The 144,179-nt window shown below is 41.3% G+C and overlaps 2 protein-coding genes across 8 annotated transcripts; both read left to right on the forward strand.

Annotated features, from left to right (window-relative positions):
* Nucleotides 1-10,677: 10,677 nt before the first annotated feature.
* Nucleotides 10,678-61,876, forward strand: LOC147618625 (vacuolar acid trehalase). Of its 6 annotated transcripts, none has more exons than XM_086773655.1 (9): nt 10,678-10,974; nt 42,149-42,226; nt 43,138-43,179; nt 44,026-44,114; nt 44,817-44,844; nt 58,297-58,380; nt 59,734-59,821; nt 61,490-61,587; nt 61,710-61,876. In XM_086773655.1, the coding sequence occupies exons 1-8, from the start codon at nt 10,746-10,748 to the stop codon at nt 61,572-61,574; spliced, it is 723 nt and encodes a 240-aa protein (XP_086629781.1). In that variant the 5' UTR covers nt 10,678-10,745; the 3' UTR covers nt 61,575-61,587; nt 61,710-61,876. The 6 variants fall into 6 exon arrangements, with proteins under 6 accessions (XP_086629781.1, XP_086629783.1, XP_086629784.1 ...); XM_086773654.1 differs by having other exon boundaries at nt 10,682-10,974; nt 44,817-44,858; XM_086773657.1 differs by lacking the exon at nt 44,026-44,114 and having other exon boundaries at nt 10,679-10,974; nt 43,118-43,179.
* A 61,634-nt stretch (nt 61,877-123,510) lies between these two features.
* On the forward strand, nt 123,511-127,156 carry LOC147618626 (uncharacterized). 2 transcript variants are annotated; one of them, XM_086773661.1, is made up of 3 exons: nt 123,511-123,784; nt 124,588-124,964; nt 126,161-127,156. In XM_086773661.1, the coding sequence occupies exons 1-3, from the start codon at nt 123,721-123,723 to the stop codon at nt 126,677-126,679; spliced, it is 960 nt and encodes a 319-aa protein (XP_086629787.1). In that variant the 5' UTR covers nt 123,511-123,720; the 3' UTR covers nt 126,680-127,156. The 2 variants fall into 2 exon arrangements, with proteins under 2 accessions (XP_086629787.1, XP_086629786.1); XM_086773660.1 differs by having other exon boundaries at nt 123,593-124,181.
* Nucleotides 127,157-144,179: the final 17,023 nt, after the last annotated feature.

Consider the following 144,179-nt stretch of genomic DNA (forward strand, 5'->3'; position numbering starts at 1 on the left):
CAATGATAATTTCCTAGTACTTAACATCTATTTCTTGGTAGCATGCATGAAGTACTTATGCTCACTCAATAAGGTTCAAAGTAATATACTTTAATCTAAGGAGAGGGGTCATGTAAATGCTAGAGAAAAAACATAAGTATAAGGAAGGGGGTGACATAGTCATTTTTAAAGGTATCCTTATAAGCTTAAATAGGGGGTGTTATCATCTTATGAGCATCATATATAGGGGGTTTTCTTGAGGTTCGTGCATGCAGGTGATGTCTTGCCTTTATTGTGAGTAAATCCCCCTAGGAAAGAATGCCTGGTGAATGCTCTAGCTGAGAGGTTGATTGAATTGGAAAATCTCGATGAGACTAGAGTTGTTGCTCTCCATGGGATAATAGTAGCGTAAACAATGGTGTAAATGATGTTGAAGTGAAGGAAAAGCTAATCCAAACATGGCTCGAGAGTTTGGCAAAAGTAGTGAAGTGTAAGGTGAACACAAAACTACGTCGAGTTTTTGGCTTCTTAAACCAACAAGACTCAAAGAGAAGCGCAGTCACCTACACGAATGGGTCAAAGAAAGCAATCCTGATCACAAAGAAGCTCATCAGAGAAGTGCTACACCCACCAATGGAACGAAGCCAACACCATCCTCCAAAAAGTTAGATTTCTTTGAGATCTGCCTAGCCCCCGGCCGCCACCAAGACAAAGTGAATAACGGTGTAGAATTCTCTTCTCTCAGGGATCCCAAGCTAGAGAAAGCTTGCAAGGTGGCATCTATGATTATGTAGGTAAAGCTAGCTGACAGATATAACAAGGTGAACATGTATAAGGTAGGCTGCACAAAGGAGAGAAAGATGATTGGGCCACCATGCTACATAGAGATTGCATGCACTACCTTAGAAACCATGGCAACAAGTTGGTAAACCCATACATCCTCACTCAGGTGCTTAGCCAATGCAGCCGAAAATGCTTTGTCAATAACAACTCCCAAGAGTTGGAAGAGTTGCCCATGGACACAACGGCTTTGCAAGAAGGGTTAGAGGAGCATTCGGCAATCTTAACCAAAACAAAACATTCGATGGCCAAGCTCCCAACAACTAATCGATCAGGCAAAGAAGAAAAGAGTCAAGGCCACCCCTGGTTGCTGCGACCCATCTTTGTTTCTTCAACAATCGCAGTACGCCAACACATACTGAATAGCAAGAAGGTGTACCAGATGAGGTACCGAGCAACCCATCATTGCATTATGCATCTCCACAAGAACCCACCATAACTGATGTACCTGAAGATGCAGTCGCTTTACCAAGAATGCCAATGGTGAAACCCGATGTTTTAAGCAAGGTCCAGAGTCCAATCAAAGAAATCCTGCTACTACCCCAAGACAAAGGCCAAGAAGCACCTTACAGTCTTTTAGATGACCCTTTCAAACTGGAAGGGTTGATTGCTAGAGTCCCAACCACCATAGAAGTCGGACCTTCTACCTTCAGGAAGCACAGACATGAAGAGAGCATTTAAGTGAGCTCTAGAGCCTTACAGTCTTTTAGATGACCCTTTCAAACTGGAAGGGTTGATTACTAGAGTCCCAACCACCATAGAAGCCGGACCTTCTACCTTCAGGAAGCAGAGACATGACGAGAGCATTTAAGTGAGCTCTAGAGGCGAGGCAGAGTTAGTAGTAAAGCAAAAAAGGCAAGAAGAAGAGAAAAGAGAAGAAGAATCGTACAAGCCACTCCTGCTCCAACTACAAGAGATGGACAAATAAAAACCGAGACAATTGTCATTATGCATGAGCTGGAAAAAGGGATTAACTGCCTCCAATTCTACAACAGAGGAGAAGAATATCTACAACAAGGTAAAAAGAAAGACTATGAAATGGAAGCTTATATATATGAAATAAGCATTCTATCAACCCAGATGATGGAAAGAAGCTTTCATATGTAGGCTTCTATTAATAAGATTCTCAAGAGGTATTCTCATAGACTAGAGAAAGAGAACGAGAAAGCCAAATCATAGGTGGATAAAGCTGTTAATACTAATTAGAGAGTGTGATTAGTGCGCTAAGCTAAGATAAGGTGGATGATAACAAAGTGTAATCATAATGATGAATAAACTAAACTAATTAAGCTTTAGACTCAAGCACAATTAGGTTACAAGATTGAGACTTGTGCTCATAAAGAGGCTTAAGATCTTGTTTCATTTGTTTTCTTGAAAGTGACCCCTTTTATATGAGGTGGGTACATCTTGGCTTTGATAGCTTACGTGGGATAATTCCAACTTTGCTCATGTGGCTTCTTGCTAGGTTTGGTACACGTTTGGACTTACTCATACCCACTCCCTACCTTTCTTGTGCTTAGTGGCACCACATTTCTTAACACCCCCCCTTGGTGCCATATTCTTAGGCTATTGTAAGGTGGTTGGATGTGAGGTTTATAAATACTTCACCCCTCTAGGTGGATTGACATTTGGACTTGGACATGGGACATCTCCCCCCTTGGGTGCTTGACTAGCTACTCTCACAGCAGGTAGTTAGGAGTATTTACATTTGCATCACTTCCCCTAGGTGCTCTTTGGCTAATCTTAGGTGATAAAGTGTGATTGAAATAAATAGACTTGCCTACTCATTTGGTGTCTTACAACATATGAATGGTTGGTAGCTCCTTTATTGCTTAGTGTTGTTGTTGCTTGCTTGAGATCTTCTTGCTTTTGCTTAATGAATATCCCTTGTTGCTTATTTGGCTCTCTGTCTTTTTCTCTTCGCTTTGATTTCGAGTTTTAACTGCTTCTTTGGTGATTTTGAGTTTTAACTGCTTCTTTGGTGTTGCAATGAAGCTCTTTGCATGATGTCTTGTGCTTAATTTCCTTTAAAGACTTTGATGCTTTACGTGTGGATGCTATGTGATATGGTCATCTCATGCACTTATGTTAGGGTAATGTTTTGTGCACTCATGCTTTCCAAAATATGTGATGATTTTCCAATGAACACGGTGAGGGTAATGTTTTGTGCACTCATGCTTTCCAAAATGTGTGGTGATCTTCTAATGAACATGTAGGCATGGTTAAGGTAATGTTTTGTGCACTCATGCTTTCCAAAATGTGTGATGATTTTCCAATGAACATGGTTAGGGGGTAATGTTTTATGCACTCATGCTTTCCAAAATGTGTGATGATCTTCTAAGGCACTCATGCTTTCCAAAATGTGTGATGATTTTACAAATTCTTTGCTCCATGCCGGCTGCTTCTCCTTGTTTGGTTGAAGGGAAACTATAACTACATCTAGATATGGTTAAGCTACTATGCCCAAGGACCCAAAGAAGTTGTTAATGCTAGATCTATTGCTTTGCATAGCACCGTTGCTTTGCATTGTTTACTCCTCTTTGCAAATGTGTTTTTGCTACCACGCATAAACTTAACAAAGCTCTTTGGAGATATTACTGTGTGGCTTCTGATTTTGTTAGCTCTCTCTCTCTCTCTCTCTCTCTCTCTCTTTGCATTGTTTACTCCTCTTTGCAAATGTGTTTTTGCTACCACGCATAAACTTAACAAAGCTCTTTGGAGATATTACTGTGTGGCTTCTGATTTTGTTAGCTCTCTCTCTCTCTCTCTCTCACACACACACACACACACACACACAAAGGAGGGGAATGAAGAGAGAGATTAACCTTTCCTTAACACTTATCTAGCTATCATACCATGTTAAAAACTTAAGGATCCAAGCTCCCATGGTGATGGGCAAGGGTGAATTATTCCTATACTAATTATAGTGTGATTATTAATTACTAATTCCTATACTAATTATAGTGTGATTATTAATTACTAATTCCTATACTAATTACAATGTGATTATTCTTAATTATAGTGTGATTATTGCTATACTAATTACAGTGTGATTATTCCTAATTACAGTGTGATTATTGCTAAGGTAAGCTAAGGTGGATGATATCTAAGTGCAATCATAATGATGAATAAACTAAACTAATTAAGCTTTAGACTCAAGCACAATTAGATTACAAGATTTAGACATGTACTCATGAAGAGACTTGAGAGCTTGCTTTATTTGATTGAACGAAAGTGACCCCTTTTATATGAGGTGGATACATCTTGGCTTTGATAGCTCATGAGGGATAATTCTAGCTTGCTCATGTGGCTTCTTCCTATGTTTGATACATGTTTGGGCTTACTTGTACTCACTCCCTACCTTTCTCGTGCTCAATGGCACCTCAACACACAAGCTGCCAAGGATGTTGCTAGTAAAAAAAGGAGGAGCACACCAACCAGGTCCATAACATAAAAGTTCAATTACTCCTTCATTCATAAAAGGAAACAACATAGACAGCTACATATCCAGGTCGAAGGCATCAAGGAATAGCATGAGGTTGATGTGGTAGATCTGAAAACCGAGGCACACACAACCCTACTTAAGGTTAAGGACAAGTTCAATAATGAGGAGGATAGCCGTAGGGCACTATAAAAGAGGCTAGAAGAAAGGAGGATAGCCGTAGGGCACTATAAAAGAGGCTAGAAGAAAGGAGAAAGAGTTTTAGGCCACAAAAACAAGATTGAAAGCACAAATGGCAGCTTTGGAAAGTCCAGGTGGCTCAAGCAAAAAAAAATTATGAGATCAGCTACAAAAACTATGACATCCAAGTGAATGATCTCAAGGGATCCTTGCACACCTTGCAAGCCAAAAAGGTCACTATGCTACAAAGCCGCTAGTAGGTGATTTTTCACCTCAATGAATAGATCTTTGGATACACATATTGTCACCACCATGGGTCTCTAGGTAGAGGTTTCCATCCTCACAAAAGAGAGAGATGAATTAGCTACTCAAACACAAGCAGCTCACTAAAGCCCACCAACAATGAGAACAAGCCATGGCTAAGGCATTGGAAGCCCAAGAAGAAAAGGTGGCCCCTCTCCACAATAGTAGCTCAACCATCAATGTAAGCCTATTGAGGTAGAAGATGACACATATGGTAAGCTAGTATGGAAAGGGCAACCCCTCTGGCTACTAGTTCCTTCTAGTGGTTCCTAGGCCCCTTCACAAACCTCCACTCTGTTTTTGGCTTCATTAACCCTCTCCCTCTCTCAATAAAACATAAATATTAGTGAGGAACTAGCATAAGGGGACCGAGCATTAACTTAAAAAATACCACTAGGTATGCAAATCCCACAATCATAATGGATGTCTTTAATGGGGTCCTACAACAACTGAGGGAGGGACAATCCATATATATATATCCCCTACATCCCATTGTCCTTAATTTTTGACCCTGGTGTAGGATACTAATAGATTTCACTAACTTTAATAAAAGTGAGGAGCTCCTCGAGCTTATGAAACCTACTAACCTAAATTATTTTATTGCTCTTCCAAAATATAAAAAAGCCTAGAATGGATACTCACACATGGGTGGATTGAAGCATGGGGCACATGAGTGAGTTGACGCATGGGACATACATCAACATCTTCTTCTCCATAATAGTAAAACTTACCACCCTTATGGTATCTTAATATTATTAAACTTTTTGACATCATATGTGCACACTCAAGTATTTTATAAACCACACTAGTGTATAATTTTAAACAAATGCACATAGAATACCTTTAATTCCCTGAGGAAGAGGATCTCCTTGTCCTTCATGACTTCTTCATCACTAATTTATCTAGTATGTTTGATAATAAAAATAAGGGGGAAACTAACGCACCACTAACCGCCGCCGAGAATGACTTCCCTTCTTCCTCTTTTGATTTCAACACTAACCCTCTCGACCTTGAGGAACCTCTAGATGGTTAGCTAAAGGCAAACCCATCTACTTAGCACCAGCCAATTATCACAAAGACCCAATATCCTGGATCTCCCAATAGTAGATTATGAGCACCTTATTCTCACTATAAATCCATTGCCTAAACCTCATCTGATGTGATAACAAATCACGCCTTTTGATCCCACAATAGCTATTTAGGCAGAGGCATATGCAACAGCCTCCCAAGCAACAAATCTACCATATCCCTTGGTAGGGAAAGGCCAGAGGCAATTGAACTTGGAAAAGTGGAGCAACATGAATCATTGTGGGCTACCGTAGCAAAAGGCTTAAGACTAGCAAACCCGTGGCTTGCTGATCTGTTGGAGATATGCCTTCTCATGTTCATGATAGCACATGCTTACAAAAGATGGAATCGAGAGCATACAATACAACAAAATCATGGGGAGGATATGAAGAAAACCCGTGGCTTGCTGATCTGTTGGAGATACGCCTTGTCACGTTCATGATAGCACATGCTTACAAAAGATGAAATTGAGAGCATACAATACAACAAAGTCGTGGGGAGGATACGAAGAAATCCAAGTTGATGCTGATGACCAGGTTCCAACCGACCACTTTGATATCCAACCAGCTTGGAGGCTATCATTCTTCCTTGCTATAAAGCAATATGCAAACATTTATAGGGCATCCTTAAGGCATATTAGAATCGATCCATTGTACATGCCGATTAAAAGAAGATTTATTGAGAGGAAGTTCAGTGAAAGATAGGCCAGGCCACGAATTCACATTTCATTTACAACTTTCCTCACTTTGAGCACATCCAATTTGAGACTTTAAATAAGTAGCATTAATTTATTCTCACAATAGTGTAAGCATGGAGAGCCACTCCAGATCCAAGAGTTGTTCGACAGAGTCCAATTCTTCAAGCTCATTATACTTCTCATGGATCTTTAAGACAATTATCTACATAGTTACAACCGTGAGGGCATAAGATTTGATCTCAGACAATGGAATAATGTACTATGACCATAGTCTCCATTGTCTTCCATCCTGCATGCATACTACCTTTGAAGACATGATAGATACTGACTTATAGAATACTTTCTCCAAAGAACTCTTCATGTGCTTTAGACTAGGAAAAGCTGCTACACTACAAGGAATATCTAGGCCAGCATGCCTTGCAGATTCCCAAGATATAATCTATAGGTCGGGAGGGATGTCAACTCCATTTCCCATTTGGAGGTTAACCTAGGGAGGGATGTCAATTCCCAAGATATAATCTACAGGTAGGGAGGGATGTCAACTCCATTTCCCATTTGGAGGAAAACTTAGAATCTCTCTATTACATATGAGAGATCACATAATAAGTGTCATGAAACGGCACTATAAAGATTGTAATTATGAGAATGGGTGGCCATACCCAAGCCTATGTAACTCTTGTAGACATTTGGTTCATCTCTTTTTAAGTTTTGGGCAGCCAAGTGTGAATAAGGGCCAGTTGTATAAATATCAAATTCTCATAATACAAAGATACAATCCCCTTTGTTCCAATTGAGTCTAGTTCTTAACTCCTTGCTCTCTTGTATTTATAGTGTGTGTGAGCGAGAGAGTTGAGAGGAGAGAGTACTTCATTCTTAGTGCATGTTCCTCTTATTCTTGTGTTCATGAGTGTGAGATTTGAGAGCAGTGAGAGTCCTTGTATGGAGAGAGGCAACCTCTTGGTGATAGCTTAAGGAAGGAGGCAAAGGAGTGAAGGTAGCCACCACTAGTACAGCTCGGAGTCAGCATGAGGAAGGAGGAAAAGGAGTGAAGGTAGCCACCACTAGTACAACTCGCAGTCAACTTGAGGAAGGAGGCAAAGGAGTGGAGCTAGCTACCACTAGTGTAGCTCGGAGTCAACTTGAGGAAGGAGGCAAAGGAGTGGAGCTAGCTACCACTAGTGCAGCTCGGAGTCTTCTAGAGATACAAGCTTGGACCTGGAAAGTTCCATGACATGTTAAGCTAAGCATAGGGTGGTTGTGTGGGGAACTTCCTTGCTCCAAGATCGTATCTCTAGAAGACTCTGAGGTACACTAGTGGTAGCTAGCTAGTGGTGGTCGGAGTCTTCTAGAGATACAAGCTTGAAGCTTGCAAGTTCCCCACAACATGTTAAGGTAAGCATTATCCATTGAATTTGGAAAGGGATAGTGTAGTCTTGGGAACTTGTTGTGTCCTGCAAGAGAAACACATCCATAGGTACACTTGTAATGGTAGGGGAGAGCTAATCCTTAACAAGGCGCTTTCTATTGTGAGTGGGAATTTTGTGGGAAGCCTCCGTAGACCTTGCACATTCCATGAAAGAATACTCATGATGGTAAAGAAGTGGTTTTGACTTTGGACCTAAGTAACCGCTTATTGAACCCGCCTCCCGTAATGCGAGAGGAGGGGGTAATCCGCTTTCTACTGTGACTGGGAAGCCTCCCTAGACCTAGAGGGCACCTTCTCTCCCTGCATTTAATGCATAGATATTCAAGATACCCAATTTTTGTCCCTCTTGCAAAACCATAATCCATTGTACTCTAGCAAGTATGATAACACCATGACCAATAATATGAGGCAAAAGTGAAGGTGACATTGAGATGCATACCCCACTTTTGGTCCCATGTGCATATGACCAAAAAGTGTGTCCAAAAAGGATCTTATTTACCACACTAAAGCATATCCAATTCGTGTCCTGTAAAAAAAACACATCCATAGGTCCACTTGTAATGGTATGGTGGAGCTAATCCTTAACAAGGCGCTTTCTATTGTGAGTGGGAATTGTGTGGGAAGCCTCCTTAGACCCTATAGATACCATGAAAGAATCCTCATGGTAAAGAAGTAGTTTTGACTTTGGACCTAAGTAGTTAACCGCTTTTGCTGAACCTGCCTCCCAGAATGCAGGAGGAGAGGGTAATCCGCTTTCTTTTGTGATTGGGAAGCTGCCCTAGACCCTGCACATTCCTTGAGATAATCCTCATGGTGAAGAAGTGGTTTTTACTTTGGACCTGAGTAGCCCCTTACTCGAAGTCTGCACTCACCTCCCATAATGTGAGAGGAGGGGGTAATCCTTGGAGAAAAATCCAATGTGAGCATGTTCACTTTGTCTTGGACTCTGCGTAGTCTTTGCATACGTGTGCAATGCATGGGTGTCTTGCAAGGCATCGTTGCATATATCCTGTTGTGCATCCTGCAAGGCCTCATAAGATGGCAACGTGTCTTCAGCATCCTGCATATTGTCCATCCCAAGCAAGGAAGACTCAACATAGTCATTCTGCCCTGATGCAACATCCGTTTGCGAGGATGACTCTGTAAACTCATCACTGACCCAATACATCATCACTCAACGAGGATGAATCTACAAACTCACCACTCTGACCCAATACATCATCACTATGTACATTGTCTTTTTAGGAGAGGCATCATCCTGTGCTCCAGTGTTCCCACCTAGAGGGTGGCCATGAGAGATGACTTGTTACTCCCAGTGAAAGACTAGCCAAGGCGAAGTATTAGGCTGTATCACTTGAAGAGCACATTTGCACTGCCTCCTATGGATGGTGGGCACTTGCTGCCTACTGCTGCAGGACTAGATGGCAGCCAACAATGGCCAATAAGTATGAGGGAGACGTGGGAATCTAAGTGTAATAGGGTAACAGTTCCGGTCTTCTTTGATAGGGTTAGCTGGTGTAAGATAGGAAGAAAATCTTCCTTAGGCCCAAAGGAAAAGGGCTTCCCTTGGGCACTACTGAGGCTACCGGTGTGTCAAGATCTTCATGGAAGAACCCTCCCCCAAGTAGCCTTACATCAATAAAATGAAGTGTGAAATTGGAGGGCAACACCGCTAGTACCCAATCATGGGCATGGATACGGGAGGGGTGGGAACCAAAGATTTTTTGAATGAGTGTGGTCTTCGAGTCTTTCTTAATTTCAGAGAAGAGGGTTGTCCACTCGTCTTGTGAGAACCGGATGGATCACCCAGCCGCCGAAGGGGATTGATTAGCCATGATGCTAATTGAAAAAAAGAGGTCGACTTGAACCTTATTTGAGAGTAATTTAGATGTTCTTGAGGCTAAAAAGAACAAGGGGCACCCGAGGCAAAGCAGAGGAGGGGCAAGGGGCGGAGGAAGGGAGGGAACACAAGGGATGGTGGGTAGCACAAAGGGGGGCAAGGGGCGAAGGAGGGGAGGCAACGAGGAAGATGAAGGAGGCAAAGGGGGAAGTAGGGAGGTGGAGGAAAAGCAGAAAGGGCAACAATGAAGAGGAGGGAGGGAGGGGTGCACAAACAGTAGGCAGGGGCAAAAGGGCTAGCGAAGAGGACATAGGCAGGCGAAGGGAGGGCAACGAAGGAAGGTTAGGGGAGCATACGAGAAACACTTAGAATGGGGAGCTTGTATTGAGCACACTCCCTACCATTGTTGTTTTAAAGCTATACCCCCGCCTCGATGTGAATACAAGTGCCCAACATACACTCTTTGTCTGCTCACTTTATCGTTGCTCAAGTGTGACCCGACCCTTGGATATAAGACGAGAAACACTTAGAATGGGGAGCTTGTATTGAGCACACTCCCTACCATTGTTGTTTTAAAGCTATACCCCCGCCTCGATGTGAATACAAGTGCCCAACATACACTCTTTGTCTGCTCACTTTATCGTTGCTCAAGTGTGACCCGACCCTTGGATATAAGACACGTGGAAACTTTTACCACCTCTGTTGCATAGACACATGTAAGAGTAGGATAGCAATGAGGGAGATAACTGTCTTGGCAGTAGCAGTGCTCGAATTTTTTTTAAAAAAACCCATAAAATTAAAGGCAATGCTTAGGCTTTTAACCGAGATTTAGACTTGAAAATCACCAAAAAAAATCATACACATTTTATCCCTTAAAATTAAAGACAATCTCGAATTAGAACCAGGATTTCTCAATTTCAGCCGGGAAATTTAGACTAAAACCGAGCACTCGGGAGTAGCATCAATAACAATGAGGGAGATATCTGCCTTGGCAGTAGGAGCAATAACAATGGCGAGCTTACTCCTACCGAGCACCTCTGCGTCTCCTCACACGGCCTCCGCCCTATTCCATATCAAGACACTTTTCCACGCTCACCATGGAATGCGGCTCAAGGCTCGCCTTGCAACCAAAAACTGGCCAAAGGACTCTCGCATGGACCGCACTTGTCGCTCGCCGGTGCTTCGCGCCTCAGCAGAAGGTGCATCACTTATAGTTTCGTACTCTCTCTTTGATATTCAATTTAAAATTGTTAAGTTATGACAAAATTCTCATACCCAATATGGCGCTTGCTCTGACCGTTAGAGCTCTGGCCTGTCTAAACACAGACCTGGGTTCAAGTCCCCACAGTGTGCATGAGGGCGCTAGATGTTTGTTTCCTTTTAGAGAAAGCACAATTGCCCACATGTGCAGTAGGGATGATAGGTAGAGCTCTGGCCTGTCAACCTGGGTTCAAATCGCCACATTGTTCATGAGGGCGGGTAGATGTTTGTTTCCTTTTAAGGAAAGCACAATTTCCCACATGTGCAGTGGTACCTACCTCTTTGCACATGCCCCAATACACATGGGGATGTGTTACACCCTGAACGTGTACATGGGGATGTGTTACCCCCAACGTATAACAAGGGATGTGTCACACCCTCTACATCCAATTGGGAATGATGGGTAACTTCTCGCTCATGCCCCAATACATATGGGGGAGTGTCACACCCCCCAACATGTACATGGAGTAACGTGTCACACCTGGAACATGTACGTGTGGGATGTGTCAAACCCCCAACGTATAACAAGGGATGTGTCACACCCTCTACATCCAATTGGGAATGATGGGTACCTTCTCGCTCATGCCCCAATACATATGGGGGAGTGTTACACCCCCAACATGTACATGGAGGATGCATGGAGTGTGAAAGTTTTCCCTTTAAGAAAAGCTCAATTGCCCACACATGCGATCTTTTTGCACATGCTTCAATAAACATGTGCGTGTGTGACACCCCCAACATCTACATGGAGTAACGTGTCACACCTGGAACATGTACGTATAACAAGGGATGTGTCACACCCTCTACATCCAATTGGGAATGATGGGTACCTTCTCGCTCATGCCCCAATACATATGGGGGAGTGTCACACCCCCCAACATGTACATGGAGTAATGTGTCACACCTGGAACATGTACGTGTGGGATGTGTCACACCCCCAATGTATAACAAGGGATGTGTCACACCCTCTACATCCAGGTAGGAATGATGGGTACCTTCTCACTCATGCCCCCACACATGCAATCTTTTTGCACATGCCTCAATAAACATGTGCGTGTGTGACACCCCCAACATGTACATGGAGTAACGTGTCACACCTGGAACATGTACGTGTGGGATGTGTCACATCCCCAACGTATAACAAGGGATGTGAAGGAGCACTTTTCTACATCAAAGGATTTTTTAAATTGCGCTTGAAGAACAGACTTAGTATGTCCCCTTCATCAGGGAGGAACTCATTTTTTTTGGCAATGGTCTAAGGTTTTAAAAAGGGAATTGGCTATGAACATGCGGCACTTAATTGATTATGGACATGGTCCGAGGGGAGGAAGAAGTGAGATTGTAGGGATGACAGGTTAATGGCAGAGCAAAGGATGCTTGCCGTTGGGTGTGAAACTGCCCCTTGATCTCCCGAACATCCCTCTGCACACTTTGTTTCTGAATCGGGTATCTCAAACCCGGGTGGCTGTGCCACATAAACCTCCTCCTTGAGATGGCAATTTAGAAATGTTGACTTCACATCCATTTGCAAAATTGTCCACTTCTTGTGAGTGGCCAAGGCATGTACTGTACGAATAGTGGTCAATCTAGCTGTGGGAGCGAATGTCTCCTCTGAAAGTTGAACCCTTCGACTTGTGCAAAACCCAGTACTTATCCAATGTACCATTAGACGTGTATTTGGCCTTCCAAACCCACTTGGTGCACCAACGACCTTTCGTTTTGCAAGACGATCCACAAGATCCCAAGTGTGGTTTCTCAAAATTGAGTCAAACTCTAACTCCATGGCCCCCCTCCAGAGTTTGGATGTGCAAATGCTTCCTCTAAGCTGGCTGGCTCTTGTACTTTCATTATTTCAGCCATCAAGGCCATATTAACAGTGTGAGCGGAGGTCCTCTTCTGCTCCTCTATTCTCTTGGATCTGCGAACAACTGCGGCTCTTCTGTGATTGCCGGCGGAGCTCTCCCATCCAAGAGTTGCTTCACCCATTTAGGATATGTCCCCTTACGAGGTGTTGCATGCTTCTCTTCTTCATCATCTAAAGAATCCACCTCTTGTGGAGTTGGTACTATCACAAGTGGTTGTGTCTGTTGGGCTAGTTCTTCGTTGAAGGATAGTGTGGACGGAGCCCTCTTCTCCACCTGATGAGGCTGTTCCTCGATCACCACATCATGGTTGTCTATTATCTTCTTTGCCTCAAGGTTGTATAGTCGATAACCCTCTGACTCCATACAATACCCTGAGAAGATACACTTTTTACTCTTGGAATCCCAATTGGTTCTAGATGAGTCTGGAACATGCACAAAACAATCACACCCAAATGTCCTGAAATATGCAAGTGAGGGTTTCCTACCTAAATAAGCTTCTTGAGGTGTCATGCCCTTCATTGCCTTTATGTAACTCTTGTTAAGGATATGCATTGGAGTATTAACTACCTCGGCCCAAAAAGAATCTGTAATCCTTTGTCTTTGAGCATACTCCGCGCCATCTCCACCATTGTTGCAACACCATTTTATTGTAGAGTTTGAGCAACTGTCAAATCTCTCTTGATCCCGTGCTCCTTGCAGTAGGCATTGAATGATGTGAATTCTTCTCCTCGATCTGTTTGAAACTTTTTCAATCTCTAGCAAGTTATGCCATGTATTGAACTTTCCAAAAGCTTTAGCCTAATCCCAAAGAAAATACGCCCACATCTTCCTACTGAAGTCATCGATCAGTAACAAGAAGTAGGAAGAACCACGCAATGTAGTGGTTGGTATTTTACCATAGAGATCTACATGTACAAGCTCTAGAGGAGCCTTTGCATGAAAAATGCATGCCGATGCTGCTTGCCCATCATACAAGCTTCACACACATCTTACATCTTTGAAAATGATGGTAGGTGTATCAAATAATCCCAGACCTTTGCATCTCTTTCAAGGCTACAAAGCTCAGGTGCCCAAATCTCTCATGCCATAGCTTGCTTGTTCCCACATCGGCTTGGGTGTAAAAGCCGACAACTCATACAAGTTGTTGTGCCAGATTCCTTTCCCAACGACATTGTCATTGGCATCTATGATGATTGCACCAGCCTTATCGAAGAGAACCTTCAAGTCACGGTCAGCTATGGGTGCAACAGACAACAGATTCCTCTTGATGTCTGACATATAAAGGACATCGGACAACTTCTTAGTATTACCATTGCTAGAAACAAAAGAAGTGGTACTTGAACCCATGGCTGGGCATTTGGTGTCGTTTTATGACCGCTATCAGGATGGACTCCCCCACAGGCTCGAGAGAGGTATACCACTTCTTTGGATTGGTCATATGTCGGGATGCTCCACTGTTGATGATCCATGAACCATCGAATGTTGAGAAACATTCTGTTTTTGCATAGATTTCTTCTATTGCCACAAACAGCTCCAATTTCGCTTTAGCACTTTTTCCGGACTCGTTCTTCCAAGGCTTCAAAGTGCCATTCTTCTCATCTGCTTTCTTCAGTCTACATGCTGTGACCATGCTACTAGGCTTATTGTAGTAGAAACGCTTTGCCTTAGATTTTTTCTTCTTTTCAAAAGCATTGGGATTACCAGAGCCCTTTCCCTTGCCTTTTTTGCATATCTAGAGAATGCCGTGTCGCATCTCCTCCATGAAAATTGCGCGAAACACCTCAAAAGTAAGAGGGTTTACGCACCTGCGTGTTCAATGAGGTCACCAAACTATCATACTTCGAGGGCAACACTCTGATGCACGTGCGTGCCAGCTTCTCATTGGTCTTAGTGATCCCAATCACCATCATTTGATCTTGCAAATTCTTTATCCATTGATATCAACTGCTTTGCTGCTTCTCCATCGGAATGCCTTTTTGTTGCAAGGTGATTCTCAAGGTTTTGAATCCTTTTTTGATTCCTCGTCTCATATTGGTTCTTTAGAACTTGCCATGTGTGATATGCAGCGGAAGTCTTTGTATTGGAAGATCCTGTCACACAAATGCTCACACCGTCTTCTGTATCCTGAGTTTCGTGAGTTTAGCAATCCACTTTAATACTTCAAACTTTAAAGAGATGAGGGAGAAATATATGAGAAGTGTACACCAGATTGGGTCCCGAATTACCCACTGAAGGCCCCCCTATCCCGATAACGAGATAGTATTTGCTTTATTTCTTTAGAGAGAATGACTGTGGAGTGTAGATAAGCCAAACGCAAGATCTCGGAGGATCAGAAGCTTGGCTGAACTGTACACGGCTGTAGAAACACCTCGATGAATTGATCTCGAGCCTGTGCACTCTTCCCAAGGGCTGCATACCTGAGGCTAAGAAAAGAAGGTGGTGGACTGTTCTAAGCTATGTTAGAATGCTATAAATGCTTATGAATGCTGTGTTACCTTCACCAGAGGGCTGGTACCAGAGGGCTGGTGTATGCCTGGATGATGTACGGAAGGCTGAATACTGATGTAAACTGCTGTGGGACTGAAAACGCATGGAAGGACTGCTGGAAATCTGCAAACGCAGGGCTGTAGAGCTGTTTTCTGGCGTAAGACTGATGCTGGACTGAAATGCAAGCTACAGGGCTGCTGCTGGACGGAAACACAAGTTTGAAGGGCTGAAGATCTGTAAACGCAGCATGTAGGGGACTGAACTGCAGGCGGCTGATTCACATGCTGAAAACGCAAGAGTATATGCTGATTTGGGGCTGAACTGAAGCGCTTATGGCTGGCTGTAGGGACTGCTGATTTGCATGCGTTGGAGAACCAAGGTTGGCTGAAGTAAACTCAAGCACTCCAAGGGCTGGGTGAGACTAGTCTAGTGTTGAAGGCAATGGAACTCCTAGGGCTGAGGAGGAAAGCTCTTAGCACACTGAAGACTGAATGGGAAACTAAGCCCTATGCAAGCCTATTCATACTAACTAGAGGCTGGTCATTTATTTAATAAAGTTTATATTTATAAATGACAATAAATGCCAAATAAATACCATAAAATATGGGAAAAATACCAGATAAATCCTAGTAAATTCCCTAAGGCTTCTGGGATGTTCTAAATGATGCACAGGCATATGAATGCATATTATGCAAGATGCAGAGTGCTTTCTGATGCAAACCCTAAGGCTTCTACTGACTCTACATGCATGAATGATTCTCTCCAAGTGGGTTAAGGGACTTGACTGACTGACTGACCCGCTAAGGTTGAGGAATGACCTACGTAGCTCGTGCCTGACTTATCCTGGACTGAGGATGTACAATGGGGTCACGGCGTACGACAATTATCATCCTACTGGGTTCTAATAATGTACAACTGTTGCACTGCTGATGATGAGCCATCTTGTCACCATGCACTGAGTGCAGAGTGCAGAGTGCATGTGACATTTCCTCGTGCTTAGCTTGGCGGGCAGGTTCATGGCTTCCAAGTAGTCCGCCAACAACTGGGGGTACTCCTGGAAGAACTCCTCGTCTAGCCATACGGCTTCGTGGGTGCCTCGATCTTGGAATTTCGTATAGAACTGACGTATCCGTCGACCGGAACCATGCTTCCATCGATGAAGAAGGATCTGCTCAGGCTCAATAACTTCTGCTTCGTCTACCACGTCTGGCTGCTGTTCATCTGAAACATCAAACACTTCTGGACCAACATATGGTTTTAGCCAAGAAACATGGAAAACATCATGCATTGTCCAACTGGTAGGCAACTTTAACTTCATGGAGACATCACTTAACTTCTTAACTATTGGAAAAGGGCCAAAACTACGGAATGAAAGCTTGGGACAACGTTTGCCCACTTGTTTCAATCTTTGTTTCATGATACGCAAATAGACCGAATCCCCTTCCTTGAAGTGGACATCTCGTCTAGACTTATTTGCCTGTCTGCTATATGCTTCCTGAGCTTTGGTCAAGTGGTGCTTGACTGACTCAATGATCTCGGAAAATGCTTCCGTGGTTTTATTAGCCTCTAAAGATGGAGACACCATTCTCGTCAAAAGAGAAGAAAAACGGCGACCAAAGGCTGCTTCATATGGAGTCCGTCCGACACTGGATGAATGAGTGTCGTTCAAGATAGCTTGGACCAATGGAAGATAATGTTCCCGTTTGGACTGCTGGTCATGACAGTATGACTTGAGAACATCAAAGGCCAATTGGTTATAAATTTCTGTTTGGCCATCTGTCTGCCGGCGGATGGAATGCACTAGACAACTGCAACTTAGTTTCGAAGCTTTCAAATAATGCCCTCCAGAAATGCGAGGTAAACTTGGAATCTCTATCTGATGTTATGGTGCTGTGGATACCAATGCTTGAGAAACAGACGGGCTACGTCCTCGGCTTTGGCCGTATGCTTGCATGGGATGAGCATGCAGAATTTACTAAAGCGATCCACAATGGTAAAACACTGAGTGGTACGGGATCTAGTGGATGCTGGTAGAGGCCCTACAAAGTCCATAGATATGTCGATGAAAGGTCCATTGGGGATAGGCAAAGGTTGAAGTAAACCTGCCTTCTTTGTATGGGGAACCTTGACTTTTTGACAAATCTTGCAGGCTTATACATGTGCGTAGACATCACGCCTCATCTTTTGCCAATAAAAGGACCGTTCTAATTTCTCGAGGGTACTGTTGATACGCCTATGTCCTCCAACTAAGGAGTCATGGGCATCGTGGAGAAGAGCGGAACGCTTTTCCCGAGTAATACAGAGACGATTCTTGTAGAACAACCAACCGTTCTGTACTGAATAGTGGTCAGGCTCAGAATCGAGGGCCAAACTGTATTGAGTACCAAACTCAGGGGAGTCGACATATTGGTCTTTCATACTATCTAAGTCCTTCCCCGTGATTTCGAGAATGGTAGATTCGTGGACTGCCTGGATGCTGGACTTTCGACTAAGAGCATTTGCTAGTGGGTTATGCCTACCAGGGATGTATTCAATCATATCTCGAAACTGTTGGAAGATTTGACTCCACCTGGCCTGTCGATCACTCCACTGGGCACTTGGCATAGTCTGAAGCCACTTAAGTGCTTGGTGGTCTGTTTTCACTGTGAAAGCCTGTCCATAAAGAAAAGGCTTCCAATGTTTGAGCGCTGTGATCACACCCAAAAGCTCTCTGTCATATACTGAACAATTCTTTTCGGCGACATCCAACTTTCTATTGTAATATGCCACGGGTCAATTGTCCTGCTGGAGGACTGCACCTATGGCTACATTGCTAGCATCGGTGATGATCTCAAAAGGTTCATCCCATGATGCTAACTTTAATACAGGTGCTTCTGAGGCAGCTTTCTGGAGTGCACGGAATGCATTAAGCGCCTTGCCTATAAGTGAGACTTTCTGCTTGCGAGTCTTCACCCCCTTGAGCAAGTCGGTAAGAGGTGCTGCAAGGTTGGGAAACTGATGGACATGGGTACTATAGGCCTGACAAAGACCTACGAATGAACGGATTTCTTGGGCGGTCTTAGGAATGTCTCAATCTAAGATCTCCTGAACCTTTGATGGATCCAGTCTAATCCCATCGGAACCGATGATGTAGCCCAAATACTGAACTTCCTTAACACCAAAGATAGACTTTTTGGCGTTTATGTAGAGCTGATTATCTCGCAAAAGTTGCAAGACTTTCTCCACATCTTTCTCATGGTGCTCCGCAGTGGCTGAGAAGACTAGTATGTCATCAAGGAATATGAAAACACACTTCCCAATGTGGACTGCGAAAATCCTAGACATCATCTTATTGAACGTTGCGGGTGTATTTGTAAGCCCAAAAGGCATGACTACGAACTTGTAGTGACCACGCTCTATCCGAAAAGCTGTTTTTGGAATGTCAGCTTAAAAAATGCGGACCTAATGGTAACCACTCTTGAGGTCGATCTTAGTGAAAAACTTAGCACCGTCTAAACGCTCCAAAATGTACTCTATCTATCCTTGGCATAGGAAACTTATTCTTGATAGTGAGTTTGTTTAATGCCCTGTAGTCTACACAAAGGCGTGAAGACTTGTCCTTCTTTTGGACAAATAGGATAGGTGCAGCAAATGGGGAGGAAGAAGGCCGAATGAATCCGGCTCGGAGAAGCTCAGATAACTGCTTTTCTAACTCGCCCTCTAAAGTCTTGGAAAGACGATAGGGAAACCTGCTAGGAGAATCTGATTCAGGGACCAAATCAATGTGATGGTCCTCAGGGCGAGAGGGTGGGAGACTGGGCGGGAGATCGTCTCTAAGCATAATGTCCTGGTGTCTGGATAGGAGGTCTACTAACTGAGGGACTGAAGATGTAGCGGATGCTACTAATGAGGGAGGGGCTGTTTGAGCACGAACATAAAGGAGTGCGCCTTCTGCTCCCTTGCGGATAGCTCGTCTGGCCTGGAGATGCGAAATCTGGAGATGCGAAATCAATGGGATGCCAAGAATGCTTCTATCCCCACGAATCATGACAGGCTCAGGAAAATCTTTACAAATAGTAAAAGTGTCCTGTCCCCAATCGGGAATAGGCTCATACTGACGGAACCACTGAATTCCTAAGATCATGTCACACCCCAATAGAGGTGAGACGATGAAATCTCGTTGAAATGAGGCCTCTTGAACTTCAAAGGCAAATTGCTGTGCCTTCTGGGAAATGTGGGTGCGAAGACCAGGTGTAAACCCGTCCACATCCAGATGATATGGGACTAATGTGCAGTTCAATTTATTAGCCAACTGGGGAGAGATGGCGTCTTCAGAACTACCCATATCGAAAAGGACTACAAACTGTCGTCCCTGAGCAGAGCCATAAGCTCGGATGAGGCTCTTCTGAGCAGTATCGCTCTCACCCTCGTGCTTAGCATCAAATACCACAGATGGCATAGGATGCATGGAAGGAAAAAGTTGAACTGCATTTGAGGTAGTAGGCGGGGCTGGAGGAGCTGGGGAGGCTGTGGCAGAAGGAGCTTTGGCGGCTTGTGCCGCTTGCCATTTGTGGCAATCCTTCTTACCATGCCCTATAATATGACAGAAAAAACATCTATTTTTCTGACTGGTACTTCCTTTGTCTCTGGAGGAAGATAACCTCCAGTTTTCTTAGGTTCTTTATCTTTCTTACCCCCTAAACTGGAGCTATTACTGCCGTCCTTCTTAGCATCTTTAGAAGAAGCGTTACCTTTCCCTGTCTGTGCAGCTGATTGTTGTTGCTGGGGTTTGGTACTGGACTGAGATGACTACTTGGGCTTGCCCCCGTCAAGCTTCATTTCTTCATTCTGGGTGAGAGTTAGAGCCCAGTCATATGTACTTGGTTCAAAGTTACAAACTGTGAACCGAATGTTAGAGTCCAATCCACGAATGAATTGCTCCATCTTAGCTTGCTCAGATAACCCTAACTGCTGTACTAAAGTAATAACCCTACCGAAAAACTGAAGCACTGGGGATCCGTTCTGTCTGAGTCCATAGAACCCGTCTTTCAGACCGGTCATGTACTGGGGCGGGAGAAATCTGGTCTTCAGGTCATGGACAAAGATGTCCCAGTTAAAGGCTGCGACACTTGTGGCCTGGTCTGTATAAATACTAGACCAATGGCGCCACCAAGTGACTGCCTCACCAGAGAGATGGGGAGCCGCTAAGTGGACTTTGTTTTGAGGGTCTGTGATACTAGCTAATGGAAAATGAGCATTAAACTGATGAATAAATTGATTAACTGATGAATGATCACACTTACCATCATACTTATTGAAGTTTGGTTGACTGCGAATGACGGTGGTTGATGCTGCCGCGGACTGCTTGGCTGGTGATGTCACAAACCCCTATATTCTAGGGACATGCGGATGCGTGTCAGGCCTAGAAACATGCGGATGCATGTTTGTATTATACCTGGGCATGTGTATGGATCATATGAGTGGATGCATATGAGTCCAAGGACTGGCAGGACATTTGTGGACTTCGGGCGGTGCCCGTGTGGATTCCGGCCATGCACACATGGTGTGTTATGATGGCAGGCGGAATATTTTCAAGTACAAGAATGATGATAGGTGGTTCTCCAAGTTTACATGTGCACAATGCATAAATGATGCATGCCATAACTTTATTTTACTTTGTGTGACATTGTCTTGCTGCCTGGACAATGCTTGTTATTTTGGCTTGTGAAGTCCGAGGGACCGGGGACGCCCGGGCACCTTGTGGACGCGTGTGTGCACTCCTGTTTGGGCCTAAAACTGTGGGCTTATGGGTTTTGCAGGTGGTAAGTGCGTCCACACTCAATTTATAGCTTATTTCATTTACTACTAAAGTTTATTGGTTTGCAGGTCCACACTCATTAATAAGTGGCCGGACAACTTATAATGCGTTCGCATTTGGTTGGACCAAAATTAATGAAGTCCGGACAGCTTATGGCCATTTCCCATTTGGTTGGACCTAAACTTATACAAACAGGACAAATGGAGCACTATGGGCTGGACACCTACCTGGACACCTTATGGGGACACTTGTCAGCGTGTATGTGTACCCACCAAGCCCCTTAGGTGGCACTGGAGAAAGGCGCCTCCTTCAAGAGGCCTTTTGGGCTGTTTTATTCATAACTCAACACATTGGAGAGCTGGTTGAAGCTATGGGAGTTGCTACAGGGCTGGTTGCTTGCTTCCCGGACTCACACAAGCTTGGATAATGATCCCCACACTCTTCTAAAGGGCTGGTTGGTAAATTTCAGACCTGCAATTTCTGGTTATTGCAAGTTTTGGGCTGGTTACAGGTGTCCAAAGTCAACTTGGATAGTACAGGACAGCTCTAGGGACCTCCACAGGGCTGTAGGATCCTTTACAGGTGGAATTCTCGCGATAGAAAGTTGCTGTTTTGGACTGGTTATTGCACAAAACAGGCTGGACAGCAATGGAATATGTGAGCATGGATGTGTCTCAAGGATTCCTGGTATAACAGGTGCTTAGGGCAAGCATTGGGGACACTTGCTCGCAGAGAAAACAGGTTTCTGGATCAGTTTCTCGCGTGGAAACAGGGCCTAAAGATCCATTTACATCTTGTGCAGGGCGGAGTACCTGTGAGGATTGTGATACTCTTGTGCAGGGCGGATGTACCTGTGAAGAGGCTTGTGCAGGGTGGATGTACCTGTGTGTAGGGCGGATGTACCTACAGATTCTCTTGTTTGAAATGTATTCATTCATGATGTATTTGGAAGAATCAGGTGCAGGCTGGTGGTGAATCCCCAGGCACCCGTAATCTTGTACTTTGCAGACTCTTTTGGTAATATAACCTAAAGGGGGGGGGTCAGCCTATCATCGGCCCCTTTATGTGGTGTACTGTCATTTTCAGCTTTGTGGTTGTAATGCTCAAGTGTTAAGTGCTCAGAATCTTGTTCACATTTATACGATTCCAATACACGCGTCCGCCTCCCGTTACAGGTGACACCTATGATTGGGGAGAGTGAGGAGAGCTGCTGATACCTCAAGTGTATGGCCTCCTTTTCCCGTTGGTGCTCGAGTAACATACGTTCTTGATCAAGCTCACGGTGGTGTTCCCGAGCGGCGAGTTCAGCCTGACGCCGATCTTCGTCGATCCTGCGTTGGGCTTCCTCATAGTCCCGTCTTTCTGCTTTTTCTCTTTTCCTTCGGGCCTCATCCTCTCTCCTTTGTTGTTCCATCTGAAAGAAGAGGGAGATGTAGTCGGGTGCTGCTGGAGGCGTAGAAGGACGTGCTGCTGCTGCCTGCAAGAGTTGGAGACGCTCCTTGAGCTGCTGGTTCTGAGCTCTAAGAAGAGCTATGGTGTCTGCTGTAGGCAGAAGAACATGGTCTCCTTCGTCTTCCGGCTGATGAGTACTCTCTTCTGTAGACATGATGCTGAAGTCGGTGGTTGTGCCGGAACGCAATCTAACCATCCAAGGATGCCCCCACGCTAGGATACGGTGTGTGTGGACAATCTGAATCTATACCAATGTGATATGCAGCGGAAGTCTTTGTATTGGAAGATCCTGTTACGCAAATGCTCACACCGTCTTCTGTATCTTGAGTTTCGTGAGTTTAGCAATCCACTTTAATACTTCAAACTTTAAAGAGATGAGAGAGAGATATATGAGAACTGTACACCAGATTGGGTCCCGAATTACCCACTAAAGGCCCCCCTATCCCGATAACGAGATAGTATTTGCTTTATTTCTTTAGAGAGAATGACTGTGGACTACTGTAGATAAGCCAAACGCAAGATCTCGGAGGATCGGAAGCTTGGCTGAATTGTATACGGCTGTAGAAACACCTCGATGAACTGATCTTGAGCCTATGCACTCTTCTCTTCCCAAGGGCATTCTGCCTGTGTAGAAGACAAGGCAAAAGTTGGCTGTCTCTTGTTGCTCCATGAAATAGCTCCTGAGTCGAGGGTAATTCCGTAGCCTGATGTAGATTTCCTCATGTCTGGATCTCCTCCCCAATCTGAGTCACTCCAACCTTGGAGTTTGACTCCATCCGTCGTTTTCTCTCTAGTGTCATAAAAGAGTCCAAGATCCTTCGCACCCTGCAGATACCGCAAGATCTGCAACCCTGCTTCCCAATGATTCTTCAAAGGTGTTTGCATGAATGAGCTCAACAGTCCCACTAGAAAGCTCAAGTCCAATTTGGTGTTCAGCAACCAAATCAATTAACCAACAAGCTTACGAAACAAAGAGGCATCAATCTGCTCACAAGGATCATTAACTGTAACTTTGGTATGCCAAGTCCTGGGAACTTGCTGAAGACCATACAAGGCCTTCCTTAACTTGTAAACCAATCCCTTTGATCCCGAAAACACAAAACCTGGAGGCTGCTCATCATACACCTCCTCCTGTAAGTCACCATCTGCCACTTGCATAGCTCTCCTCCAACTGTCTTGGGCAAGAGCTTTCTCAACTGCAGTAGGCTCTTTGTCCTGAATGATATGAGACATCAAAGCATAGTTCACCTGTAAAGGCTCCTCTGACTAACGAACGTAAGAACTGGAATGTCCTTGCCTGCTATAAACATCTAGCAAGCCATCCACCATCTAGTCCCGAAAAGCTTCCCGCCACAGCGTATCCACATTCAAGTGGTCATGACGAAACTGCCACAAATCACCTAACTGAGAACCTGTAAGAGGGAGTGCCAAGAGTTTGTAAATCCCATTCTCCACTCCGCCTTCCCATACAACTTGGCCTATTGCTTTGTCTCGGAGAGCAACAAAATGCTCATTAAACTCCACCCGTACACTAGTCTGGCAAACCTCATGCACTGACAACAGATGAAAACCAAGAGATGGGACATAAAGAACCTGGGAGGAATGCTTCCCCCTCTCTGCCATCGAGAACAATCTCTAACTTGTCCTCACTGTGAATAGGGATAGTGGACTTGTTACCAATCAGGATGTGACTTGCGTGCCTTTGAAGATCCTCTAATAACTCTCGAGAAGGAGTCATGTGCTTGGAAGCACCACTATCGAGAATACACTCCCAAGTATCCCTGGCGGTGAGACCAACTGCCTCCCTGCTCGAAGAAGATGAAGCATCTGTGTCCATAATCTCCAAGTGCACAAAAGCCAGAGTCTTTGTAGTTGCAGCCGAAGAATCAACACTTTTCTCAGTACTCTGCTGGGGACATTTTCTCCAATAGTGACTCTTCTGGCCACAATGGTTACATGTCCTCTTGGCCTTCAAAGCATCACGCTATGAGTCGGGCTCCTTCTCAGAAGACTTCTCCGATGAAGACTTTCCTTTTCCCTTATTGTTGTTGTTGTTGCGGCCTTTCGACCACTGGTCAGTCAAGGCCTTAGAACCTCCGCCCTGTGGAGGGTTCGTAAAATGCTCTTCCTAGTCTAAAACCATAGGCACAAGCTCCGCCCATGTGATGGTGTTGAGCCTCCCACTAGTAATCAAAGAGGAGTAGAAAGTTGAATACTAGGAGGTCAGATGAGACAGCAAAGTGATGGCCATGTCCTCTGACCAGCCTGAAGAACCTCCTGTTGAAGAGCCTGGAGCTTGTTGATGTGCTCCCGCATCGTCGAAGACTTTGGAGGATTCATCACTCGCATCTACACTTTCAAGGAAATCCGCTTCATGGGTGATACCCTGTTATATAGAGAAGCCAAGTGCTGCCAAATCCCTCTGGCCAGCGTCATGTGTTTGATATGGTTAATCACCTGGGGTGTGCAATTAAGGAAGATGAAAGAAGGCACATGGACATTGACACGATCCCATAATTGTGCCTGAGCCTCCCGTTCTTTCCTAGTAGAGGGTAAAAGCTCCCCGTCCTCCAACTTTGGCCGTGGAACACCAACCACAATGAAATCAGCCAAGTCATAAGACTTCAATACAGACTCCATCATTACCTTCCAGATGCCATAGTTGGTCTCGTTCAACTGTCGATTCACTGGGAATGTGGGGAGAGTGGGGATCTTCACATGCTTCTCAGCCATCTCAAGTAAATCAGCCATCTCAAGGGTTCACAAGGTCTTGTGAAGGGAGGGTGGGTGGGAAAAAAAATGAAGAAGAGACTGCAAACACTATGCAAGGTGGCTGTCCAACGGTGATGGCCGCCTTCTACCTAATCTCCTAAGTCCTGAACAGCCCAAGAAATCTCCAATCAGCACCAAAAAATAGCAAACCCTTAAGCTCCCAGTGTCTCCAAGCTTCAAGCCACCTGGGGCTCTGATACCATGTCAGAATGCACATGAGAAAAATGAGACAAGTGCTGTGAGAAACAAAACGCAGAAGCCTAGAGAGAGAGAAGCTGTATAAACTTTGCTATATACACGAAGATCCGATACAATGAGAGTGGGGGAGACAAGGGTGGTATTTATGCCATCCTACAACGTTGGTCGACTAGGACAAAATCACTAGTTGGCCAAGCACAAAAGGAGTCAGCCAGCACAAGACAGCTCCCACAACCAAAAACAGGGAGAAAAAACATGAAAAAATGGAAAAAAATGGAGAGAACTCTTGGGCAGGCACACCCATAAAAGAGGCCCTCACTGAGTACTATAGTACAGACAGGATATGACTGCTAACAAAGTCTACAGTAGAATATGGTCTCTTTTATGAGGCTGGTACAAAGTTGCAAATGTTTGGATACACCAATGCAGATTGGGCTGGTAGTGTCGTAGATAGGAGATCTACGATACTACCAGTGGATTTATGTTTTCCTTTGGGAGTGGTGCTGTGACATGGAGCAGCAAGAAGCAGCCAATAGTTGCCTTGTCGAGTACGGAGGCTGACTATAGGGGTGCTGCAATGGCACCATGTGAGGTAGCTTGGTTGCGCAAGCTACTTGGTGATTTGGGGCTCCACGTTGACAGATAGGTTGTCATCTATTGTGATAACCTTAGCAGTATACAGTTGGTGAGGAGCCCGATTTTTCATGCGCGGACCAAACACATAGAGGTCCACTATCACTTCATTAGAGAGAGGGTCTTAGTAGGAGACATTGATCTCATGTATGTTAGCACAGAGGAGCAGGTAGCTGACATTTTCACGAAAGCCTTGGGAGCAGAGAAGCTTCGAAGATTCCGGACTATGCTTGGAGTCCTAGAGATAGAGTTGAGCTTGAGGGGGAGTGTTAAGATGTCAAGATCAACATGAGCTGACACTTATGATATGCCTGGGCGACCGTTTTCACCACTTACATCACTGGCGTGTTTGGTAGGATGTTGACATGATAGAGATCTTCGCCAGGGATTCTACAGCTGGAGTACACCAGCTACTAGTCCACCATTGAGTTATGGCATACTTATCTTGCCGGCTCGCTCACTTAGCGTGTTCACATTATGGACCGCATGTACATAGTACTTTAGTATTTATGTTGTATTTTCCTTATCTGTTAAATAGAACCCTTTTGTTGAGAAGAAGAAGAACAATTTTCAGCCTCTCATCTTGTGTGTTCTTTTCTAGGGTTTGTGAGAGTGTGTGTGTGCTTACAAGAGCTCAAGCTCTTTTCCTCCCCGCAAAATGGCCACAACAGCCCGTCCAGTTTAGCTATGGGCATTCTGGTTTGGGTTGTTCTGCGCATCTAGAACTGCCCCCAAACAAGTGACCAGTCCTCTGGATCCACCCATGACCTGCAATTGAAGCATTTAATATTGTTTTTAGGACCCTCTGAAACGGGAGGCGGACGCGTGTATTGGAATCGTATAGATGTGAACAAGATTCTGAGCACTTAACACTTGAGCATTACAACCACAAAGCTGAAAATGACAGTACACCACATAAAGGGGCCGATGATAGGCTGACCCCCCCCCCTTTAGGTTATATTACCAAAATAGTCTGCAAAGTACAAGATTACGGGTGCCTGGGGATTCACCACCAGCCTGCACCTGATTCTTCCAAATACATCATGAATGAATACATTTCAAACAAGAGAATCTGTAGGTACATCCGCCCTTCACACAGGTACATCCGCCCTGCACAAGGCTCTTCACAGGTACATCCGCCCTGCACAAGAGTATCACAATCCTCACAGGTACTCCGCCCTGCACAAGATGTAAATGGATCTTTAGGCCTTGTTTCCACGCGAGAAACTGATCCAGAAACCTGTGTTCTCCGCGAGCAAGTGTCCCCAATGCTTGCCCTAAGCACCTGTTATACCAGGAATCCTTGAGACACATCCATGCTCACATATTCCATTGCTGTCCGGCCTGTTTTGTGCAATAACCAGTCCAAAACAGCAACTTTCTATCGCGAGAAATCCACCTGTAAAGGGTCCTACAGCCCTGTGGAGATCCCTAGAGCTGTCCTGTACTGTCCAAGTTGACTTTGGACACCTGTAACCAGCCCAAAACTCGCAATAACCAGAAATTGCAGGTCTGAAATTTACCAACCAGCCCTTTAGAAGGGTGTGGGGATCGTTGTCCAAGCTTGTGTGAGTCCGGGAAGCAAGCAACCAGCCCTGTAGCAACTCCCATAGCTTCAACCAGCTCTCCAATGTGTTGAATGATGAATAAAACAGCCCAAAAGGCCTCTTGAGGGAGGCGCCTTTTTCCAGTGCCACCTAAGGGGCCTGGTGGGTACACATACTGGCTGACATGTGTCCCCATAAGGTGTCGAGGTAGGTGTCCAGCCCATAGTGCTCCATTTGTCCTGTTTGTATAAGTTTAGGTCCAACCAAATGGGAAATGGCCATAAGCTGTCCGGACTTCATTAATTTTGGTCCAACCAAATGCGAACGCATTATAAGTTGTCCGGCCACTTATTAATGAGTGTGGACCTGCAAACCAATAAACTTTAGTAGTAAATGAAATAAGCTATAAATTGAGTGTGGACGCACTTACCACCTGCAAAGACCATAAGCCCACAGTTTTAGGCCCAAACAGGAGTGCACACTGTTGGGGTAAAGGCGTTATGCCCACCCTTATAGTGTGTACAAGCCCATAAGTTATAGTACATAGTACACTTAGTACTTTTAATGTACTAAGTGCACTATGTGTACTAGTGCAATATACATGTGTGATAGGGGAGTCACACACTCATGCCTCATGAGTTGACTTATCCCCACAACTCTCTCTCTCTCTCTCCCTTGCTTCTCTGTGTATGTCTCCCATGAATGAACTCTAACCCTAATTCTGTTTCTCCCATCAACTGGTATCAGAGCCCTTAGTGATCCCTCCCTTCCTCTTCTCCTTGATGGCTCCTGCTGATTTCTGTCCAAAGTCTGTTCTGGTCGTATTCAGCCCTGTCATGCTGGTCGCCTGCTTGCATCAACTGGTTACGTGGAGCACTTAAACGTGGTGAGGCGTGCAAATTTCAAAAGCGCTGGCCCTTCAGCGTAAGAAGCGAAGGCTACTAGGCGAGCGTGTAGCGCTGGGGGTCGGTAGGCGCTAGGCGAATACGTCAACAAGCGCTACACGGCGAAGGCTGGCGCTAGGCGGAAACAAAGGCGACGTGTTGCTTACCAGGCGGAAACACAGGCGTTGAATCATTAGCGAAGAGGCGGCGTCAACACTGACACGTGGCTGTGAGTGCGCGAAGGTGACGACGGCTGCAGGGTCGGCTGGCTACCGGTCGGAGGCTGTGACGTCATCACGTGTGCTAGCGAGGAGGCAAGCGAAGGCGCCAACAATAAGCAAGAGTAGCAGCAGTCCATGGCGTCGGCAGCAGCACCACTTCCTCGTGTGGAAACGAAGAAAGCACTTCCTCGGTATTTTGTTACAGAGCATGTAGTCGGCCAGCCCAAGCCCCCAACTACTAATCAGCAGCAGCATCATCATCCCACACAACTGTGTGGGAGAAGCCTTAACCTGCAACCTGCAAAACCTACACAGAACAGCAGGAGCATCAGCACCAAATTCATCAACCCGCCTGCAAATCAAAGAAAAATCAGAAAATTACAAGGTATTTTCCTCAATTTTTTTTTGGGATTTGCAATTGAGCAAGTACAATCAACAATTGAGCAGGTACAGGTGTCGAATTGCTCAATTTTGAGCAAAATTGGCAAAATTGGGGTGACATTGGTCACAATCAGGATAAATTTGCAGGAAATTGGTCACAATCAGGATCAATTTGCAGGAAATTGGATGTCGAAATTTGGGGCTTTTGATGTAATTGTGCAATTAAGCACTCATACATGCTGTATGATGTGAAAAATCGCACATTTGGGCAAAATTGCAGCAAATTGCAGCAAATTGCAGTGCAAATCAAGGGGCTTTTGTGCCGATTTGGTTGATTTGCATGCAGGCAATCGCATTTGATGCTGTGGATAATGTGTTGATGCCTTACAAGCACTCAATGTGCCTGTAAATCAAGGGGCTTTCATGTATTTGATGTATATGTGGCCAGGGGGAAGCATCGTGAACACTCTGGATGCCTTCATGTGCGCCAATGTACCATGTATGATCAGAAATTGATCTCAAATCAAGGGGCTTTTCAAGTTTGTATGCTTGTTGAGCTTGGCAAAGCAGCAGGCAAGACATTTATGCCTTGAATCCTCAGAAATCAGCTTGCAGTCAAGGGGCTTTTGCCCAATTTCTGTTCGGGACTGTTGTATGCAGTGTACAGGACTGTAAAAGTCTGATTTTCACTCATTTGGACAGCCAGGAGAGCATTTATTGCTACTGTACCTGCTGGTACAGATTTGGCACAGCTTTGTGCATGTTTTGGCATGGCTGTACACTGTTTTGAGTGACCAAAAGGTTCAATTTCAGCTGCTGTACTTGCCGGTATAGGTTTGGTACATCACAGGTGAGCACTTGGTACTGCTGTACAGTACTTTGGAAGGGCAAAAGCGCACATTTAAGGTGCTGTCCAAAATCTGCAGCAACCAGATTTTGGTGTTTTCATTACATAAAGTGGGAGAAAAGTTGCATTTGTGCTTCCGCAGTGGGAGATAAAGCTTGGGAGAACAACTGTGAGCACTTTGTGTGCTTTTGGTGCAGTGTTTGCACATTTGCAGGGAGTCAGGCATTGACAGGTTGCATATTGCTATGGCAACCACAGGTGAGAGCTCTTCATTGCTTCACATCAAGAAGCTTGAAGGCTCGCATAATTATGATATTTGGCAAACCCAGTGCTACAATGTGTTGCTCCAGAAAAAGCAGCACAAGCCTATCAAAGAAAGGGGTGTAATGCCCGCTTCTCTTACTGCTGAAGAGTGGGAAGATATGGATGAGCTGGCAAGATCTACTATCATGTTGTCTGTGTCAGATTCATTACTTTTCAGCATTCGTGAAGAGAAGACAGCTTGGGGAATGTGGCAGAGATTGCAGGACTTGTATGCCCAACAAAGTGCCTCAAGCAAAGTTGGTTGAAGAAACTCATAGGCCTTCAGATGAAGGAAGGGGCGTCTATGACAGCCCATCTAAATGAGTTTAATGGTATTGTTAGCCAGGTCATTAATCAAAAGCTGGCAATGGACGATGAGTTCAAAGCCACTTTTTTGTTATGCACTTTACCAGAGAGTTGGGATACATTCAGGACAGCCACTAGCAATTCGCATGCTATGCTGTCATATGCAGATGTTGAGGGTGCTCTTCTTCAAGAAGAGATGAACAGGAAAAACAACTCTGTTGGAAAGTCCAATGCAATGAATGCACGTGGGAGATCCCAGCAAAGGGGAAAAAGCCAAGAACGGGGAAGGAGCAAGTCTCGCTCCAAAAAGGATTTGGAATGCCATTATTGTGGCAAAAAGGGACACATTAAAAAGCAATGCTACAAATGGAAAAATGATCAAAAAGAAAAGGGAAAAGGCAAAGACAAAGAGAAGGATGAAGCCAAAGATGTAAAGCCAAAGGGCAAAAGTGGAGTCAAGATTGAAGAAATCAATGTGTCACATGCAGGTGGCAGTGAGGATGAGGTCCTATTTACTTCTTCACTTGATGCCCATTCACTTCTTACAGGTGGTCATGGTATGCACTCATGGATCATTGATTCAGGTGCCTCCTTTCATGTCACAGGTTGCAGAGACTTGTTTGTCAGGTATACTGCTGGCAATGAAGGAGTGGTTTATTTGGGTGATAACCATGCATGCAAGATTCTTGGCAGAGGTGATGTGAGGCTTGTGTTTTCAGATGGCTCACAGCTTATGCTCCATGATGTCAGGCATGTGCCTGAGATCAAGAAGAATCTGCTTTCTACTGGACAGCTTGATGATGCTGATTATGTTACCACATTTGGTAGTGGAAAGTGGAAAATTAGTAAGGGCTCACTGGTTGTTGCCAGAGGCTCTAAGGTGGACACTCTTTATTTCATGCATGCAGGTGTTTGTCACCATGCTAATGTAAATGCAACCGAGCTGCCGGAAATTTCTATGTGGCATAGCCGGTTGGGACACATGAGTGTCAAGAGAATGGAGCAATTGTCTCGTTTGGGTTACTTGCCTTCTCTAAAGTTTTCAAGTTTTCAGTTTTGTGAGCATTGTATATATGGTAGGCAATTACAGTGCCCCCACAAGAAAGCTCTTGGACAGAAAGATGCTCAGTTAGAGCTTGTGCATACAGATGTATGTGAGATGCCTCAGCTTTCTTTGGGAGGGGCAAAATACTTTGTGTCTTTTATAGATGATGCCACACGCAAGGTGTGGGTCTATCCTCTTCGTTTGAAGAGTGATACATTCTCAGTGTTTGAGAAGTTTGTTGCTCTTGTTGAGAATCAAACTGGCAAAACACTGAAGGCTTTGCGTTCCGACAATGGTGGAGAGTATATGTCCAAACAATTTCAGGACTTTTGTGATGCTAAAGGCATCAAGAGGGAGCTCTCTACTCCTTATGATCCTCCACAAAACGGGACAGCAGAGAGGATGAACAGGACCATTCAGGAGAAGGTCCGTTCTATGTTGTCACATGCTGCATTACCTCATGGTTTTTGGGCTGAAGCTGTTATGACAGCCGTTCACCTTATAAATAGGTCACCTAACACGAGGCTTGGTGGGAAAGTGCCAGAAGAAGTATGGACAGGGAAGCCTCCGTCATACAAGCACTTGAGAGTGTTTGGTTGCGTTGCGTACGTGCACATACGCAGGGAAATGCGCACCAAACTTGATCCTAAGTCTCACAAATGCATATTCCTAGGATATGGTGACAGAGGTGAAATGGGGTATAGACTTTGGGATCCCATAAATAGAAAGATCATACGTAGCAATGATGTCATTTTTGATGAAACATGCATGTATAAGGAGCCTGCAAGGCAACAGGAGCCTGGCAGAGTCATCTTTGATGATGATGGACATCATGGATAACAACCAAGGGTTGTAAATCAGCCATTACAGCAACAAAACCAGCCCTTAAATGGTGCTGAAAATGGTCCAAATGGACAGCCAGAGATGGCAGAAGATATCCCTATGGATATACCACAGTTAGAGGATATACCGGGCATGATTTTTCAGCCTTATGGCATGGAACAGGAGCCACCAATGGGTGATATGCAGGCTGGACAGCAACCTGCAAATGATGATCATTGGGTACGGAGGTCCACTAGACCCTCCAGAGCCCCTGACAGGTTTGTTCCAGGGGTTGACTACTTGATGCTCACTGACTGTGGGGAGCCCTCATGTTATAAAGAGGCTTTACAGAGGGCAGACAAGGCTCTATGGGAGCGTGCCATGAAGTCAGAGATGGATTATCTGCATAAAATTGGAACATGGAAGTTGGTGCCTTTGCCTGCAGGCAAGAAGGTTTTGCCATGCAAGTGGGTTTACAGGCTCAAAGTTGCACCAGATGCAAAGCCAAGATACAAAGCCAGGTTAGTGGCTAAGGGCTTCAAGCAGGAATATGGTGTGGACTTTGATGAGATCTTCTCTCCAGTGGTCAAAATGACCACACTTAGAGCTGTGTTGGCTTTGGTTGCGCATGATGATCTGGACTTGATTCAGATGGATGTGAAGACTGCTTTTCTTCACGGTGATCTCCATGAGGAGATATATATGCAGCAGCCAGAGGGTTATGCAGTAAGTGGAAAGGAGAAGCTTGTATGCAAGCTGAAAAAGAGTCTTTATGGGCTCAAACAGGCACCAAGAGAATGGTATCATAAATTTGATACATTCATGAAATCTCAGAAATTCAGGAGAAGTGACATAGATCACTGCTTGTACACCAAGAAAGCTTTGGATGGCAGTCTATTGATCCTCATCTTGTATGTTGATGATATGTTGATTGCCGGGAAATCTCGTAAGGAGATGGATGCATTGAAGCAGAGGCTGCATCAAACCTTTGATATGAAGGATTTGGGTGATGCAAATCACATCTTGGGTATGCGGATACTTCGGGACAGAAATCAGCATGTGTTGTATTTGTCTCAGAAGGAATACATTGGCAAAGTCTTGCAGAGGTTCAATATGGACGGGGGGAAGAAGACTAGTACTCCTTTGCCTCCATATGTGAAACTCAATGCTATGGACAGCCCACAGTCAGATAGAGACAGGGCTGATATGGCCAAGATTCCGTATGCTTCAGCATGTGGCAGTCTCATGTATGCCATGGTTGCTACTAGGCCGGACATTGCATTTGCAGTGGGAGTGGTTTCTAGATACATGGCCAATCCTGGCAAGAAGCATTGGGAAGCAGTGAAAGGTGTCATGAGATACCTGAAGGGCACACAGGATTTGTGCATTTGCTTTGGCAAACAGGATGCATTAGTGCATGGTTACACGGATTCGGATTATGCCGGTCATCCAGATAACCGGAAGTCTACTACCGGTTATGTATTTACATTCACAGGAGGTGCTGTGTCATGGATATCCAGGATGCAGAAGTGCACTGCCTTATCTACTACAGAGGCCGAGTATATTGCAGCCACAGAGGCTTGCAAGGAGGCATTATGGCTATCTCGGTTAGTGGTTGATTTGGGCTATACAGGGGATATTCCATTGTTGCATTGTGACAGTCAGAGTGCCATCCAGTTGGCAAAGAACCCTGTCTTTCATGCAAAGACAAAGCATGTGGATGTGAAGTATCACTTCATCAGAGAGGTGATAGAGAACAAGCAAATTCAGCTTGTTAAGATTCATACGGATGACAACCCGGCTGATCTGTTGACGAAGAGTTTGCCTCCGGAGCGGTTTGCTCATTGTAGACACTTGATGGGCATTGGATGAGGCCATTTTCAGCCTTGATATGGCCTTGTATATTATCATGTACATGCTGATTTTTTCTTTTCCTTTACTTAAGGGCACTTTGCCTTTAAGTGGGAGGTTGTTGGGGTAAAGGCGTTATGCCCACCCTTATAGTGTGTACAAGCCCATAAGTTATAGTACATAGTACACTTAGTACTTTTAATGTACTAAGTGCACTATGTGTACTAGTGCAATATACATGTGTGATAGGGGAGTCACACACTCATGCCTCATGAGTTGACTTATCCCCACAACTCTCTCTCTCTCTCTCTCCCTTGCTTCTCTGTGTATGTCTCCCATGAATGAACTCTAACCCTAATTCTGTTTCTCCCATCACACACACGTGTCCACAAGGTGCCCAAGCGTCCCCGGTCCCTCGGACTTCACAAGCCATGCATCATTCATGCATTGTGCACATGTAAACTTGGAGAACCACCTATCATCATTCTTGTACTTGAAAATATTCCGCCTGCCATCATAACACACCATGTGTGCATGGCCGGAATCCACACGGGCACCGCCCGAAAGTCCACAAATGTCCTGCCATGTCCTTGGACTCATATGCATCCACTCATATGATCCATACACATGCCCAGGTATAATACATACATGCATCCGCATGTTTCTAGGCCTGACACGCATCCGCATGTCCCTAGAATATAGGGGTTTGTGACATCCCCCCGGCTTCTAATCAGTTGACCGCAACTGAAAAGCCTCCAGATAGGCCTTCAAAAGATCTGGGTAATCCTCGAAGTAGGCCTCATCCATCCATTTCGCATCCAAAGCTGAATAATTCTTGAACTTCACAAGGTACCTACGAACAAGTTTGCCTCCCGCAAGCTTTCGTTCCTTGTGAAAAACAATCTGTTCAGGTTGAAGAATCTCTTCCAGCTCATCCACCTCGGGTGGGTCTTCCAAAACCGGCTCAAACGGTGTCGGTCCCACATAAGGCCTCAATAGGCTCATATGAAAAGCATTATGCATGTTCCAATGATCTGGGAGTACAAGCCGAAATGCAACATCATTGATCTTCTCCAAGATCTGAAAAGGTCCATAGTACCTGTTGGAAAGTTTAGGGTACTTACCCTCTTTTCCTGGCCTCTTCCGAAGGCGTGTCTTTTCAAATTTCAGCAAGACCCAATCACCTTGTTTGAATTGTACATCCCTTCTATGCTTATCAGCTGCCTTTTTATTCTTGGTTTGAGACCTCTCTATGGCTGTCCGTACCTGTGCAAATGCAGTATCCAAGTCTCGGACATACTCATCTGCTGCAAAAATCTCATCCTTTGTACGAAGGATGGGTGGTAGTACCACCTTGCCATAGATAATCTCAAAGGGCGCCTTGCCCGTAGAAGTATGTACCGTATTGTTGTAGGCAAACTCCACAAGAGGTAAATACTTCTCCCAATCCGATTTGCGGTCGGATACATAAGATTTCAGCAAGTCGAGGACGGCTGAATTTGCTATTTCACTTTGCCCATCTGTCTGTGGATGGTAAGCTGATGAGAAGTTCAGCTTTGTATCCATATTGTCAAATAATGCTCGCCAAAATAAGCTTGTGGTTCTAGGATCTCTATCGCCCACAATAGATTTAGGCATGCCATGGTGTTTGAATATCTGTGCCAAAAACATCCTAGCCATATGATCTGGCTTTTTTGTCTTGCGCACGGGAATGAAATGTGCCTGCTTGGTAAACCTGTCAATGATGGTCCAAATAGCATCATTTCCCTGTGGCGTCCTTGGCAAATCCATAATGAAATCCATAGCAATGCTTTCCCATGGTTCATTTGGTGTAGGCAAAGGCTGAAGCAATCCAGGTGCTTTATGTCGGTTAAACTTGACCTTTTGACATACCATACATTCACGTACATATGCTTCAAATTTCAATATCCTTGCGAATATGTGGCCAAAAGAAATACCTCTCCAAAGCTTGTGCTGTGGCCAAAATGCCTCTATGACCTGCATATGGAGGAGCATGGCACTCATCCATAACCTTATGGCGAAGGTTCTTTACCACACACATACGATTTTGCATCATGAGATATCCATCTCTTATGACATAAGATGGGACAGCAATACCCTCTTGCAAATCAGCCCATACATGTGCAAAATCCTCATCTAGATGATAAGTATTACGCATATCCGATAAGTCCTCATGGTATGCAACTGTAATAGCATGAACCTGTGGTCGTCTAGATAAGGCATCTGCCACCACATTCTTTTTTCCCGGAGTGTGTAAAATCTGAAAATGAAACATTGAGAGGAAATTTGCCCATCTCATATGCTTCTCTGAGAGTTTACTTTGAGTCAAAAAGTATCTCAAACTTTGATGACCAGTTTTGACCATAAAATCAGCCCCTAAAAGATAGTGTTTCCAAATAGTAAGGGCATGAATTACAGCCAACAACTCCTTCTCATAAACCTGTAAGTGAAGCTCTGCATGTTGCAAGTGTCTGCTCTCATAGGCAATGGCATGTCCTTCTTGGTTCAAAACAGCCCCTATGCAGTCCCCACATGCATCACATTCCACCACAAAAGGTTTGTGCAAATCCGGAATAATGAGTACCGGTCCCGAGATGATTGCACTCTTCAACTTTTGAAAGGCATCTCTCTCTTCTTGTGTCCATTTAAAGATTGCTTTCTTCTTCGTTAAGTCATGTAACGGAGCGGCAATGAAAGCAAAATGCTTGACGAACCTCCTGTAGTAAGCACATAAACCAAGGAAGCTCCTCACTTCATGGACTGATTTCAGCTCTGGCCATTCTTGCATGGCTTGTATCTTTGCGGGATCCATGCGCACACCATCCTTTGATACAATGTGACCAAGATAGTGAATCTCTGAGAGGAAGAATTCACTCTTTTTTGAATTTATGTAGAGCTGATTTTCCTTAAGTTCTTTAAACACAATAGCCAGGTGCTCACGATGTTGGGCTTCATTCTTTGAGAATGCAATAATGTCATCAAAGAATATACCTGTGAACTTTCTATGCTTTCTGAACACCCTGTCCATCATCCTGTTGAAGGTAGCGGGTGCATTTGTAAGGCCAAAAGGCACCACCAAAAACTCATAAAGACCAAAGGCTGTCCTAAATGCAGTCTTGTGTACATCTTGAGGTGCCACTCTCACTTGATGATACCCACTCTTGAGGTCTATTCGGCTGAAACATGCCGAACCTTCAAGCTTGTCCAAGATGTCATCAATGCGCGGAATGGGAAACCGATTCTTGATGGTTATCTTATTGAGGGCACGGTAATCAACACACATCTTGTAAGTACCATCCTTCTTTTGAACAAGAAGTACCGGCGAGCAATATGGCGAGGAACTAGGCCGAATCAAACCCTTCTTCAAAAGTTCATTCACCTGTGCCATAATCTCTTCTTGTTGACTAGCACTCACCCTGTATGGTGGCCTATTAGGTGGAGAGCTACCGGGAATTAGATCTATGCAATGATCTTCCGGCCTCTCTGGTGGCAACCTTGCTGGCAAAGCATTCGCAAAACAATCTTTGAACTCATTCAAAAAGTTAAGCTTGTCTTGATCTAATGTACTAACATCAACACTAGAATGTTCAATGGTATCACGTACAAAAACCAAGTAAGAATAAGCTGATTTCTTTATTGCCTTATTAATTTGTACATGGCTTACAAGAGGTATGGTACTTCCAGTAGTACCAGCATCTATAGAGTGCTCACGGCCTCTATGTACAAAGCTGATTTTCTTCTCTTTGTAAGCCTTAATAGGCTCTAGACGGTGATGCCAGGGCATCCCCAACAAAACATCACAACCTGTAAGAGGAGCCACTAAAAAGCTCTCATGGTCGAGGTAGTCCTGTATATGTACACGGAGCTTACCAATGACCGGAGTTACGTCAACCTGTTTGCCCTCAAAGGCGGCATCTGCATTCATTTGCATTCCCATGTCTTCCACATTGAGACCTATGGCGGCAGCCATCTGTACGGATATAAAGTTATCTGTGGAAGCATCATCAAAAAGAAACAAAGCGGACTGATCCTTCAATTTGCCCCAAGCCTTGCATATGACTCTACTCTTGGGTTCATGCCCTGTATTACCATGCACATCGGGTACAACATTCACAAGAGGCTTTTCCACATTAGGCTCAGCATTCTTAGGATTCTGTGGGCATTCAGGATATATATGATCTTTACTGCCACACTTAAAGCATTTTCCAGCCTTCCTGTACTCTTCCAATTGCTGTTTTGAGAGCCCAAAATTGTGGCGTTTACCCCCCGGCTTCTTTTCGGAGTCATCCTTTGCATCTCGGCCATCTTTGGGAGCATTCTTAGGTGGCTGTCCACCCTTTTTCTGGTCATAACCAGCCCTGAATTTGCTCTTGTTTTGACCTGCAAATGGCTTATTTGTGGGTGCTTTTATGTGCAAGTTCTCCGCAATCATGGCTGAGTGTATAAGCTCTTGTATGGTCTTTCTCTTCTCGTCCTCTCCAATCTTCATGAAGGGAGTAACCTTGAGAAGGACTTTCCAAAACTTTGCTATGTATGAAGCAACGGACTCTCCCTCATCTTGGGACAGCCAATCCCACTCCTTGCGTACGTCCTTTGCAAAGTTTGGTGGTAAGAATTGATCATAAAACTGAATTTTGAAAGAAGACCAAGTTGGGGCAGTACTTCCATCAAGTATTTTTGCAAGCCACCAATCACTTGCCGTATCCTTGAGATGCATTCCCACATGCCTGAGCATAGACTTTTCCGAAAAGTCTTCATTGCAAAAAGCTATCTCAAACTGTCTAATGAAATCAAGTGCTTTGGTAGAGTCCATCCGTCCCTGAAAGTTTTCAAACTTTACATCCTTGTCACCGGACTTGAACTCTCGAGGCTTCTTCCTTCTATATGCATCCCTATGTATATCCTGTTCATCTGCATGATGATGATGCCGCGATGAAGATTCACGATCCCTCTTCGTTCTCTCTTGAGCCACACTCTCCAAATGAGTGGAAAGCTCAACACGAGAACGGATATGTCTTCTTGGAGCAAAGCGGGAATGAGTAGAGGATCCCTCATCCTTACTCTTCTCTTGACCTGCATCAAGCCTAGCACCAGGGACTCTTGTCCTTTCAGCATTTGGCACGTGCTGTGCTCTTTCTGCTTGTTGTGCATCATGTGCATCACCACGGGCAGCCATGAGGGGTGGCTTCTTGAAAGCCAAACTACCATCTGCTTCAGTGTATACATCACCCTTAACCATTAGGTATGCAAGTGCAAGCTCTCGGGGTTTCTCAATATCCATTTCCTTTGCAATTGCTTCAAAAGTGACTTCATGGACCGAAGCCTTTGCCTTCGCAGCCAACACCCTTTGTACATCCGGGTCATTTTTCAATGACCTAAGCTCTTCGGTTTCAGCCCTATAGCGTCGCACTTGACGCCTCAAAGATTCCAAATCAGAATGCATAGTGTCATGAGTACCTGCATCTCCATAGACATCATTGCCTGTAGCATCTCTTGCATCCCTTGTACCATGAAATTCACGGTCCTGTGTGTTCTCCACACTGTCAGAAATGTGGCTGTCCATGACACTCAAATCAGGTCACCACTTATGATTCCAAGCCTCATGAGGGGAAAAATTGAGCTCTGATACCAATGTAACGGGAGGCGGACGCGTGTATTGGAATCGTATAAATGTGAACAAGATTCTGAGCACTTAACACTTGAGCATTACAACCACAAAGCTGAAAATGACAGTACACCACATAAAGGGGCCGATGATAGGCTGACCCCCCCCCTTTAGGTTATATTACCAAGAGAGTCTGCAAAGTACAAGATTACGGGTGCCTGGGGATTCACCACCAGCCTGCACCTGATTCTTCTAAATACATCATGAATGAATACATTTCAAACAAGAGAATCTGTAGGTACATCCGCCCTACACACAGGTACATTCGCCTTGCACAAGCCTCTTCACAGGTACATCCGCCCTGCACAAGAGTATCACAATCCTCACAGGTACTCCGCCCTGCACAAGATGTAAATGGATCTTTAGGCCCTGTTTCCACGCGAGAAACTGATCCAGAAACCTGTGTTCTCCGCGAGCAAGTGTCCCCAATGCTTGCCCTAAGCACCTGTTATACCAGGAATCCTTGAGACACATCCATGCTCACATATTCCATTGCTGTCCGGCCTGTTTTGTGCAATAACCAGTCCAAAACAGCAACTTTCTATCGCGAGAAATCCACCTGTAAAGGGTCCTACAGCCCTGTGGAGATCTCTAGAGCTGTCTTGTACTGTCCAAGTTGACTTTGGACACCTGTAACCAGCCCAAAACTCGCAATAACCAGAAATTGCAGGTCTGAAATTTACCAACCAGCCCTTTAGAAGGGTGTGGGGATCGTTGTCCAAGCTTGTGTGAGTCCGGGAAGCAAGCAACCAGCCCTGTAGTAGCAACTCCCAAAGCTCCAACCAGCTCTCCAATGTGTTGAATGATGAATAAAACAGCCCAAAAGGCCTCTTGAGGGAGGCGCCTTTTTCCAGTGCCACCTAAGGGGCCTGGTGGGTACACATACTGGCTGACATGTGTCCCCATAAGGTGTCCAGGTAGGTGTCCAGCCCATAGTGCTCCATTTGTCTTGTTTGTACAAGTTTAGGTCCAACCAAATGGGAAATGGCCATAAGCTGTCCGGACTTCATTAATTTTGGTCCAACCAAATGCGAACGCATTATAAGTTGTCCGGCCACTTATTAATGAGTGTGGACCTGCAAACCAATAAACTTTAGTAGTAAATGAAATAAGCTGTAAATTGAGTGTGGACGCACTTACCACCTGCAAAACCCATAAGCCCACAGTTTTAGGCCCAAACAGGAGTGCACACACGTGTCCAGAAGGTGCCCGGGCGTCCCCGGTCCCTCGGACTTCACAAGCCAAAATAACAAGCATTGTCCAGGCAGCAAGACAATGTCACACAAAGTAAAATAAAGTTATGGCATGCATCATTTATGCATTGTGCACATGTAAACTTGGAGAACCACCTATCATCATTCTTGTACTTGAAAATATTCCGCCTGCCATCATAACACACCATGTGTGCATGGCCGGAATCCACACGGGCACCGCCCGAAAGTCCACAAATGTCCTGCCATGTCCTTGGACTCATATGCATCCACTCATATGATCCATACACATGCCCAGGTATAATACATACATGCATCCGCATGTTTCTAGGCCTGACACGCATCCGCATGTCCCTAGAATATAGGGGTTTGTGACACCCTCTTGAGTGGCCACAGCAGCCCGTCCAGTTAAGTTGTGGGCACTCTGATTTTGGGCTCTTCTGCCCATCCAGAACTAACCCAAAACTGGTGGCCAGTCTATGGATTTAAGGCTGAGTGGTGGGTGCCATCTCCGGGCAAAATATGTTACTTTCCTCATTTTCCATGGCTAAGACCTGAGGCCTGCTTCTATTTCTCCCCTTGTTTCCTGCCTGGCACACTCATGGGCCAAATGCCATAGGGTGTTTGCGTATCCTCACAGATGGGTACTTAGTCTTAGACTCTTAAGTCCCCCACCTAACCTTAAAGACTTACAAATAATCCACTTATTTTCATCTTAATGTCATACATGCATTCAAAGTCATCTCACTGTTATACCCATTTTAAGTAAAATGATTCAGTTTTTGTAATGCATCTTTTGTATCAGGGTTACCTGCAGAACTCCTGGAGGATGCCAAATTTGTTCCGATCAATGATGATGATCCTCAGTTTGGACCACCAGTAAGTAAGTCCTCTATGTGCATTATTGCATTCTTGTGCATTTAATCTCTTAAAGAAATGGGAGCATGTTATGAGTAATGTATATATCGAGTGACGATTGATTCTTCTCTAGATACCAGGGCTCGTTGCTTGATGCATCATTGAGTGCAAGGACTAAACACAACATGCATGAGATATGACTGCATATAGACACTCATGCGAAAGAATAGGAGTACCTTTAACATGATTTTTTCATGAGCTTGTTCAGCTTAAAATCCAAGATGCAGACAAGGAGGAGAATAGACAAGACTTGATCACAAAAGACCTTTTTGAGGCATCCAGTAGGCTGGCATTTTCAAAACAAAGACAAGGCTAATGGGTAACGTAATAGTTAAAAGGTGGGCAGCCTATGCTCTGCCATAGCAAGGAACTAATTAACCTCTTGCCTCATCGTAACTTTTCATTTATAGCTAGATTGATTTGGATATAGATGGCAAAATGAAAAATTTTATAGCTTGGATTTGAGCTTAGCACTTTTGTCTCTTGTGGGTGGGCATTGCACGATCTTCTTGTTATGTTTTGGAACTTCAAATTGAGTTTTTTTTGTTTTTTATTTGATGTACATGGTTTGTAGAAAGCTCATTTTCTCCTGTAGCACTCTGTGGATGATCATGCATATGCATAATCATTAGGAGATGAAAAAACCATCTAACATGATGGCTGTGTGCGTGTGTGGGGGGCTTGCAGTAGCACTTTGCAAGCGGTTATGTATAAGCCAGATTGTTGGGAGATGAAAGACCATGTTACACAATCTGTTTGTGTTTGTCTATGCATGCCTATGCGTGTGCCGTGTGTATGAATATTCTTTGAGATCCGAGGAGAGTGAAAATTTTATTGATTGTAAATGTAACAACAGTCGATTCGTTTACAATGCAGGCCATGATGTTGGTCGGATTGTCTTGTTCAGAAGTTTCAAAGGTACTTCCAAGGGTTTTTATATGTGGTCATTCGGTGCACTTTATTATACTACTTATATGAGGTTGGAAGGTTTAGTTGTGGGCATTGAGTAGTTTATGTGGCTCTATATTTGAAATTGCATAAAATGTGTGCACTCTTGACATAGTTTCTAAGTATTGAGGCTGGATCTTTGCAAGGAATAGCTATTCTCTATTTCTCCTCCTGATGCTGCATATCAATGCATGTAACTATTGTCTCTATTGCTCCTCCTCACTGTGTATCAATGCATGAACTAAAAAACTATATCTTGAGTGTGCATGTATACATTTTAAAAGTTTGCCTAAGGCAAGCCCACAAGGGATCGTGCAGACTAGTGGGCCAGCTGGGAGTGTGGGATCCCCTTGGCTACAACCACCCAATCCGTGCATTCACTTCTATAAAAGTGGATGCTCATGGAACACATATGGGATTAATGCCACATTGTGCTCAAGTGACTTCTACAATACACTCCTGGCACCAAACATTAAGGAGGGGAAGTTGAATTCAGCACTGACAACATGTGGAAGTGCCTAAGAAGAGATCTTAGCAGCCACACAGAGAAACCCACTCAGTCCATATTGCTTACTGTGCTTGTGGTGTGTAAATGTGTGTCACATACATGAGTCCCACTCTCTTTGATGCGAGTGTCATTGCTAATGGGCAGCCCGAGTATTAAGGTTTAGCAAAGGAATCAGACCAGTTTGAGCTTTTTTATAGACAGGCCATTGTTAGCCTTGTTCATAAACATGCAAAAGGCCGAAGAGATGTAAGAAGGAAACAATTGATATGTGTATGTGCATGCCAATGATGGTGGAATGACTGTACCAGGAGCGAATGGCCAAGAGAAGAGATGGGGTGGGAACAGGCATAGCAAACAAAGACCAACCAAGCAACAGAGCATAGTTGATGCAAAACGGGTACCTAACCTTCACTATACATTCTGTATAGTTTGGTGTACCTGATGTACCTAAACCTGATCAATACCTCCCGTACTTGTACTACAATCGATTCTTGAAACGCCATAGCCATTCTACCAGTGCCATATCTCAACTATGGGTCCACATTGAGCACTAGTGAGCTTTGGTAAAGTATTCTTGTGTATTACTTGTCAACGGGATTACAGAGGTGATTTGTGGGTCTACATGACAAGCTACTTGCCACGATCACCTTTGCATGAAAAATTGGGGCTCCTCATTGTGTGGGATTGTATGAGTTTGCAAGATGTTTCAAAACTAGTCTCCTAAAGAAGGGCCGCGGTGTGAGCTTTGCTTGGCTGTTGATGTAGGTCATCATCATATGTGTCTCGCTAGTCCTTTTAAAGAGGATGAGGAATACATAGAAACTGACAAACTGCTTTCCTCGGCAACCATATGTTAAGACATTGTGACACAATAGAAGTAGGCATAATTTGAAGTTGGATCAATAGCTCATGGGGAAGCTCCAAAGTGATGCAAATTATTGCATTAGGGAAGAGTCTCCATGGTGTACACAATGGATGTGTGTGGGGTAATTGAGGTGCATTTGCACCATGTAAAGGAAAGTCTTTTTATTTTAACTTCGAAAAATTTATGGGGATCTTATGGTTTGACTGTGGCAATCTGTTTGTAATGACACTACAGATTCAAGAGCTTTTACAAAACATGCAAGGTGATTTTCTAAAGGTTGGTTTTGCAACTCTTTAACATTTTAGCATAAGGCATGGAACTCGTTGTCAATTTCAGCTCTAGAGGCTTTGTGGACTAAATAAACAAGGGATTCTTGAAGAGTATTATTCTGCTCTTTCACAATGGTGAGGCATGATTTGGTATGCAGAAGGGATTCTTTATGTTTTTGCTAGATGATTTGGTACTATGTTGAGAAGTCTGCTAAGATGAGGTAAATGGCTGCCTTCTTTTTGTAGTGATTGCAATAGTTGTACTTCATTTTACCCTTAGCTTTGATGATGGCCCCTTGTAGGAATGTTCGAAGCTCCCACATTCTTTTTTCCCACCCTCAACTCCACCTGTAGGTACAAGCTTATCCACTCCACACATGTTGGCATCTGCAGGAATTACCTCCTCAACATTTTCTTCCCATGGCTAGCTACATGTTACCCATACATTCCTTTCCAAAAAGGTATTTCCTCTCGATCCTCACCCCCTCAACATTTCCTGATCCTTAACAATAGGCTGTCCTTGCCTCTCAAACTCAGACTACCTTTGGTTTATCTCTACAGAGAGTCCAGGTGTAACCTGCAGAGGCTACTCATGTGCTACCTATTGTAGCTACCTCGCTTAAGCACTTTGGACATTCACCACCAACTGCACACAGAATTAGCATATGGATGCCATTCACAAACCAATTTCAGTTTAATCATGAGATAAGGAGCGGTCAACGATATCTCTTCTTTGTTCAGTCCGATTCATATGACCCATGTCTTGGGCTCCATCCATAGTTTTTCTTTCTTTTATTTCATAATCTTAAGCCACCCCCACCCTCTAGAAAAGCTCCTTCTATTAGTTGAAAAAAGGTGTTTGCTCAATGCAGACTACAACCCGACTACAACCCTCCAAAGACTATAAGGATACCCTCATGCAAGATCAAATCGAAGGATGAAAGAGGGGGGGGGGGGGGGGGGGGGGGGGGGGGGAGTGGGCGTGGGGGGCACACTGGGGGGCCTATACTCCCAAACATGTACGGAGTCCCCATGAGTAAAAGAAGGGGCCTGGGGCTCCAAGTGCACAAGAAAACAGCTCCTTGTTACTGCATCCGATCTGTGTTGCAGACTGTGCGCTCCCAATGATCCTGGAGGGTGTAAATAAGTTTTGTCCAACTGTAGCAGATGAGCGGATGGTCTCAGAAGGTGGAGCGATAGAACTGTCAAGGGTCTCGCTGTGTCTGGCCTGCCAAATGTGCTACGCGGCGATGCTGCAGATAAGCTCATATCTGTGGTCCACACAGTCCTTTGGGGTCCAATGAGGCACTGGGAGGTAGGAATGCCCAAAACCTAGAAATGAGTGCGCTGAAGTGCAAGGCGTGAGCTATCCTCCTCTTACAGTAAAACTGCTACTTCACTTTTACATGCTGGATATAAGCTACTTTGTATATGTACTTTCTTTTGCATTTGTGTCAACAAAATATACCTTTTCTTCTTGTTTCAGTGGGGAGGTACAATTGAAGCCTCATGGCAAGCTAGTAAGGTGTCTGCAAGTCATCTTCAAAGGTGTGATGGTAAGGCTCACTTCAGCTATAGCCTGGCAAGTGGGCTTTATCAAGCCTTGCTATCCAAGCTACAAGCACCTAGATGACATTGGCATTAAAAAGTCACATGGTAAAATATATAACCAAAGTACTAAAAAATCTGGCATGCATAAGTGAAGCAATACACCTTTCTCATGTGGAATTGCATAAATAAACTTTGTACAGAATGAGCTTGAGTTTCCCAGCATAGCCCATCCTCACCTCTCGCTTTCCCTGCGGCATGCACGTCATTCCCTCCCCACCCCTTCTGAGCATGATTTTGTGTGGGCAGCCTTCCCTCCGGCCCTCCTTCCCCCTTTTCCGCTTGCACCCCCTTTGTCATGGGACCCTTTAATCTTCTTGAAGAGAATAATCAAAAACTCATAAATTATATCAAATATTAAAACAACTACTTGAATTAAATTGAAAATTAAAGCATATAACAAAACATAAGGCAAGAGAAAGAAAAACATCACCATCAACACAAGACTGGGTGCAATCTTCTCCCCCTTGTGCGTGGCCTTCCCCACACAAGAGTATTTTTATTAGCTTCCATCAAAAATAGGCCATAGCCCCCAAAAATATACAAAGTGTGCTTTTAGAGAGCACGACACTCTTCCACAACAAAAATAGAGTGTCCCAAAAATTGGGGCTGGGGTAAAGCCTTTAGGCTTTAATAAATTCAACATTATAAATGTATTTTTTCCAATGTATCAAAATGGAAAAATCAACTACTAAGGTTAAAAAATATGATGCGCATAAGAAACATTCTCCTCGACATTATTTATCAATCCTCGTAATCTTCTTCACCTGAAAATATAAGTCCAATTAATAATTAAATTAATCTCACAAATATTAAACAGGCACAAACCATAACCAACTCATGACTACCAGGCGTAAGTATCCCAGGGATCACCCTGCCATACAAACCTAACTGAAATAATCATAGAAGGTCCCAAGCATATGTCATATACCGCACGTATTAATATTTATAGTGGTGTCTGTAACTCGCGGCGGCGGGTGCCCGGGGGACTAGGGCCTTTGACACACTTGTTGATACCATCAATGCATATTAAAACATTTAAACATGGCCACAGCCTTAACACATATCCATCATGACTTTGCATAAAACATAAAGCTGGACAAAACATCCACAAATGCTGAAAATGGATCTTGCACATGTGACACCACATAGAGGCCGGAATGGGCCGACCCCCCCCCTTGGAGTATTTTATTACCCAAGGAGAATAATATCATGTACAAGCTTTGAGGGCCTTACTCTCCCCACGGGAGATGCCGGATTATCCATATACAAATGCTATAACACAGCCCAACACAAGGCAACTGAGCCGGAACATAGGCTGTAGAAATGCCGAGCCAACAATATAATCCATATACCTCCGTGTGGGTATTGATTCTTCCCCAAAAACCACGGGCCTTCATGCAATAGAAAGGGTACAGCAAGTACAACTCTCCATTCAGCCGGTACAATAGGTACAATGGCTGGTACAGCAAGTACAATGGCTGGTACAGCTGGCACGGTGGTTGGTACAGCAGGTACAGTCGGTACAGCAAGTACAAATGCTGGTACAGCAGGTACAATGGCTGGTACAGCAGGTACGGTGGCTGGTATAGCCGGTACGATGGTTGGTATAGCAGGTACAGCAAGTACAAATGCTGGTGCAACAAGTACAATGGCTAGAAATCATAATAAATGGTTAAATACCCTTGCCTTCAGTATTTCTTCGCGATGGAAGCCTCCAAGACAGTCCCCAACAGCCGGTATTCTTCATGGGCAGCCTTCAAGTGAGAGAGAAAGAGAGTAGCCATCATTAGGGCAACCTGTAACGGTGGTAGAGGCTAGTGTGGAGCAAGAGAGCCTCCATTAATGAAGAGAGAGGGCTCCAATTTATAGATTTGGGCCTCCCATGAGCTAAAATGGCAAGAGAAGGTTACGATGACAAGTGGAGAGCCACACAATAGCTGAAGTGACAAGTGTGAGGCTACTTGTCTCACTTTGATCCTTTTTCTAACAAGTGTCAGGCCACTTGTCTCACTTTGGTCCACTTTCTTGCCACATGTCCCAATCTAAGAGATGGGTCCTTCCATAATCTTTACCTCTAAAAATATCCCAACTGGTAGACATTCTGTCATAGGCACTTTGCCAACTCTTGGTATCTGCTCAATTCCAGATGTAATGACGCGAACAGAATTTCCATCGGAGTCGGGCCAAAAATAGCAACTCTCCTAAATTTTAGGAGTGTATTCTAGGATAATCCCCCATTCCCAAATCTTGTACTTTCCAAATATTTAAACATCCTGGAGTCCACCAGACCTCTTTCAGCCTGGGAAATGTCCAGGCTGGTGACATCCTCCCCAACTTCTTAAAAGTTGTCCGCAACTTTAAGCTTCAAGCCATATATTCAAGATATAATCATGTCCCATCGATTGGGCGAGACGAGACAGTCTCAAAAATCCAATATAACTGAAGAATCCATGTCCCAAAGAAATGGGTGAGACTAAATAAGTCTCCATAATACCAATAATGGGCGAGACAAATCAGTCCCATAAGTCCAGATATCATAATCCATGTCCCAAGTAAATGGGCGAGACAAAACAGTCCCATAAGTCCAGATATCATAATCCATGTCCCAAGTAAATGGGCGAGACAAAACAGTCCCATAAGTCCAGATATCATAATCCATGTAGATCATCAAGGAGCTGCCTTGACGCCCGGCCCGACTTCAGTGCCCATATTCTCTACCATTGGCTCTATGTTCTACCAAGCAAGGTAGCAACATCTTGAAGAGCACTTAGGACAAGAGAAATACTACACAGGGCGGCTAAACAAGGAGTCCTGAAAACAATCACTCGCAGGCATAGATAACCTGGTGTTCCATACGCATTTCTGCTACACATAGTTTATAGGCATTTCGGCCACCAATAGTTTGTAGGCATTTCGGCTACCAACTCACACTACCCTCTCAAGTGCCCATGTTCCCTTCCATCTGCTCTCTATTGTTCCACCCACACATGGTAGAAACAATCTTCAAGAGAGTACGTAGGACAAGAGAACACTACACAGGGTATGTTGTGCTCCACACTACCCTTTGAAGTGCCCATGTTCCCTTCCATCTGCTCTCTATTGTTCCACCCTCACATGGTAGAAACAATCTTCAAGAGAGCACGTTGACAAGAGAACACTACACAGGGTATGTGAATCATGAGTTTCATAAGTCCAATGCATCCCAAATAAAGGGAGCCAAAAAGAATAATCCATCCCAGTAAAAGGGAGCCATAAACATAATCCATAAACCTGAGGATGGATCCAAATCCCTAGAAAAGAAGTCCAGGAATCCATAGACCTGTATACCATAATCCTTGTATACCATAAGTCTCACCACATACTCCATGCTAACCACACACCTTGGAGTAGAGGTGGACTTTATTCATAAAAGCATCATATCCATGAGATATCCAAAGATTTCTTCTCTATAAACTCGGACAGATTCGTCCATAGAAATTGCTTGTGAAGCCCAATATCCATATAAATCTCGTCCAAGAAAGAAATCTCCATAGATATAATCCATCCCAATAAAAGGAGCCATGAAAAGAATTCATCCCATTAAAGGGAGCCATAAACAGTGTTTCCCTGAAACCATCTCAAGGCAAACAACAACACCTTTCTCCTTGCATAGCTATACAAGGGTTAGTGAACATCAAAAACACTTCATAGCAAAAGCACTAACTTTGCAAACTCAAAGTATACTTAGCTGTTCTTTGCCAGGGTGGTCATGAAGCCAAAAGAAATATCTCCTCACCATATTCTTAAGATATCCCGAGATATATCTCCATATAGCTTGCCTGGAAGCTTGATAATATAATCCACAATATCCATATGGAAAGAGTGCTAAACGTGTGCACATAAAGCCAACTCCATACTTCCAAGATAAATTTTGTGAATTCATAAATCCTTAGATCAACAAGCTGTCTACTGCTCATGCTCTTGCTTCATAAGCTATGAAGCGGCTAGCCATGCTTAACAGCAATGATGGTAAGTGTGGTTCCCACTTGAGATCTTTTCTCTTCCTTATTGATAGAAGGAAGTCTCCGCTTCCAAGAAAGCCTATGCTCTGATACCAATGTAACTCGCGGCGGCGGGTGCCCGGGGGACTAGGGCCTTTGACACACTTGTTGATACCATCAATGCATATTAAAACATTTAAACATGGCCACAGCCTTAACACATATCCATCATCACTTTGCATAAAACATAAAGCTGGACAAAACATCCACAAATGCTGAAAATGGATCTTGCACATGTGACACCACATAGAGGCCGGAATGGGCCGACCCCCCCCTTGGAGTATTTTATTACCCAAGGAGAATAATATCATGTACAAGCTTTGAGGGCCTTACTCTCCCCACGGGAGATGCCGGATTATCCATATACAAATGCTATAACACAGCCCAACACAAGGCAACTGAGCCGGAACATAGGCTGTAGAAATGCCGAGCCAACAATATAATCCATATACCTCCGTGTGGGTACTGATTCTTCCCCAAAAACCACGGGTCTTCATGCAATAGAAAGGGTACAGCAAGTACAACTCTCCATTCAGTCGGTACAATAGGTACAATGGTTGGTACAGCAAGTACAATGGCTGGTACAGCTGGTACGGTGGCTGGTACAGTAGGTACAGAGGCTGGTGCAGCCGGTACAGCAAGTACAAATGCTGGTACAGCAGGTATAATGGCTGGTACAGCAGGTACGGTGGCTGGTACAGCCGGTACGATGGCTGGTACAGCAGGTACAACAAGTACAAATGCTGGTGCAACAAGTACAATGGCTAGAAATCATAATAAATGGTTAAATACCCTTGCCTTCAGTATTTCTTCACGATGGAAGCCTCCAAGACAGTCCCCAACAGCCGGTATTCTTCATGGGCAGCCTTCAAGTGAGAGAGAAAGAGAGTAGCCATCATTAGGGCAACCTGTAACGGTGGTAGAGGCTAGTGTGGAGCAAGAGAGCCTCCATTAATGAAGAGAGAGGGCTCCAATTTATAGATTTGGGCCTCCCATGAGCTAAAATGGCAAGAGAAGGTTACAATGACAAGTGGAGAGCCACACAATAGCTGAAGTGACAAGTGTGAGGCCACTTGTCTCACTTTGATCCTTTTTCTAACAAGTGTCAGGCCACTTGTCTCACTTTGGTCCACTTTCTTGCCACATGTCCCAATCTAAGAGATGGGTCCTTCCATAATCTTTACCTCTAAAAAATATCCCAACTGGTAGACATTCTGTCATAGGCACTTTGCCAACTCTTGGTATCTGCTCAATTCCAGATGTAATGACGCGAACAGAATTTCCATCGGAGTCGGGCCAAAAATAGCAACTCTCCTAAATTTTAGGAGTGTGGTCCTTTGTATTCTAGGATAATCCCCCATTCCCAAAGCTTGTACTTTCCAAATATTTAAAGATCCTGGAGTCCACCAGACCTCTTTCAGCCTGGGAAATGTCCAGGCTGGTGACAGTGTCACCCACGATATTAACCTAGCCGGCATGACGCAAGAGTAACCTAGGCGTCCCCAAATTACTCAAGAGGGGAAAATAATATTCTTAAAGAGGACTTAAAATATATTCTCATGACATCCCTCTTGCTTGAGTTTGCAATTGTCCTCAATTGCAGGTTTGCTGGGTTTAAAAAGAACGAAGGATCTCAGGATAAGCTCGGAAACATTTCTCGGGCATCCATTTTGCATCTTCTTGAGGATGGTTTTTGAATGTTAAAAGATATTTGATTAACATGGATCATAACAGTCCCCCCTGTTGGGAAGCAACTGTCCTCAGTTGCGCAATCAATGAGTGGATGGCTACATGGCGCAAGTGGAGGAAAAGATTATCACATCAAACAATTTCTTAAAATAAAACCAAACAAGTGAACGCATGTGAAAAGGATCTAAGTATCCCATTCCATAGAGGTACCTTCCACATACAAACACTCGCTGGTGAAAGATAGAAGACATAGATACGTCTGGTGTAGCCATGTGAAACCAATCTAATGTCCCATACCATAGATTAATTCCACACGACACTACCTTAAGAACAGAAGTTTGAGACGGAGTAGCTAATTCCCTCTGAAACTTTCATTCTAACATAACTTTTCTCTATCCTCAAATTGAGACTACAAGTCTTATTCCGAAAATGAATTAGGTCGAAATAGAAATTCTTATCAACTTAAGATTGAAAAATAATCACTTACATTGCTGTCAATAACTTGATGAATTCAGGGGATTTGTTCTTGATCTTAATCTTGTAATTGTCTAACTAAATTAAAAAATTATAATCTTCGAATAGGTTTATAATTCTTGAATTTGTGAATCTTACTTGTAAACAATGAAATCTAAAGGGGATCTTGATCTTAAGCTTAATCTTAAACTTGAAATCAGAACTTGAAGAAAGATAGACATCTTGCGTCCTAGTTGATAGCAAGAACTTGATATACTAGTAATGAATCTTGGCTTAGATTAAAAATACTTGAATGGACGAAAATTGAGAGATTAGTCTTTAATTAATCATAATTGCAATTCTTGAATAAGTCTTGTTCTTAAGGGGTTTAAATCTTGTGGTTGAATATATCTTTGACTTAGAGCAATTCTTGGTCTAGAAAAAATCTTGTACTTGGATAGATCTTAAACTAGAACACTTGAAAATTTAGACAAAACTTTACTTGAATTGGTATAAACTTCGTAATTGTGATTGGTATACAACTTAAGCTTGGTTTCTAGTCACTTGAGAGCTATTTCTTTACTTTTCTCATCATCACTAAATTCGATGGTGAAGCAATTGATAACTTGAATCAAAGACTGGAGAAACTTGCTTGGTTCTTGAATCTTCAAATTGGTCTTAATCTTCTATGAAATGTCTAGCAATCATTTTTACTTGAATTTGGGCAATTAGATCTTGAAGATAACTTTTGCTAATCTTGTCTCAATCTTTCTAGTACGGTATCTAAAATTCTTTTCGGGAGTTAAAGTTTTCTAAAATTTTATAACTAGCTCTAGAAGGAAAGAATATTCAGAAGACAGATACAAAAGCAAACAAGAAATTGTATACAATAAATAATTTTTTAACACATACCTCCACCTTTGGTTAATGTGTGGAGTGCGTTAACCTCTTTGGTGTCAAGCATGTCCTTTGGTGCAATTTGGTTCTTCTTTTTAGTTGGGCAAGATTTAGCATAATGTCCCATCTTCTTACACCTGAAACACTTGACAATAGACAGCTTGGATACGATGTCATTGGTCGGGCTATGCATGTCAGATGCTTCCACAGTTTTAACTTTCTTCTTAATATATTTGTTCATTCTAGACAGATGTCGTTCAATCTTTCTTTGAAAGTTGTTCCGATGCTCTCGTTCTTGATTCAAAAGAATATGGAGAGAATCAAGCTGTTCCTGAATAGTACGACGGTGTTGCGGATATTCACCCATTTCCTCTGTTTTTGGCTCTTTCACCTCTTTTGACCGCCTTCAAGAAAATTAAATTACACCAAAGCTCTGATACCACTGTCACGGGACCCTTTAATCTTCTTGAAGAGAATAATCAAAAACTCATAAATTATATCAAATATTAAAATAACTACTTGAATTAAATTGAAAATTAAAGCATATAACAAAACATAAGGCAAGAGAAAGAAAAACATCACCATCAACACAAGACTGGGTGCAATCTCCCCCTCCCTTGTGCGTGGCCTTCCCCACATAGCCCCCAAAAATATACAAAGTGTGCTTTTAGAGAGCACGACACTCTTCCACAACAAAAATAGAGTGTCCCAAAAATTGGGGCTAGGGTAAAGCCTTTAGGCTTTAATAAATTCAACATTATAAATGTATTTTTTCCGATGTATCAAAATGGAAAAATCAACTACTAAGGTTACAAAATATGATGCGCATAAGAAACATTCTCCTCGACATTATTTATCAATCCTCGTAATCTTCTTCACCTGAAAATATAAGCCCAATTAATAATTAAATTAATCTCACAAATATTAAACAGGCACAAACCATAACCAACTCATGACTACCAGGCGTAAGTATCCCAGGGATCACCCTGCCATACAAACCTAACTGAAATAATCATAGACGGCCCCAAGCATATGTCATATACCGCACGTATTAATATTTATAGTGGTGTCACCCACGATATTAACCTAGCCGGCATGACGCAAGAGTAACCTAGGCGTCCCCAAATTACTCAAGAGGGGAAAATAATATTCTTAAAGAGGACTTAAAATATATTCTCATGACACCCTTCTCCTCGGTCCCTCCTATGAGTTTTTTCCCCTTACCCTGCCTTATTTTTTTCTTGGCTGCCCTCTCCAATTTTTTCCCTCTTCCGTCCGGGTTCTTGCCTGCTCGTGTGTGCTCTTAATTCGGTGTTCAAAAGCTCCCCCCCCCCCCCCCCCCGCTTTTCCGCTTTTTCTCCTGTCTGGAGAGCTCCAAGGCAGATGCTCCACTGAGGCCGTCCTCAAAGACCATTTTTGGATGTAGACCTCCAGCTCGTCATCTAAGGTAGCCCCTTTGGAGGCCACTATTCTGGTCTGCAAGTTCATTGGAAGCAGGCCACATTAGGGTCAGATTTGGGATCTCCTGCAAGTTGTTCTCATCAGTGAGCAGTTTTGGGATCTCCTGCAAGTTGTTCTCATCAGTGAGCAAGGACGCATTTTTGATATTGAGTTCATGGAAAATGGTTGTATCTGGATTGTGGGGTTAGAGTCTGAAGGATAACCTTTGAAGATGTTCTCTCCATCAGCGGATTAAGGAGATTCGCAATTGGGCTGAACAAGATCCATAGCTCCTTGCTTTTTGTCCTCTGCTTTCCTTGGTACGATTTGCAAGAGACAAAAGACCTTTTTGCACTTTAAACCCCCAAATCCTGAGATTTTGTGGACTGCCACTTTTACTCACCCTGCTAGTCATGTAGTGTAAGGGGAAACCCTGCTCTCGAAGTGCTGAGTATGGAATCCAATCATCTCTCTCTCTCTCTCTCTCTCTCTCTCTCCAAGCCTCCCCTATCTATTGTTTAATATTAAATAGTGATTAATGTGGGAATATACAAGTGCTAGGCGGTTGAGCCCCTATGGAGGCCACTATTCTGGTCTGCAAGTTCATTGGAAGCAGGCCACATTAGGGTCAGATTTGGGATCTCCTGCAAGTTGTTCTCATCAGTGAGCAGGGACGCATTTTTGATATTGAGTTCATGGAAAATGGTTGTATCTGGATTGTGGTTAGAGTCTGAAGGATAACCTTTGAAGATGTTCTCTCCATCAGCGGATTGAGGAGATTCGCAATTGGGTTGAACAAGATCCATAGCTCCTTGCTTTTTGTCCTCTGCTTTCCTTGGTACGATTTGCAAGAGACAAAAGACCTTTTTGCACTTTAAACCCCCAAATCCTGAGATTTTGTGGACTGCCACTTTTACTCACCCTGCTAGTCATGTAGTGTAAGGGGGAACCCTGCTCTCGAAGTGCTGAGTATGGAATCCAATCATCTCTCTCTCTCTCTCTCTCTCTCTCTCTCTCTCTCTCCAAGCCTCCCCTGTCTATTGTTTAATATTAAATAGTGATTAATGTGGGAATATATAAGTGCTAGGTGGTTGTGTAAACTAGCACTGTATTATATGTAAGCTTAGGCTTTAAATAAAGTTGTTCCAATGTGTGAACAACCGCTAGTGTGTGTGAGTTCTTTTGTGTGGGAATAGCCTCTTAGAAGGATATTATGTAAGTAGTGATGTGTGGCAAAGTGACACCTAGGACACTTGGCATCATATTTGACATGCGGCATATGTGGTGGCAGCCTATGCCCACACCTTGACCATTTATCATAATGAACATATGCTTGTACTTGGCTTTATGCTTAATTATGTTTATGACTTAATTTCTCTCTATTGCTCGTGAAGCTTCTCTTTACGTCCATCATGTTCTGTGTGTGTGCGCGCATGCGCGCACGCAAAAGGTCCTTAGTGCCTACAAGTGATATCATAGCAAGGTCGTGGGAGAGAGCAGAAGGTGGTGTTGGTGTGAGAGCAAGCAGTGCAGTCATGTTCGTGAAGAGGAGAGGAAGCCATCAGAAGTAGCCTTGCACCCGTGCGCTGCGGTGACTTTATGGTTTGGGCACATCATTGGCACATTCAAGAGCTTTTATGCTTATTTCTGGCCACTCTTAGTGCATCCAGTGTGCATATCATCTAGATTCTAGACAGTCTTGATCCTATGCAACACTCCCAGAGTCTTGTGTTAGCTCACTCAAGTATACACCTTGTTTTGGGTAGATAATAGGAAATTGATCACCACCATTCTTAATTCCTTACTGAGTCCTATAAGAGTTTCCATACTTCTATGAATCTCTCTATGAGAGGAGGAGGCAATCCTCTTTTGTTTGAGGAGCTGGTTGGATTGCTTCTCCATGAGGACTAGACAAGGAAGAACAGATGTAGGGGTGATGCAAGCAGAGGAGACGCTTCTTCTCTAGGGACAAAGGCGAAGTGGACTTGTCACAGGATGACACCAAGAAGAAGAAAGGATAGTGTTATTCCTACCACAAGCCTGGGCACTATATCAAAGAGTGTCGGAAGAGACTTGCAAAGCTGAAAGCTGATGAAGACACTGCAAACTCTGCTACTTCTACCGCCGACGACAAGAAGGAGCAACCGGAAATAAAAGCAAACCTAGTCAATGATGATTGGGCTTTCTAGCTACATTTTCACATTGGGGGGGGGATACTTAATATTTAATAGTGATTAATGTGGGGATAAACAAGTGCTAGGTGGTTGTGTAAACTAGCACTGTACTATGTGTAAAGCTTATAAAGTAGTCCCTATGTGTGTGAACGACCGCTAGTGTGTATGAGTTTAGGAATAACCTCTTAGAAGGATATTATGTAAGTAGTGATGTGTGGCGAAGTGACACCTATTAGGGACACTTGGCATCATATTTGACATGTGGCATATGTGGTGGCAGCCTATGTCCACAGCTTGTAAAGGGGGCCTCTCCTATAAAAAGGACCATTTATCATGCTTGTCCGTGGTTTATGCTTAATTATATTTATGGCTTAATTCCTCTCTCTTTTGCCCGTGAAACCTCTCTTTACGTCCATCATGTACCTAGACAGAGGATCCTGACAGATTTCTTCGGCACCAGCACCAGCAGCCCAGCCCACACATCTCCTGATACCTCCTCCATCAGGCCATCTCTGAGAACTCTTCTTGTGGTTATGCTTTGTACTGAAATGGTGGCATAGAGGCCATGAGTTGCTATCCATCTCGAGGCTTTGGCATGCCAACAAGTGTCTATTGTCTTCAGAGGTAAATTCATGGATGAAGTCAGCCAACCATGGGAACTGCCGCTTGCCATTTGTGGTGCTTCGAAAATTGTGTACCCTCTGTACGCAAATGACCAGCTGAATGAGGCATTTGTGTGGAGTGGGTCAGCTGCCAACTTTGCTAGAATGATGTTGTGGAAGATATAGGGTTGTCTGTGAATAAGACGTTAGAGAATCATGACCTCAACCTCTCTATCATGCTCTACTCTAGTGATGTAAGGCCAATCACCCGAGTCATCAAATTAGGTGCTGATCGCTAGAGTTTTTTATTCTAGTTGTTTTTTGCCACACAATGCACATGCTTCTCATGGTCATCGCGGAATAACCTAAGATTTTTAAATTACAGGAACAAGAGCCATGTAGTCTAGGTTTTTTGTTGATCCAAATTGTGAATTGCCAACCTCTACAAGCTGTGTTTATTATTGCATCTATAAGAGTTTTTTGGTACAGTTGTTTTGTTTATCCAAATTGACCTCAAAATGTTACCCCTTTAACATCAGGTGCTGATTTGCACAAACGAAATGATCAAAGGGACCCTATGGGATGCAATGAACTCATCACAACCAGAACTGGAAAAAGTCAAGGTCGTATGTGACATAAGTTTCTTTTTACTTGTTTCCGGTACTTGTGCTTTTTGTTTTGATTTTTATACGACATTACTTTTTTTCCCTTTTTTTTGGGATGGGGGGGGGGGTGGGTTTGTTGGGCTACCTTGTAAGTTGTAATGTCTCTACAAACTTTTTAAGCATCTCCTATCAGTTTCTAATGAGAAAATCAGTTATTAATGTCTCTCCAGTTTAAATGGTGGTTGTGATTTTAAGAGTAACATAAAGGTGCTGTACTTGTTTAGTTGTACTCTTCCCATTCATCTTTTCCACGTCAGCATTGCAGTGTTAGCAAAATGTAGGCTAGCCAGCTCAGTAGAGGTGGTGAAGAGGCATGAAGCAAGGAAAAAATTCTTGAAGACAAAAACACCAAACGTTAGTTTCAAGCTTTTCCAGAGCACATTCATCAGTTCTTTGTCTGGCAGTTTGTTGTCCAAGTCACCAAGCAGACAAAGCCATAGTGCCTTTTCAAGATGGGCTAGGAGCATTTATGAGTCAAATCCAAGACCTTTGAAAGTCTCTGCTCAAGGTGTAAGCTGTGGCTTGTAGGCACCTGATTGGATTTAAGTAGCTCAGTCCAAGGGTCATGGGAATAGGCGGGTGGGGAGTCCTTCATGAGGAGTTACCGAGAGCCTTAGTGGGAGACTATTGACAACCTCTTTCTTCAGGAGCATCATTTGTCAGCTGGTCGTACCCACCATGAGTCACACCTTTTGGTTACCCGCCTTCAGCCCATATGGGATCCAAGGCGGAGTATGTATCTCTGTTAGTGAGCAGCTTCTTCCAGCGGTGGTGGATTCCGGCACCATAGTTCCAGGGAGGGCGCAGTGGGTGATTATCAGACGCGGGGAGGACCGGTGGGCCTCAACATTTATGCTCCTAACTCCATGGCAGGTCGAGCAAACTTCTGGAGCATGATTCAGTAGGGCCTCCCTCAGGCTGGGGGGGGGGACTTCAATATGTTGGAGACCACGGAGGATAGACTAGGTGGCAGTCAGGATACTGTCTCTGGTGCAGAGCTTGTGGCTTGGCAGGAGTTGTCTTCACCATCAGGGGTCAGGTCCCTTGGCATCTCCTGGAGTTTGGGCACAGTCAGGGGAGTCCTAGATTCTCCAGATCTGACAAGCGGAGCGCAGGTCCCAACTCTTTAAATTGTGAGACTCAGTAATAAATGAATCTCTAGATCACTCACCATATTGTATTAGCCTGACTTTAGTTTCATGATGCTGGTAATGTGTTTTTTTAATCTTGGAGTCGTCATCCTGGAGGCTTGTTGGCATTCGATGTACAAGATTTTCTGACTTTGTTTTGGGGAAAATGCAATGATAGCAGGCTGCACAAGGTGTTCCACGCATTTGTTTCCTTTCAGGTCTCACTGGGGAGGAGATTATGATGTTTGTGCAGGCGTTTCCAGAAGCAAGTAAGGATTATTTCTCATCTTCTCTTTTGCTTGATTGTTTTTTGTGTATGGGATCCTATCGTGTATATGGAAATTTGTTTTCATGTGTGCTTGTATATGAGCATACACTATGCTATGAATGAGCTCACCACTCACAAAGCTGTAATGCTAGAGTAATATATTTAGGGGAGGAAGGCACGAGGAGGAGGGTGAGCGTGAGAAAAGAGGTGAGGCATGAAGAAGAAATGGGAGAGGGGGATCCAGACATGCAGAGGGAAGGCCGGTTGAGGGCTGTAGGGGTGAGACATTAGGAGTAGGGAGTGAATGACTTCAGACATGATTTAGCATATCATTTATGGTTACATGTAGGGGATGTTGCCCTGTCATGACATCATATGCAAATGCATGAGCTCATGTTCTCTTTTTTGTAATCATCCTTATCAGGCTGTCATGTAGTTCTTCGCATTGAGCTCTCCTTGAAGGACAGCTGAGTATGTCTCCGTACAATCTTTGTAGAAAACAATGAAGTGGAGGCTACGGTGGATCATACAGAAACATGGATATATATATATATATATATATATATATATATATATATATAGAGAGAGAGAGAGAGAGAGAGAGAGAGAGAGAGAGAGAGAGAGAGAGAGAGAGTCTCTCTCTCTCTCTCTCTCTATATATATATATATATATATATATATATAGAGAGAGAGAGAGAGAGAGAGAGAGAGAGAGAGAGAGAGAGAGATTAAGCGTCTACTAAAGACCCAATGGGCCTATGAGACCAAAGTGATACAATAATGTCCATGGCATATCTCATCATGGAATGGAAAATAAAATAGAAAGAAAACATAAGCATAGTTATCTCACTTGGGTGATACAAAACTGTCCATGGAAACTCATCATGGAAATACTAAGAACATAGAAACATGAGAGCAGCATCAGCTCCGAGTAGATGGTATACCACTCTCCAAAATATCAAGCATGGGGCTAATGAGTATGGCCGAGAGGTCTCCCTCAGCTATGTCACGTAGAAAGGCAAAATGAGAATGGCAAAATGATTCAAATGCTTTCTTGATTATCATTGAGAAGAGTGCCTTTAAATTGGTTCCATACATGTTGCTAATACAGCTTAACATTTGTGATTAGGTGAGTGATTAGGTGTGAGTGGGTGGCTCCGGGATTCTTTCCATCTTTTCTCCTAAATCAGCTCCTTGATTCTAGTAGAGGTAGATGAGAGAGAGAGAGAGAGAGAGAGAGAGAGAGAGAGAGAGAGAAAATACACGACTCAAAATGAGAGTGGCAAATGATTATCATTGAGAAGAGTGCCTTTAAATAGGCTCCATACATGCTGGTGATATAGCTTAACATTTGTCATTAGGTGTGAGTGAGTGGCTCCATGATTCTCTCCACCTTTTTTCCTGAATTAGCTCCTTGATTCTAGCAGAGGTAGATGCCCTTTTTCCTTGTGGTTACTTTAGAGATAGATGTCGCTAAAAAAACGTGGATTTTATCCACTCTTTTACAAGAGTGCAGACACATGCCTTTATGTGTTTGTACTTGGATAAAGCTGGTTCTCCAACAATCTTCACTGCAGACGAGTGAACCCATGAACACATGCTTAGGGACTTCAAAGTCATCTGTTTTCAATATTCGTCTTGTAACACGTGTTTTTTGTCTTATGAACAGACTTGGAGCCTACAGTATTTGCTGCTTTGGTGCCCAACAATGCCCAAAAAACGGTAGAAGAATTGGTGGAGGAGATCATGGGTGATCATGAACGATTGGTAATGTATCCGGTTTTTTTTTTTGGCTAGCAAATTGTAGAACTCAATAAGTAAATGCATGACTGGATAAATCCACTTCTTATCCATGCTTAAGAAAGACATCTTTTTGTTTCTTTTTTCAGACACAAAAGAGTTGATCATAAAAGCATGGAGCTTCAAGCAAGGATCAATAATTTATGCTGCTGTCCATTTGTCATCTACTGTATCAAGACACTGCAAGTGCCACCAAGCTGCTAACATGTGGAGCAGTTTTTATGAATACATTAGAAAATCCGAAAATCTAAGCCTTATCTCTCTCAATTTTCGACTTTGCCCTAATCTTTGCCTGCTCAGAACTCCCTCAGATTGTCGAAGTGGCCAAGAAAGAATTGGGTGAGACCTCTGTGCACTAGCTCTATCGTGAGGATTCAGTTCTGTCAGAGAACCATTACGAGCACTTATCACAACACCCGCTTGCAGATGGCGGGCCCCTTCCAGTCACAGAGAGGGCCCCTCTGCCTCGCCCGATTCCTCGTCGCGACTTCTCTTCTGGCCCTTAGTGCCTAGTGGGGCTGGTTGACCCCACCCTCTCTACGTCGAGCCTTCCCCAGCCAGAGAGGAGACAGCCGGCAAGTTCCGTTCGTCGCTTGATTCATCGTTTCTTAGAGCCGGTGGAGATGACCATTGCGCCCTCACCGGTGAGGGCTTTCCCACCCGAGTCTCTAGGCGGGCCCCCCAAGGTCTTGGGGCAGCCTGTGGACTATAGTTTCTTCCGGTGTCTTCCGACGGAAGGGACAGACAGGCTTGAGGAGATTGTAGCCCCTATTCGGGTACGTGTGGTCTACCACCACTCCAGACCCTCTACGCTAGAGAATGGCACGATGATTTTTGGTGCATGGGCGGTGACTTCAATATGATAGAGGCAGCAGAAGACAGACTTGGAGGTGGCCACAGTCTCAGGAGCGGAGTACTCTGCCTGGGAGGAGATGATACTGATTCTTAGGGAACAAGACCCTTGGCATCTTCCAGAGTTTGGGCATAGCCTTGGGAAGCTTAGCTTCTCTCGATCGGATAGGCGGAGCATTGATCCCAACCTCTCTCGGCTGGATAGGTTTTATGTCGACGAGGACCCATGGAGGCATGACAGGCATGCGAGCTCCAGGATTCTCGACAGCCTCATTCAGGACCTCAAGATCTGCAATTGGATCAAGCATATATGGGTGGGACTGGACTTTTCCTCGGGCTTTGTAGCGTGCACTTTGGATGATGGCATGGGGTAGATCAATGTTTTCTTACAAGATGCAGCCCAGAGTAGATTGGAGGGATTTCGGGAGCAGGAGAGGAGTATGAGGAGGGGCCTAGCCTCTTTACAGCATCTTCAGGAGAGTTCCCCAAATAGCCCGTGGATTGAGAGTCATGTTGCTGCCGCCCGCACGGAGATTCGGTCCATTGAGGAGAGGAGGGTGAAGTATAGATACCATGCCAGGGCTTCATTCTGGACTCAAGCCGGTGTGACAGAGTCTTTGAGATAGCTGGCCCCCACAGGAGGAGAGACGGTATTCGTAGGGTGCGTGGCCAAGATGGAGCTATTGTTTCTGATCCCCCGCATGTGAGAGCCATCACCACGGATTTCTTCCGATCTCTTCTCATTGGTGTTCCATTATCCCCCAGTTGATGGATGCGCACGAGAGAGTCTGGAGGCACACGCGAGAGGTGGTTACCTCCTCCCTTCGGTCTTTCGTATTGACACCTTTCACTTCAAAAGGAGCTGGTGGAGGTGGTGACAGCATTACCCAGGGGAAAATGCCCGAGGGCGGATGGGCTTCCTGTCTCTTTCTTTCTTCGCCATTGGGACCTCATGGAATGTGGCCTTCGCATTGCCTTCAATGAGATTATGCTCACAAGTGGCATGCTAGAGAGGCTCACAAAGGGCTTGATACATCTGGTTCCCAAGGAGGGTGGTAATAGATTGGAGATCCGGTAGTGGAGACCCATCACCCTTGATATAGAAGGGACAGTCTATAAGATTTTGGCCAAGGCCATCAACAGGCGACTTTAGCCTTCTCTCCCAGACTTGATCCACGATATTTAGACTGATTTTGTTCAGGATCGAAGCATTTTGGACATCATCTTTACCTTTTGGGAGGCAATAGCTTCGACCAGGATGCGGCAGCAGGACCTCATTGTGCTACTACTAGACTTTGAGAAAGCTTATGACAGGGTGGATTGGAGCTTTCTGGAGGGCACAATGAGCCGGATGGGATTCCCCATGGAGTGGATTCGTGGAGTCTCAGGACTTTATGCAGCATCACACAGCCAGGTTCTCATTCAAAGAGCCCGAGGCGACAAATTTCCCCTTTTCCTCGCGGTTCGACAGGGCTGTCCTGTGGCGCTGTACCTCTTTCTATTTTTCGCCGAGGCCATGACTAGTTTTCTCTCCGCCCAGGAAATTAGACTTCAGGGATTACACCTTCCCCTCCGTATGTAGGAGCTGTTGGACTCAGAGTTTGCAGACGACACAACAGCTTACCTTGCTGGAGATGTTCGGAATCTCCAGAGATTCACAAAGGTGATCAAGATTTTCTGCTGTGCATCAAGAGTGTAGATCAACTGGCACACGTCGTGTGGCTTTTGGGTCAACACCTGCCCCGACTTGGCGACCAGTTGAGGCTTTCCAGCGGATCCTGAAGGGCACTCTAGTCCGCTACCTCGGTTGCCAGGTTGGCATTGATCTCTATCCCGAGCAGCAGCTCACTCTGCTTCTTCTGAGTATTCGGAAGAAGCTTTTATTTTGGAGCTCGACGAGGCTATCCCTAGCAGGCAGAGTCGTGGCAGCGAACCAGGTATTGCTTGCCACCATGTGGTACATCACTTCGTACTGGGCCTTTTCTCGGGCATGTATCGGCCAGGTACAACGTGATGGGAGGCCAGCCAAGGCCAAGGTGGCATGGAGAGTGATCATTCAGTCACGTAGCAGAGGGGGACTTGGCCTCATCGATCCCGCTATACAGAGCCGTGCCCTGTTAGGCAAGTTGATTGTCAGAGGACTCCTACCCGGTGGTGAGCCTTGGAAGAATTTCCCCTTGGCTTGGATTTCAGCCTGCATTCCAAGCCTTGGAGGCCCGTGGCTACAGAGTATTAGATGGATCTTCACAGAGATGCGAGCCCGTGGTTCTAGCCCTACCTTTGAGGACAGACTCGCAGACAGTCTACTTCGTGCTTGGGATCATCTCAGGCTAGCCCTCAGACAGATTGTTCCAGTGGCCTCAGAGGAGCAGCGTCGGCAACCTTTGGTCTGGAACCCCTTGATCCGTTTACCCAATGGCCACATGCTAGGGGCCCGACCGCATGTGGCTAGGCATGTTTACCAGACACGATATCCTCGTGGCGGTCCATGGAGCAGATGAGGACAGTGGTCTACTAACTTTTTTTGTTGGATCCCATGGCAGAATAGAGAGATCAGAGCACCCCTTGGAGGATGTCTGAGGATGTCCTTGCCGAGGGTGATCGGTTTTATGGGCACGAGAATGGCACATAGATCCAGCACCGGCCAAGGTGGCCAGGGAGAGACTATGGCGGCTATGGATTTGGGAGAGCCGACCTCTCACGCAGTTACAGTGGGTCCCTGGAGAGTGGACTTGGCATGATCCCGGAGATCGGGATGAGACTTTGGATGCCCCCTTCTTTGCATATACAGCGCGGCTTGGCCGCAGGATCCAAATGCTTGAGATAGATGGCACACCAGCAACAACAGCACACTGGCAGTCTCAAGGCCTATCACAGTGCTTTCTTTCAAATTTCTGGAAGAGGCTTTGGGACAACTTTCGGTCGAGGAAGATCACTCTCTTTCTTTGGTTGATGGCACACAGGAGTTTGGTGGTCGGTACTTGGCTGGCAGTCGGAGGTTGGTCAGCAGCTTGCCCGAGGTGCGCTCGAGGTGCGGCCATCCCCAGGAGTCTCAACGACATTGCCTTTGGGATTGCCTGAAGGCTCAACAGATTTGGCAGCGGATTCTCCACATCTTCGCTATGGACAGGGCATTGACCCGGATCATCACTTGGGGTACTGTCGCTTGGGCCACCGAGGTTAGAGTGGTCAGGACTTATGAGGAGGATGGGGGAGGACTAGCTCTTTAGGTCTCCCACCATCGTATTGCAGCAGTACCAGTCACAGTTCCACCGACAGGTGATTGGCGACCAGGCTCATGCTAGAGATGGGAGATTTGCAGTAGCATAGCAGCCTGGCACATCTAGCGTGCTAGATGCAGCGAGGCCATGGAGGGTACCCACACTCTGTCGACTGAGACCATCAAGAGCATATGGCTCGATATCATTCACACCCTCCACGATCAGTGGAGAAAGCTACAGGGAGGTTCTGACCGCATGCAGAAGCGGCGGGAAGCCTTCTTGAGACTTTGGAGGCTTGGCCCTTTCCTCATAGATAGAGGCGGTGACCCCATTTGGCATTACAGGCCACCTGTATGGTTGTTCCCCCCCCTCCCCCTGTATGAGATAGCCTTCTCCTCACATAGTGGCTAGTCGGAGGAGAAGCATCTCTTCCCCCTTTGATCATTTGTCTCCCGCCCTCATATGAGGCGAGTTTGTATCTAGCCCGTCGTGGTTGTACATAGCCCTTTGCAATTGTTTTTTCTTTAACTAATTGAAGGATCTTTTTCTCAGGAAATAAAAGTATGCTACTTTTCACTGGAGACATTAGCTTATGCATTAGATTTGTTGTACAATCCCTATATGACCTTTTTGTTTGTATACATTGTGGATTTCACCCAACAAAGGATGCATGTTCATTTACGTGCAGACTTTGTTATGGTTTTTAAGATGGATTCAAGAGAGATGAGATTACTGTTGGACACCAACATGTTCCATGTATGGCAGGCATTTTTTGGACATACATCATGCATGAGTTGATCATACATGACGGGATGTCTCATTGGCCTACATATGATAGCCTTACATGCTTTGGGCATGGGGTTCGACTCAAGTAGAATTGATTATTTGATGGGATGTCCTACTCTTTGTCACATATCCGAGATTTCACTATCCCACCCCCACCCATGGGAGCCGACCATACTTATCTTTCACATGTCATGCCTCCCTCTACCATCCACTTTGAACCTCCCTATTTCCCACTTCACTCACACTCATTTTCATCATGATCTCGATTATACATAAATTCCTTGTGTACATAAAATTTTAAAGCTTTGGGAATATTTAGGTTTTCTGTATCATGGAATCCATTCACCATCATCAATATATTGCTTCTTTTAAGGAAGAGTTCATCCGATGATTTTTTGACCAATTGCAATGAGTTTATGAGAATAAAAACGACACAAGAATCTCTATGATGCTCTCTACTACTATTCACTCTAATCAGGCAGCATGTTATAACAACCATAAAGAATAATTCACGAGATGCTCTCTACTACTATTCACTCTATGATGTGACTCCATGTGTAATGCCTATAGTATTAGATGCCATTGGTAGATGTAGTGTCTATAGACATTCCACATTCTACATCTTCTAGCTAGTCTATGATGTGACTCCATGTGTAATCCCTATAGTATGTATGCTATTATTAGATAATTCTTGAAAAAATCAAAGGGTTTTATCCAATAAAAGGCATGTCCAAAGGGCATTAGAAGGATGTGAGAGCAAGGAGGCATGTTTCATTAGCCAAAGAGGAACATAACATGAATGAATCTCTCCAAATGTGAAATGCAAAGAATCTTTTATCATTCGACTTAAAGGAAGAAGCGTGCATTCCTAGCCAAATGTGAATAGGAGTTATTGTACTAGCTCTTTGTTTTAGTGAGGATAACTTGAACGCATACATATTTTGGAGGAAAGAAAAACCCAACACTTTGTCTCACCGATTCTCTCCTTAAATAAGCCTATGAACAACAACTTTATGATGCCCCAAGTTAGTCCACCCCTCATATGTCCCACACCGTCTATCCTTTTATTCAATCCAAGTGCTTACCTTAGCCTTATCGAAGCATGTGTTGTTTGTCCTTGCCTTCGAGCCGCCTTTGCCAACGGGGTGAAGGAAGAGCTCTCTTTGCCTAGATGGAGGCAACTCCAGGTTTATCTTCATGATGGTTTTCTCTCACAAAAGGTGGGGGAGGAAGAAGCTTGCGGAAGAGAGAAACCTACAAGAAAACTTATTTAAGAAAGCATCCATCTAGAATGCATAAATACAATAGCATACAATCAAGCAAGAGTAGAGAAGAGAAGAGCTCACAAGTATTCTATTACAAGGAAATGATTGTGTCTTACTTAGGCTAAAAAATGACACATATACAAATGACTAATTTTCACTCTATGTAGGGTATATTGGGGGAGGGACTCTTTGGGTAGCTGTGTTAGTAGTAGGCAGCTTATTGAGGTGGCATAAAAGGTATAGGTGATGTAGAAGTTCTTCATGGGAGGACTTTATCTGTTATGGAAATGGTTGGGACCCTTAAAAATTAGGTAGTTGTTGGTAGAAATGGTCCGTACCCTATGATTGGCGGAATGAATGCTAGGACCACCATGGAATGATTTGCAAGGATAGATGGCGATCCGGATCTTCTTGGCGTGACATGATTTTATACCCCAAGCTCATAGCAGGATGCCTAGAGATTGGGCTTCTTTGTGGTAAATACGTTGGCTAGGGTGAGGTGGTGTTGGTGTTGCATTAGAGTTGAAGCAAAGGTTGGATGCACTAAAGCTCTTTGGAGGTATCTGCAAGGTCAAGCTCTTTGGATAGGGGACCACGGTATTGCATTAGAGTTGAAGCAAAGGTTGGATGCACTGATTCTCCAGGCGATGGGTTATACCATGGGCCACCATGGTCCCCTATCCAAAAATATACCTAGAGGGTTGAAACTGACGAGGTTAGTTGTAGGTACATGTGTGCATGCATATCGTGAGGTCACAGATGTGAAAAAAAATATGATGTCTATAATGAAATGTGTAGGTGTAACATGCATGGACAATGGGCCAAAGGTATGCCCTCCTATGGGTGTGTACTCCTCTAAACTGAAAGGTTGCTCCAACTCACTACTTTCTTTGACTCTTTACTACTTTCTTTGACATTTACTTGACATCCCTTTTCTTCGGGAGTCAAGATTGTTAGATTATTGATGCATGTGGTAATAGACTTTGCCCACCATTGCTGCAATGGAGTTGAGCAGCCTCTATGGCTTGAGGGCTTTGGCGTTAGGAAGCACTATTAGGGATAGAGGCAATGTGGATCAATGGGTGATGGGGCCAAAGAAGAGGCTACGAAATGTTCCTTGTTGATTTGAGGAAGGTCTAGGTGATGGGTTGTACCATGGGGCAGGCTTTTGTCCCCCCATTTGGAAACGTAACTAAATAGTTATCGACGATGGGGCTTAATACGGGTGCTTGAGGTATCAGTGCCCATTGATGTGTCTATTAGATGTAGAGCCCGTGTGTATATTGTAGGTGTCGTGTATGGGCATGGGGCAAAGGGTGTGCATGTGTAGAAGCTCCTTCTAGTGAAAACTCTAACACATTACATTGCTTTCTTTGGCACTTATTTGTCTGATTTCTTCAACTCTTACACAGTTTGAGATAGGAGGGAATTGAGTGTTGATAAGTAACAGGGTTGATCGATAAGGCTGGTGGGAGACAAGTGAGGTTGTCCATGAGAATGAAAGAATTTAGGATACCCTTAGTATGGCATGTACGTTGGTAGCAGGCGAGCTGCTATGGGTGGGTTAGTAGACATGACTAAATGGATTTGGGCATTTCTTAAGCCTCTTTTTGAAAATTTGGTGCCTATTTGGCCCTTTGCTTAAAGCATGGCGATGGCGGTAAAAAGAAGTGAAGCATTACAGAAGTGAAGGCGGTAAAAAGAAGTGAAGCATTACAGAGATTGTGTAGCTTCGAGGTGAAATTTTATTTTGTTGGACAAGGTTGAGACTGTGGCAAGCGCCTTTATATTGATCTTTGGGGTATCTCTACCTTGCTTGATTTTAGCATGGTTATAGGAAAGTTTTTCACCTTGAGGGAGATGCATAACCCAGTTGATTCTTGGGATTTTATCGGCTTCTGTTAAATTTTCAACTCTTCTCCTTGGTTAGGTTGTCTTTCTGGTTCTCTTCTTGGGGGGGGTTTTCATACTCTCTCTCTCTCTCTCTCTCTCTCTCTCTCTCTCTCTCTCTCACACACACACACACACACACACACACACACACACACACACACACATTCTCTCTTTCTTTCTCTCTTCTCTAAAATATTTTTATAAATTTTTTTAAGTTTTTATTTGGTGTAATGACGTGATACCGTGGGCTTGTGTTGCCACATGGAAAATCACACCATTGTTGTAGGGTCATGGTGATGTTTTTGAGCCTTGGGGTCGCTCAGCTATGCTATGGAAGTGTGTGTATGGCTCTCTTTGGGTTTTGGTACCATGGGTGTCTCTTCTTTGATGGGAGCAGAGATGGGTAAGGCCCCATTGCACATGGATAAGGTACTGCCTCTTGCTATTGTGCATCCACGGACTCAGACTTCTATGAATGTGGTATTGGGAAAGGGTGAGCTTGAGATCCTTGCAAGAAAAAAACACACACAAGAGTAGACAAGAACACAAGAGAGAGATGGTTAAAATTTCTTATATTCTCTTCTCTTTTCTACAACTATAATGTAAAGATAAGAGCATATACTATAAGTGAAAGTACTCTCCTACTATACATACAAATGATCGATCCATCGTGTGAACCTGACTACATGATCCGATGCTATAACTATGCCATAACTTTAGTATACCAAAGTGGCTATTGTCACACAACCTATAAACTAGTGCCGAGATATCATCCATAGTCTCACCAATCATATAGTGGCATAAGTGTGGAACTGTCATTATTCTAACATGTCTCCCATATCCACACTAGTTGAGCTCGATATCTAAACACTCCCCTCAAGCTCAACTCTATACCTTCACTCCAAGTGAGCTCTTGATGTGTCACCCATATCTACACTAGTTGCTCGATATCTTAACACTCCCCTCGAGCTCAACTCTATACCTTGCACTCCAAGTAAGCTCCTGATGTGTCACCCATATTTACACTAGTTGATTTTGATATCTTAACACTCCATATCCACACTAGTTGAGCTTGATATCTTAACACTCCCCTCGAGCTGAACTCTATACCTTGCACTCCAAGTAAGCTCTTAACGTGTCACCCATATCCACACTAGTTGAGCTTGATATCTTAACACTCCCCTCGAGCTCAACTCTATACCTTGCACTCCAAGTAAGCTCTTAACGTGTCACCCATATCCACACTAGTTGAGCATCTTAACACTCACCTCGATCGCAACTCCATAACCTACACTCTAAGCAACCTCCTAAAACTTGTGGAGCTTTTAAACCCAATACCTTTGTGAATATGTCAGCTACATGATCCTCTATGTTGACGTACACCAAATCCACATCACATGCTAGAATCTTCTCCCTCACAAAGTGATAATGCACCTCTATGTGCTTTGTCCTAGCATGATACTACACTGGGTTACTCGTCGCCAACTGTATGCTCTACTCATATTGTTATAATTGTTAAAGAAAATAATTTTTCTCATAATTGTTAAAGAAAATAAGCTCAAGTAATATAGAGAGCATATAAATAATCTCTTAATTATTTTTAATAGCAATTATAAAAATAGAAAAGTATGATTTTAGGATTTTTGAGGAAAGCTATTTTCTTTTAAACCATGTATATAAATGTCATTGGCCAAGAATAAACGCATGTTTTAGGATTTTTGAGAAAAGCTGTTTGCTTTTTAAACCATGTATATAAAGGCCATTAGCCAAGCATAAGCAATTAAAAGCTCCTCAAGTAACATTGGTATTAGTGCTTGTCGCGCCAAGTCTTGGAGAGAATAGAGGATGAAGCTTTTTAAAAGCTTTAATAATGTGGACGTTAGCTTTAAAAAAAGCTTTTAAGCTTTTATTTAAATATGTATAAGCCTTATAAGTGTAAGTCTAGCAGAGGAGCCTTTCAACATGTTGAAGAACTAATAGCAAAGAGAGCTCAATGAGAGAAGCATAGCAAAGTGTTGGGTGGTTACAAGATAAGGGGCACCACTTTTGACAGTTGGGCGCTTTGAAGGTAGCCTTAAAACATGCATCTTCATAACTTAAAGGTCTAGTCTCTCATGGTTATGATTGGAATTTTATGGCATGGTATTTGGAGCACATCATACATATAGTGGGTGATTCAAATGGCAACCCCTTAATTAGAAATCCAAGTTCTTTTAGGGCATGTTTCATTGCATGATAGTTTCGGTTACGTTTGGAATTTTATGGCATGGTATTTGGAGCACATCATACATATTGGGTGATTCAAATGGCACCCCCTTAATTAGAAATCCAGATTCTTTTAGGGCATGTTTCATTGCACGAAAGTTTCGGTGTTTACACTATCTAACTTCCTTGACTGTAACATATATCATACATAAAATGCTTAGTACTTCGGTATCCAAAGTCCAATTATCATTCCAATTTATAAATGAAAAGAACACATTACATAGAGATTAATTTGATTTATTGAAATTTTTAAAGGTGATTATCTATTTTTTATTTTTTATCTCCACTTAATTGTATTAAACAACATGTGATTTTCTATTCAAGATCTTGGAAAATGTGAAGCTCATCATTGAAGATCTAATGATGAGAAGTTAGACAAATATGTTTAGAATGTGGCCATATGATCAATTTATAATTTTAATGGTTGAATCTCTTTCGATCTTTTATAGAAAATTCACTCAGTCTATTAGAGAACCTACATAAGTTTAATAATTTAATTATATAAATTCTATTTTCTTGTGGATCAAAGTAGTTCTCATGATGAATTTAACAAAAAAAAATTGAGTGAATTTGAGTAAGGAAAGCCTATTTTCTAGCCATCTTAAGTAAAATTACCCTCTTTGGTGTTTTACCAAACATGGAGAGTATGCCATTTGTCAAGCAATTGAGCAATGGTAACATAGTCTTAGTCCTACATGTACATACCACATCATATGGAGGAGAGACTACATAAGCATCTTGCCATCTCATCATGCCACCTCAACAAGGTCAACAAGGTTGACTCCCTAAAGCCTACATGACATGCCACATCACATGCATACATGTTATTGTGCCATGTAATGAAGAATGCCCATGTTATCTTGCCATCTCAGCACATTCGACTTGGTTGACTACCTGTGCCTACATGGCATGCTACATCATATACATGCATGGCATTGTCACCTCACCTTTGAGCATGAGGAATGCCCACGTGGAGATTCCATGTCAACAAATATTTGAAAGCCCTCACCATCTCACCATCATTTTCTTTCTTTTTTTTAACTAAAAAAATCAAATCATCATTATTAAATTTTATTTTCTAATAGAATTTTTAGAACATTTGTATGTAAAATATATTAAATAAATAAATATTATTTATAAAATAATATGTTATTATTAATTAAATAATTAAATATAATTTACTAAATAAATGAATACTAATTTTATTATTTAATATAATTTTATATTTAATAAATATAAATTTTATTTAATAAAATTATTTTTAATTAAATAATTGATTAATTTTAAATTCTAAATATTTTAATCTTTGAAAAGATTAGTTAAACCAGTAAAATATCAAATATTATCCATAATCTAGTTCCAACCAATGAAATTCTTACTGGCTTAGTATATATAGCCTTATTTTTTAAGTTACTCCCATTCTTTGGACTTCACTAATTTTGGAGTTGTCTTCATTTTAAGCATATGTTAATCTTGTTCTAGTATTACTTTAATTTTCATTATCTTCAAATTTAAGATTAATCTCTTTGTGCCTACCTCTTAGCATGGGTTCACAAAGTCTTAGGCAATGATTTTATATTCACGTGATCACATTTTTTTTTGTTAATAACATGTGTTAACATGTTATTAACATGTTAACATGTTAACATGTTCCCAAAAAAGCCAGTGGGAGGTTTCCTGGTAACCGGCTGCCGAGATTTTTGCAATACCCGGCGGTCTCGCGCCGGGAATTTTAAAACCCCGACGGGCCCGTCGGGGTCTCATTTAGCCCGACGGGCTACGTTTTTGTATATATATAGGCCCGGGGGGCCCTTTGGGAGTTCATTGCTGATAGTATACACAGGTAATGACAGTTGTGGGGATGTGTGTGCGTGTGTGTGGGTGTGTGTGTTCGTGCGGGCAGCCGCCCATGGTCGCAATGCGCGGCAGGATGTGGGTGGTCCGCCACACGAGGGGTGTGTGTGTGTAAGGCCATTCTTGAGAATGGTGCTTATCGTGGGGCACATAGTCGGTAACGCGGCTGGTTTGTGTCCTATGGTAAGTATGGCACGTCGTAGTGGTACTAGTCGGTAACGCGGCAAGCATAGTATCGTTATGGCGATGTCACCTTCCCTTTCCTTCCCTTTGTCAAATGCGGGCATATGGTCGGGAACGTGGCCAGTGTATGTCCGTATCCTATTCGTATTCCCATAGATTCGGGCGGCATTTTGTCGTTAACGTGGCAAGTTGGTGTCGTCCGCTAGTGCATATATTGTTTTTTGCATATTGCGGCATTTGATCGTTAATGCGGTCGAAAAAATGTCGTAAATTTGCTTGATGCAGCTTGTATTGTTTTTATTGTGTGTGATCCATGCGATACTTGGTTGGTAACGCGGCATGAGTATTTCATGGATCAAAGTTTACATCATATTATCTTTAAGTTTAATTTCATGATGTCGTGACTCATAAAAATGAATATATATATCTCTCTCTCTCTTCCTGCCCCCCTCTCTCTCTCTCTCATGATACACTTCACAACTCTCTCTCTCTCTCTCTCTCTCTCTCTCTCTCTCAATACACTTCACAACTCTCTCTCTCTCTCTCATGATACACTTCACAACTCTCTCTCTCTCTCTCTCTCTCTCTCTCTCTCTCTCTCTCTCTCTCTCTCTCTCTGTGTCACGATAGCTGTGTAGATGAGGAGTTCTTTTTTTTCTCTTAAAATATACATAATCCCTAATAAATTACCTTTTCTCCCTCTATTTTCTTAACAAAGTGTTCTTGTTGCCTTGACACATTAACGGTAGGAGTGTAATGTTTTCTTGCATCTTTCTTTTGAATTTCTTCTCTTATGCGTTTGGCCACTGCAGGTGCAGAGGAGTGGGTATATGACTTTTTCTTCGCTCCGCCTAAAAAGTGTTCTCTTAGTCGAGACGCCCCACCTGATTTTACTGCGTGGCATAGCTTACACTCCCAATCTATGAATCGATCACCGACGTTAATTGCATATTGCCACTCTATCCCAGGTGCCTTTTTTTTCCTACTATTTAGAATTTGGACTCTATTGGAGGTATCACTGGATCCAACATTGTCCTCCATCTCAAATAACCTATTCAAGCAAGCATATAACAATGAATACACAAATGAAAAAACAACAAAGTCACTCACGTATTACAAAACATACATCAGCAGACAAACTACTTCGAAACTATCTTGACAAACACAAAAAATCATCACATAACACAAAACTACTTCGAAACTATCTTGCAAGGTCTGACTACAAAAACAATGAGGCTTGCAATCATAACTATGGACGAAACTCTCCATATATGAATGCTAACATTGGAAATAACAACTATGGTAATGCCCGCAATTAGAGTTTGTATGAAGGTCACGGTCGAAGTTGGGCAATGGACAGAATCAGCATGTCAATTCTAAATCCTAGTGAGCCAGATATTGCGGTCAAAGCAGATGCAGTAGATATGCACGTCGTCCACTTTGATGCTTATGAGAACATACCAGTGGAGGTGAAAGGAGAAGAGATATCATGCCCCCAAAACAAGGACTATCTCCCCAAAAGTTGCATGATGGGTGTCGAGCAATGTTTATAAACATGACAGAACCCCGCCGGGTTTCTTTTGTTTCCCGGCGGGCCCGCCGAGAAACAAAAAAACCCGGTGGGGTTACGAGACTAGTAGGTTTTGGCAGGTCATTGCTCAGGTCATGTGAATATACAATGTGATCACAAGTTTTAATATGTTAATAACAGGTTTTGTTAACGTGATCACGAAATTGTGAAGACGTTAATGAAATCCCTGGTCTTAGGGGTAGAAAAAGTAATAGGCAACGAGATCCCCCTGATCCACCTTATTCATCATGAGGAGTAAGGAAGGGTTCGCATAGAGAATTAGAGGAGAAAAGATCATGATTGCAAATCAAGGGCTTGAGCATTGTAGTGCATGGTGAGTTCGATTGATGAGGCATCATCTCCTCTCCCCACCCATTCTCCATCTCTTCCCCAGGACTCCACTCCACCTTCTCCTCCTCATTCTCCCACAATTCTTGCTCCACACTATTTTGAGCCCTTTAACACTCCTCCCTTGCATGCTCTCCATGTGGACACTCCTATCTTTAGTGTCTCTCCACCTTTTAGCATGCCCTTTGAGTTTGGAACTCCTCTCTTGGGTGTCTCCCATGAGCTAGCCACTCCCATTGGGTGTCTCTCCATCTTTAGGTGCACCCTTTGAGGTTGCCACTCCTTTCTTGGGTGCCTCTCATGAGCTTGCCACCTCTCTTCTACTACTCGGTGCCTCTCCACCCTCAAGTGCGACCCTTGAGTTTTCCCCACCTCTCTTGGGTGACACCTATGAGCTCGCCGCTCCTCTATCTAGTACTCCTCATCGAAGTGGTGCCCATGCGCTTCCTGCCACTCCTCACTTAAGCAACATTAATGACATTGTCACCATGTGTTTGCCACTCCATTCTCCCATGTCACTCAAGAGGCATCTTTCCCTTTCTAGGTTTGGTGTACGAAACCATGCCAATGTTATCTTCAACAAGTACTTTCTCGACCTCAATGTGGCATCACAGTCTAGTGTGCAAGATGCATTGCTATGGCACTCAAGCATGCCACAATGTACCACTTCTTCTCTGCGATTTCAAGCCCACATTCGAGGAGAACTGATGCTAGTGTTGTGCTCAAGTCTTCACACCCTGATATCACCATCGGCCAAACATTCATTCGAGGCTTGCAAGCCTTGATTTGTGTGCTACTCGACACACGTCTTTATAGGTATACCACGTTGGATTTTAGATTTTGTATGATGTCTTTCGAGGCTAATCTGGGCACTGAGCGGTGGTGCCTTCTTATAGCCTGAGGGATTTTCTTCACTTGCTATTATGCCTATGGGCAGAGGATGCCATCTACCATGGGATGGCTTGTGTCATGGGGGGACATGTAACTCGTGTGGAATATTGGCCATGCTTCACTTGTGTGAGGAGGATTCCTCGGGGTGGATGAGGTGGTGACATGGCACTAGTATGAGTATGTGACACATAGGTAGTTGAGGAGATTACAACTATCTACTACTAGAGCACCATTCGGCATGCAGAGAGTTCATGAGCGCATTTACAGCTTCTCTCTTTGACTACATACATCATGTTCACATTGCCAAGTGGTAGGACCATCAGTTTTGTACTAGCCTATAGTAGTTTCTCGTTAGTGTAGTTGTCTCTATGGTTGACTTTGCAGAGAATACACGTTCACACCACAACATGATATTCAGCCAAAGTACTACTTTTTTGAGCTGGTTTTGCTAGAGACATCACCTCATTCTCAATTTAAGGTCTTCTAAATATTTTATATTGTTGTTGTCCATGAATCTGGCTTGTATGCTTGACCAGGTGGCCATCATGGTGCATATTAGTTGTCGGCATGCAGTGGTCGTGGCAGTGGATGGCATACATCATGTTCATAGTAAGAGGACCATCAGTTTTTATGCTAGCTTGCAATAGTTTCCTATTGGTGTAGTTGTCTCTGTGGTTGACTTCATAGAGAATATACGTTCGCACCCACAACTGGAGATTTAGCCTGAGTATTACTTTTTTTTTAGCAATTTTTGCTTGAGACATTACCTCATTCTCAACTTAAGGTCTTACATATATTTTATATTGCTATTGTCTCAATGAATCTGAGATTTTCCATTCTTGTGTGGGTCCCTTATGCCAAAAAGAGAGGGTTTGGATAGGACATCACACCTATCCGGTATCTGATGGTGGTTAACTTTGTAAAGTGGGTCTATGGGGAAGCTCTCCCCCCAATCGCAAAGTTTAATTCCCATTGGACGATGCCGAATGGGTGTCATGGTGTGTTGCTCCTCTCTTTTTTGCATATGGCCTAAGGAATCATATATGCAAAAAAGAGTGGGTTTGGATAGGGCATCACACCCATCAAGCATCTGATGAGAGAGTGAAACTTTACAAGTGGGTCCATGGGACTTCTCTACCCCCACTCACAAAGTTTCATCCCCATCAAATACATTAGGGTAGAATTGGACTAAATTTCGGGCCTTTTTCCTCTACAGAGAGAAAGGGTCTTGACTAATAGGAAGAGAGCCTCCATAGTGGAACTTTTGATAATTAGATGTTTTTTATATATTCTTTATATGATTATATTATTAATAGAGAAAAACGAATTGCATTTGTAAAAAGACCATGCTTTATAATTGACAGTTCATTAATATAGACTAGCCAACAGGAATGAGAAACTTTAAGGACAAGAAAATAAACAAATCAATACAACGTGATACGAGGTCTTCGAGATCCTTGAGAGGAGGTACCATATCGCATTATAGTGATTTGAATAGAGAAGGACCCCAATAGCATAATAATGCATTAATTACTGACAAATGACATTGAAACTACAAAAAAAATAAAGATCATAACAATGTGGTATGAGCCATCATGCAAAATTATCATGCCCTTCTTACGTTGTAGTGATTTGATATAGCCATCATTCAACCTTGCGTTCTAATTATTCAAAAAATGGGGCCGAAAAATGGTAACGACAATGATATGAAGAGAAATTTGAAATATTTGAAACATTTTCTGAATCAAACATTGAAGACTTTGAAAACGTACCTCGAAAATGATATGAAGAATGCATGACAACGATCTGAAGAACGCACAACAACGATCTGAAGAACATAAGACAAAGATCTGAAGAATGCACGAAAATAATTTCATACATTTGGTAATGAATGTGGGTAGGTATGCTTTATTTACCAATCTTTACACGTGGTGCATTGGTCACCGTCCCACGTAATCCTCCACATGTTATCAGGGCCCAAACAATTGAGAACTTTATAAACAATATTCAGGATCGGCCTCCTCATGTCCTAGTTGCATTCGTCCATGGCCCGTCCATGGCCACATCACGGCCATCACCCGAATCGGCCAACCACCAACTAATAGGGTAGTAATCAATATTTTGGATGAAGGAGGGGTAAACTGCGCAAATGGAAGACACATAACAAATGGAATAAATGCAACAAACGTAGTCTTCCCCTCCTCGACAAACGCAAGCTTCCACTTCCACTTCATCGCATCGAGAATAGCAAGCTTCCCCTCCCACTTATAATGGTTCTTATGATTCTTATGACATAGTCGGTTGCACCAATAAAACTTGCCTTTTGGTAATGTCTTTACATAAAATGCTCCTTTCTTTTCTCCTTGGTACCTATTTTCAGAAATGATAATTGCATGTAAATAATAATGATTATGACATATTATTAAAATCAAAACTTTTTCAAGGTTAGAGTGATAGGCATACCTTACGGTCATTTCATTCAAACACATAATCATCAGGCACTTGTAGGTCCTCCTTGTTTGCTAAGTCTATTCTCAGTTGACGCAGGAAGATATTTGATCTAATATTGTATTATCAAGAGCTCATGTTCAAACCATACCTCTAATAAGATCTACAGATTCTCAATGTCATCCTCCATGTTCTGATCAATTGCTACAAGATTTCTATTAACATAATGCAATCTTATATAATCAAAGGCTAAAATAAAATTTTGAGAGTAATCATAAATTTACAGACAATAGAATTCCGTTGGATTTTGCAAGTAACCCTATTTAAAACGCAAGAAGATGAAAGAAGGGAGAACTTTGAAAATGTGTGAAATTCTTAAAGGGAAATCCATTCATTAAATGAGCTAGGAAATTCAAAGAATTTTCAACGAGAAAAATGACCTTAATTAAATGAGCTAACAACGCTCTAGCGTTCATGTGTATTCTCTCTTTTAGATGGCTTTGTTTAGTTATACACCTGTGGATACTTGTTGTTGCTGATGCATAATTTTGGACCATTTTAACAAATAATTAGAATGCAAGGTTAAATGATAGCTGTGTCTAATGTCCCCATATGACAAATCACTACAACACGAGAAGGGCATGAAGATTTTTTTTGATGGCCTCATATTATGTTGTTATGATCTTTCTTTTTTTTGGTAGGTTTAATGTCATTTGTCACCAATTAATATGTCCGTCCTTTTCTATTCAAATCACTACAACGCAATATGCTACTTTCAAGAATCTTGAAGACCTCATATCGCGTTGTATTGATTTGTCTTTTTTTTCTTGTCCTTTAATGTTGCTCGTTCACGGATTCCTGCATGTTGATTGATTTTTTTACCTTTTTATCTTTTAAATGACTTCGTTAGAAATTTAGATCGAGCCTAATGTCGATGATGAAGAAACCCTTAAAGGAGAAACTGTTCTACTTCTTGCACAAAGCTAGCCAACATCATTGCCTTAACAACTCGAAATTTCACGCATGTTTGACTGCAATTTTCCCGTCGAAGACGTGGTCTCGTCATGTGTATCTCCAAGAAAAAAAGCACCAGTATTAGGAAATCACTTCAACTAATGTATTCATGTATGAAAATGGACAATATGTGCATGTTAATGATCATCTGGTTGCAATGTATCAAAGGCAGAAGTTCAACAGGGATATATTAAGGGTCCTTGAGGATAAGAAGACAGACAATAAGTGCCCTGCTCAAAATTGAAAAATGTCATCTCTTGAACTATCACTATGGTTTTATCTCGGGGGGGGGGGGGGGGGGGGGGGGGTCACTCATATGAATATGTAAGTGTAGCACCTAGGTTCAACAAAAGGGATTTTTAAAATCCCTTTTTAACACATTTTTTACATACAAAAGGGTACCATTTAAAGGGGGTATTCACAGGTTAAATAGAAAAAGGGTATGTTTTATTTATGAAAAATTCACAGATAAGGAATTTTTAAAATAGGGTTTACTTATAGTGAACCCCCCGAGGGTTTTATTTGCTATCTTCATGTGCTGCTTTTAGGATGAGTAGGTTGGGAAGGAAGATGTTGAGGGAGTAGAGGGAGCTCCAAGGGCAGAAGATGCTATTGAAGAGATTGCGAGAAGAAGAGGAACTTGGCTGCACAGAGAGGGAGTTAAGTGAACAGGTTGATATTAATGCTCTAAGAAGAGAAAACACTAAAGTCGTAACAAGTGATGTGAGGAGGCCTCTGTGATAGAGGAAATAGATGACCTTCCACTCCCAATCCTCCCGGCATTTCCTATTGGTGGTAATGAATACGTTTTAACTACAAATATTCAAGTTGTCTTTGACATAAGGGAGGACTACTATCTCGCCACCATTATTGCACAGAATCTTGATGAAGATGAGGATATTTTTGATCTAGATGTTTATAAATATCTCTTACTGGATTCAAATATCAAGGACAGTCAGTTCCATTTTGTTGCTAGAGACATTAGCTATTATGTATAGGGATGCAAATCCCAACCTTCCCAGTGATGAGGAGTTTTTAGATATTCAGCGCGCGAAGATTAAAAATTTCTCATCATATGGGAAAGGAAGAGGAGTCCTCATCATCAGTCCAGGACACCAAATCAACAATCGACATATGGACATATGATTTACTTGTTAATGATAAGAATGAGAATGTATGTTCACAACAATGTTTATTATCGTGTTGAAGTTCCTTATTACATTTGTTTTGTTGGCTCATGGACAACATTGTTTTGTAGCTTGTGGATCTCGAGGATGATTTTATTGCATGCGGTGCAGGCAAACGTGTGGGATCCCTGGTGGTGGGAAAGGACTCAGCGTTGGGAGAGTACATTAGTCGGCTGAGATTTCCAGAAGTCATCATTTTCCACAAGGACAATGTAAAATTTCCTTTGTTTGCAATCAAGACATTATCTAGATACCTTGGAGGACATCCCGTCAGGTGGAATATAGACAAACTCATGCTTTTGGAGAAGCAGTTAGCACTGCGAACCTTCGGCCAGGGCCCGGGGTATATTCACTCAAGAGTCTAATTTAATAACATTGCTTGTTGCTTCTAAATGATGTTTATATCCTAAGAGCCTATTATAGCCATCTCCAACATAGTTAAGCAGAGATGTCATATTCTTAAATGGGGGGTGTGGAGTTTAGTTCAAGCTTGATGTGCAGGTTGTAAATGTTTCTTCTCTCTGCATTCCTGCTTTCTCTTGATCCCTCTGCCATCATCTTAATCCGTTCCTTGATGTACTAAGGTCTAAGGCAATGCCATGGTCTTACATGTTAGAAATTGTTTCTTCTCTCTTGATCCCTCCTTTCTCTTGATCCCTTTGCCATCCTCTTAATCTGTTCCTTGATGTACTAAGGTCTAAGGCAATGCCATGGTCTTACATGTTAGAAATTGTTTCTATGCATCTATAAAGGAATCCCCCTTGATACCCAAATCAGAATGGAAATAAAAAGGCACCAAAATAGGAACTTAAGTTGAACTACTTTTGAATGGGCTTGGTTCAAATTTTGAGAAATATGCTATTTTGGTGTTCAAGTAAAATTTTGAGATATGAGCCATTAGACTTCGAAAATTGGCCATACCGTAAATGTACTTCACTTTTCACATAGTTTTTACTACAAGAACAAGAAAATGCGATTGAAAACTTAAAAAACTGACAGTATTCTATCATTGTTTATCTACATTTAAGAATAGGAATATATCTTTTATATCTTTTATATCTTTATCTACATTTAAGAATAGAAATATATCTTCTATATTTTTTATATCTTTGTCTACATTTAAGAACAAGAGAGAAAATACACCAAAATCAATTTCATATGATCTCTTTAAACTTTTTGGATTATCTCCCTCTAAGCTGAGTTGGCATTTCTTAGAGGGCCCAAAGTTGAGTCCAAAATTCTCCTAATGTGTTGGATAGGTGTGACGATGTGTTGCCACTTGCTCTTTTTTGCAGTGTCCAAGGGGTCCCGTATGTAAAAAAGAGCCGGTTTAAAGAGCAAGAGCATGGCACCTTACATATAAAAAAAATTTTAAAATACAAAATGAAAAAATGACATAGTCCAATATATAAAACAAAATGTCAAATACAACTAGTGGAGCTGGAGCGCCACAAAGAGTTGGTCTGTGAGATAGTTTTGGAGAGACAACTTGCCTACTACCACATACAGCACTATATAAGGAAGTGGGCTAGACTTTAAAGAGATGCAGCTCGCCATTGCGTGATGTCACGAGCATCATGATCTATTCCCTACTGTTGGACTCTGGTTGTGAGACCATGTGGAGACACCGCGGTCCTGCAGTATGTGGGATACTATGGTGCCATGCCTCATCATCACAAGATTCCTATCTACTTTGCATAGCAATTATGATGGGGTTTGAGATAGACTACCATGATCGTCGACCTGGTGTTGGCCATGGTGTAGGCTGGCTTTTGCACTAGGATAGGAGGGTCAAGAGTAGGCTAGGTTTCTCCCCCCTTGCACTTTGCACACCACATGTTTTGGAGATGCTCTCTTTTGCCATAGTGCATGAGCTTGGTGTACAGACAGGTCACCAATTTTATCAGCCATTCGGGTCTCTTCTCAAAGCCGCCACTACCGCCACTACCACAATATTCTACCAAGCCCCTCTATAGTAGTTCAATTATGATGTGTATTTCTATGCTGGGGAGTTATCCACCAATATTTTATCTTGTTTGTGTAGGACCCCACACCATTTCACTTGCAAGCTCCTACTTCAGGCCGCCAGACTTGAGACATCATCACCTTCCCCTACACCCCCTAGCCATGTGAGTGCATTGTTTTAATTAATTCCCCTTGCTCAAGTATTCTTTCTTATATTTGTCTTAATATTGACCACTTTCACGTTTCAGGATGTCATGCTAGATGAGCTGCATCGACAGGTGTCTCAGCTCACTTTGGAGTTGTAGGAGCATGACCAAGAGGTGCCATGTAATCGAAAGGTCATGTCTCTCTCTCTCTCTCTCTCTCTCTCTCTCTCTCTCTCTCTCTCTCTCTCTCTCTCTCTCTCTCTCTCTCTCTCTCTCTCTCTGTTCAAGGCAATAGTACCTCAACAGCTCGGGCAAGATCAAAAGAGTCCATGACACAACCAAAAAAGAGGAGAGAAAATGTGAGGAAGAAGAAAACAATTGTGGTTTTTAGGGCCTAGTTATCTCAGGCGAGAAATGTCAAATGAAAACGTCTTTTTATTTCAATATCTCACCACCCAAGGTATACTTAGAATAATTATCTCTCTTTGAGATATTTTCTATTCATTATTTATCTACTCTCGAGTGAGGTTTGATTTCATTTTCGTATCTTGTCCGAAATATTTTTTATATATGAAATTTTGTATCTCAACCGAGATAATTTATAACCATTTTTCATATCTCACATTGGAGATAATTTATAGTCATTTTTTGTATCTCGCTTGAGAAAATTTATTTTCATTTAGTGATCTTACCCGAGATAGAATTATTCCTATTGCATTTGGATAGATGACATGACCGGGTCATCTAGTCAGCATCTACACATATCTTGCCCTTGAGATACGTGGAGATGTTAACAAGATGGCCCGGGTCATGGTGCCACATGTATCTCGCTTGAGATATGTTGTGGCCTAATCATGGTGCCACGTATGTCGCTCGTGATATGTTGTGGCCCCGGTCATGGTGTCATGTATGTCGCTCGAGATATGTTGTGGCCCGGCCATGGTGTCATTTATGTTGCCCAAGATATATCATGGCAATTCTTGCCCAATAATACGTGGCTGCTGCCACATATCTGGGGCGAGATATATAGACATGACAAGTTAGCAATGTGTGATTGACTATGCCCAACCACGGGTTCTAGAAGCTTGAAAATGTCTCACTTTTATCCAAATTTTCCTAAAATAGCTAGCTTATCATGCTATCACCCTGTTACGTGAAGCGACAATGATCATAGTGTCAGCAACAAAACCAAAGTGCAGCATAGAGCAACGATAACAAGAGAGAAGCCAATAAGAGGCATATAGTTCACATTACATCGACAACCATAAATGAGCTAAGCACAAAGGAGGCCATAGAGGTATTGGCACAAGGCAGTGAGACCAGAAAATGAATAGCATAACCTATCAATGAAACCACATAGAGATCTTTGTCTAGATCCATCCTTGGTGTTGCCTCTTAGGTGCTTATACCCACATGGATTTGTAGCTATCCTCACATAGTTTTGAAGCTTGTATATGTGTGGATCTATCTTACATATGTGGAACTAATCTTTTCTCGAATTTGCCAAGTGTAGCTGTGCACGTGGCCATTTTAATTTTTTGTAGTCTATAAAAATAATAATAACTTCAACCTTGTTCAAACAGGTAAAATTTACCAAGTGTAGCTATGCACATGGCCATTTTAATTTTTTGTAGTCTATAAAAAAAATAACTTCAACCTTGTTTTAATAGGTAAAAACAAAAGTAGGCTATGCTACTTTTGAAGAAAGAAAATAAAAATTAGGGGGTCAAAAATTTTCTAACAACTTCCAATGCCTCCTTGAGCTTATATCCTTGACGCACCCCTCTCATCCACCCTAGAAGATTCTTCTTTAACCTTTCAGTTCTATAACTCACTATATTAGTACTTTATTCTTATCATCATGGCAGGAGTACAAATCAACACCATTGAAAAACTTGAAAAACACAATTATCAAGCATGGAGGCTTAAGATCAAAATATTCCTTCAATTATATAATCTTTGGGATATAGTCACTAGAGCTAACACAATGCCAAACATGCCTCTAAAGCTACTAAAAAGCAGTAGGAGAGAAGCTAAAGAAAAAGATAATTGAGCTCGTGAGACTCAACAAAGTTTACGAAGAAAGTACAAAATTGATGTCAAAGCATGGAAATTAAAGAAGAAGAAGATGATTCTCATATTATTTCTTAGACCATGAGTCAAGAAATAATTCCACACATAGAACAATGTGAATTAGCTACTGATATGTGGAAACAGTCTCAAACATGTTTGAAAGTGTGTCAAAGTCTTGCAAGATACAACTCAGCGGAGAGTTGCATATGATTGAGAAGAAGAACTTGTTAGTGGTGGAGAGTTGCATATGATTGAGAAGAAGAACTTGTCAGTGTTTGACTATGTTACAGAGATTAGAGATATATGTGATCAATTGGCCATGATTTGGTGAGCTAGTTGTTGAAGACGAAGAGATGGTAGAGATATGCATTAGAGGTCTTGGAAGAGAGTTCAAGATGTTCATAAGATCTACTTTATCTTGAGACCAAACTTTGAGGAACTTGAGGTAAAGATGACTCTTGAATAGAAAATTTTGAAAGGAATCTCTCTCTAATAAGAATAAATAATAATGGCCATATCTATGGGATCTCCCATATATGCCATTGGCTTTTGACCAAGCTACTACACATGTGCTATCATAGCAGCATTCATGCATCGAATGGCCATCTCACCTTTGAGCAGCATGAAGAACGCCCAGATGGAGGTTCCATGTCAGCAAATATTTACCACGTGGCAAAGTACTCCTCACCTCACCATCATTTTCTTGGTTTTTTATTAAAAAAATAAATTTTATTTTTTAGAGAAAAATTTAAAATAAATTTTATTTATTAAATAAATTTTTTTAGTAAATAAATAAGTATTTATTTTAAATAATATATTTTTATTATTTATTTAAATATTATTATTTATTAAATAAATACTATTTATTAAATAAATAAATATATATTATTAAATAAATAAATAAATATTATTTATTTAAAATCAATAATATATTTTTAATTCTAAAAATTGACATTATCTTTAAAAAGATTAGTTAAATTAGTAAAATTCAAGATATTATCCATAATCTAGTTCCAACCAATGAAATGCACTAGCTTAGTATATATAGCTTAAGTTTTTGAGTCAGTCCCATGCTTGGAGCTTTACCAATTTTGGAGTTATTTCCATTCCAAGCATATGTTAATCTTATTCTAGTATTACTTTAATATTAATTATCTTTAAATTTAAGCTTAATCTCTTTGTACCTACCATGGGTTCACAAAGTTGTAGGAGTAGAAAAAGTGATAGGCAATAGGATCCCTCTGATCCACCTTACCCAAGCAAAGGTTCACATGGAGGATTGGTGATCGCAAAGCAAAGGCTCAAGCATTGTAGCACATGGCGGGTTCGATTGATGAGGCATCATCTTTTGCCCTCACCCACTCTCCATCTCTTTCCCACCATGATCCCACTCCACCTCCTTCTTCTCCTCATTCTCCCACAATTGTTTCTCCACACTATTTTGATCCCTTTACCACTCCTCCCTTGCATGCTTCCCATACGGACACTCTTATCTTCAGCACCTCTCCACCTTTTGGCATGGCCTCCGAGTTTGGCACTCCTCTCTTGGGTGTCCCCCATGAGCTAGCCACTCCTCGATTGGGTGCATGTCCATCTTCGGGTGCACCCTTCGAGCCACTTCTTTCACGGGCACCTCTCATGAGCTTGCCACCACTCCTCTACTCGGTACCTCTCCACCCTCGAGTGCGGCCCTCGAGTTTACCATGCCTCTCTTCTTGGGTGACACCTATGATCTTGCCACTCCTCTATTTAGTGCAATCTATAAGCTTAATGCCACTTCTCCTCGAAGTAGTGCCCATGCGCTTTCTGCCTCTCCCTCACTTTAGTGATGTTGATGACATTGTCGACCATGTGCTTGCCACTCCACCCTCATGTGTCACTCATGAGTCATCCTCTTATGTGAAATCCCTTTCAACATTTGGTGCATGAAACTGTGTCAATGCTATGCTCAACAAGTACTTTGCAACCCGCATTTGAGGAGGGCCAATGCTGGTGTGCTATAGAGTCTAAGTTAGTTCTATAGCACACTCAAATGTAAGGTGCATTCATATAGATTGGCTGCTAGATGGGGGTGCTTATAAAACAATTGTTTCTAGTAGTGTCCTACCAGGTACGCATCATGCCACTTCTCGCATACTTCAGATTTGTCATGTCCGGCACAGCAGGCACTTTAGGTGGGGTTGAGGGTGCTCTATGGGCTAGTAGTGGTCATGCACCTAGGTGCACCCATTTATTGGACCTTGAGATGAGGGAAATAATAGAGAGGTTTTGGGAGGAACACTGTCGTGCATCACCAAAGTACAAGAAGGCATTGTGGCCTAGGGTTCATTGTGGTGGGAAGTACATAGTGCATGAGGCTTACTTTCTTGAGATGACACATATAGTTGTACTTTGAGTTTAGGTCTTCACACCCTGAGATCACCATCAGCCATCGTTTATTCGAGGCTTGCAAGCCTTGGTTTGTGTGCTACTTGAGGTAGCGTTACACATGACTTTGTAGCTACCAGGTTGGATTTTAGATTTTGTATAATGTCTTTCGTGGCTTGTCTTGGCATCGGGGGGTGGTGCCTTATAGCCCGAGGGAATTTACTCACTTGCTATAATGCCCACGAGCAGAGGATTCCATCTACTATAGGATGGCTTGTGTTATGGGGACATGTACCTCTGTGGCATCTTGGCCATGCTTCACTTGTGTGTGAGGAGGATTCCTTGGTGGACAAGGTGGGGACATGGCGACAGCATAAGTATGTGACACCTAGGCAATCAAGGAGATGATAGCTAGTGGAGCACCATTTGGCATGTGGTGAGTTCATGAGCACATTTACATCTTTTGTTTATGACTACATACATCATGCTCACAGTGCCAAGTGGCTAGACCGCCATCAGTTTCGTGCCAACCTTCAATAATTTCCGATTGGTGTATTTGTCTCTGTGGTTGAATTCGCAGAGAATACATGTTCACACCACAACATGGGATTCAGCCAGAGTATTACTTTGTTTAGCAGACCTTTTGAATGAGACATTGCCTCATTCTCAATTTAAGGTCTTCTAGATATTTTATTTGCTGTTTTATATGAATCTAACATTTCCCATTCTTGTGTTCTTGACTAGGTGGCCATCATAGTGCATATTAGTTATTGGCATGTAGTGGAGCGGTAGTGGATGACATAGCGAGCACCCCAGAGGAGCAAGTCATCATTAGAGAGTATCACTTTGACATTAATGATGATTTCTCTCACGGTGCCCACTTTGTGTAGCATTTCCTCCATCATCATGATGACTTTTTGAGAGAGCGTGGGGTCACATGGACAAGGGAATGGATATGGTCGACGGACGGATGTGGGGAATAGTTCAAGAGTGCTCATCATCAGCTTTATTAGCTATATTCTTGGCATCGCATGATAAGTTACCAAGTGGTTTCGAGCTTCTTTGAGATAGGGAATGGAAAGGGGGAGTACAATGGTGCAGGTACATGTGTCAAGCACGCCCTTAGATGTCACCAGCATAGTGAGTACTTTCGAGAATGCACACAACACGTAGTGGATTGGTATAATGCGTATTTGACCACTAGTGCTACCTCTTTCTTCCCTCAATAAGATGCCATGATTTTTAGGATGTTATTTTGTGTGTTAACAGTAAGTGGTTGATCCTTGGCTAGAGCAGGTGTTGAGGTAGAGCGAGGAGTAGTACCGCCCATTGTTAATCCTCGCACACTACTACTGACAAGGTAGGTCATGATTGTTTGACAGATATTTTGATAGTGGGTGATGTTTTTGCCACCGTCATTACCGAGGAAAATAAGGAGGAGGTGGACCAATACATTTTTCCATGCACTAGGCCCAAGTGCACCCTTGAGTGCAATGTGACTGATGATTATGGCTTCATATTTGATGCCCATAGCATGATAGTTGCAAGTCACTACTATGTGGCATACTATCAGGTGCACAAGGACAACATTGTGTTTATATAGTATGAGTGGAGTAAGGAGGCAATTATATAGTCTCATCTAGTTCTTGCTATGAATCTCATGCTTTAGTAAGTTAATGATAAGAAGGGAGCCCCCCATCGTGGACCAAGTTAGCCTAACACAAGCATGTGAGTATCTTAGAGACCCTCATAGTAGCTAGAGAGACTATGGATTGATATTGGAGCTTCCTCCCTCTCTTTTTTTATATCTCATTTTGTATCTCTCTCTCAGTTTGCATCTCTCTCTCAGTTTGTATCTTTTTCCCATCTATATTATGAGTTGGCTTTTCATTTGTCCCCATATATTTTGTATATTTATCTCAATAGGTTTGCGTTGGACATCAAACCCATCGACCATTCGATGGGGGTGAAACTTTTCAAGTGTGTCCTTGGGGATGCTCTCCCTCCACTTGCAAAGTTTCATCCCCATCGGATGGGTGTGATGGTATGTTGCCACCTGCTCTTTTTTTAAAGTGGCCCAAAGGGGTCCCCTATGCAAAAAAGAGCGGGTTTGGGTAGGACATCACACTCATCCTATATTCAATGGGGGTAAAACTTTGCAAGTGGTTCCATGGGACACTCTCCCCCCACTTGAAAAGTTTTTATTCACATCGGACATCGGATGGGTGTGATGATGTGTTGCCAGCCGCTCTTTTTTGCATAGTGCCCAAGGGGTCCCATATGCAAAAAAGAGCAGGTTTGGGTAGGACATCACAGCCATCTTGCATTCGATGGGGGTAAAAATTTGCAAGTGGATCTATGGCCCAAGGAGTCGTGTATGCAAAAAAGAGAAAGTTTGGGTAGCACATCACACCCATTCGGTGTGAGATAGGGTAAAACTTTGCAAGTGGGCTACTCTACCTCCACTTGCAAAGTTTCATCCCCATTCGATGTCAGATGGGTGTAACGGTGTGTTGCTAACCACTCTTTTTTGCATAGTGCCCAAGGGGTATCATATGCAAAAAAGAGAGAGTTTGGGTAAGACATCACACCCATCCAACATATGATGGAGGTGAAACTTTGCAAGTGGTCCATGGGACAACTTTACTCCCACTCGCAAAGTTTTATCCTTATTAGATGACAAATGGGTGTGACGGTGTATTGCCACTTGCTCTTTTTTTGCAGTGTCCAAGGGGTCCCCTATGAAACTTTTCAATTGGTCCATGGGGCAACTGTACCCCCACTCGTAAAGTTTTATCCTCATTAGATGATAGATGGTTGTGACGGTGTATTGCCACTCGCTCTAAGAGGTCCCCTATGAAAAAAAAGAGCAGATTTGGGTAGTAGGACATCACACCTATCCAATGTGATGAAGGTGAACTTTGCTAGGTGTCCATGGGGCTGGTCTCCCCCCACTTACAAAGTTTCATCCCCATTGGATAATGCCATATGGGTGTGACGGTGTGTTGCTACCACCTGCTCTTTTTTGCATATGGCCCATGGACCCATCCGGGTTTGGGTAGGACATCACACCTATCCGACATCTGACGGGGGTGAAACTTTACAAGTGGGTCCGGGGATGCTCTCCCCTCGCTTGAAAAGTTACAAAGTTTCAACACCATTGGATGATGCCATATGAGTATAACAGTGGTGTGTTGCTACCTGCTCTTTTTTGCATATGGCCCAAGGAGTCTCGTATGCAAAAAAGAGCGGGTTTGCATAGTATATCACACCCATCTAGCATCTGATGAGAGGGTGAAACTTTACAACTAGGTCTATGGGACTTCTCTACCCCCACTCACAAAGTTTGATCCCCATCCGATATGCGAAATGGGTGTGATGATTTGTTGCCACTCTCTCTTTTTTTGGTATAGTGCCAAGGGGTCTCATATGCAAAAAAGAGCAGATTTAGGTAGGACATCACACCCATATGGCATCTAATATGAACGTGAAACTTTGCAAGTGGGTCTGTGGAGCTCCTCTCCCCTAACTTGCATAGTTTCATCCCTATCAGACACTGGATAGGTGTTATGGTGTGTTGCCACCCACTCTTTTTTGCATAGTGTGGGGATGAAACTTTGCAAGTGGGCAAAGAGAAGTCCCATGGAACCACTTGTAAAGTTTCACCCCATTGGGGCAAATGCTAAATGAGTGTGATGTCCTACCCAAACCTATTCTTTTTTGCATAGGTCCCTATGCAAAAAAGATTGGGTTTGGGTAGGACATCACACTGAAGTTTCACCCCATGCCCTACACAAACCCGCTCTTTTTTTTGCATATTTGCAAAGGGGACCAGAGCCCCTAGTCCCCTATGCAAATATGCAAAAAAGAGCGGGTTTGGGTAGGACATCACGGGCCCTTGGACTCCTATGAAAATATGCAAAAAAGAGGTGGTTTGGGTAGGACATGACACTCATTCAGTGTTTTCCCTGATGGGGTGAAACTTTACAAGTGGTTCCATGGGACTTCTCTCTACCCACTTTACAAGTGGTTCCATGGGACTTCTCTCTGCCCACTTACAAAGTTTCATCCCCATCATGGGACATCAGACTCAAATTTTGTAAAAGAAGATACCCAAAAATGAGTAAATGCTCACATAAGATGAAGAGTTGACTATGTACAAGGTTTATTAGTAAGAAACTATGAGCAATATTAAAAATATGAGATATTTTGGGTATAATGATTCCATTTTGACACCTAAGTAAGGAAGGTGAGTCCCTTCAATGCTCACATAAGATGAAGAGTTGAAAATGTACAAGGTTTAATAGTAAGAAACTATGAGTAATATAAAAATATGAGATATTTTGAGTGTAATGATTCCATTTTTGATACTTTAGTAAGGAAAAGGAGGGCCTTCAATGAGGCGCCTAATTCACATGCTTGAATGAGTTTTAAACTCATAAAAATTGAGATATTTTATCTCTCCTCTCTCCTCATTCAAGTCTAGTTCCAAAAAGTTAGCTTAACTGACCTAAAAATGGTCAAAAATTGACCAAACTGATTTGGAAAATTCTAGAATCAATTTGTTTGGTTAGGAGCTCAATTTTTCCTATAAATAGAAGTCTCCCCCTTGTTAAAAAAAATATAGTGTTTATGCATCGTTACTCTACTTCACCTAAGCCAAGAACTGTGAATTCATTAATAATTCACTAGTTTTTGACAATTCCCTTTTCTTCAATCCCCATTGGTGGCTCCATCAACATACTAAACCAATTGATTGGTTGGGGGCCTCTACCGTGAACAAAGAATCAAGCAAATTGTAAGGTAAATGGTGAATTTTAATCTTTTCTATAATTTCTCAATGCTTCTCTCTTCTCAACCCCTCTCAAGCTTGAGAAGCTTAATTGGAATGGTTTTTGAATGCTATTGAGGTTAATTGATTAATGATAGTTAAGAATTACATAAAATTGATGAATGCTATTGAAGTTAATTGATTAATGATAGTTAAGAATTATATAAATTTTTATTTATACTTAATCCAAATGGTTTTTATGTAAATTCTCTCTCTCACTCAAGAAATGGTCATACTCATGACCCATTCTCAATCCAAATGAAGCTTTTCATAAAGCTTTTTCTTAATCCAAGATTAAGCTATGCTTGAGGCCAAATTAATGGCTTTTTTCTATGCTTTTAGTTTATGTATATTGATGATTCAATCCATTATGGGTTAATGATCCAATTAGAGATCATTCTAATTATTTTCTTAATGATAAGCTTTATCCCTTAGAAAAATTGAGATTTATCAATCATAGCAGCGGAGCTATGGCAAAATTTTTATAAAAATTACGCATAAAATAATTTCATTCAAAGCATAAAAAGAGGACTTCCTACCATATTCTAGGAATTATCATCCTAGATTAATTAAAAGAATTTCATTATAATCATGGAGAAATTAAATTTTTATATTATGCATAATGGATAAATTTTTATATCAAAAGTGTTACTTTTATCATTTTTATTTTCATGCATAGAAGTATGCATAATGGATAAATTTTTATATCAAAAGTGATACTTTTATCATTTTTATTTTCATGCATAGAAGTATGCATAATGGATAAATTTTTATATCAAAAGTGTTACTTTTATTATTTTTATTTTCATGCATAAAAGTATGCATAATGGATAAATTTTTATATCAAAAGTGTTACTTTTATCATTTTTATTTTCATGCATAGAAGTATGCATAATGGATAAATTTTTATATCAAAAGTGTTACTTTTAGCATATTGAATTTCATGCATAGGGGTATGAAAAAAATAATTATTTTATTATAAAACTGTAAAAAAATAATTATTTTACTATAAAAATATTATTTTTATTATATTGAATTTTGTGCATAGAGGTGAATTTTTTTTATTTTATTATAAAAATGTTTTTTTTAAATAATTATTTTATTCTAAAAGTGTTACTTTTATCACATTTGAATTTCTTGGATAGAGGTATGCATAAAAGATGATTATTATATTGTAAAAATGTTACTTTTATCATAATTGGATTTCATGCATAGAGTTATGCATAAAAGATATTTCTATACTAAAAGTGTGATTTTCATCATAAATAGATTTTATGCATAAATTAGATGCATAAGAGAAATTCTTTTATTCTAAAAGTGTAATTCCTACTAAATTGAATTTATGCATAAGAAGATGCATAAAAGATTGATTTTAATTCAAAAGTGTCATTCTCATCTAAAATGAATTTATGCATAGGAAGATGCATAAAAGATTGAATTTTAATTCAAAGTGTCATTCTCATTTAAAATGAATTTATGCATAGGAAGATGCATAAAAGATTAATTTTTATTTCGAAAGTGTTAGTCTCTTTAAATGGAATTTATGCATAATTAGATGCGTAAAGAAATTTTATATCAAATATAAGAATTCCCTTGTATTCTATAAATAGATATGGGAAGAGATAGGATGTGATAAGAGATGTATGAGATGTGATAAGATGTATATGAGAAGAGTTAGGATGTGATAAGATGAGTTAAGATGTGATAAGATGTGTATGGGATGAGGTAAGAAGTGTATGTGATGAGATAAGATGTATATGAGATGAGTTAGGATGTGATAAGATGAGTTAAGATGTGATAAGAGACCTATGGGATGAGTTAGGATGTGATAAGATGAGTTAAGATGTGATAAGATGTGTATGGGATGAGGTAAGAAGTGTATGTGATGAGATAAGATGTATATGAGATGAGTTAGGATGAGATAAGATGAGTTAGGATGTGATAAGAGGCGTATGAGATGTGATAAGATGTGATAAGATGCATATGAGATGAGTTAGGATGTGATAAGATGAGTTAAGATGTGATAAGATGTGTATGGGATGAGATAAGAAGTGTATGAGATGAGATAAGATGTATATGGGTTGTGATAGGGCGAGAATGGATGTGATGTAAAAGAATAGATGTGAAGGCGTATGAGGCTATATGAATGGAAATGTGAAAATGGATGAATGTATGTGGATGTAAGAATGTGAAAACGGATGTATACATGTAGATGTAGATGTATAGATGTGAATGTGATTATGGATGTGGATGTATGCATGGAGATGTGGATGTATGGTTATGTATGTGGATGTGGATGTATGAATGAGGATGTGAAAATGGATGTATGCATGGAAGTGTATGTAGAATAATGAACGTGAATGTGTATGGAAAATAATGTGTCGTCGATATGAGTAAATGGATGAAAATGAATACACATTGAATGGAATGTGGATTAAGTAAAGTGGATTGTGGAGGGATAATGTAGAAAGACGAGAGCTCAATATAGAAACTGTATTTTATGACTGTTTGTAAAATGACTGTTTTATGTCAAGAATGCTGGGGAAGTATTTTGACCGTCTTGTGGATTAAGGTCATGGAGACCTAACTGATAAAGTTGCAACTACTGACGGAGAGTCAATGGAGGACGTCTTGCGTAGCAAGGTCGGCCGAGGTCTTGACCAGCCTCGGTTCGATTTAAATGGTGAGCTTCCGGTACGGTGGATTAGGGACCAAGGAAGCGGCCTATGAGTGAAGCGCTAGGTCACCTGCGAAGGATCCTAGAGGGTGCTGACTCGGGCTCTGGGTCGCCGAAGATACCCACACGTGCGTCGTGGAAGATATTGGAACAAGGAATAAGAGTTGTTTTCTGAAACCGGGCATGGATCTGGTTGATTGACCTTGCTGGTCCTCAACGGATGAGTCCATGGCTTGCTGATCTTCCACGGAGATTCCATTCTATTATATGAATATATTGCCGGTTACTATGAGCTAGGAACTATGGAAAAGGCCCCTGAGTGAACAAGTGGTGAGCGTTCTGGTCGCCAATGATGCCATAAGTATACCGATGAATGAATGACTGGAAATAAGGATTCAACCAGAGACTTTGAGGATTGTCATCAGTGACATAATGGTTTCATTAAAGGATTGTTTTAAAGTTAGTTGATGCTAAGAAAAAGGCAATTTCATATTGGGTGTGTAAGTGGTGTGACTAGTTTTATGTTTGCATGAACTTCCGACTAGGGGGCCTTGGAACTCTTTTCCTTGGTACCCGGGACAAGACCTAACCAAATTCTTAATTGGATCCCATCACTACAGTGGTTGGGCAGTTGGCTAACCCATGGGACTGGATGGGGTTAGGCTGGACTGATGGATCCGTAAATCGAGACTCAATTTCTGTTATTACGATAGATAAAGTAAATCCCAGATAGTAATTGTTCTATGGATAGGAATCAACGGTTGTGCCTCTTGATGGGAAAAAAAGCGTTGATCCCAATGATCCAAGTGCAAGTTTCTTCCTTGATCCGACCGAGTATCTTTATAGGTGCAGTCAGATCAGTGTGATCAGTAATGATCTTGACTACGTTAGAGTAAAAAGTTATCCTGGTGGAATCGCCCGTGCTTTCCGGGTAAGGGAAGTTTTTTCGGGTTTGGTTTTGGAAAAACCGACGGATTAGTCTCTTGTCTGGATATCCGAGGGCAAGGCCCAGACCCCTACCCTGCGCACGATGTGCTACTTCCGCTGCTAGTACCCCGAATCCATTGCGGGGTGGAGACCGGGATCTTACAGTTGGTATCAGAGCAAAATTGAAAGCTAATAAAGATAATTAAATTCTTATCTGAAATTGGTAATAAGAATTCAGAAACAGCATTTTCATAATGTATTTTCATTCCGTAAGCTTCTTTAATGAAGAAATTTTAATCAAAGAAATTGTTTTTATAGATGGAAGTTCCCCATTTATCTGGTATTCCCGACCTCACCCAGTCTTAAGATATGATTGCATTTGCCTTCGAGCATCTCATCTCTTCCGCTTCAACTCGAACAAACCGAGCAAGACTCGCACGCCATTTTGAGGAATTATATTTTCCTAACCTAGTGGAGAGACAATTGCATAAGTGGTTTGCAGGGCTATATATCCACGCCTCTTGCAACCGGCATGCAATGCTGAGGTAGAACCTCTCATTGGCCATGATTTTGTTAAAGCTGAAAATGACGCGTGGTGTCATTCTATATCATTCAACGCCTCAAAATTTCAGACTTGCTTGCTGAGTTTATAGACTCTTTAGTCGATTTATCCCTAAGGATAAAATAATAGCTCCCTTCGCAATTAGAGAAATTATGTAACAGGGCATGACTATGGCCCAATACCGTCGTCTTATGCGTCTCTCGAGGAGATTTTGAATTTTGGAGCCGAGCCACTCTATGTACTTATTGCAACTTGTATATAAATATACAAATGTTTTTTTTTATTTAAGTGATTGTTTACGGACGATCGGATAAAGAAAAATCTCTTTATCAGATTTATGTCATAGATCTCCAATAAGATCAAATGAGGAGCCAATTATGTCAAAAGTTATCAAGACGCACAAAAAGGTTGTAATTGTGTGATATAATTCATACAAATTGTTAATTCAAATTGAAATTCGTAAATTAGTAATTGGGTTTTTAGATGGAAGTACCGCAATTGTATGGAACCCTGACTTGCTTGAGGCCTAGACATGATGGTATCTATCTTATAGTTCCAAGTATCATGACTACCCGTATATACCGAGAGTATAATTGCAGCTCTTTACTGACACTATATATACGAGTAAATCTAAGACTTGAAATTATAAGCGTTAATACTATCTAGATGATGATTTCGAATGTGGTTGATATGATTTTTAATTCTGTTTGAGAATTGATGAATTGATTTGGATTCTGATTGAAAAATGATGATTTCTAAAATTTAGTTGAAATATAATAACCTGAGCGAAACCACAATGAGGATGAATGGGACGAGTCCCTGTGATGATACTCATAACTAGAATGATGATAATGATTTCAGCAAATCACTATGAGATTAGTGGATTGTGCTGTCAAATTACTACTGTTAACACTTGTCACGGTAGATCAAGTTAAGGGATGACAAATTGATAACTTACTTAACTGAAATTCCCGTGGAGGAATGTTCAGAAAGAAATTTTTTCGGTCTAATGGACCATTATCGTAGGAATGATATGATCTAAATGAATTATTATTTAATGATGAGTTCTATATAAAGAATATTTATCCCAGTATTCTGTTGGGTTGATCAGAATCTAAGGAACCCAGAATAAATTGGATCTTAAGAAAAAGAGTTGTCCTCTACTTTGCGAGATGAGGACATCTCGCACCTTTTTTAGTGGGGTAGAAGTTTGTAAGATTCCTCCCCCAACCTTTGAGGTATACAGGAGTAAGAATCTCCTTTTCTGATCTTATAATTATTCCCTCTCTAAATAAAAGAAAGATTCTGTTTAAAAAGGGAAGACACTTTACCTAGAATACCTTCTCAGGAGCCTACATGTTTTAAAGATTCAGAACGATGAGTTCAGAAGTGAGAACCAGTGTTTTGGATGCCAAGGTTTTGACCATCAGTTAAAAGACTGCCCGACTCCTACCATGAAAAGGGCACAGGGAAGTCTAGAACCCAAATTCAGAGACCAATTCCTTCATACCAATCTAATCAGGATCCGTCTCGGACAAGATTGCTTAACTCCATTAACTAGGTCCGCCGACCCATTGATTAGGGTCGAGATGACCAGTCAAATGCTTGGCGACTTAGAGCAACAAATGCAAGAAATTCATAAAGATATAAATGCTGCCCAGGATCGACAGAGACAATATACAGATAAGAAGAGGACAGTCAGAGAATTCAAAGAAGCAGTTTTAGTCTTCATTGAATACGGACCAAAAGAATTTCTTTTTTCTCTAGGGGAGTATAAGTAGTTATCCCCCAGATATTGTGGACCAAAGAAAGTAAGTGACTTAGCCTACAAACTTCTTTTATCTCCTCATCTCAAAGTTCTTAATGCCTTCTATAGAAATATGTGCCAAACCCAAATCATGGAAAGACGGTAAAACTTCAGTGGTTGGCAAGATACCGTTGGCTTCTAGGTTACGCTAACTCCTTCCTTTATATAAGTCGTAACTTTTACTTATCGCTCACAGTAATCTTACTTCCATCGATCTCCCTTCTTCTTAATCTCCTTCATGGCTTGGCAACAGGAATTAGTTTTATCCATGATGATTTCTTACCTTCAAGACGCAACCGAGTCTGTGAAGAAGGATTTTATAGAACAGTATGAGAGCTCACTTTTTCCTCACTTGGGAACATCTGTAGCTCAGACCAAATGGCGTAACACCTTGGGGTCAGCAGCACTTTCGTAACAATGTCCGCTTGGCCATGGTTATTGAAGCCTTGGGTTTGGGTCCCCGATACTACTGCGTCATGAGATCAAGACATCTTGGATTTTCTGAGCGGGTCTTCTTACTGGCGTGTTTTCTTCCTCATCAGAAGATATGCCTTTACCCCGTTTTTGGCTTGCCTCTCAGAGGTCCTTTTGTTAGATCACCTCATACCACTGAGATAGATGCGGTTGTCTTGACCCTTACTCTCTTTAAGACTTTTTTAATTAGTGGTTAATCTTAATTAAATTTTTCTCTAAGTCTCATGTTCGTGCATTTTGTGAAATTATCCCAAGTTTGCGAGATGAGGACATCTCGCATTTTTCAAGTGGGAGAGAATGTAAGATTCCTCCCCAGCCTCTCAAAATGTCCAGCATATTCCCCTGTAATCAATTCCCTCTTCAGAAATATAAGAGATCTTGTCTCTAACTGTTTTGGCATAGAGAGAGAAAATATTCTAGAGAGAGAATATTCAGATTTTGAATATTTTTGGATAGAAAAATATCTCATATAATTAAGATGAATTCCCCTGAAATAGAAATTCAAAAAGAACTTTCCAATGTGCAATTGGAATTAATTGGAAATGGGTATAAAGGACCTTAGCCTAAGGGTCTAGATTTTCAAAAATTTTAGATTATGGTCCAATTAAGGTTCCTATGGGCCAATTGGATCAATCCATGTGTAGGGAGGAGATAAATCCAATTTTGTAAAAGAAGATATCCAAAAATGAGTAAATGCTCACATAAGATGAAGAGTTCACTATATACAAGGTTTATTAGTAAGAAACTATGAGCAATATTAAAAATATGAGATATTTTGGGTATAATGATTCCATTTTGACACCTAAGTAAGGAAGGTGAGTCCCTTCAATGCTCACATAAGATGAAGAGTTGAAAATGTACAAGGTTTAATAGTAAGAAACTATGAGTAGTATAAAAATATGAGATATTTTGAGTGCAATGATTCCATTTTTGACACATCAGTAAGAAAAAGGAGGGCCTTCAATGAGGCGCCTAATTCACATGCTTGAATGGGTTTTAAACTCATAAAAATTGAGATATTTCATCTCTCCTCTCTCCTCATTCAAGTCTAGTTCCAAAAAGTTAGCTTAACTGACCTAAAAATGGTCAAAAATTGACCAAACTAATTTGGAAAATTCTAGAATCAGTTTGTTTGGTTAGGAGATCAATTTTTCCTATAAATAGAAGCCTCCCCCTTGTTAAAAAAAATATAGTATTTATGCATTGTTACTCTACTCCACCTAAGCCAAGAACTGTGAATTCATTAATAATTCACTAGTTTTTGGCAATTCCCTCTTTCTTCAATCCCCATTGGTGGCTCCATCAACATACTAAACCAATTGATTGGTTGGGGGCCTCTACCGTGAACAAAGAATCAAGAAAATTGTAAGGTAAATGGTGAATTTTGATCTTTTCTATAATTTCTCAATACTTCTCTCTTCTCAACCCCTCTCAAGCTTGAGAAGCTTAATTGGAATGGTTTTTGAATGCTATTGAGGTTAATTGATTAATGATAGTTAAGAATTACATAAAATTGATGAATGCTATTGAAGTTAATTGATTAATGATAGTTAAGAATTATATAAATTTTCATTTATGCTTAATCCAAATTGTTTTTATGTAAATTCTCTCTCTCACTCAAGAAATGGTCATACTCATGACCCATTCTCAATCCAAATGAAGCTTTTCATAAAGCTTTTCCTTAATCCAAGATTAAGCTATGCTTGAGGTCAAATTAATGGCTTTTTTCTATGCTTTTAGTTTATGTATATTGATGATTCAATCCATTTTATGAATTAATGATCCAATTAGAGATCATTCTAATTATTTCCTTAATGATAAGCTTTATCCCTTAGAAAAATTGAGATTTATCAATCATAGCAGCGAAGCTATGGCAAAATTTTTATAAAAATTACGCATAAAATAATTTCATTCAAAGCATAAAAAGAGGACTTCCTACCATATTCTAGAAATTATCATCCTAGATTAAATGAAAGAATTTCATTATAATCATGGAGAAATTAAATTTTTATATTATGCATAATGGATAAATTTTTATATCAAAAGTGTTACTTTTATCATTTTTATTTTCATGCATAGAAGTATGCATAATGGATAAATTTTTATATCAAAAGTGATACTTTTATCATTTTTATTTTCATGCATAGAAGTATGCATAATGGATAAATTTTTATATCAAAAGTGTTACTTTTATCATTTTTATTTTCATGCATAGAAGTATGCATAATGGATAAATTTTTATATCAAAAGTGTTACTTTTAGCATATTGAATTTCATGCATAGGGGTATGAAAAAAATGATTATTTTATTATAAAATTGTAAAGAAAAAAATGATTATTTTATTATAAAAATATTATTTTTATCATATTGAATTTCGTGCATAGAGGTGAAAAAGAAATTTATTATTTTATTATAAAAATGTTTTTTTTTAAATGATTATTTTATTGTAAAAGTGTTACTTTTATCACATTTGAATTTCTTGCATAGAGGTATGCATAAAAGATGATTATTATATTGTAAAAATGTTACTTTTATCATAATTGGATTTCATGCATAGAGTTATGCATAAAAGATATTTTTATACTAAAAGTGTGATTTTCATCATAAATAGATTTTATGCATAAATTAGATGCATAAGAGAAATTCTTTTATTCTAAAAGTGTAATTCCTACTAAATTGAATTTATGCATAAGAAGATGCATAAAAGATTGATTTTCATCATAAATAGATTTTATGCATAAATTAGATGCATAAGAGAAATTCTTTTATTCTAAAAGTGTAATTCCTACTAAATTGAATTTATGCATAAGAAGATGCATAAAAGATTGATTTTAATTCAAAAGTGTCATTCTCATCTAAAATGAATTTATGCATAGGAAGATGCATAAAAGATTGAATTTTAATTCAAAGTGTCATTCTCATTTAAAATGAATTTATGCATAGGAAGATGCATAAAAGATTGATTTTTATTTCGAAAGTGTTAGTCTCCTTAAATGGAATTTATGCATAATTAGATGCATAAAGAAATTTTATATCAAATATAAGAGTTCCCTTGTATTCCATAAATAGATATGGGAAGAGATAGGATGTGATAAGAGATGTATGAGATGTGATAAGATGTATATGAGAAGAGTTAGGATGTGATAAGATGAGTTAAGATGTGATAAGATGTGTATGGGATGAGGTAAGAAGTGTATGTGATGAGATAAGATGTATATGAGATGAGTTAGGATGTGATAAGATGAGTTAAGATGTGATAAGAGACCTATGGGATGAGTTAGGATGTGATAAGATGAGTTAAGATGTGATAAGATGTGTATGGGATGAGGTAAGAAGTGTATGTGATGAGATAAGATGTATATGAGATGAGTTAGGATGAGATAAGATGAGTTAGGATGTGATAAGAGGCGTATGAGATGTGATAAGATGTGATAAGATGCATATGAGATGAGTTAGGATGTGATAAGATGAGTTAAGATGTGATAAGATGTGTATGGGATGAGATAAGAAGTGTATGAGATGAGATAAGATGTATATGGGTTGTGATAGGGCGAGAATGGATGTGATGTAAAAGAATAGATGTGAAGGCGTATGAGGCTATATGAATGGAAATGTGATGTATGTGGATGTAAGAATGTGAAAACGGATGTATACATGTAGATGTAGATGTATGGATGTGGATGTATGGTTATGTATGTGGATGTATGCATGGAGATGTGGATGTATGGTTATGTATGTGGATGTGGATGTATGAATGAGGATGTGAAAATGGATGTATGCATGGAAGTGTATGTAGAATAATGAACGTGAATGTGTATGGAAAATAATGTGTCGTCGATATGAGTAAATGGATGAAAATGAATACACATTGAATGGAATGTGGATTAAGTAAAGTGGATTGTGGAGGGATAATGTAGAAAGATGAGAGCTCAATATAGAAACTGTATTTTATGACTGTTTGTAAAATGACTGTTTTATGTCAAGAATGCTGGGGAAGTATTTTGACCGTCTTGTGGATTAAGGTCATGGAGACCTAACTGATAAAGTTGCAACTGCTGACGGAGAGTCAATGGAGGACGTCTCGCGTAGCAAGGTCGACCGACTTGACCAGCCTCGGTTCGATTTAAATGGTGAGCTTCCGGTACGGTGGATTAGGGACCAAGGAAGCGGCCTATGAGTGAAGCGCTAGGTCACCTGCGAAGGATCCTAGAGGGTGCTGGCCATACGGTGCTTGGGCTCTGGGTCGCTGAAGATACCCACACGTGCATCGTGGAAGATATTGGAACAAGGAATAAGAGTTGTTTTCTGAAACCGGGCATGGATCTAGTTGATTGACCTTGCTGGTCCTCAACGGATGAGTCCATGGCTCTTTTATATGGATCTGTGGGTTGATCTTTCTGATCTTCCACGGAGATTCCATTCTATTATATGAATATATTGCCAGTTACTATGAGCTAGGAACTATGGAAAAGGCCCCTGAGTGAACAGGTGGTGAGCGTTCTGGTTGCCAATGATGCCATAAGTATACCGATGAATAAATGACTGGAAATAAGGATTCAACCAGAGACTTTGAGGATTGTCATCAGTGACATAATGGTTTCATTAAAGGATTGTTTTAAAGTTAGTTGATGCTAAGAAAAAGGCAATTTCATATTGGGTGTGTAAGTGGTGTGACTAGTTTTATGTTTGCATGAACTTCCGGCTAGGGGGCCTTGGAACTCTTTTCCTTGGTACCCCGGACAAAACCTAACCAAATTCTTAATTGGATCCCATCACTACAGTGGTTGGGCGGTTGGCTAACCCATGGGATGGGGTTAGGCTAGACTGATGGATCCATAAATCGAGACTCAATTTCTGTTATTACGATAGATAAAGTAAATCCCGGATAGTAATTGTTCTATGGATAGGAATCAACGGCTGTGCCTCTTGATGAGGAAAAAAGCGTTGATCCCAATGATCCAAGTGCAAGTTTCTTCCTTGATCCGACCGAGTATCTTTATAGGTGCAGTCGGATCAGCGTGATCAGTAATGATCTTGACTACGTTAGAGTAAAAAGTTATCCTGGTGGAATCGCCCGTGCTTTCCGGGTAAGGGAAGTTTTTTCGGGTTTGGTTTTGGAAAAACCGACGGATTAGTCTCTTGTCCGGATATTCGAGGGTGAGGCCCCGAGTGTGAGACCCCTGCCCCGCGCACGATGTGCTACTTCCGCTGCTAGTACCCCGAATCCGTTGCGCGATGGAGATCGGGATCTTACATATACACACTTTTTTAATTTACAAAATGAAAAAATGACATAGCCCAATATATAAACAAAATGTCAAATACAACTAGTGGAGTTGGAACGCCAGAGAGAGTTGGTCTATGAGGTGGATCTAGAGAGATGGATCGCCTACTATTGTATGGAGCACTATATAAGGGAGTGGGCCAGACTTGATAGAGATACAACTAGCCATCGTGTGATGCCACGAGCATCATGATCTATTCCCTACTGCTAGACTCTCTGGTTGCAAGACCACGTGGGGATGCCGATCTTGTAGTATGTGGCATAATATGGTGCCATGCCGATCTTGTAGTATGTGGCATAATATGGTGCCATGCCCCATCATCATGAGATTCATATCTACTTTGCACATCAATTATATGCCGAGTTCATGTTGGGGTTTGGGGTAGACTACCATGATCATTGACTCGGTGCTAGGCCATACTCAAGTATGCTTTCTTGTATTTGTCATAATATTGATCACTTTCACTTTTCAGGATGTCGAGATAGATGAGTTGCATTGACAGGTGTCTCAGCTCACTTTGGAGTTGCATGAGCATGACCAAGAGGTGCCACGTAATTGAAAGGTAATCTCTCTCTCTCTCTCTCTCTCTCTCTCTCTCTCTCTCTCTCTCACACACACACACACACACACACACACATTATTTCTCTCTCACATTTTCTCTATCATTCTCTCTCTCTCTCTCTCTCTCACACACACACACACACTCTCATTATTTCTCTCTCACATTTTCTCTATCATTCTCTCTCTCTCTCTCTCTCTCTCTCTCTCTCTCTCTCTCTCTCTCTCTCTCTCTCTCTCTCTCGTTCTCACATTATCTCTCTCCTCTCTCCTCTCTCCCCTCTCCCACTCTCTCTTCTTCATCTCCCAGTCTCTCACTCATTCATTCTCTCTCATTCTCTCTCTATCTTACTTTCTCTATCATTCTCTCTCTCTCCACGTGACATAGCTGAGGGAGACCTCTGAGCCATAACCATTAGCCCCATGCTTGATATTTTGGAGATTGGTATACCATATATTGGAGACTCATGCTCCTCTCATGTTCCATGTTTCTTGGTATTCCATAATGAGACTCCATATACAGCTTTGTATCACCCAAGTGAGATAGCTTTATTTTGTTTGTATTTTATTTTTCGTTCCATGATGAGATGTGCCATGGACATTATTGTATCAATTTGGTCTCATAGGCCCATTAGGTATTTAGTAGAAACTTTATATTTCTCTCTCTCTCTCTCTCTCTCTCTCTCTCTCTCTCTCTCTCTCTCTCTCTCTCTCTCTCTCTCTCAAGCTATTTGGGTATCACATCCTAAGCCTGCCTTATTATCACGGGACTATATTGTATCAAAAACCCTGTCTACATCAATCCCATGGGTCTAGTTTGCCACCCACCATTGGACCTATGGAGGTGGTGTGAACTCACACACATACATAATTTAAATTGCCACTTTACTTACACATGCCACTTAGAAAATAACAAGAGTTCACACACACACACACACATGGCTATAAGTGTTCACACACTTAAATTGTCTGGGCAGGCACCCTAAGCTTCTATTTGGCCTATTTCTTATACATTTCTTTATCTCATAATAAGTTGATGCATTACAACACTAGGGAGCATGTCGTCCTAGCTCATGCTCTTGGAGCAGGAAATGCTACCATCAGACATTTATGGTGGGTTCTCGTTCAAGTTTGAGATTTGGACACCATTGCTTCATGGATTGTTTGTACATAAGTTTGGTGTGTCCATCCTTGACATTTGATGTAGATTACGCTTTGGCATACAATCAAGTGTGGTAACCTCATCAACCATAAAATAGGTTTAATATTCCCCCTTCCTGATAGTCCTTAGTATTGATAAATAAATGTTGCATGGCTTTGATCCTCCAGAGGGATAAAGAAGATGGCTATTAAATGAAAATGGGTTTAAAATCCCCCCTTCTTCCTGACACATCCTCATGATCATATTAAAGAATTTATCAAGGAGTGTATGTATGCTTAGTGTTTATAAATAAATGTTGCATGGCTTTGATCCTCCAAAGGGATGAAGAGGTGGGCTAGTAAATGTTAACAGCAGATGGGGTCGTAATTAGGGTGGGGGGACATTGCGTGTGATTGCTCTGTCTTTTTTGGCCACTCACATACATGGTTGCAATATTTATTGAGGTTAGCAGAGATTATATGGCTGTTAGCAACAATGGAAGAAGAGAGGTAGAGGTCCAGAGGAGCATTGACAATCAAGCCATATGGGCACATTGTTTTGGTTTAATGTGTCCCTCTGTATATTGTTAGATGAATTTGTAGTGACCTAACCTGCTTTACTTCCCATGCACTTTTTTATTCATTAACAACAATTTGACCATTGTTCAAGCTGATACACAATGACATACACAAAAGGGGTGAGTCCTTAAACTCTTGTTGGAGCTATTTTTATAGCCATGCACTTTTTTATTCATTAACAACAATTTGACCATTGTTCAAGCTGATACACAATGACATACAAAAGGGGTGAGTCCTTAAACTCTTGTTGGAGAGGATTAAAAGGATTTAGTCAACTTGCAAGGTTGTGGAGCTATTTATTGTAAAGGGTTATAGGCTATTTGGAATAGATCATTGGCTACTATTGGCGAGGCTAAACTTTAAGAAATTCTAGCTAATGGGTCATATCATGGGCCAAGCATACACCCACCATAGTCCCCTCATCCAAAAACATACGTGGAAGGTGTCAATAACGAGGTTTCCACCATTGGGTGAGTAAAAGTGCTCTCAATAAGCAATTGCTTCCTTTAATTATAACAGATAAGGATGATTGGCCACTTGAAGACTATTATTCTTTATGAATGAACCACATATGTGATTTTTAGAATCACGGGGTGAAACTTCATGAAATTGCATAACAATGGTTTCTTGGATTGCACAATTAAGTGCGTTTTAGCCTCCGTGATTTTGCAAGTGTTATAAATCATGGCTGTGATTATTGAAGAATCATGGTGATGAAAAGCCTCTGTTTACAACAAATGATAATTGATATGCATTCAGAACGAGGGAAAACACATGTTAGAGATGGCTCTGATGGAATTTGAGATAGCCAAGTATGTGTGATTATGTAAAGATAAGAATCACAAGCGTGATCCTAGAAGAGTCATGATGATAATATTGCATGTATACTGAGGGGAGATGGCTTTAGTAGTTCACACATGATGAGAGAATGCCAAAATACTATGCATTTATGCATTTGGAAGAAGAAGACAAAGATGATTGGCCAGTTAAAGACTAGTGTCCTTTATGAATGAACCACGTACATGATTTTTAGAATCACGGTGGGTGAAACTTCATGAAATTGCATAACAATGGTTTCTTGGATTGCACAGTTAAGTGAGTTTTAGCCTCTATGATTTTGCAAGTGTTGGCCGTGAAGAATCACGGTGAGATGAAATGCCTATATTTAGAACAGATGATGATTGATATACATTTACAATGAGGGAAAACACATGTTAGAGATGGTTCTGATGGAATTTGAGATAGCCAAGTTTGTGTGATTTTGCAAAGATAAGAATCACATGCGTGATCCTAGAAGAGTCACGATGATAATATTGCATATATATTGAGGGGAGATGGCTTTAGTAGTTCAGACATGATGAGATAATGCCAAAATACTATGCATTTATGTATTTGGAAGAAGATCAATGTTGACGTGAATTTTCAATCACAACGTGATTTTTTTAAAAATCCACGGTAATGAAGATCAATGTAACACATGAAATGATTGTAGAATATACGTGGAGTGTAATTTTTGAAAGTAATGGTGATGATTTAAATCCATTTGGACACATCTTCACAACCATGATTTTGTAGTATGATTAACTAATCATGGTGACACCACGGTGATTTTTGATGACATGGCACATGACATGAATTGTGATGATGTGGCAAAAATCATGGTCATTGAGCCTTGTGGAAGTAGTGTTGTAGAGTCTTATATGCATTCCTTGTTGCTTATATTGAGAGTAAAATTGTACCTCTTCCTTTAAGCTCACTGCTTTTTAGTAGCATCTTTATGTTGATCTCATTCATTGTAGGCATTCCAAATACTTCATATGCTATTGATCACTCTCGTTACTTTTGTTTATGGGAGGTTCTTATGGAATTTTACCTTTCCAAGCAATGGTTCTTGTGGCTCCCTGGCATGTTTTTTATATCATGTGAGCAACAGGTTCCTGTGTCTACCTTGATTTTTAGGAGAACAGGTTCTTGTGTCTATCCCTGAGCTTCTACAACCTCAACTGACTTCTACTAGTTCAAAGAGTAGATTCATGTAGATGATTTATGGGGACATCTTGAATTGCATCCCTTCATTGGGGATAAAGTTATGGGTAAGTCATCCTAGAGCAGGCAAGTGGAGTACTCCATGGGGTGGATTTGTGGTTGTTTTGGTCTCCAAATTATAGAAATCTTTTACACACATTGGGTAGCTGAATTTAATGGGATGAAGATTGATTATGTATAATAGCTTTAGGTACCCATATGAGGTTATTATCATCATAATATCCTTGAACCTAAAGGATTCTTTAATGAATTCTTTGATTTTGAGCATTCTACCTTAATTGGAGGGTTTTTCTTTTTGGTGCAGACTTCTTCCTAGGTGAAAACCTTTTCTTCTTTGGTAGTATGGTTTGCCTTTTTGGGATCCAAACTTGGGTTGCACCTTCATGATAGCCTTGGGCCTTTAGTATTACCTTTGGAATCCACACTTTCTTTACTTGCATTTTCTTGTGTAATTTATTTGAATGCCATGTTTGAGGTTGCTATATTTTCTTCTTCTTGTCAAGCCTTTGAATTTGTCTTTATGAATGTAGCTTAGGTAGCCAAACAAGATTACTACCCTTAACAAAAGATGTGTCCCTTACTTTGAGCCTTGGATAAATGAAATGGGAACCTTTAAGGAGAACTATAGTTTGAGGAGTTTGAATATGTAGATTTAGGATTGGTTTCTTCTTTGGGGATATGGATAATTTAGAGAGTCCATCACAAAGGATCTTTGATGGAGAAGGTGTGTATTTAGTAGGAGTTTCTCCTAATGTAGAAGCCAGCTGTCTCTTTTGAACAAGGTCATAAAGAGCGTTGAGTGTTATTTCATCCGTGTCACAAAATGGCACCACCACTTCTTTGTTAGAAATCTTCATGGCATATTCTTGGGTGTGATGAAGTTTGATATAGCTTGCACCAAGATAGCCTAATCTCTTCCTAGGATAAAATCTACTTCCAGCACATAGTCTAACATAGAAATCTTACATTTCAAGGAGTTATACTCCACATAAACTATGCATTCAAAAGATCTTAAACATGGCATGCCTTCACTTTCAGTCCATGGAATCCATTCATGAACCTACAAGCTTAACTTGCATATGCAAAGCCATAGCTCATATGTCATGAGATTGTGTTGCCTATAAGGATAGATTTGAGATTGGATGCTTTTGACTCCCAAGCTTGTTTCAAAACCAATTTCTATAAGAATCTATTGGAATGGTTCACGTTCTTCTGAAGTCTTATAATTTAAAGCTTCAAGTTGTTAAGCTTTCAGCTCTACAGTCTCACTTTTAGGCAAGAGTTCCTCTGGTCCTAAGAGTAATGTAGACGTTTCAAGGATTTCCAAGAAGATGGTTTGCAATGTTTCATCAATAGAATACTAGGTGTTAACCAACCAATCATCACTAAGGAAAGCCTCTTCTAGTTCCTCAGGGGCAACTTGAAATTCACATTCGATGTTATCATCCTCAGTGAGAATTATGTGTGTGAGATAGCCCCAGACTTTGAGGTCTTGGCCCTCAACAATAGAATAATAGGCGTTAACCACAACCAATCACCAGTAAAGGACAACCTCTTCTGGCTCCTCAAGGGTAACTATTGTTGAAAATACAAGTGAATAGGGTGTGTGCGGGAACAAGCCCTTGGTTAGTAGAGGCTGTAAAAGAGAAGATGTAATTGTGAAAGAACCTGTGAAAAGGTGAGAAGAATCTACTGGGAGAGAACAAAGGGTAGCATGAGAGAATTTAGGAAGTGTGGAGTTATTCTGGGAGATATTCAGGGAAAAGAGAAGAGGTGGAGAGAATCAGGCAAGAGGTGGAGATATTCTGGGAGTGAATCATGGAGAAATCAATGGGATTTGATGCTTGATGTAAACTCTATAAATTGAAGCATAGACCTAATGAGAATTTGTTGGTTTTTGAGTATCCATGCCTACATTAATCTATTCACTAATTACCTACTAATTATATCTTAATTATTTGCTAATCACTTTATTAATGATGTTGATTCTCGTGTTTGATCCACCATAGCTCATCATTATGCTCAAATTTCAACATGGTATCAGAGCCATGCCTAGAATCAATTAGGTTTATGAGCCCATTATCTAATTAATTAGGATTAGTAGATAATTAGCAAATAATCAAATTTTTAGTTAGTTTTTCACTTCCCCCTTCACCCCCAGCCAGTGGAGGACTCCATTCACCTTGCACACATAGAATTAGGGCAAGCCCTTCTAACCATAGCTAGCTAACATCTTTGGGCTCCAGCCTATGCAAAAAACACAGCAAACCGCCGGCGCATTCAGGAGATTTTCGTGTTTTTTCCAGCGCAGACTTTTCTGATGAAACTAGAGATCTTGTGCTCATCAAATCAAATTGCTTCAATTCCACTTAGCCCCGGGGGTTTTCAAGCATGCTCTACAAGCAGGTGAAGACAGAATTCAATTTCATCAAGTCTACAGTGAGATCCAAGCTCTTCATCAAATCTTCAGGTGACTTTGGTAAAATAGAGATTAAGCTTTCAATATTTGGTCAAATCTTGTGTTTCTTGGCTTAATCCTCTACTAGACTCATTGCTATTGATGCCTTTGAAAGCATTTGAGCTCATTTGAAGTGTAAGGCACCAGATCTGGACTCCTCGCATACTCTGTTTTTTGCACACAAAACATAGCATAAATTTGCTAATCAATGATTAATCAGTGCTAATCACTATATTTTGGTGCAATTGAGGGTTCAAATTAACCATTAGGTATCTGATACAGATCCCTATAGCTTCAGATTGCAAATCGGAGTTGGTTTGATACTCCAACCATCCCGTACAAATTGGTTTCTCTTGATTTAATGTAATTTCTGGTAAAATTATGCTGATAAAATTGTGATAATCATCATTTTGCATTTAACCCTTGGTTAATGCCTCTAAGTCTCATTCAAATTCAAGATTATTCACAGCCAGAGTTGCATTTGGAATGTGCATGAGAATGAATGCTATACGCATTATGTATTGGGCACATTACATCAGTGTAAAAATGGGAACAGGCACTGCCCTTGTCCAGAATAAGGCAAGAGGTAAGACCTCCTGCATAAATTTGGGTTTGCATTGCATAATGATACAAAATAAATATAAAAAGCCCAAAGGAACTGTCAGCAAAACATTGAAACATGTTGCTCACATGGAGCAAAAAGACCTGACGGACAAGCTCATGGCCCCAGCCATGAAAGAAGAAGAATATCTCTTTCCAAGAAGAGGATCCACACCAAGAAGATCTAAAGGAAGAATTGAAGGAAGACATGGACACGAGAAGAGAAGCTGCCACGAGAAGAGAAGCTGCCCCAAGAAGACTGAAAGAAGAGAAGCTGCCCCAAGAAGACTGAAAGAAGAGACGGACGCGTGGAGAGATGCTGCCACGACAAGAAGACTAAAGAAAAGAGAAGATGTAAGGCTCCAAAGAGTGAGGAGCCATGTGAAAATCTTTGAGAGAGAGAGAGAGAGAGAGAGACCCCACAACCCAATGTAACCTGCCCCAACAAAGTAAAACCACCTCTGAGCCACCGATGATGTAAGCCACGTGGTAGATGTATGTGTGAGCACTTTAGTCAAGGTCGCGGGCACTTATAGTAGCCTTGGACACATAGAGAGAGAGAGAGAGTGTCAAGGACTATGGAGTTTAGGGACTTGAGGCACTGGTCGCGGACTGTCAAGTAAGAAAGAAACTTGATATAGGGTCCAGGTGTGCTAAGATAACTTGAGGGGAGGAGTAGACACTGGTCGCGGACTATCAAGTAAGGGGAGCCAAACTTGGTATAGGGTCTAGGTGTGCTAGGATTATTCACTTGAGGGGAGATGTTGAAAATACAAGTGAATAGGGTGTGTGCGAGAACAAGCCCTTGGTTAGAGGCTGTAAAAGAGAAGATGTAATTGTGAAAGAACCTGTGAAAAGGTGAGAAGAATCTACTGAGAGAGAATAAAGGGTAGCATGAGAGAATTTAGGAAGTGTGGAGTTATTCTGGAAGATATTCAGGGAAAAGAGAAGAGGTGGAGAGAATCAGGCAAGAGGTGGAGATATTCTGGGAATCATGGAGAAATCAATGGGATTTGATGCTTGATGTAAACTCTATAAATTGAGGCATAGACCTAATGAGAATTTGCTGGTTTTTGAGTATCCATGCCTACATTAATCTATTCACTAATTACCCACTAATTACATCTTAATTATTTACTAATCACTTTGTTAATGATGTTGATTCTAGTGTTTGATCCACCATAGCTCATCATTATGCTCAAATTTCAACAACTATCATCCTGAGTGATAATTATTATGTGTGAGATAGCCCCAGACTTTGAGGTCTTGACTTGCTTGAGAACAAATGGTGGAGCCGAGTTCACCTCCTGTGCATTTGATGAGTTCTTGAGAAGATGGAATTAGAAGATAGCTTACATGTAGGTACACACCTCAACAAAATTAAATTAGAAGATGGAATTAGAAGATAGCTTACATGTAGGTACACACCTCAACAAAATTAAATTGTTGAGAGGAAGAAGAGTCATTGGTGAGATAGCACATGCCATGCTTAATGAGAAGAGCATGCCAAATTACTATTGGCCAGAAGCATGTCCAAAAGTAGTGTACTTATTGTGAAGAAGACACCTATAACAACTATTCATGAGAGTATACCAGAGATGAGGATGACTTGATATATACTTGGCATTAGGCACTTATGTACATGTGCTTGTCAATGAGAAGAGAAGGAAGTTGGTTCCGACATCAAAGAAGTGTGTATTCACTAGGTATAGACAAGACAAGAAAGCATACAAGTGTTATGGTCCAATGACAAAATAAGTTCTCATTAGTCATGATGTGATATTTAATGAGATTGGTAAAAGGAAAGTGTGGATGTTATAGTTGATGACATTGATGCCAATGTGGATGCACCAATACCTTTGGAGGAGTCTACGAGTATGTATAGGACACATGAGACATCTAGTAGTGATAATGTAAGTCCATGGTTAGGGAGATTGAGATATGATGTGAGCATTGAGAGTCAGTGTATTGGACAAAGGAAAGAAGAAGGTTGAAGGCATTGGCATTGGAAATGCACATTATGACTCATCTAGTTCAAAGAGGCTTAATGATGATGAGTTGGTGAGAAATCCATGTGTAAAGTATGATAGGTATGTACCACGACATGCTAGATCTCATGAAGCTCATATAGTGAACCACATCCATTGAGGAGGTCACAAGGTGAGATATCTAGTGCAAAGGTTTCCATATAGAGGATATGCTATGCATTATGCATTATGACATCTATGGTGGTGAAGCATGTGGAGCCTACTTGGTTTGATGAGGCTATTAGCAAAGAAGCTTGGAACAAAGCTATAGATGAAGAGATAGATGCATTGGTACATAATGATACATGGGATTTTGTTTCATTACCAAATGGCAAGAATGTGATTGCCGTAAATCGGTTTATAAGGTCAAGTGTAAGTTGGATGGATCCATGGAAAGATATAAGGCAAGGCTGGATTTCCCCAAGGGTTATGCATAAACTCATGGGCTTAATTATGAGACATTTAGCCCAGTGGCTAAGATGACACCATAGGATCTATGATTTCTCAATGGCTATATCTAAAGGCTGGGAATTACATCAAATGGATGTCAAGAACACATTCTTGAATGGAGAGTTGCAAGAAGAGGTGTTTATCGAGATCAGCCATATACACACCCAGATTTTCCCACACATGTATGTAGATTGAAGAAAGCATTATATGGGTTGAAGTAGCACCACGTGCATTCAGAGTGACAAGATTAACAAGTATCTCATTAGCATTGGATTTCATATGGGAAATTCAAATTCTTCACTATATGTGAAGAAGACAGAAATTAGTATGGTGGTGATTGTCATTTATGTGGACGACTTAATAGTGACAAGTGATTGTGGGAATGATATTGCCGATGTGAAGGCATAATTGAGCAACCAATTTGGCATGAAATATTTGGGAGAGCTGAGATTCTTTCTTGGCATTGAGATTATCAACACATCACATGGTTAGTGTAAAGGCAATATGCCTTGGATATGTTGGCAAAGTATGGCATAATTAGATGCAAACCTATGGCAACACCATTAGATCATAACATAAAGCTAAGGGTTGATCTTGGTGACAAGTTGGATGATGTTACTATGTACAAGAAGATGGTCAGTAGCTTGATTTATTTGACTATCACTAGATTAGATCTATGTTATGTGGTGGGACTAGCTCATCAGTTTATGTAGAGTTTTAGGAAGCCACATGTGGATGTTGACATGAGGATCATTAGATATGTGAAGACCACTACCCATTATGGTTTATTTATAAGCATGGAAAGGATGAGATCGTGTATGGTTACATAGATGTAGATTGGGTAGGAAGTGCTTATGATAGGAGGTCTATTAGTGGGTATGCATTTAGCATGGGAAGTCCTGCAACTTGGAGCAACAAGAAGCAACCCCACAGTTGCTTTATCTAGCATAGAGGTAGAGTGTAGAGGAGCAGTTATGGCTGTATGTGAAGTGGTATAGTTTAAAAATATACTTGGTGATTTGGGACAGCATCATGATGGAGGAGTTATCATACATTATGATAACATGAGTAGTATTCAGTTGGCTAGTAATCTGGTTAATCATGTGAGGACCAAACGCATAGAGATCCATTATCATTTCATAAGGAGAAGGTATTGGATGGACAGGTTGAGTTGACATATATGAAGATAGAAGAATAGGTTGCATAAATCTTCACTAAGTCTCTTGGTGTCTATAATTTGAATCAAAATCGAATTAAAGAATGGCTTAATAATTTGACCGAATTAGTGCAACTTAGCTAGGGACATTTTGAAGGTTAGTCTAGATAAGTGAGAGAACACTCTGGAAGGCTTCTAGATAAAGGGCCTACTATTAGTCGTTGTGCAATGAAGACTTAGCTATGTGAGTTACAACATCAATAGTGCATGAGTAAAAGCTCATAGTATTAAAGTACATTACATAAGATATACACAGTTACACTCCAGATGCTGTAGATAGACTTCACTACACAAATGATCCAAACACAATCTGTTTGCATACAAGTATGCTTGTTTACCTACCCATATGATAGACACTCTAGATGTCATAGATAGACTTCACTACATAAATGATCCGAATGTATTCAATATAGACACAATCTATTTGCATACAAGTATGCTTGTTTACCTACCCTCTATATATAAGAAAACACATATTGCAACCATTTGTGGTTTGAGATAAGTGTAATGCAAGGTCTTTTCTAACATGGTGAGTGATTTAGGGATATGTAAAAATTTTAAAAATCAGGTTATATAGAAACATGTGATGATACTATTATGCACCCCATTGCACATGTTGGTAAAGTGTGATTATCTATGCAAGATGGAAAAATGAAGCACTTGGCACATATACTTCATGTTCCAAAAATTATGAAGAACTTGGTTTCTATTGGATAGATAGTTGAGCAGGTTTGCAAGTGAGGTTTCTATTGGACAAATGGTTGATCAAGGGCTACAAGTGAGGTTCAATCCTTAAGGGTGTTTTGTGTGGAAGACTTCAAACATCAATGCTACTTAGTTACAAAGGGTAGTAGAAATGGGAAGATGTTTACTTTGGATGTTAACATGCCTAAGGTGAAAGTAGCCATATTTGCGCATGGGATAGATGTCATTGCAAATATTGGCATATGGCATAAGCACATTGGTCATGTGAATATACAGTGGGACTGAATTCTATGTAGCCCAAAATATTATTGCAGGTTTGTCAAAGTTCAAGGTTAATGGTATGCATAAATTATGTGAAGCATGCCAGCTTGGTAAGAACACCAAACATGCTTTCCCACATGAAAAGCATGTTAGTGCAAGGCCATTAGATGTTATACATTCAGATGTATGGACCTACCAAGACTCAAATAATTACAGGTTGCAAATATTATGTTACATTCATTGATGATGATGACACTAGGAAAGTGTTGGTTTATTTCATGAAGGAGAAAAGTGAGGTTTTCCTCAATTTCAGAGATTTAAAGTCTTGGTGGTTGAGAAGGAAAAAGACATGCAAATAAAATGCATGAGATCAAATGGTAGGGGAAAGTGTTTCTTCAATGAGTTTAGTGATTTCTTGATAAAAACAAGGAATCAAGAGACAGTTCACATGTAGGTACACTCCACAATGACAAAATGGTGTTGCGAAAAGAAAAAATAGGCACATTGCAGAAGTGGCACATGCCTTGATGTCTAAAAACAATATGCCAGATTATTTTTGGGGTAGAAGCAGCAGCAATTGCTATTTACATTATGAACAAGACCCCCACTATTTACATTATGAACAAGACCCCACTATAGCTGTTCATGGCATGATGCCTGATGAACAGAAGTTTACACACATAAAACCACATGTGTCTCACTTGAAAGTGTTTGGGCTTATTGCATATGTGCATGTTGAAGTGAGGAGACAAAGCTAAATCCAAAGGTAAAGAAATACATCTTCATTGGTCATGCTTTGGAGAAAAAAAGTTATAGATGTTATAACCCTACCACTCTGAGATGCAAGTGTTTGGGCTTATTGCATATGTGCATGTTGAAGTGAGGAGACAAAGATAAATCCAAAGATAAAGAAATACATCTTCATTGGTCATGCTTTGGAGAAAAAAAGTTATAGATGTTATACACCAATGAAGGAAATCCAAGATGCAGATGTAAGAAGTAATAATGATGCCCCACATGTGAAGCAAATCACAGATGCTTAGTGGACCTAGAGAGCCCTCTAACCCTACCACTCGTGAGATGTGAGTAAGCAAAGATGTTGTCTTTGATGAGATGAGTAGCTGGTATGCACTAGGGAAGGTAATACAAGACGTAGATGTAAGAAGTCATGATGCTTCCCCACATGTAGAGTTTGATGGATTGCTGGAGAGTCTTCTAGCAGTGGATCTAGTGTTAGTTCACGCTCAAGCATGTTGAGGATAGATGTAGGTACACTTGCATCATGTAGAGGAAAGAAAAAGTTAGATCAACCTTTTGTGCCTGATCTCTGAGAAGGTCACTCATATGTTGATAGTGACTGTAGTGGCTCTGAATAGAGCCACTACAGTCACCATATGTTGATGAGGAGCTTGGCATTCCATCAGTGGTGTGGTTACTCCTAGTGCAAGAAGGACCAAGGCTATTTTGAGGATACCTAGTAGTGATCTAGGTGTACGCAGGTCTATGAAGATTAGATACCCTATTAATAGATTGAGATATGAGGATATAAAGCCCATCATTATGCTTACATAATGATGGGTTAGATACCCTATAAACAGATTGAGATATGAGGATATAAAGCCCATCATTATGCTTACATGGTTAAAGAATTACACGAATTGGATCCCACTTGTTTTTTTGAGCAGACACTTGGAAATAAAAAATGAAAAGATACCATGGATGAGGAGATGGTAGCATTGAATGCAAATGCAACATGGTGAGAGTTAGTGCCTATGCTTAAGAAAAAGGAGACTCAAAAGAAGGCAATTAGATGTAAGTGAGTGTATAAGGTCAAGCATAACTCAGATGGATCAGTGAAGACAAGATTTGTTGCCAAGGGTTATGTACAGACCTATGGTATTGACTATGAGAAAACATTAAGCTTGGTTATGAGAACGGCAACCATGAGAGATGTCATTACTATAGCTACAGCGAAGGGTTGGTCTTTACATTAGATGGATGTAAACTTGCATGGTGATTTGCAAGAAGAAGTATACATACATGATGCAACCATTGGGTTATGAGAGTGATGCACACCCAGATTTTTTGTACATGTTACACAAAGCCTTATATGGCTTGAAGCAAGCACCCTAAGCATGGTCAAACAAGATAGGGGAGTATCTTGTTTACCATTGGATTTCAAAGATCCAAATGTAGAATTTTTACTTTATGTGAAAAGGACAGATACAGAGATTATGCTATTAGTCATTTATGTGGATGATCTGATTATCAATGGTGATGGTGATGCTAATATACATGATATCAAGATGCTTTTGAAGCAGAAAATAGAGATGAAGGATTTGGGTGATTTGTGGTACTTATTGGGTATAAAGGTGGCGAGATCACCTTATGGCATTTTATACAGAGGCAATATATCTTGGACATGTTGTCCAAGTATGGTAGGACAAGCTGTAAGCCTATTTCAGTGCTATTGGAGTAGAACACAAAGCTTTTCGCAGATATAGATGAGCTTTTGGAGGACCCCACTATATACACATACATAGTGGGTAGCTTGATCTACATGACCATTACTAGGCCAAACTTGAAATATGTTGTTGGACTTATGAGTCATTTTATATAGGACCCGAAGAAGCCGCACTTGGATGTGGCCAGAAGGATTCTCAAAGTCCACAATTGACTATGGGCTTTTCTATGAGGCTGGGCGTAAAGATACAACTACATGGGTACACAGATGCTGATTAGGTTGGTAGCGTCAAAGATAAGAGATCTACCAATGGCTTTATGTTTTCTTTTGGGACTTCCTGCTATGAGTTATAGCAACAAGAAACAACACCAACAATTGCCTTGTCTAAGTGTTACTACAAGAGATCTACCATCGAATTCATGTTTTCTTTTGGGAGTGATGTGAGTTGGAGCAACAAGAAACAACTAACAGTTGCCTTGTCAAGTACAAAGGCAGAGTACAGGAACATTGCTATAGCAACTTGTGAGGTAGCTTGTCTTTAGAAGCTACTTTGGTGATATGGGTGAGTCCATGGTAGATAGGGCTATTGTCATTTATTGTGACAACATGAGTAGCATAAGTTGCCCACAGTAACCCAATATACCATGCTAGGATGAACCACATTGAGGTGCATTATCACTTTATGAGGGAGAAGGTTCTAGCAAGTGATGTAGATCTAGTATATGTTGGCATAGAGGATATAGGTGAGCCTGTGGATAGGGCCATTGTCATTTATTGTGACAACATGAGTAGCATACAATAATTGGCTAGTAACCTAGTATACCATGCTAGGATGAAGCATATTGAGGTGTGCATTATCACTTTATGAGGGAGAAGGTTCTAGATCTAGTATATGTTGGCATAGAGGATCGGGTGGCTAAAATTGCCACACGAAGGAACTTGGTACAAATAAGCTCCACAAGTTTAGGAGTTTACTTAGAGGGCAGTGTGTGGAGTTGTAAGCTCCTCGAGGGAGTGTTGAGATATCGCGCTCAACTAGTGTTATGGACATTGTTGACGCACTTAGGCGATAGCTTCTGCACTTATGACACTAGAATGGTTGGTGAGATTATGGTTGATATGCTACCAACAATGGGATGGTAGGCTGTGTGACACAGCCATATTTGGATTACTAGAGTATGTCATAGTTACAATGCACCTCATATCGTCGAGTTCACACTATGGACCGACCATAGTTATAACGTCAGCTTATATAGTCGAATTCACACTATGGGCTGACCATTGTATGTTATAATACGAGAGTACTTTCACTTATAGCATGTACTCTCATCTCTTTAGTTTATGATTGTAGAGAAAAGAAGGAGAAGATAGAAGAAAATTTAACCATCCATCTCTCTCTCTTATGTCTTGCTCTCTCTCTCTCTTGTGTGTGTGTGTGTGTGTGTGTGTGTGTGTGTGTGTTTTCTTGTAAGGAACTCAAGCTCTCCCTCTCCCCCACACTCTCTTTATCTCTCTCGGGACCATGTGAGGAGCTTTCTTTCAAACTAGTATAACCCTTTATCGTTAATTCTCGAGTCTCCTACATGAGCACTTTACAAGTGGAAAATGATCAAGATTGTTGTGTGCAGAGACTAAAATTCTCTTGTCATAGACCTCTTTTTATTTTCTTCCACCCATGTGCTTAGCTTATGTCCCATAATAGTCCCAAATGCTAGGGAAAAGTAGAGCCAAACGTGATAGTGTGGTGATTTTCCATTTGAATCTTTTATCTTACTTAGTGGAAAGTTTTAACATAGTTTGTGGTCCATTTAAGTGGCATCCATGATGTAAAGCTAATATCACAAATCTACTGAACATATGAAAGAATTTCTTTAAAAAATTCAAACTAAAAAGTCTTATAGGGTTTTTGGGCACAAAGAGAGAGAGAGAGAGAGAGAGAGAGAGAGAGAGAGAGTTTGCTTGATCACCTCAACTTCAATAACGAAAGTTTTGTCCATATTAGTTAGAATAAAAGAGCACATATATATTTTAAATGATTAGTATCCATGACCATAGGAGCTAAAAACCTTGATGTAGAATGGAAAATACAAATTTAAGTGATAGAAGCTACCTTGATGTAGAAGGAAAAAATATAAAAACAATGTGTGTGTGTGTGTGTGTGTGTGTGTGTGTGTGTGTGTGTGTGCAAATGCACACGTAAATTTAGCCATACTCCTATTTGCATATGGGGTGTGTGAGCGTGTTTGGAGAGAGAGAGAGAGAGAGAGAGAGAGAGAGAGAGAGAGAGAGAGAGAGAGAGAGAGAGAGAGAGAGAGAGAGATTTATATATCCAAGGGAAGGGATGGATATTAAGGAGAGGTAACTCATATATGAGTAAATTTATTAATTATAACTTTCTAACTAAGTGGTTGACAATATCTTGCCTTAAACACCTTAAGAAATAAAGAGTACTTATTCATACTCCATGAGTGTTTTTTAAAAAGTCATAATAATGGGATGAATGGGAAATTTGGACATCAAAAGCATGATGTGTTCAAATAATCATCATAATTGACATGTCACCAAACTAGAGCTTGATTGGGTAGGCATAATCATGTAAGATTCAAAATAATTAGGGCTTCTTATTAAGTACATTAATGGAGCTAATGTGAGACAATAAGTAATTGCATGGATGTTTTCAATGTATCACTCAGCATGAGGAGTTCACCATATTTTTGAAGAAGCAACATGTTTAAATTTTTATAAAGACGTTTTCATAATTGGAGAGTATTATTCTTGTAGAGGTAAAATAGATCTTGTTTATGAAGAGAAAGGATGGCTAGAAGCATGTTTGGAATTTCTATGGGAGAAAGGATGTGGATCTTATTTATGAAGAGAAAGGATGTGGGCTAGGAGTATGTTTGTAATTTGCATATAAGAACATTAGAGACTTGAGGAAAATAAAAGTGATGGATGTCTAGATAAACAAATAGGAGCAACATTTTCTCTCCATAAACATTGGAAGAATAATCTTTTGCTAGGATGCATAGTGATGTCATTTGCATTAGTAAGACACTAAGAAAAATAACTTTGTGGGATGTTTGGAGGAACGTTACTTGTCCCCCAAATACATTGGAGAATAGGCTTGTTTTGAGGAGTCTCACTTTGTTGAAGTAGATATAGACCCACAAGGAGGAAGAAAGTAAGGTAGGCTTCACATAAGCTTGCTCACCTCATTCAAGGGCGGAGAGGAACAATTGCATCTCAACATGTTTTTGTTCTAAGTGCCTAGCAGCAATGGCTCCAAATATGCACGGTCCTACATCAAGGCTACATTTTTTAGTGAAAGGTGGAGCTACCAAAGCATTGTGTGTGAGTCAGAGAGTGTGCGTGCATGCGTGCGTACGTGCGTGTGTGCGTGCGTGTGTGTGTGTGTGTGTGTGTGTGTGTGTGTGTGTGTGTGTGAGAGAGAGAGAGGACATTTGTATGTGCATGTCCATATGATTTTAAAAAAAACTATTCGACCTAGTTACATAGGGGTTCATGCACATACGAGAAATAGAACAAGTGGACCATGTGCAAGGAAAGAATAGATCCAGCAAGTGATTTCCCCATGGTGGTGGGGTACCTCTCGGGGAGGGAGATTGTCCCCTATGTGTGTGTGTGTGTGTGTGTGTGTGTGTGTGTGTGTGTGTGTGTGTGTGTGTGAGAGAGAGAGAGAGAGAGAGAGAGAGAGAGAGAGAGATTCCATGGAAGGAGGAGAAAAAGGAGGTAACCCTAGAATTTGAAGGACAACCCCAAATTTCAATTGCAAAAGGGCATAGAAAAATTTTGTGCCTTTTTTTTGTGGAGGCCAAAGCTTTTTCCACCCTTCTTTTGAAGAAGAGTGTAGAGAAAGGGTACTCCAGCCTTCAAAATTCTAGAATTTCTAAGGGGTTGGCAGGTCTGAGGCAAACGTCCTTGTGAGGGAATACGGGTATAAGAACAAAAATGTGGGCCGTGGAGTGCATGTGGGGGGATGTGGTGAGCGCGGGGCAAGCCTAGAGAGGCAAAGAAGCGTGTATATCGTGGTGGGTCCGAGGTGCCCAATTGGGTGGAGCAAGGGACCCATTGACCCTTTACCAAGGGGTGTGGTGGGGGGGTGGCATTATGCGAGATGTCACAGTCTGGGCCCTGCGGCCTTCTCTCCGATGCCACCTTTTTCTTCTACCTTCCCCTCGAGTCCTCCTCCTCCTCCTCCTCCTCCATCACTGCTACTGCTACGCATTTTGTGCTGTCCTCACACTAATGAGCTTTCTGTCACACACACACACAGACAACAAAGAGAGGGTGGGGAGGGAGAGCGAGAGGGACAGAAAGGCAAAGGGGAGGGCAAGCTTGCACAGATATTAATAGGGTCAGACACAGAGAGAGAGAGAGAGAGAGGGGGGCCATGGATTGATGGCTCCTAAAGCTACGAAGTGGGGTTCCTAAGATTCCCCAGCTCTAAAGGCAAGCATTGATAGAGAAAGAGAGAGGGGAGTGTATAGTTGGTCTCTCGGTAGTCGACGCTCTTTACTAGTAGTGTTAGCTTGGGCGGTGATTTATAGCACCCACTTGCTCTCTTCATTTCTGTGTGAATTGGTGGCACACAACCCATCTATGTCTAAGACTCCCTTCGGAGCTTGAAGAGGGGTCATGATGGCTCTTTGCTTGGAAATCCCAATTGGCTTCAAGATGGCAAAGCATGTTATTCATCTTCAACATCATGTATACAGTCTTGTTTGCCCTCCTTCCACCACCACAACCAGGTAGTTTCCCTCCATTGATCGCGCGTGGGATCATCATCTGCCTTAGCCCCCCCCCCTGTCTCCTCCTCCTCCTCCTCCTCCTCCTTTTAGTGTTGGTTTTTCATCATATATTAGCATGGCAATGGCTTCTTAGTACATGTTTTTTTCCTTTTGTAAGAGACTACTTACCAGCTTGAATTAAAGGCCTTACATAGGCAATTTGCAGCTAATCACGCAGAGAGTGAGGGAGTAGGGACAAAGAGTTTCAGGCCTAGGAGAGGGCAAGACACACAGAAAAGCATGGCATGGAATGTAACCATCTGCTCTTCTGCATCTAGTCTATTAAAATTGAGTAACAAGAACCGTGTTGACCAGGTGCTGGGGATGGCCTCTCCTCAAGTCTCTCCCACCATTCGAGGTAGCTTTGATGAGGATGGAAAAATACTGTTGTTTATCTTGAAAATTAGGACTAATTGCAGCATTCATGGTGCTAATCGGGCATAGCTATGTGACCATGGTTCAATTTAGAGGTGTATGTGGACATAGTTGTGGTGTGTGGCTTATGGCTAAGGTTCTGATTTTTAGTGGTTAATACGGGTAATTATGGTACAATTTAGTGGTGTGGGTGGGCATAGTTGTGATGTGTGGCTATGATTCATTGATTTTTTGGTGGGTAGAAGGCTTAATTGTGGCATGTAGATCAAGGCGCACCTGCGGATTAATTTTTTGAGCTGAAGGGGGGATACTTAACACCTTAATACATGCGGTGGTGGAGTTTTAGATTAGTGTGCTAAATTAAGTGGATGGAATGGATTGATTTGCAGATCATTATAATGGAGAAGGGCCAGGGAGTAGTCCGAAGAGGCAGTATTACTCTGCGTTTGATCAGCAGGATGAGGTGGTGGAGGATGAGATCCTCATGGCAGGAATGGAGTGTTTGGGCGGGCAGAGCGAGAAGAAGAGGAGGCTGACGATGGAGCAAGTGAGGTTTTTAGAGAGCAGCTTTGAGGCGGAGAACAAGTTGGAGCCCGAGAGGAAGGTGCAGATAGCGAAGCAGCTGGGGCTGCAGCCCAGGCAAGTGGCCGTCTGGTTCCAAAACCGCCGCGCCCGCTCCAAAAGCAAGCAGCTGGAGCGCGACTACAACGCCCTCAAAGCCGACTACAACGCCGTCCTCAAGGAAAACGAAAAGCTCCAAGCTGAGGTCCGCCGAACCCCATTATTATTATTATTCTTCTTCTTCTTCTTCATGAATTGCTAATGTCTCAGCTTCTACCTCCACCCACTCCAATTTATTTATTTTTTGGGGTTATTTTAAGTGGGCTATGCCATATGCCTAAAGGGTTATTTTCCTTTCTTTTTTTCTTTTTTTTTGGGTTTTTTGTTTGGGGGGCCATGTTTTTTGTATGTATCTCTCTCTCTCTCTCTCTCTCTCTCTCTCTCTCTCTCTCTTTGGGGCATAAAGAGAAGATAGGTGGTAGAGAATATGGGAAGAGGAGAAAGGGTGACACAGAGGCACATGGACATGAAGGTTGAGAACCTTATTGGTCTAAGGTTTTGAATCTTAGATTAACTAGACGTTTGCATTTAAGCAGGCACATCGACTAGTTAAATAGGATTTTTTTAGCATAATTATTTTCATAGCTTAAACTCACAATAACTTTAACATTACCTTAGCCAAACAGGAGAACAGTGGCTTAGACCAGCTTCCTAAGAGGTAGGCCAATCATACTAATTGTGGTCAGGTTGGTAGATTCGAATTGTAAAAAGTAAGGCCCAATGCCAGACTCTACCCTTGGTTGCATGTGAATAGGGTGATAAATTTTAGTGTTCGAGAAACTCTTTTTACTGAACCTTACATGAATCCTTTTTGCCCATGGTTGAGGAGGAAATTATCATTTTGAGCAAGCATTTTCTTTATATTATCTCCAAAATATAACTAAATCTTGAAATTTATGAAGAGGTTTTTTTCCTTAAACCATAATTTTGAAAAGGTTTTTCCTAAAGTTGAACAAGTTCTAGGCTAAGTAGAACCTATCTTTTCCGGAACCCTAGGTGGTATGCTTGGAGAGCATTAAATAAGGCCCATGGTTTTTACATTCCCATGCAAGTATTGCTAAAGTATGCCTGATGAAGGAAAATGTAACCCTGTTATCCACAATGAGGCTCGTGACTTCGTTATAAAAGTAAATCTATTTCTATCACAAAATGGTTGATGATGTGTAGGTGCGTTAATTTTTGCTCAATAACTGTTTATTAATTCAATAATCCTGTTGGTTATTGCTTTTCTTTTAAAAGAATAACTGTTTATTATTTTCTATAAGCCTGGTGCCTGATGCTTTTTTTTGAAGACTATTTGTTGTTTTGCTATCAATAAGGGGTTTGCATAGCACTTGGCAGGTTGTGCGGCTGACTGCACAACTCAAAGGAGGAGGCTCCCCACATGCGCAAGAGAAGAAGAAGCCACGCGCGAGCAACATCAGCAGCAGTAACTGCGCCTCCGTGGGGGTTAAGATCGAACTGGAGGTGTCGACCAGCGCACCGCATGTGAACGGCCTCCGAGATGGCGACGAGCTGAGCTCACCCACCACCACGGATAACGACAAATCGACGTCAGTGTTGCCGTTACCGGCAGCGGCGGCGGCGGCAGCTGCCGTCATCGCGGCCGCCAAAGCGGCTGAAACCGCCAACGAAGCGGCCGCCATACTCTCCACAACGGCCGAGGATCTTCATCTTTTCACCAACTGCATGCAGCAGGCCCACCACATGACGGCCGCCGCTAATTTGGCCCAGCAGCTCGCCGTCAAGTTGGAAGCGGAAGACTGCAACCTCTTCTACGCCCAATGGCCGGACTCCTTCCAACCCCTGCACGACAATAACGTCTTCATCGCTCATTGGGATGATCCTTGGAGCTACTAAATTAATAAAACCTACTTTAATACATTACCATTATAAATATTATATATATATATATATATATATATATTAATGCGCCATCCTAATCACCCACCAAGAGCATCTGTATAGCTTAAAGGAGATTATATACCCTTGTGGCCTCTGCCATAATCATGTAGAAGCTTCAAAGAAGCTTACACACGCTAAGCACTGCTATTCTATCTACTTTGCAATTCTTAAAGTCAACCTTAATAATTTTGTTCCGAGTATTCCCTATTCTATGAGTTGCATCTCTCCCCCTTGGTGGATGTTAATAAAGCAAGTCCTAATTTTCTTCCCCATCATCATTCATGAAAGCCATAACATCACCACTTTATGATAGGACCTCTAGGTACATGCATTTTCCCCTCAAGGTGCAGTATTATGTAATCGCTTGATGATTGGTTGAACAATCGAGAAATCTTTGTATTCCTTCTATATAAAGCTAACTAGTTTTTTAAATGAGGCTTCACAATCATGCTTTTCTTGATTCATCTTTATACTCACTATGCACAATATGCATGCCTACAAATGACGTGGAGATGGATAACAAGTTTCTAGCACACTTTTTTGGGTTTATCTTCGTCACTAAAAAGGGTCGAAGCACAATACATATTTTGGTGGTGTGCCATCACTGCCGGTACGCTTTGAAAAGAGGACATAAGGAAGGCTATATTTTGAAAGGGTGGCTATTTATTTGGAAGACAACAATGAGTGAACAATAGGACATGCTTGATAGGTCTGGTTGAGTTCTTTTGAAGACCTGATGCCATATGTACTAGATTTGTGCCATATTCACTTGCTTCTTGTCTCCATGATAACAAAGCCATTGGAATATGTGCACATGGCTATGCCTATGAATGAGAACGGCATAAGCCAGCAAAATTGTGACTCTTATCCCATTTATCTTGCTTTATCCACACATGAGTTGTACCCATCATAATAAAATCAAGGGATGTCTTAGTTTTTAACATAAAATAAACCCACTCTAGGAGATATGATCTACCAAAAAATAGCACAAAATATAACTGAACAATGCTCTCTCTCTCTCTCTCTCTCTCTCTCTCTCTCTCTCTCTCTCTCTCTCTCTCTCTCTCTCTCTCTCTCTCTCTCTCTCACACACACACACACACACACACACATGCTCATGCATAGATTTTGGATGTACACGAGTGCATGCGAGTGCATGTGTGTGTCTTCATGTGCATGTGTAAGCACACTCATTCTAATGTAATTTGTACCATAAGAAAAGTTACCATGGACTACCCTTAATAATCCAAGCCTAAAAGTATACTATTAGGAGCATCATGTTTGTCTCAATATGAAGGATGATTTTCCATAGGATTGCCCATGTTTTGTTTTTCATGCATGGTGAACATGTAAAGTTGAGATTCCTATCTTGGTGATTATGCAATTCCATTTCCGATTTCTAAGGTTTTTACACATGAGTGTGGCAAATGTAAAAGGCACTATTTGGCACCATCATTACACTTTTGTAAAGATGCTTTTTTGTTGTTGTAAATGCACCATGTCTTGCACATTTGTGTACTAGTGTCGAACTTTTTTAAGTGTATTACCATGATGACTCACTTGATGGAATCAATTCTTACCTTTCCCCCTCTCAACTATTAATAAATATAAAACTTTACTTATAGTAAGGGATTTTTTCCCATTGTGTTTGATTGATGTGTAAAGGATGGCAATGGATTGATGTTAACGGATGCTGCTTGCATGATATGGCATAAGTGAATTGTGAATGCTACTATAGTTTTAATGGCTAGCGTATGGTTTGAACTCAAACTTTAGGTAAACATATTAGCATGTTGGATTATTATTTCATAGGCCATAAAGATATTATTTCATAGGCCATAAAGAGTTTATATCTAAACCTTAAGAGTTTGCATGATCTACTTGCATGACATGGCATTAGTGAATGTGAATGCTACTATAGTTTTAATGGGGCTAGCATATGGTTTGAACTCAAGCTTAAGGTAAAAATATTAGCATGTTGGATTAATATTTCATAGACCATAAAAAGTTTATTTCTAAACCTTAAGAGTTTACACATAAAATAAACTTCAAACTTAAAAGAATTTCTTATATACAGCTTGCTTTTGTTTAGAATTTCTTTTTATTTCCCTTTGTCTTTATTATATTTCTATCTATGTATTTCTATGGCCTTGAGAAAATTAGATGTGATTTGATTTGAAGCTAGCCTACTTATATACAGCTTGCTTTTGTTTTGAATTTCTTTTTATTTCCCTTTGTCTTTATTATATTTCTATCTATGTATTTCTATGGCCTTGAGAAAATTAGATGTGATTTGATTTGAAGCTAGCCTACTTATGCTATATTAGAACGTAAGGGTAAGTTTTATATTTTACCCTTGTCTTTTCTTCATAATATTTAGCTAAGTCTCTCCAATTGTTAATATTTCTAATTTGAGAGATATACAATGTTATCAATGATGTATTTGGAAGTAAGAGCTGCTCAATGCTCACAAAGCTCTAGGTTGCAATAAGGAACCCTACTAAGACCCTCACCAGGGATGAAATAAAAGACTACTTGTTAATCTATTGAGCCCTTCAATCTTTATGCTATAGTCCACAAAGATCAATATCAAGAGATGTTCCAAGTCTTGTTTTTAAGCTTTGTACTCTCTAAAACTTTGGTCCAAAATCCCTTAGGATCCATCTAAGAGAAAGTTATGATATGAGTCTCTTCATGTGCCATCATTCATCCACGGTCAAACAACATTCATGGTTGAAGTACCCATTTAATGCTCTTTGACCATGGGTGAAGTACCCATTCAATGCTCTAAAGTTTCTCTAGTGCATCATTGACAGTGCAAGCAAGAAAATCACCCATAATTTGCTCCTCATAAAGGGATTGAAGCTCCAGACTTTCTATATAAAGTTCAACGTGAAAAGATTTTCACAAGGAATCCATAGCAACTTAATAGTAACATGTGAATCAAGAACGCAAGGCATAGTTCAACGTCAAAAGATCTTGACAAGGAATCCATAGAAACATGTGAATCAAGAATTCAAGGTATAGTACAACCATTTACATCCACATTAAATACATAATATCTAACACTCCATATGTATCGTCTTCAAGAAAGTAGATTTTGCATCTCGCTTTGGACCTAAATGCCAAAGATTTGTTGAAAATACATGGCTCCACTGTGTCATACACAAATAAATCCTAAAAAGTCAAAGTGAAATTGTGTACCTTGCATGTATCTTGCTGATTCTATGAATCTAATGAAGAACCTTTGATCTCCATGGATGATATCCTTTGCCTCATGGACTCACCATTCAATGTGACCTCCAATTAGCCTTAATCCATTTTGCTAGTCACTTCTTCCCCAAATATGCCAACAAGACTACTAAACATGTCTTCCTCAAGAATTAATGTATCCATTGTACTCATCAAGAAAATCCAAAGGCAACACATTATCAAGAAGGGAGACATCTTGCCTCACATCAAAACTGGTGTACTAACATTGGTTTCCTTAAACATATCTTTTTTACTATTATTAAGATCCTCATTATCAAAATGCTCACTTTGACTAACATGCAATGCATATCCTTGACGATGTTATCCTTGTGTGAATGCTTGTGTGAATCCTCTTCTAAGCCCTTTTCCTTTCCTTCCTTAACACATATGCTAGTGCATGCTCATAACATTAGAATTCACATTCATGCCTCATCAACCTCTTTTGCAATATATCTCAAGGCATTCACAAAGTATGTATAAGCTTTTAAAGTGCATGATGATAATCATTTTAATCAAACATACCTTCACAGTTGTCCCATAAAAGCTTATAACCACTTCTTTTGGAACTCAAAGAACAATTCTGTGTCACTTTTCTTAATGTCTTGAAGGTCCTTCCATGGCTTCTTTTTGTGCTTATCCTCTTTGAGCTTCTTGATTTTAATCCTTAGAAGATGCTCACTTGACTGAATTTCGAAGTATATCATATTTGCACAAAATTCTCAAGACCTTAGTCTTAAAAAATCCCTTTGAATTGTTGTAGTCACACCATGAGTGTGCCTTTTCTTGCATTGCACATTCATGTGTTGAAAGCCATCTCCAAATAAGTATTCACCTATACTCGGCCGCCCAACAAAAGTCAAGTCACATCTACCTGCAAAGTCCTTGGCATCCACTTCTTCTTCCTCCTCCTTAATAGAAACTTCAAGAAGATTGTTGTATGGTTCTTCTTCCTTCTCCTCAATAGAAACTTTGGTTAGTTTTTGAGATATATACATGGTTTCTTTTGGCAAACAAATTGGTAATGTCCCAATGTATGTAAAATGAAACATTTAATGGGAAGTTATGGCCAAACACCCGCTATGAAAGCCTCGTTCTCGACCACGCTAGGGCGAAGCACCAAACCAAGTGTACACACATGGTAGTGCCCAAGGATTTAACCTAAAACACCTAAGAGGGAATGGTAAAGATTCAAACTAGGGACCTTTGTGCGGTCCAAGCCACAAGCGCGAAAAACCGAGCCAAGGAGCTCTTGGTGCTGTACATTTTGACAAATAGCCTAGTCTAAAGCACCTAGAGCCTAAGGGAAAACATAGGGGTTATTTTTAGCCCAATGGATATTTTACAAGGTCCTCCCATAAAGTGTTTAGAAAACTTTGCGACTTTAAAAAAATCTCCCAAAGTTAGTGGTATTGGGTGGGTTATGAAGACAAAATTGCCAAAAGTACACATGTTAGCACATAAGATAAAAAAAAATTTAAGATTTTCCTAGGGTTTCTATACTTTCATATACATTAAGAGAATATATTTTCCAACTCATCTCCAATTATACTATGATGATAGGATCTTATTCTTGACCCTAGAGACCCTCCTTTTCCACATGTATATTAGCCTTCTCTCCTCAATCGGGTTTGTAGCGTAAACACAGAGCTCCACAATTCTTCTCAATTTGTGTGCCCTAAGCTTTAATCTCCCAAGACACAAGAAGAAAATCTTACTCAATGTATATAAAAATCACACAATCACTATCGCATCATCGTGTTATGTGTATATGTACAAAATGAAAATCTTATACAAGCTTTATAAGGTGGTTATTATTGCTTTCAAAATGCATTTATAAATTTATAAAAGGAAGCCCCAGAAATCTTATACATGCTTTGAAAGGTAGTTTTTATTGCGTTCAAAAAGCATGTGCCAAAACATGATTATTTATATATATAAATTTATAAAAATAGACCTTTTCCATTAACACAATGGGAATCCTTTACACAAGCTATAGGATGATTGAGACGACAGATGACTAAGATGTAATAACTTAACGATGGTATAACATCACTAATTGTAGAAATTTTTTTTTAAAAAATCATTTCAAAATATATAATGTGTTTTCTTTATAGGCCTTTAACGTTGTAGTTACTTGACATAGGCATATTTACACTTACTAGATTAAATATTTTTTTAGGCCATTAATGTTGCACTTACTTGACATAGGCATATTCACAGTGTTTGAAAATTTCCAAAATGCTTGCCAACTATGTGACCACCTACAAGTACGCAGGACACAACCAAACATACATGGCACTACCACACATGGTGTCAATGACATAGAATTGATGATGTGGTAGTCAGGTATAAGTGTCCAACAAAGGTACTAATGGGGCTAAGAATTAGTGCATATATATATATATATATATATATATATATATATATATATATATATGGATAGCCAAATCGTCATATCCATCTGCTTTCCTCACGGCATTGTACTTCACAAAGCATTTCTCTGTAACAAAGTGCTTGCCAGGAGTTGTTAGCCTCTGGCCTCCGAGAAGTCCTGTTGTGACTCAAGGGGTTCACTATATATAAACCCTCTGTATTATGTGCGTTCAAAGAAGCCTACTTTAAAAACCCCTTATCTATGATTTTTTCATGAATAAAACACACCCTTTTTCTATTCAATCTGCGAATATCCCCTTTAAATGGTACCCTTATGTATGTAAAAAATGTGTTAAAAAAGGATTTTAAAAATCCCTTCTGTTGGACCCACGTGCTACGCTTACATATTTATGAGTGACCCCCTTGAGTGTTGTGAATTGTCCTAGGAATACACGAGCACTTTTTACCCTGTTCTGGCAAGGGTCTTTTCCCCTTGTGAACACACTCTACTGTGTTGGGCACGTTAGCCCTAGGACTACAAGCATCTTGTACCCCACTCATTTATTATCATTATCATCAAGTACTTCCAACTATCATTATCATCAAGTACTTCCAACTATCACATCTCATCTCTCTTGCTCTCTGAGCTCGATATGACTGTGTGTGTGTGTGTGTGTGTGTGTGTGTGTACAGAGCTCCCCCATCCAACATTGGTATCAAAGCCTCATTCCAGAGCTTGGTTTCAGAGCCAATAGCTCCATGCCATTAATCTTTGAAGTGGCAAAGCAAGTGGTACAATAGTATTATTATTTTATGCCATCGTACATCCTGGGTATGCTCTCGCACTTTCTCATAGATTTAGGGTTTCTACCTTCTTTTGTAAATTGTTTTTGCTGGTATCATTAATTTTCATCACCGTACATCTTAGGTATGCCCTTTCACTATAGTTTTAGGGTTTTTGCCTCCTTCTATACATTGGTGTCATTCATTTATACTGCCATACATTCTGGGCATGCCCTCACACTACACTCAGCTCAAGTAAGAAGCTTTCAGCTTTGGACTTCCATGTCTACCGATTTCTGTTGGTTTTGCTATTGCCGCCACGTTGTTTGAGTATCGACTTTCAACGTTCAAAATTGGACTTTTGTGTACGTCAGTTTTGCCCGGTCATCCATTCTAGCTACATATGTCGATTTTTCCCGGTTAGCCATTCAACCTTCTACATCGGACTTCTACATCCGTCAGCTTTTCCCGGTTAGCCATTCATCCAATCAGCTTTCAACCTTTAGCTTTTCGCATTCAGTAGTCGGCTTTTTGCATTCAACAGTCAACTTTCAATGTTTGGCCTTCCTCTTCGGCACTCTCTGCATTCGTGCATTCCACATTTGGCATATAGAATTTTTTCTTTTTTCTTTTGGCATTAGGCATTCCACCTATGGGTATTATTCTAGGCCACCCATGGTTGTATGATCATGCAGGCGTGGTCTACCACCACAAGGAGCACAAGCTGAATTTTTAAGGTGCTTTTAGCCTCTCCTTAGAGGTGATTAGGGAGACTTTACCGTTTCTCACACATGCCCCAATTGTAGTTATATAATCCCTTTAGATGAAATAGATGGTATGCAAGGGTGGTCATACAGGTATCAACCTATTTAGCCAGATGACTTGGAGGATTTGGCAGCAGATAGACAACACATTTTGGATGAGCATGGCTACTTATGTCGATTTGGTCGAGGAGTTACCTCTCTGACACGGCTTGAGGACCACCACATTGATCTCATTCTTGGTGCAGAGCCCCCATTTTGTGGCCCATACCAGATGAGTCGTAGATGACAGAGCTTAAGTGAGTAGCAAGAATAAAAATGTTACCCAAAGGCTTGGTCCATCCGAGCTTCTAATTATGGCATTGGCTCCTATTCTCCAGTTTTATCGGATTTAGATGAGACCTTCTCATGGTTTTCTACCATGCTAGTGGAGGAGGCCTTGGAGCAGTGTTACAGCACCATGGGCACCCGGTTACGTATGAGAGCCAAAAGCTCTATGGTGCTCCTGAGCTACGGTACTCCACATATAACTAGAAACTGCTTGGCAGTGGTGCACACCCTTCAGACGTGGTACCACTATTTTACTTGTTTAGAGTTCCGAATACGTATTACTAGTCTCTGAGATATTTGTTGACACATGGTCACAATAGGACTTGTCTCCCAACTGATTATGGGTTGGGGATGGCATTTTCTCTCTCCGTTTACCTTTTAGATTGATTCTTTTCTAGGTGAAGAAAATGTGGTAAAATGTGGTAGCCACCACCAATGCTTTGAGTCGAAGGCCACATCCAGTGCACACCATGGTGCAGAGTTTCCATAGTGATTATTTCATGCCAATGAAGGCAATGTATGCTGAGGACCCAGATTTCAAGGAACCTTGGAGAAATGCATGCATATCATTTCTTTAGAGTACACCATTCGAGATGGGTGGTTGTAGTACAAGGATCAACTTTCTATCATTAAGGAGCGATGATTTTTGCCAAGTGATTCTACGAGGCACATGATGTTTCCATTTTAAAACACCGTAAAAGGGGCCCAACATTGGAGAAGTTATCTGTCTTTTCTTTTGGCCTTGCATGAAGCAAGATGTTCATCAGTATGTACGATTCTACCAAGTTTGTCATACCAAGTTTGTCAGAAGTCAAAGCCAAACACCAAGAAAGCTCTAATAAGTTTCACCCATTGCTAGTTCCAAAGTTTCCATGGGAGAACATTTCTATGGACTTTGTGGTTGGATTTTCGAAGAGCTGGAGGCTCCACAATGATTGTATTTTTACAATTGTTGATCAGTTAAGTAAGTAGACCCACCTTATTCCTTGCAAGTCATATGCGGATGCACATGAGGTGGCTAGGCTTTTCATCCGGAAGGCGTTCCTCTACTTACATGGACTTCCAAAGAGGATCATCTCACACAGGATCCAAAATTCACTTGAGGTTTTTAGAGGGAGCTCTATGGTTTGGGGACATAGTTATAGTTCAATATCGCCTTTCATCCCCAAACCACAGAGGAGATTTTTAGATGGCCTTGTTCTATGGAGGTTTTTAGAGGGCCTTATTCTATGGTTTGGGGATAAGTTATAGTTCAATATCACCTTTCATCCCCAAACACCCCAAACAAATGCCAGACCGAGAGCATGAACAAGACTATGATGATGATGCTATGGTGTTATTGTTAGGAGTATCAAACTCTTTGGGAGGAGTTCATGCTATTGGTGGAGCATGCCATCAATGATACAGTGTAAGCATCAACCAAGAAGACTCCCTTTGAGGTGGCATAAATAATTAACCTCATGACCCAAGCTCTCAAAACTTCCATAATGAACTATGGTGTAGACCAGATGGTTCATGATTTTGGATCAACTAAGTTCGATAAAAAATAGGAAAGGCTCGTACAAAGCAAGTTTGCGAGGCGGCTCACAACAATCATTGGGATATTACCTTTAGAAAAGGATATTTTAGAGAGTGTTCTATGGTTTGGGGACAAAGTTATAGTTCATTACCGCCTTTAATCCCCAAATCATAGAGGAGGTTTTTAGATGGCCTTATTCTATGGAGGGTTTTAGAGGGCCTTGTTCTATTATTTGGGGACAAAGTTATAGAGAAACTGCAAATTGATATTATAGCCTCCTCCCACTCTTTTGTTGTATGTACTGCCCTTCATTTTGTATCTTTTCTCTAAGATAAGTTTGTATCTTTTGCTCATATATATGACAATTTGGCTTTTCTTTTACACCCATCTATGTTATTTCTAAATGTTTTGTGAGTACCATGTTTTAAGGTCATATTATGTATGGGTGTGATTTCACACTTCTTTTTGCATATGGCCCAACTGAAGGGCTCTCATATGCAAAAAAGAGCGGGTTTGGGTGCAACCCACTCTTTTTTTGCATACAACCCAAGGGGTCTCGTAAGAGCGAGTTCGGGTGGGACATCATGCTCATTCAGCGTCTGATGAGGTTGGACATTGGGTACATGGGGTTGTTCTCCCCCAATTGCCAAGTTTCACCCCCATGCCAGATGGGTGTGGCGGTGTGGTCCAACCCACTCTTTTTTTTATACAGCAGCCCAAGGGGTCCCGCATGCAAAAAAAGAGCGGGTTTGAGCAGAACATTATACCCATCTAATGTCCGATGGGTTTGAAACTTTCCAAGTATGTTTTTAGAGTTTCTCTCCCCCAACTTTCCAAGTTTCACCCCCATCACATGTCGGATGGGTGTGGCGGAGTGGTGCAACCCGCTCTCTTTTGCATATGACTGCATATGACCCAAGGGCTCCCATATGCAAAAAAGAGTGGATTTGAGTAGGACATCACAACCAATCGGCATCCTATGGGGTGAAACTTGGAAAGTGGGTCCATGGGGTTTCTTTCCGACCACTTGCTAAGTTTCAGCTCTATTGAATAGTGGGGGATAGGTGTGGCGGTGTGGTGCATATATCCATGGGAGTTGTGTGTAGTGTAGAGCAAGATTCCCAGCACAACAGGTTGGCAAAAAGTCTGTTTGAGATAATCATGGTGGTGAGTTGAGGAAAGCTAAATCAGACATATCCAAATTGATTACTTTTGGTTCAAATGAATATACCACAATTATTGGGAATAAGAAGGGTGTGGCAACCCTTTTGAAGTTCAAAGCAAAAGGTTCGTTTGAGACAATTATGGTGAGTTGAGGAAAGCTAAAGCAGATGTATCCAAAATGATTACTTTTGGCACAAATGAATGTGTCATAGTGATTGGGCCTAAGAAGGGTGTGGCAACCCTTTTGGAAAACCCATTGTTAACTTTTATAAATTGTAATTTAATTACATTTAATGCTTCCAAAAAGTTTGATTATGAAAAAAGGATTGATAAAATGGCCACTCCATTAGGGGGCATTTGAACATAAAAAGGATTGATAAAATGGCCACTCCATTAGGGGGCATTTGAACATAAAAAGGGCCCTATAAGGATCCCTAATTTTAAGGAATTAAGATTAATTTTATTGAGGCTTAAGGAGAAGAACCTCATAATGACGCCTACTTTTGGTCCTAAAAGTATGGGATCTCTCTACTTTTCCCTCTCTAGGATTTTCACTCTAGGATTCTCTTTCTAGCCACTAAAACTCTCGAAACATTATCAATCTCGTCCATATGAGGGTCCAAAAAATATTTTTTATTCAAAATAATTGTCTCAAAATAACTTTCAATCACATTTAATGCACTTTCATTCATTGCGTTTCTGAAGTTCCCTCTAAATTTCATATCAACAGTCATTAAAAGACAATCTTGTTTAATACACTTTCATTGCATTTTTGAAGTTCCCAAAATTCTAACAATCATTAAAAGACAAGGAAAACTTATGTTTTTTTATTTTTTCACTTTTAAATGCATAAAAATAAAAAAGTTTAATTTAAATTTAAATTTTTGGATAGGCTAGCAATTTAAAATTTATATTTTATAGCAAACCCACCTAAAAACCGTTTTCTTCATTGATTACTATCACATCTCCTCTCTGTCCACGACTCAACAACTAAAAGATTCTCTCTCTCTCTCTCTCTCTCTCTCTCTCTCTCTCTCTCTCTCTCTCAGAGTATCTCCCTCCCAAGCCCTTCTCTCATTGCAGTGGGTCTCTCTTTCAAGCTTCTCTTTGGGATCCAAGCTATCTACCATCTTCCATTGTGTCTACTATGGCACTTACAGAAATAACAAACACCTCAAATTCATCACACGAGTGAGGAAGGTAGACTTGCATATTCGTATATGCACCTATCAGAAAAGAACATCTAAACGCACAGGAGAAGCAAGAAAGAAGACAGCAGGGTCATTGTAATAAAGACAGCAGGGTCATTGTAATGTGGATCTTTGGGTTGATGGGTATTTATATCCTAATGATCCTTCTTCAAATTTCTCTGCACCTTTCACAGACCTACCCTCATTCATTCATTTTGTGGGAGAGGGTGAGAATAGGCTCCTTGGATATTGCAAGCGGTTAAGTATATGTGATGCATGGAAGGTTTAATTTCTAAACTCACAAATTCATAGCTTGCAAGTCACTTTGAGTAGTGTGCAACAAGCTCTCGAAATTGCACAGAATAATATTTTACAGCTACAGAGAGAGGGCAAAGAGAAAGAGGACCACATCCTGAAGTTACAGGAGGATACAATCTCACATATGAAGAGCACACCCATGGGAGCTAGAGAGAGAAAGAGGACAATGAACAACATTTCGACACTTGCAATTGGTGGTGGTGCTCTCAAGCGAAGAATTCATGCAGCAAGGTTTGTTTTCTATTCATCTTTTTGGTTATAAGTTATTCTTATTAGAGTATATCTATTGTTTGATTTTTTTCATTAACTGTTAATTCATTATATAATATTGCTGCTATAAGTAATCTTTGCTAGTTCATTACAGGACCTTTCTTAAAGATATGTGTGGTGATAATGGTCCTCAAGATATTGGAGATATGTTACGTAGCTGCGTGAGAAAACATGACATTCTTTTCATAGTTCGAGATCCACGCTACAAGAAGGTACGACAGATACTTGCAAATGAGATAATGAAAGATATAACTAACATTTTCGGTATTGAGGAAGTTCAGAATGCATGCGATGAAGTGGACATAAGCACAAAAGGATACGAGGCTCTCCATCAATTACTGCAAGATACACTTCGCAAACAAGGCATCACACGAAATATTTTTCCTACCCCAAGAAGATTAAGATTAGCAAAGAGGACATGCAATGAAGATGTGCAACGTAAGATTGGAGAGTACCACTGCGTCAATGATGTGCTGACCATTAGAGCTTGGGGAAAAAAGCGAGGTAACAATGGTAATATTGCGGTTCCTTACAACAACGAGTTCAACAATGGTAATATTGCGGTTCCTTACAACGAGTTCAACAATATATTTGTTGATCTACAATGTCTTCAAAAACTTATGATCTTATTCTATGGATTACCTAATAATTGTAAGCAACTTTTGTCTCTTACAAAGTAGTTGAAAAAATATATGAAAAATCAAAGCTTATGTAATTTTGTTTGTCATGCAAGGTGACAAAGTTAGCTTTGTGCTGAAAATGGATGAGTGTCAGATTGTGAAAGGAAAGAGGATAGAGCGAATGAGTATCACACTCATGAATGAGGCTATGGCATATGCAAAAAGTTCAGAGTTATCATCTTTTCTCAATGAAGACACATTTGAGGGGAATACTGAGATCAACCAAACTCCTGATAGGGAGAGGATTTGCAACCTAGACTTTCCCTCATATAGTGTCCAATCTAAGAAAGAGATATGGTGGCTTGGGGCATTTGAAGTACCAAAAGAGACATATGAAGTTCTCGCTTGGATGTTTGATAGGATACCCTGGATTACCATTGTTATCAAAGCACATATTCAGGGAGAAAAACTTGAAGTAGAGGGCAAGGGCACTTATACAGTAGATTGGCATTTGGGGGGTGACCTGAAGACAATAAAGTGCTTGCTTGGGTGTCCACCAAAAGGTGCCAACACCCCAAATCCTTGTACGTGGTGCATAAGAATGGTGAGGGAAAATAAACAAAAGTCGGGAAAGAAGAGTATGCTTGAGAATCAAGATATTGAGCACGACCCCATGGACGATGTTGCTGGCAAATGGGTTGGAGGTGTCTTGTCTACCAACATGCTAGCTATGCCAAACAGGCATTTGAGAGACCCAGAATGGAATCCTATAATTCCATTTGAACTGAAGAATGTCTACTTCTGTACACTACATGCATTCATGCATGTGTTTGACTGTTTGCTCAAGTGTCACATAGATTATGCATTTATCATGCAAGGCAAAGAACGACAAGAAGAGGCTCTTCATAAAGTAGAGAACCTGCTCAATTCAATTGGGTGCCATGGTGGTAATGTGCAGATTACTGTCAACAAAAAGACCTCTGGCATGAATCATGAGGTTGCACAACAAGTGTCCATGAGTGGAAATAAAGCAAGACGTTTTTTGGAGAAGCCAGAAAATGCCAAGGACTCAACAACCAAGCCTTGAAACTTCTGGAAGGATTTATGCAAATGTACAACATTTGACTGCACCAATTCAAGCCTTGTAACTCTATGTGAGAAGGTTTGGTCAGACTTCAATAAGATGGTGAAACTTTTGACCAAAAGCAGGACAACCACAAAGGAGCGACAAAAATTTCAAGATGAGCTTTCTAATTTTATGAAGTCCATGGTTGATACATGGGGTGAAACCAACATTACGCACTACATGCTAAACACATTTGCTCCTTCCTACTGGATATTAAGAAACGAGTATGAATAACTACTAACTCTCTTAATTTTTTTGCAACACATTCTTTATGCTCATGGTGCATACTTCATGAATGAGTATGGTTCTCTGGACATGTGGAGCACACAAGGAATGGAGAAATCTCACTATCAAGCTAGAGGAATATATTTTAAAAATACCCGGCATGGAGGAGGGAAGACTCGTACAAATTACCTCAAGGAGATGTTTAATTGGTTTTACAGATACACTTTTGGGTGAAAATTATCCATGGAAAGGGCACGTATGAGTAATCTAGCAAGGGAAGCACAAAATAATGCAAAAGAAGATCACTAAAGTGGAAAGCTGGCACAAGACCAGCACGTCATGTAGCATGGAGATCTTCACAAAGACGCATAGAAAGAATTTGGAAGTAGAAACAACACTTTGAAATTGAAAGTTGTAAACATTTTTTACTTAGGAAGTAAACATTTAGAAGAAAGTTGTAAAGCTTTTTGACTTGAAAATAAAAAATAATTACACCATTCCATTATATTGAAGATTTACAGTGAAAATATTTACAAACGAAAAGAGTTAATTGCTCTTGAGTCTCTTCTCTTCTTGCTCCCCCTCTTCGGTAGCATTTTCCCTCTATAACGTAAAAACCTCTTACGATTATAGCCCTTGAGTGACTTTACATCATCCTCCACTCCTGCAACTAGACATAGCTGTTAAAATTATAGCAATGTGATGAGCTATGGTGGATCAAATACTAGAATCAACATCATTAACAAAGAGATTAGATGATAATTAAGATGTGATTAGTGAGTAATTAATTGATAGCTTAATGTAGGCATGGATAATAAAAAACCAGCAAATTCTTATTAGGCCAATGCCTTAGTTTATAGGGTTTACATCCAAGCATCCAATCCCACTGATTTCTCCTTGATTCACTCCACCTCTTTTGCTTGATTCTCTCCACCTATCCTAGAATATCTCCACACCTCCTAAATCTCCTCATGCTACCCTTTATTCTCTCCCAATAGATGCTTCTCACCTTTTCACAGGTTCTCTCACATTTACAGATTCTCTTTTATAGCCTCTAGCCAAGGGCTTGTTCCTACACACACCTTATTCACTTGTATATTTTAACACCTCCCTTCAAGTGAATACTCCAAGCACACCTGGACCCTATACCAAGTTTCCCTCTCCAAGCACACCTGGACCCTATACCAAGTTTCCCTCTCCAAGCACACCTGGACCCTATACTAAGTTTTCCTATTACTTGATAGTCCGCGACCATTGCCTCAAGTCCCTAAACTCATAGTCCTTGACACTCTCTCTCTCTATGTATCCAAGGCTACTACAAGTGTCCGTGACCTTGACTAAAGTGCTCACACATACATCTACCACATGGCCTACATCATCGGTGTCTCAGAGGTGGTTTTACTCTGTAGGGGCAGGTTACATTGGGTTGTGGGGTTTCTCTCTCTCTCTTAGAATAGATGATGTGACTCCACTTCCTTAGGAGCCTCCATGAAGTTTGTCGGGTTTGCTTTAGCAGTCCCTTGCCATGTGTCCTAGCTTGCCACAGTTGTGGCAACAAGTGAAGGTCCTTCCTCCTACTCTGCCTCTTCCTTGTCCTCATCCTTGAGAGAATCCTCCTCGGGTGAAGAATGCTTTTTCTTCTCCTGCTGCTGTTGAGTCGAGCCATTTCTTCTCTTTGCCTCTGGTCTCTTGCTCTAGTATAGCTCCTTCTATCTCGTGTAGCTTCATCAATTCAGGTACATTCTTTAGTGTAGCTTCAATTCGGTACATTCTTTAGTGTTGCTACAATGTCTTCATAAATTCACCTTTGTCCACACTCTTCAGAAGCACTGCTTGTGCGTCATCATCTTCTACCTTTTTCCCAATAGCTGCCAGTTGTTGCTTAATGCTTTTATATCTGTTCAAGTGTGTGATTAAAGGTTCACTTTCCTTCATATCCAATTTGTAAAATTACATTAACAGATTTATCTTTGAATTTTTAGCTTGTGCAGATTTTTCCTCATGAGCAGATACATGGTTTTTGTTTGCCATGTGTAAAACTGCTCCCCATTAAATTTGGCTATTTCTTGTGCCGTACTCATAATAATGTGAAGGGGGTCTTACCTCTTGATCCAATTTCAAGATTCAAGGGCAATGTCTACCCTTTTACAACTCAATCTGGTGTTAGGAGATGACTACAACATATTTATATCAGCATAAAATCACCAGAAATTACATTAAATTAAGGGTAACCAATTTGTACGGAATGGTTGGAGTATTAAATCATCTCCGAATTGCAATCTGAAGTTATAGGGATCTGTATCAGATACCTAATGGTTAATTTGAACCCTCAATTACACTAAAAAATAGTGATTAGTATTGATTAGTGAATTAATCCTCTGTTTTGTGTACAGAAAATAGAGTATACAGGGAGCCCAGATCTGAGGCCTTAGAGTTCAAATGAGCTCAAATTCTTTCAAGGCCATCAATAGCGATTAGTCTAATAGAGGATTAAGCTAAGAAACACAAGATTTGACCAAACAATGTGATGAGCAAGATAATGGGCTCACAAATTGATGGATTCTAGGCTAGGCTCTGATACCATGTTAAAATTACAGCAATGTGATGAGCTATGGTGGATCAAATGCTAGAATCAACATCATTAATAGAGATTAGATGATAATTAAGATGTGATCAGTGAGTAATTAATTGAGATTAGATGATAATTAAGATGTGATTAGTGAGCAATTAATTGATAGCTTAATGTAGGCATGGATAATCAAAAACCAACAAATTCTCATTAGGCCAATGCCTCAATTTATAGGCATAATTAGATGATAATTAAGATGTGATTAGTGAGCAATTAACTGCTTAATGTAGGCATGGATAATCAAAAACCAACAAATTCTCATTAGGCCAATGCCTCAATTTATAGGGTTTACATCCAAGCATCCAATCCCACTGATTTCTCCTTGATTCACTCCACCTCTTTTGCTTGATTCTCTCCACCTCTCCCAGAATATCTCCACACCTCCTAAATCTCCTCATGCTACCCTTTGTTCTCTCCTAATAGATGCTTCTCACCTTTTCACAGGTTCTCTCACATTTACAGATTCTCTTTTACAACCTCTAGCCAAGGGCTTGTTCCCGCATACACCCTACTCACTTGTAAAATAACCTACTCGAGAAGGCCAAAAACCAGGGCCGTATCCAAAGATATGGATGGTAGCACACTTCTCTATAAGCATGACTTTATGTATATTATAAGGTATAAATGCATACCCTGTATACCTAGATAGGTATAAATGCATACCATGTATACCTAGATAGGGCTTTCACTGTAAGGAGTGGAATCTCTACATCCTTGGAGTACTTGCTATGATATATAATAAATATATTTTTATCGATAGAAGAGACGTAGTGTGCAAGAGCGGCATCTTGCCCAACTCTTGCACGACCAGCACCACCTCATCTAAGAAATCCATTAGCGTCGTCAAGTTCTATCTGCATTAGAAAGAACCAGGAGGGAACAAACTCAAGTAAGA

The sequence above is a fragment of the Cibotium barometz genome, chromosome 34 (assembly GCF_041138505.1).
Source record: "Cibotium barometz isolate CiBa-2024 chromosome 34, ASM4113850v1, whole genome shotgun sequence".
In the NCBI taxonomy this organism is placed as follows: Eukaryota; Viridiplantae; Streptophyta; class Polypodiopsida; order Cyatheales; family Cibotiaceae; genus Cibotium; species Cibotium barometz.

Excerpts from the sequence above, each read along its gene's own strand:
- LOC147618626 (XM_086773660.1), top strand. The coding sequence starts at position 124,064 with ATGGCATGGAATGTAACCATCTGCTCTTCTGCATCTAGTCTATTAAAA. Across the intron at positions 124,182-124,587 it reads AGTCTCTCCCACCATTCGAG|ATCATTATAATGGAGAAGGG; the intron begins GTAGCTTTGATG and ends ATTGATTTGCAG. Across the intron at positions 124,965-126,160 it reads ACGAAAAGCTCCAAGCTGAG|GTTGTGCGGCTGACTGCACA; the intron begins GTCCGCCGAACC and ends AGCACTTGGCAG.
- LOC147618625 (XM_086773654.1), top strand. The coding sequence starts at position 10,746 with ATGAGGGAGATATCTGCCTTGGCAGTAGGAGCAATAACAATGGCGAGC. Across the intron at positions 10,975-42,148 it reads GCTTCGCGCCTCAGCAGAAG|GGTTACCTGCAGAACTCCTG; the intron begins GTGCATCACTTA and ends CTTTTGTATCAG. Across the intron at positions 43,180-44,025 it reads CTTGTTCAGAAGTTTCAAAG|GAGCGAATGGCCAAGAGAAG; the intron begins GTACTTCCAAGG and ends TGACTGTACCAG.